The sequence below is a fragment of the Apus apus genome, chromosome 3 (assembly GCF_020740795.1).
Source record: "Apus apus isolate bApuApu2 chromosome 3, bApuApu2.pri.cur, whole genome shotgun sequence".
Taxonomy (NCBI): domain Eukaryota; kingdom Metazoa; phylum Chordata; class Aves; order Apodiformes; family Apodidae; genus Apus; species Apus apus.
The window spans coordinates 16,446,949-16,574,628 of NC_067284.1; the positions used below are offsets into that span (position 1 = coordinate 16,446,949).

The 127,680-nt window shown below is 37.9% G+C and overlaps 1 protein-coding gene across 6 annotated transcripts; it reads right to left on the reverse strand.

The window, feature by feature from the left end:
* Positions 1–523: 523 nt before the first annotated feature.
* On the reverse strand, positions 524–114,216 carry MYO6 (myosin VI). Of its 6 annotated transcripts, XM_051613933.1 has the most exons (35): positions 114,155–114,216; positions 81,187–81,325; positions 75,257–75,326; positions 70,324–70,397; positions 68,089–68,218; positions 66,978–67,083; positions 65,036–65,091; positions 62,765–62,862; positions 60,812–60,976; positions 55,228–55,308; positions 52,477–52,657; positions 50,472–50,616; positions 41,464–41,621; positions 40,388–40,479; positions 39,848–39,920; positions 37,395–37,522; positions 36,320–36,415; positions 34,692–34,865; positions 30,646–30,684; positions 29,033–29,126; positions 27,985–28,115; positions 27,756–27,833; positions 26,713–26,842; positions 24,851–24,941; positions 23,475–23,625; positions 21,934–22,142; positions 21,477–21,555; positions 19,351–19,511; positions 15,841–15,870; positions 15,329–15,367; positions 12,855–12,958; positions 11,340–11,471; positions 8,401–8,427; positions 5,228–5,446; positions 524–3,958 (listed from the first exon to the last, which is right to left on the reverse strand). In XM_051613933.1, exons 2-35 carry the CDS (start codon positions 81,301–81,303, stop codon positions 3,759–3,761), a joined length of 3,858 nt encoding a protein of 1,285 aa, XP_051469893.1. In that variant the 5' UTR covers positions 81,304–81,325; positions 114,155–114,216; the 3' UTR covers positions 524–3,758. The 6 variants fall into 6 exon arrangements, with proteins under 6 accessions (XP_051469893.1, XP_051469895.1, XP_051469894.1 ...); XM_051613935.1 differs by lacking the exon at positions 15,329–15,367; XM_051613934.1 differs by lacking the exon at positions 8,401–8,427.
* Positions 114,217–127,680: the final 13,464 nt, after the last annotated feature.

Consider the following 127,680-nt stretch of genomic DNA (forward strand, 5'->3'; position numbering starts at 1 on the left):
CAAAGCTGTATCTCCTAGATATCAAAGTCTGAAATACTCCAATCATCTTAAATTTTAAAAATACCACTCTGATTTGGTCCTTAAGACAGGGAAGTTTGAGAACACTTTTTTCCCCAATATAAAGCTCTTCCTGCAGCACACAAAGTCAAAGCATCCCAAGTGGTTTCACTACTCACTGAATAAAAGATGCAAACAGCACAGAGCATAGCAAATGATAAGTATCTTAGAAGTGACAGTAATAAAGGTTAAAAAAAGTAGTAATAAAAGTTAAAAAGATACTTGTTTCAACAATACTGAGAAATTCTGTATTCGATTTAAAGATTAAAAAAATCAGAATTTCTTAAAATATTCATTTAAAGGAACATTTACCTTAGATACTAAAGACAAAATCTTTAGCTTTCAGCACCATAAACATCAACAGAAAACCTTTAGGCAGTTTCAGCACAGAAACCCTTTTATCCTTCTTTACTCTTATTTATTACACTTCATATCTTTAAAGACAAAATGTTAAGAGAGATACAACTGAGATTTCAACATGGAATGTATTTATTTTTTTTTAATATTCAGTACAGTATTAGGAGGTCATTTAAATACTTTAAATAAAGATTTTGGAGAAAAGCCCAAAGGATTCAACTAGGTAAAGACAAACAATCTTATCAGTGGAGGAAAGACAAGTATTTAATGACCTTGCAATCCTTGAAGAAGCGTTCTCTAGACAATTCATATTCCTGGGTCACCTACAGTCAGGAATGTCACCTGGCACGGTGATTCTCTTGCTTTCCTTTGTCTTCTGGAGTGTTTCAGGCAGAAGATCTCAACTATAAGGGACAACTTCACTGAGAGGCAGGATTTTTTTTTTTTTTTTTAAATGAAACACACAGAACCAAGCCAACATGTTTGCCTCATCACTTTGCTTTAAAAAATAAATTACACTTAACCATAGATCAGAAGGGCATTAGGTAACACTACAGTCCTACAGATCAACCCCCTCCTCCCTTTTTGTATTTCCTCTCCAAATCAACCCACAGTATAATTATCTGACCCTGTGGATGGGACAACGGAAACAATCATTAAGCAGCTGAGTATTGCCTGATGTGGGGGAAAAAAAAAATATCTGAAATGAATTGAAAATTAATTTCATTCCACAAAAAGATCAGGAAAACTAAATGCTGCTTTTTGGTGCAAAGGAAAAAAAAAAAAAGAGAGAAACAAAAAAGCACCCTACTGTGCAAACTAACATGCCCTGATTTTTTGAATGCATCTTCTGCTTGCCTCAGGCGTCCTGCTGGAGCCATGCAGAGAGGTGGGAATATCTCATTTGAGAACATCCAGCCACCACTTCCTCTTCCACTATTTCAAAGTCAGTTTTGTTTTCATGATATTTGTTAATCATTTTGTTACCAAGGATTCCCATGCATCTCATTCTGAAAAATATATCTTCTTTCTGATGCCAGTCGAGGAAATCCTGGCATAATCAAAGGAACAGACTGGAAAATTTCAGTTAATTTTACTTAAGTTCCCTACAAGTATGTTTACACATATATATACAAAAATATGTAAGCATATATATGTGCATATCTATACATACACGAGTATTGAGGTTCTTTGCTTACCATTTTCAGTCTTACAAGATCTATTTCACATATATACACACACACGTATATGTATGTATACGAACTGAGACTGACTGTGTTAAGAAGTTAAATCTATACAGTAATAAATATAGGGTGGGGCATCTCAGCCCAGTAAGATCAGTGATTTTTCTTCCTTGTATCACATAAACAGTCATAGCTTCTTGCAGTGCTAGGTTTTTGGAGACTGGAAGTTCTGAAAGTTTGGCTCCAATTCAGTAACACATGAAACCAGTAATTTGCATTTCACAAGAAGAACCTTTAAACCCATGCAACACTCTACAGGTTTGCACACAACTCGCTGGCCAGCAGTCTGGTGCACTTTCCTCTTCCAGCCAAACATTACTGCTTTGGTGAAGAATTTGTTTGGGTAAAATGAAAACACTGTCTTGTTTGCAATCATATGACCAAAAAATCAAGCGGGCATGCAGCCGACGCCAGATTCCCTGAGGCAGCAGGTGCACACAGAGGTCATGTATTCCTTAAAAGTCTCCACGTGTATTACAGTAGGGAGTGCATTCAGAACAACAAGCAGACTGTGGCATGCAAGCACAGCCTAAGGTCAGTAAGCATGGTGAGCTTCCTCTGTGCTCCAGAACTGTACCTCTAGAAAGTTATTCTTTAGGTACAGTTATGAATTTAGAAACTAAAGGTTCCGAGAGGTTTCAAACTGAGTAAACAGAGAGGAAATAATTTTGTAGTGTAAGCAAACTTTGTCAATTCATAGAGCAAGACTTAATTTTTAAATCAGCTTGAATAAGTAACTAGACATCAAGCTACTTATATTTCAAATTCCTATCTAAGAGATAATAAATAATGAAGTTTAACTGGTTGAAATAATGGCCAGCATGGTGAAACAATGTTCACGTAAGTGAAAAAGATGCATCTTAAAATTGTATTAAATTAATAATTCCCATCCATAAAAACTCCCAAAACAAACAGCTTAATAAGAGAACTGTTAGAAGCTATGAACCTTGACATAGGAGATAAAGCTCAGTGTCTGCATCACTGTGATACTCCAGTATACTAACACTTGCAGATATTTCATCGGCACAAAGCATTAAGGTGGAGTGTTATGTTACTGGACCAAATTGTTATGCAATCTAACAAAAGGTACAGACCTTGTGCATCTCATTACAATTACAATAAACAGGACATCTGAGGCTCAGGCCTCAATACTCACTGCCACCAAAAGTCTGAATGTCTTTCCCTTATGCTATCCTTAATCTTACATGCCTCCAGATAAAAGTCTTGGACACTTTTGCATAATATATTGAAATTACACTACCTGGATAAACAAACCGTCCAAGAATTCCTAATGGAAATTTGCCTAAAGGCAAAATAAGCCTAAAGGTAACTGATACTTAAAGAGAAAAAAGAAACTAAGAGAGAGGTGGTATAAGCCCTACTGAGCAGTACATTCTTTGAGTACCTCCAATATTACCCACTATTGACATACACGAATGCTCTTCTCAGAATGTACAGAAAACCATTTATCTTAAACCAAGAGAGAATGCATTAAATAGGAACTTCTGGGTCTCAAGTTTAGGAGGGTTTCTCATCAGTTTCTGAAAAGTCAGTAAATCAGACACTAACCAGTTTTCAAATCAGGACATAAAATGTCTCAGATTATATAAAAGTATACTCCAACTTCTCCAGAAGAGAAGTCAAAGCTAAGGCCTCACAATTCCAGTTATGAGAAACAGCATAACCTCTTTACTAGGCCACCACTTGAAGCCAACTATTCAGTGTTTTAAAGAGGGGTTTTTACAAAAAGGTGGTTGCAATACAGTTTTTTGTAATATGTACCCAAGTATAGACAGATTACTTAAAAGTATTAAGAGTAACAACAGAAACTGTTAAAGAAAATGCAACATATAAACAAAATGCAACAAACTACACTGAAATTTCTTCAAGGTCTTCATACCTAGTGAAGTTCACCACACAAATGGAACATCATAAAGTACAAATTAACAAACCACATGATTAATAAAATCTGTTCACTTTATATTAAATATCTCTAATATGATCATAGAATGTTTACATCCTCTGCTGCACAGAGGAACTCTTCCCTTTGTATCACGGGCAGGGGTTCTCCTCTCCAACACTACTGTGCAAAGTGACTCTTTATTTCAGCAGGTTCTGCAGCATGGCTGTGGCATACGTGGGACGAGCCTGTCTGCTTGCAATTGCATTTTGAAGGTACTGGATCCCCCCACAGCGCTCCCAAATTTCTTCAAACTGCCTGGGCAAAATTTCAGCCCCTCGCTTCCGTGTTAAGCCAGTCTCTTCCAGATTCAGCTCACACATATCCATATCGTCCTTCCCTGAAATGGCAAAGGGGAAAGAGAAACACCTCTATTAAGCTTTTACATCCCTTCCAAGGTACTGTTAACAAAGGTTAGATCTTTGTTGCTTTGATTTCCTCCCTCGAGCTCCAGTTTGTTAACAGACTTCAAAAGCTCTTTGTCTTTTTACACACAGACTAGACAAGCAGGATCGGAATAAACTAGTATCAGATGCTGCACCTGACAAAATTGTGCTTAAAAAGTAAGCAAAAAGAAAAAAACAAGTAAAAGAGTTCAGCATCTTGATATATTCTTGTGAAATCCACTACAGGATGACAAGCACATTTGTTTTACACACACACTTCCAGTTTTACAGTGAACTGCTCTTACTATTTGTTTAATTGCAGCACAGTTACTAAGAACTCAAGACTTTTTATCAAGCAGTAAGTGTTCTTAAGCAATCAGCCTCCCATAGTAAACAAACAGTGTTTACCAAATGGGACTGACACAGGGAATCCAATGCAATGATGGGTGTAGCTGGCTTGCTGTATTTTAAACTTGTTTTTAAATAGGTGAACTATTGAATGTGGTATTCACGACAGCAAGGCCACTATTAGCTATGGGCTTTGACACTGAGCAGGCAACAGTTTGTATAAGGAATTATGTTAAAAATAATTAGCAGAAAACCAAGGAACTTTTGTCGCTAATAAAGCATCACTCTGGAGCTAAACACATTGGTTTTGGCCTCTGTCTCAGCCTTCAAGTTAAAAACAAAAACTAAAAAACCAGAACTGTAAACAGCATTTCTCCAGTGTTCTCTCCCCTCTCCTTATCCTCCAGGAAAGGATGACGCATTTCATTACCAAATAAATCTCTACCAATCCATTGCCACATTAAGGTTTTATTTTAAATGTTCATGATTATAAAGCTGTTCTCCCACACTAAGCAGTACAAATGTTTGTTATTAGCACCATACTATGGAAAGGCAATACACCATATGAGCAAATTGGTTTGATACACACTGCTGTAATTTTTCAAAGCTAACTAAAAACCAATACAATGAAGAGCAGAACCTTCCCAGATAAACTGTGGTATTTTATCTTCATGCTGACTCCAGTTCAGTGAATAAATGGAGGACACTTAACATTAAAACCATTTATATTTGGATTCCCACTCTGTGTATGATTTCCCAGATTAAAGTACATGTACAAGTAAACTGTGTGACCAGTCACATCTCCAAATGATACTCTAAAGTAAGTTATCAACTCTAAACCTTTTCAGCATTTGAATGTTGCTTTCAATACCAACCTGCTACCAGAAGAATGGGTGCCTTGTCAGGATGAAGTTCCATTTGTCGCGCAATCCATGGCCCATCAAAATGAGCATACCACCAGCCCTTCTTCTTGTTCTGGGGATCTTTGTACTGGTCTGCGGGACGGATGAAGGGAATACGGAAGTAACGCTGCTGTCTGTTCATTTCGATTTCTTGTTGTCTGGCTGGTAGCTGGGTTGTTGGATTCTGTTGAGCTATCATTCAAAAAAACCCAACAAACAAGCAAACAGAAAAATAGAAAACAAGAAAAATGTATTAGGACTTGCTCAATTAATCAGCAAAGTAAAAAACAAAACAAATACATAAAAGAAAAATAAGTAAACAAAACCAAACCCCAAAAACCTTGGAGATTCTCTTTGAATACAAGGTCATCTGAAGTCTCATCAACCTAAGAAGTATTTCCATCTCATATAATGTGCATTCTATTAATCACTACAGCTGTAACACTAGTGAGAAAAGGTTCATAGTAACTATTGTATCTATACAAAGGTTGCTCAATAGCCTCATTTAGGTACATTTAGACAAAATAAAGTGAGTAAAATAATCAGTAAGTGCCCCAGTTCAGTCCATCTCTTTGTGGAACAAGGTCACAGTGCAAAGGAGCATTTTCAGTTACAAAAATATAAAGCACCACTTGAAGATTTTTGACAGGAGACACCGAAGGGTGTGTAATACTGTCAGAAATGAACAAATTGTTAAAAGAAATGTTGACAACAAACACCACTTATTAAGAAGCTGCCACCAAGCATAACTTTCTGCCTCGATTCCTGTGTGCTAAACCCCAGCAAGTTTGCAGACCACACTAAATTGAGTGGGAGTGTTGATCAGCTCGAGGGTAGGAAGGCTCTGCAGAGAGATCTGGACAGGTTAGATCGATGGGATGAGGTCAATGGGACAAGGTTTAACAAGACCAAGTGCCAGGTCCTGCATTTTGGCCACAATAACCCCAAGCGATGCTACAGGCTTGGGGAAGAGTGGCTGGAAAGCAGCCTGGTGAAAAAGGATCTGGGAGTACTAGTGGATGACCAGCTGAACATGAGCCAGCAGTGTGCCAAGGTGGCCAAGAAGGCCAATGGCATCCTGGCTTGTATCAAATACACTGTCCAGCAGGAGTAGGGAAGTGATCGTGCCCCTGTACTTGGCCCTGGTGAGGCCACGGCTTGAGTACCATGTTCAATTCTGGGCGTGCCACAGTATAAGAAAGACATTGAGGTCCTGAAGCAATGTCCAGAGAAAAGCAACAAGGCTGGTGAGGGGTTTGGAGGGCATTTCATACAAGGAGTGGGTGAGGGAACTGGCGTTGTTTAATCTGAAGAAGAGGAGGCTCAGGGGAGATCTTACTGCTCTCTACAACTACCTGAAGGGAAGCCAGTGTTGGTCTCTTCTCCCAAGTAACCAGAATTAGGATGAGAAGAAACGGGTTTAAGTTGTGCTACGGGAAGTTTAGGTTGGATATTAGGAAAACTTTCTTTACTGAAAGAGTGGTGAGGCATTGGAATGGGCTGCCCAAGGAGGGTGGTGGAGGCACCATCCCTGGAGGAGTTCAAGAAGTGTTTAGATGTGGCACTTCAGGATATAGTTTAGTGGTTGTGGTAGTTGGATTACAGCTGAACTCAATGATCTGGAAGGTCTTTTCCAACCTAATGATTCTATGATTCTATTATTAGAATTACTCTACGTCTGCTATCTTTTTAAAATACATTGTTTATTTCAGACCTTTAAGAACTACAGACCAAACTTGGAGAGGAGATAGTTAAATAAAATATTTTAAAGCTTCATATATTTAAATTTTTTTTGCTAAGTATCTCCCATGTGCATTTTTGGACTCCTGAATAAAAGCAAATATTCTCTAACCCATCAGTAAAAGCAAATAATCTCTAACTTACCAGTTAACTCATCAGCTGATTAACTGTGTTATGTATACACTATCATATTTAGTTTTAAATAGGAAATGCTCTTAGAAGCAAGACTCTTCCCTTTAATAACTGCATTTACTGCTTGTTAGTGATCTTGTTTTAGTGTTTTACAAAACCAGTGTGGAAAATACTGTTTCAGAAATTCTGAATTTCTACACCATCGCTACAAAAGAAAATCAGTATTAATAGTTCAATGTTTCACTATAAAGGGAATAATTAAAAGGTAATTATTTTTTTTGTCCATTGTCTCTTAAGCAGCAAAGCTAAGTTTTGAGCTGAAATTAAATAAATGAAAAATGACAATCACTTCTAATTATGTATTTTTATAGTTATGAACAAGACTACTTAGATTCAAATAAATATAGTTTTTCTAAATGTGAAGAATCTTAAAAAAAATATGTACTGTATAAATCATACCCCCAATTTTTTCCACGTCTACATAAACACAAGGAAGACAACCAGAAGATTTTAATAGGTGAATTCTACCTGTATACATCAACTCTGACGAAAGACATATTTTACAGGGAGATTTAGTCTACAGTTTATACTAAATTAATTATAATTTCTGCAAGTTGCCTGAGCATTTGTCACAGCAGATTAGTGCTTTAGTTTTGTCAAACACATTTTGCACTGCATGGTAATTGCTAAGGCGTATTTCTACACCTATGCATACCTAAATCCAAGAGGAAATCTAGAGGACAGGAATGCTAAGCAGTCAATATAGCCTCTACTTTTCAGTGATACAGAATTGTAGCTCTTTATTCAAAAGAAACCATCACCTGAATGTTAGTTTTTGTGGTAGGAAAATAGCTGTTATATTAAGCTGATTCCAGAGTTTTGCTACAACAGAGTCATGTGAAGAATAAAAAATGCTATAATAAACATGGTATTTCTTGGGGAGGGGGAAAGAGGAGGAGAGGCAGTGGGGAAGGGAAAAAAAGGAAAAAATAGATTATACCTTAAACTACATAAAAAGGTTAAGTCGTTCTCCCTTCCCATGACAGCTCAAATGGGTAGCATCTCATGAAAATAAGCAGTAAAATACATTTGCAAATTACTAGATTGACAGATAATCACCATCTGTTCAATAACCACCAAATGGTAAAATAATTTTTTTTTAACAATTTATTCTATGTACCCGTGTAGCAAAACACTGGATTCATTAGTTAGTATAGAGCTCTCAAGTGTTCCTATTCTTCAAAGTTAGCTTAAATAGCCATCTCCCCACTTACGTGAGTTGCTCAAAAATGGTGCAAAATCTGTGAACAAATATTACATGTTGAACACAACATCAAAGTGCTGATTCTTTACAAATTATAGTTTCATTACCCCAACATTTTCACCAATGCTGATCATACACAAAAAGAAAATCAAGTTAGACAATAAACCCAGATGTTGACCCAAGTATTCCTATTAATCTACAATTCTATTATTTTTCTGCTCACTGACACATATGAAATGTCTCCTTTCTTCCAGTTTCATAGATTTTCAACTGCTTCTATTTTCATCAGGACTTAATTTCAAAATTGATTACTTCAATAATTTGCAATACCTGTTACAGAACTTCAGCTGTATACATGCTGAGCATAGACTGCTGTAACAAATCTGCTCATTAATTATTTTTTTATTTTTTATTTTTGACATTTCCATTTTGACATTGACTTCTATTGATACCAGATCTGCCTACTCCAACAATAATAATCAAACCACTGTTTACCTTCTATACTGAATGTATCATTTTAATTAAAGGATACCTGTAAAATCATATAACATCAGTGAAAAGACAAAAAGGAGATACTACATCATTTAAATCAAATATCCAGTGACACCCGAATGACTTTTAGCTTAAACATCTAAGAAATCAGAGTCCCCTCTTAATACCGTCTTAGATCATTATGATACATAGATGTGAAATTCCTGCATAGTGTAATTATTTGCAATAGGAAAAATTACTTCTGATACTGACAAGTCCCTAAAGGTCACTATTGGTGCATTTATTCTGAACTGTGATGTCCTAACTTGTCTTCAGAAATGAGAAGCCACATTTCAAGAAAAGTAAAAAAATGCAATGAAAAACAGTGAAAATAATGCTGTAAATGTTTAACTAAATTTGAAGAGATCGTGAATATTCCAAGCATAACTTGCACAAACCCAAAGATTTTCTGCACTTTCATACTTCCCATAAGCAATACTGAGCATGAATATTTATTTTACCCACTTAGCTCCCGAGAGAATTCGCGAGCTCAAATTCAAAGCAACCTACCACTTTGCAGAAGTGATTCAAATGCCTTTTCCTGCTGTTTCAGTCATAATCTCTCCTAAGGCCTTAAAACCACGTTACTATGCATGGCCACAAGGACCCATTTCACCATTCCGGTGAAGCCACTGAGCCACCAGAGCAAGGGATGGTGCTGGTGGAGCCCTTCTGCAGCGGCTGAACCGCAAGGAAAACCTCGGCAAAACTGAGGAAGAGAAGGTGAGAGAAATGGAAAGAGAGGGAGTCAGTCCCAGCCCCTGTCCCTGGGTGGGGAGTGAGAGCTTCTGGGGAGCAGCAACTCTGACTCAACGTGGGCAAAGGGATGGGGCCTGACCCCCCTCAGGTGGAAGAGCAGCCCCTGGGGAGCGCAGCGACCAGGAGCAGCAAACAGGGCGTGGGGTGGCAGAAGGGCCTGGCGCGGCAGTTGGCGCAGGCAGGGTGCGGAGCAGGGCACGGGCCCCCTCTTGGCTCAAGGTAAGAACTCGGCTAGTGATCATCACACACACGCCCCTCCCCCGGAGAGGACCTAGCCATGGTATCCACTCGGGCAAGAACCATTGCCAGGAGGACAGTGGCGACCCAAAGAGAGGTGCCTCTCAAGAACGCAGCTGTCCAGGTCTCTGGCTGCACTGAAATGTCTCAGCCTGTCAGTCCTATCAGGGGATAGCAGAGAGAACACCTGCGTACGTGTGACCAGGTGAATGATTTACTCAGCCTAGTGGCTGAGCTGAAAGAGGAAGTGGAAAGATTACAGAGTATCCCAGATTGTGGAAGAGAAATAGATTGGTGGAGGTAATACCCTACCATACTTGGCACAAAGCCTTTGCTGTGATTCTGTTAATTTCTTTGATTCCTTTTATAACAGACAATCACTGGATTGGAGCGAGAGGGGAAGAATAACAATCCACTGTGTCAATATCACTCTAGAAACTGCCCACCTATTTTTCAGATCTGGCAATGTTAAACATCGTAACTCCTACACCTTCCTGTTGAATTTAAAAGGCAATAAATACCCATCTGTGAAATCAGGAGAATGATAGTCTAATGAGAAAACAGGGACTACACAATATCTGTCATCCCACCACCAAAAACTGCAATATCAACGCTCTTAGAATTTTTTTTTAAAAAGAGTGTAACCTGAAATATGCACAACCTTCAGTGATGTAAATGAGGAAATTATTAGCACCTTTCAAAAGTATCTACATCTAGGGCTATACATCTGTATCTTAGGGAAGAATAAAAGTATGAGATAAAAAAACACCCTTGTCATCAATAATTCTTATTTTGTCTGGACCTCAAAGGTAATAGTGAATTATGCAACAAATTATTCCTTGTAATCTTTCTTTTTACAGCACCAAAAAAAAGTCTAATGCAATTGTCTGATGGACTACTTGAGAACTATCTAGAATCTCTTCTACCCTTGGGTATAATGCTCTGTGATGAACTATCACTAACAACTCCCAGAAAACATTTGTATTTACAGAGGTCAAAACTAGTAAGAACAACCGTAAAAACAGGATTTCAAAAGTCTCTAAATGCAAATTGCCATTTCAGAAATGGGAAATTATCTTCCTCAGTCCTAAGCAACACAGCAATGAACACTTAGCAAAAATGCCAGCAACTGCCAATACCAAATAAACAACTATTTTTAAGTTGGTACCAACTCTGAGTTGGTATGAGAAAAGGTTTTAGGGAGAGCTATTCAGTACATGTATCTGCATTTCCTGAAATTACTGTATTTTCTGCAAAGTTTTGTCAGTTCCAATCTTTTCAAAGCATTGACCCTAAATCAATATAAAAATATTCTTTAAAAAGAGAAGAATTTCTTTCAACCTAGCAAAACCAAAATTCATTCTATATAAGTTTTCCTTAGAATACCAAAATTATTATAAATACAAAATTATTTCTCCTCACCATAGTCTGTGACTGACTTGGGAGCACGCTGTTCTGTTTCAGCATTTCGTTTCTTATTCTTGGATTTCCAAGCATGATAGACCTTTAGCCTTCTGTGAAACTCTTCTCTGCAAGCTGCCAACAGTTCCAGATCTGTATCAAAAATGAAGAAAGATGGGATGAATGAGAAAAATCAGGAAAATTATTAATGAACTGCTTTTCTACATTGATAGGTAAGTAATTTTACATCATGTTGTAACACAAATAGAACAGAATGGAAGAGAATATACCAAAGCCTCATTCTCTATAGCAACAGGGCCTGTATTTTATGGCCCAGAAAGTTCCTCGAGTGCTTTATATATTTTTCTCCTTTAGAAGAGTGGCAGACACTGCAGTAGCTGTTCTATTGTGAATGCAGTAGCATTCTATTGTTCTAAAATTCCACAGCTGAACTTTATTTTTGCAACTGAAAAAAAAGGAAAATTAGCAACTCTACTGCTCAGATATAGGTTCTTTTTCCTCTTTATAAAACATATTTTAATTTTGTTGAATTTCATGATACTAAGAGACTGAAAAATTGTAAGGCTTTCCTGTAAGTCATCTAAGGGTATCCAAACTGGCTTCACTAGGGATGAACATACATTAGCACCACGTATTACTGCACCACCTATTCTGCTGAAAGCTTTGCTCCAGTCTTGCATATGCAGAAACAACAGAGACACAATTAGAATTTGGAGCTAACTTTGGGTTTTAAATACAAATAGAGAGAATGGGTTTGCTTCCTGTGTGATGTGCTCTAGGTGACCCTGCTCTGGCAGGGGGGTTGGACTAGATGATCTTTCGAGGTCCCTTCCAACCCCTAGGATTCTGTGATTCTGTGTGATTCCAAATTCTACCTCCAGGGATATATTCTGACTTATCTTAAATAAAAAATTAACCAACTGCTTTCAATCAAAAGAGGAAGAAACAGTAATATTTAATAAAGGAATAATTATTATCTATTTCAGTCTTCATAACATTGGAGTGGAATTAATTGATGTCCTAACTGTGAACTTCTAAAATTAAGTCACAAATTTTGAAAATCCAAAAATAATCTGAACACCTAGGAAAACATTCAGTGATGTGCTTTACATGGCATAGTTGCTTTTTGTGATTTAGTGACGGCAAGAAGTGAGAGCAAAAAAATTTATAGAACACAGAAATTCTAGGTACAGCATAATAACTATTATACCCTTAGTGGAAATACATAACACTGAGACAATTTAATTAAGAAATTATGATAAGTATTTTATGGCCCAAGGAGCTTAGCATCGTAAATATAAGTAAAAGAGGTAAAAAAAGGAAATTCTCTGTCCTCAACACAGAAATAGCTTCATTCACTTTTCTTTTTGGGGTAAGAGAACTTTCAAAAATTATTTTTACATTGTTTCAAACCTGAATAAATTTATGAGCAAGTGTTTATCTTTGTCACCTTTCATACAACTACAACTTGACTTCTTTCTCAAATCAGAAAATAGAAAAAAACCAACAACTTACCACAAGAGGTATTGATTGTATCACGAAGCTCTGCGTATTTCCACTTACTGAGATCATGCTTCTTAGTTCCAGCAGCAGCTTTTGTGGCTTGAACCGCAGGACCCCTATGATTATTTAAAAAATATGTGTTTTTTTGAGCAGGAAACAGGAATTGTTACAACAGGAGGAACAGATCCTACGATCAACACTGCAGCACACGTATTAGAATGAAAATCAGCAGCAGAGGGATTAAATTCAAAGGGCAAGTAACATATTATGTTCAGTATGTTCAAATAATTAAGAAAAAGTGAAAGCATCTTTTTTGTCCAAAGTCGTATCTGATTGGCTACCTAGAGATTAAAAGGAATTGTCATTCACAGTTAGAAATTATGTGTGAAAAGATGCAAATTCTGCTCATAAGTACCTCACTCTGTGCTGATGTACATTTTCCTTGGTCAAGATGCAGAATACACACAACAAAGAGTGTTAATAGTTCTATTTAAAAAACCAGACAAGGAAAACCATTTCTGAAGTAGACAAAAAGGGAGAAAAAGCGCTTCGTCTTCTGCTTAAAACTGCATTAGGACAAAATCCTTGTTTCAAGACTAGTGAAAATATTGCATGCCTTGATAAAGGTCAAATTTGAGAGAAGAAATCAAATTAATTCTATATTAATTGTGTAGCAGCTGTCTGAGAACAGCAATACATATTCTAAAGAAGGGAAAAAAAAACACCAAAACAAACCCAAAACATTAAGAGATACCAAACAAAAAAAGATCACCCTCAGAATAACCAGTATAAAAACACCTTCAACAGTATGTATAAAGTTATCCATGTAACAAACAAACAAACATTACATGTGTATGTATAAAGATAAACCTGAAAGAAAATGAGTATTTGTTTTTCTTAAAAATTATATGGATAAGAAGTGAAAGAAGTCTCCCTTAGGAACAGCAAACTTCCCATGTTTTGTTTGGATATTCAAAACACTCCAACGTTCAGTGACAATCAAAAGTACTTTTTAAACACTAAGGAATTCAAGAACAGATTTTACCAACCTCTGCCAATGTCCCTGACTAAGAACAAGAGGGAAACTGAATTATCATTCAGGATCTCAGAGGATTTTTCAGAAGAAACTAGATTTTTATCAGGGTAGCAAAACAGCTGCTGCAATATGTTCCATTAAATACTCACAAGAGACAACAAGACAAGAACAAAAAAGCCCAAAAAACAGGCCTTTTCAGTTAAGACTGGTTTTGCAGCAATACCTTTGTGGGACTGATACATTATTACAATATCTATAATCCAGTGAATGCTATTTCAAACTTTATTTTTCTGTAAAGGTCTTGTGTGGGACTGTGAAGTTTTGTTGTTTATTTTCGCTTTTTACTTAATGAGTTATAAACACATTTTCTGTGAAAAATTTCTCTATGTAGCTATAGCAGTTCTGAAAGCAGAGATAACAAATGCAATTTATTTTTAAGTTTCATAGAATGAAACAATCTGTTTAACCAAATGTTATGCTTAATAGCAACTGAACCATCTCTTCATTGTAATTAAAACTACTGAATGTTACTGTTTATTGCAGCATCAGCTTAATTATGCCTACTCATGCTACTCATCTGAGTCAACACAGCTTCCCTTTATGGTGTGTGAGAAGTCTGATATAAAGAATTGCCTCTTTGACTTTTAAATAGCATATAGCTAAGGGACAGAAACTTTTCCTCACACTTAGCACAACTCATAATTGCAAACCAAATTATTACACAGAAAGTCTCCTTCAAAATATAAATGTTGTTATTTGTCTATAATTGGCATACCTGTAGGACGTTAAAGGATTGCTGCTAAATGTAACTTCCGCTGCCTGGTGTCTAACCTTCTTCAATCTAATTGGAGAAATCCTAAGGATTTTCCTTATTTAGCAACACTACCTACGACTCTAAGAGTTTGCTTCATAATTTAGAGCAGCAGAACGAGGCTGTAAGATCTCTGGTTAAACTAGTAATCTTTAAAAGTGCTAATCCAATTGAATGGCTTAGCTTTCCATTGCAGTATTCCTCTGCAGATCGCTCTTCTGTTTTCTACATGACTTTTAAGCTCAACAGTCTGGCAGGAAGAAGAGCATCAACACTTGACAATCAGTCACCACCACTCAGTCTGACAAAGTTACGTATCATTAACAGCATTTTCAGCCATTAAAAAAAAAAAAAAAAAATCAATCTCAAGTAAAAAGTTTCCAGCATATAAAGAAAAAAAATGTAGTTAAGCAAGCATGCAGTAAGAAGTATTGCATTTTGAAATGCAATAAAAAGAATTGCTGAAAAAGAGGTGTTGATAAAGAAAATGTTCTTTGAAAGAAATTATTTACTTATCTGCTTAGCACTTAAAAAAACCCAATTAGATTCCATTATGTTTTATTCCATAATTCAACCCATTTAATGTGTGACTTCTTTTTATTAAACAATTGATTAATTTGATGTGATCTTCTCACCTACCTAGACAATATTTCTGACATTTCTGTGGCCATTTGTTCCCTATAAGAAAATTGATAAATAAGCATAAACCACACACATTAACATAACACCAGCTTTTATAACTGTTAGTCTCTTGCCAACAAAACTGAAGCTAATTCAAGTGCAAAAAAACCAAAAAAGGCAAAATATTTGAAATAATTTTCATGCTTATATATAAATATGTATATTCCAGATTCTGTAAAGAGCAATAAATTACAAGAATAGTGAAAAATTGATGGTATGTGAAAAAGTTTACACTAATTATATAATAATCTTCAAATTGGTATTATTAGGTATATTAGATTATTAATTTTTTAGACATAAGTAAATTAATGGATATAAAGTATTACAAGCTGATTTGAAGTTTACAGATGCATGATAATAATGATTATTATTGGGTATTAGTAAACAGGAGGACAGTATCAATTTCCTTTGAATTAATTAGTGTTACATTTTTTTCTATTAGAGTATTTGAATGGAAAAAAATGCCATACGCAGTCATTTGCAGCTTTGCTCCATTGGCTCTGCAAACAGAAGATATTTGTGTTAGATAGACTACTTCTATGTTTCTAATAATCTGAAATGGGGAAAAGGCTTGTATTTCCTGCTCTTTCACATATTATTTACTTTCTTATGATTCTTTTTTATTTTTAATTCAGAAACAGGGTTCTATAGACCTTTTTTCTTCACCTTGCTCAATCAATCATGAAGGTTATATTATTTTTTTTTAAGTTAAATTAAGATAACCTGGAAAAAAGTGTACAAGTGGAAACTAACTCCACCCTTTCTCCCCCCAATTCCATCTTTCAAAATCAAAGATTATGAGACATGTTACTGATATATTTTATGCATGGATATGCACGTCAAAAGAAATACCAGCAAACCTCGGGTAGCTGCTCTGAGAACAGGACAAATAGCCTCTTCATGCAAACTGTGGAGAGATACTGAGTCTAACTGAAGACCCACATGCACACACAGATAGCACTGAATGTGACACAAATTAGAACTTATTGGATTATTCCAACACCTTCATTGAGGCTAGCTTATTTCAGTGATATATGCTGTACTGTATGTTTCAATAAAGCACAAAAATAAAAAAAAAATTGCACTGTTGAAAACAGGTATCAATAATTAATTTTTTACTTAAGTGCTAAGCAGTTCTGTAATTTACCCCTAGGTGCAATAAATGCCTTTTTACACATGGTTTCAAATTGTGGATGAGTAATAAAATTGGATGAAGCTAGCAGAGGTCCAGAATATACACAGAATAAGCACAAATAAAAATGCTCGATCTACTGCCAGAAAAAAACAACTTTTCTTCTTTGAAAAGAGCCTATGAGTATATTTCTCAAAGAAACTACTAATACTTATGAAGTTTTAAATATCTATGAAAACTAATGGTGAATGCACTGTGGTATTGAGGAGAAAAGAAGTAGAGGCTCCTCATTTTCAAACATGACAAGACTTACTTACCGTGTTCTTTAAAAATGACCAAAATACAATAGTTCCTTCGAAGTGGCATAAGAAAAAATCACCTTGTTCTTACTATTTTACTCCACAGGTAGTAGAGCACAATGGGAAATATACCCTTTTACTCATGCCAGTGTGTGAGAATAAAATTATTTTACAAAATTGTGTGAAAACACTGTAGAATCAGTATACTGGATGAATTCAGTACGGAATGATACATGCTTTATCTTACTACAGCAAAGTTTAACAGAGAAGGGAAATATACATACATGAAAGTTACAGTGATTTCAGTGTATCATTAGGTAACATGCAGGTCTTGAAACCAGAAAATGTCAGAATTTAACTATCTTAGTCTCTAGTAAAATTTTAATTTATGTGAGTTAACATAAGTTCTGAGAATTTATGTTTAAATTATTAAATTACATGTTTTGTTCAAACCAATTAATAGTTTTAATTTCAGATAATTCCCACAGTTTCTACCTTTAAGCCAATTCCTGCAGTTATGTCAAATCTACCCTTGCATTTCAGTAGAAGAAACTGGGGCACGGGGAAAGTTTTAGTTTATTTTCAAACGAACCAAAACAAATTTAGATCAAAGGTGAAATTAAAAGAATTTTCTTCAGGTTTTGGACATGTTTAAAACTCTTGGAGGTAGACTGCAAAAGAGAAATAAAAAAACTTGCTAATGAGCTAAAAAGCAATCTCATATAAGCAGAAAAATCTCTACTTATTTCTAGGCATATATTATCTTGCTCAAGACAGGAATTTAGATCACTGTGCTAGTTTGTTCATTCTGCACTTTCCAGTTACTCAGAAGAGTCTCGTTCTTCTATTGCTAAGTACACAGCTGAGAGAAACTGGCAGTCGTAACTATCAGGATGGTTAATTCATCATTCACATATAAACATATTAATATATAAACACCAGGATCACCCATGAGCAACAGGAAACACTGTGGAGATTATGAGCTTCACTGACAGAAAAGTTACTGAATTAGAATCATACAGTGGTTTGGTTGGAAGGGACCTCAAAGATCACCTAGTTCCAAACCCTCTGGCATGGGGCCCCTCTCCCACTAAACCAGGTTGGTCAAAGCCCCATCAAATCTCTCTTTGAACACTTCCAGGTTGGAGGCATCCACAACTTCCATGGGCAACCTGTTCCAGTGTCTCACCATCCTAACAGGAAAGAATTCCTTCCTAATGTCTAATATAAATCTACCCTCTTCCAGTTTTAAGACATTCCTATCGCTACGCGCTCTCACAACAAGTCTTTTTCCCAGCAGCAGGCCCTTTCAGACACTGGAAGGCCACTGTAAAGTCTCCCATTCTCTATGCCTTCCTTGTCTAATGCCACCCTTCTCTCAGATTTAAGATCCGTTTACCAGGTTGCAACACGAAAGTGACTTTGGGTTTACCTTCAGCGTATTGCACCGAAATCCAAAGAGGTTAAGTATGAAAGACTCCAGAATGCTGTCTGTGAAGCTCCTGGACATGTAACTGAGCATATTAAAGTCTTATCTGAGACAGTATGACAGCTATGGTGTAACTGAGGACAAAACAACAACTTTTGTAGAAATGTCTAAAAATCAATATTGTGCATGACCAAAAAAACCAAAACACCTCTCCCACATGTATACTGTAATTTTAAAAATGTATATATGTAGATAAAATTTGAGTAGCAAAGAGCACAAATCTGAGATCTTGAAATTTCATGGAAACACTTGGGATTTTCTTACATCCCTTCCCTCAACGACGACAAACTGAGCAGAGCAGCACTAATGAAGTCACCAGTGATGTGATCAGGCTTGCAGGTCCCATTATGCAATTTGACTGGTAAGTACCATTTTTACTGGAACTTCTAAGTTGCTTCTAAGAATCACTCTTTACACATGAAGAGCTCTTGCTCTGCCGGCAGTGTGGATGTGAATACCAAAAGCCAAGCACTTCTTGTGACACATCAGAAAGTTCAAACAAAACCAAACAAAATGTTTGAGACAATATTTAATTTTCAAACCCATCTATATTAAATATAGACATTCCACTTTGAGGAAGTTACCAGTCAGGACACAGAAATAACTTACTATTCCTGCATTCAAAGAGGGCTTCTTGTTAAAAAAAACACACACACATTCACACTGTACTACTGGAACTATCAGGTACCAAAATGGTTATATTTTATTATTACTTACCAATGAAAAAATTCCATTTCCTACTTCAAATTAGTCATAAAAATCATAACTTAAATTGGTTGCCATCCTTTCCAGAACTCAAAAAGAGAAAGAGAACTGCAGTCGTATTCACAAATACTTAGAAAACTACTGATGTAGCAAGATGCAAAATGAAGAGAGTCTTTAAGCAAAAGCAACCTATTTCTAACACATTTTACAAGTTAATTTGAAAAATATTCGAATGCAGTGACTGAAAAGGTCCATTTAATTAGAAAGTCACATAAAACCAAGAGCATAGTCTTCTCAAAGGGATCAGGATAGGAAGAATAAAAATAAAGAGAAATTTCACTACTTAACCCCATACCTGCGCAATCCTAAATCAAGCTGAGCCTCATCACTGATGAGTTCTGCCTCACTCTGGGCAATTCTCATTGCAAGTTCACGATCACGACGTTCCTGTTCAAGCACTGCCTGGTGCTGGGTTTCCTCTTCTCGTTCTCTAGCAAGCTGAGCCTCAATTTCAGCCTGTTTAATAAAAACACACCATTGGCCTTATCCAGTCAAACCCAATATGCTACACAAGGAAATTATTAGAAAAATGTGCCAAGTAGTATACTTATAGCTTTCAAAACATGTAAAATTTACAAAACTGAAAAAGTAACAGCATTTTGACCCAAAAAATCCCAAATTAGCTACAGACTGCCTCCTGTTTTTCATATAGCTTATCAAAACTTTATTTTCTACCACTCGTATTACCTTTTCAAATTAAAGTCCCAATTTAAAAAAACACATGAAGCTTTTTGTTAGTTATTATGGAATTTTTTAGAATGATGATCAAGAGCAATGCGGTTACTTCTCCATAGCACCAACACAAAACTACCATGATATTCTGCACTAGGCATTACAGGACTAGGCATTGCTTTGCATATAGGTCCATGGTTCTTTTCAAAAAGGGATCAAGAGAAACACTGCAATCCTCTGTGGATTTGGCTTTGATTTTAAGCAAATGGCAAAATTCCAACTTGCCGCAATGCAGAAGCAATCCAGATATACTGCTTCTGCAGAGCAAAACTGGAATTCCAGTCTAACATCATTATTTAACGAAGGGTCTTGCACACACAGTAAGTAAAATGCAACCATCCAATTCATCCTTCTGAAAGTCATACAGGCCAAGTCTTAGCAGTGCCTTTCTTGGTGCCCAAAAGTCAACAAAGACGACAAAGTCACTTTGCACTCATCATCGTGCATTTGCATTACTAAAACCAGTGACTTTAACCTATGAATCCCATTTTAGATTAGCTGAGAGTAACAACCACCAGAAGAAAAGATGAGTAATTAACAGCATGTAGAAGAAAGAAATACCCTTCTGGATTATGTATCTGCTTTGTATCCAAACAAAGTATTTCTAAGTGAACGTGTAATTTACATTCTGCATCACAGGTATCCACATCTCAGAAGCAAAGAAACAAAGACAATCCCTAGAGATGCTTATAGTGCTGGCAGACCAAGTTTTTAAACCTTTTGGCAAGAGGCCATCTTGCTTACTCAGTGGACATAGTTTAATACATTTAAACTGTCCCTGAATGGAAACTTATTCTATGAATTTCTCACAAAACACTAGCCACATCTGCAATGGTCTCCAACCAATGATTTAGGGAGTAGCCAAATAGCAGCTTACTCTTTTTATGTTCAGCTTCTGCGAGCTGGTGGTGCTTATTATTCTGATACAAGTGACAAGATGAAATAACACAGGAAAGATTAATTTTTCATCAAAGCTAGTCTATAACTTCTCTATTAGTTCCAGTAAGAGTATGATGATACAAGGAGTGTCCTGCGCTTGCTACAACTGCCTTTGCAGAGAAACTTTTTCTCCCCGAGACTGCTCTCCCAGCTCACCCAGACAAGCTCCTAGACAAGAGCATAACAAGGGTACAAGGGGCAAACACACCTCAGAGTGGGAGTTCATGATGGCATCAGTAAGAAGTGTCAGGAATCAAGGGGGAGGGATCAAGGAGCAGATTTTGAACTGCATGTATTTGTTCTGTATCATTTCATTATTACCAATATTCTGAAAGTGTTCACAGTTAAACTGGTACATGACACAGCCTGAATTCAGATGTGGCAGTGCTAAACTTGCCTGACATGAAACACCTGCAAAAACTTCAAAGACTAACATTGTTAACTTTAAAATAACTGAAAAGACCCTTTAAAAACAAATGCACCTCTATTCAGAAGACTCGAACTTGCATATGGACTAGAAATAGGTGGTCTGTCTTTCAATGCTCTAATCATGCTTTTCACCTTACTTTTATTACTAAAGCAACATTGCTGAATGACTCTGAGACACACATTTATAAAATTCAACCATTAGCATCAGTGGAGAACCTAAACTGTGAGAGATCTTAAAAAAAAAATTAAATTAAAAAACCAAAACTAAATCCTACAACAACAACAAAATACCCAAGATTGCCGGACAACTAAAAAATTTACCTGAATACGTTTTTCTTCCTCTTCCCTCTTTTTCCTCTCTTCCTCTTCCTGTTTTCTCTTGGCCTCAATCTCAGATTTCCTATTACAAAAGAGGAGGAAATGAAAACGCATTATTATGATGCAAGTGAACTAGAGATAGGAAAACATCTTTCATAAAACTGAATGGTAATCGAGAAGTCAGGACAGCCCTGATGCCAGGACCACTACATGTGAAGTCAAGAAACTTTCCAAGTCCATTTGTATTTCAAACTGCATCATATAATTTCTTCCATACTCTGTTCTGACTAAACTTACCTTACAAATCACTGGGAAAGAAAATTTTTTTAACACTCCATAGCACACCAGGAGTATAATTCAGGTGATTCTCTTTAAGCATAGGAGTATTAGAAGCAACCTCATTAAAGTGCTTCTCCTCTTTTCTTCTGATTCTATAACCAGCAACTTATACAAAACTCACAGACGCCTTTCCTCTTCTTCCTTTCTTCGTTTTTGTTCTTCCTCATCACGTCTCTTTCTTTCTTTTTCCATTTCCTCCTGAATGCGTCGTAGCCTCTCTGCTTCCTCCTCTTGCTGCTTCTTCTTTTGCAGTGCACCGAGAAGTTGCTCTGAGCTTCTAACTAGAGCATCATATTCTTTCTGTATCTGTTCCCTAGTCATTATAGTGGTCTGCAAAATGAAGTAATAAAAGAGGATTATATTCTTTCACATTTGTACTTTGCTTTTTAAAAGTGTATATTGATAAAATGTAAAGTAAAACAAGAGCATGAAACGGTATAATTAAATTATATACACGCACTTCAGGGTGAGGGAGCTCAAGCACATCCTTCTCTCCCTTTCTAAAATCCTGGGAATCCATTACTCTCCTCTCTCATATAAAATATGCAAAGTAATCTCCATTTTATCACTGAAATTAAACATGACTTCTCTTTAAAACATGCCTTTATATTTAAACATTGCAGTTTCAAGCAACACAAATTAATTCTTACAAAGCTAAGTTGAAAACTAAGGCCACCTATGTGCATTTTTTGGTTACTTACAGTTCTGTCTTTTATGTCACATAGCAGAGAATAGTTTCTCTTAGTATGTGTGCTAGCACTCAGAAAAAGTATTAGACTGTTCTGTGACTAGCAAATAACATGTTGAAAATACTGAAAACATTAGCTCTGGCTACATATGTTTTCAAGCCTCATTGATAGCTACAATTTAATTTCATTTTACAATTCAAATTTAGATAAACTAATAAAACTGCAATATGGGGTGTTTGCTGACCTTTTCTGAGGGTGTATGGTGATGATAATAAAATTTATCTTATTTTTATTAGAAAAGAGAACTACAAGTTGACAGGTTAACTCCATCATCTTTTCAACTGTGATTTTACATAGAAGATTCTTAATATAGGACACTAAGAAAACTCTAACATTGCATGACACAAAAATTGCATGACATCTCATCAAATTTTTTCTATTAATGAATGCCTGTGTGCTTTCATTTAGTCTGTCTGACTTTGTGGTAAGAAACTGCGAACCACAGACACTGAAGAATAATCAGCAAGCTGATGTAATTTTACTACCAAGTCTGGAAAAAAAACAACTTATAACTGGAACATAAATCTCTTCACTCCGTGGTGAATGGTTGTACACTTCAGCCCTGATCAATTTAAAACATTGCTAATATGCATTATTCAAATACTGAAAGCAAGAAAAAAATTATTAACAACACTTGTCTCACAATATCAATGTGCAATTTTGCTTTAAATTCTCCATTACCAATTTTGAAACACAGATAATAATATCACTCTAGGTGATCACTCATCCGGTTTGAGGACTCACTTCAGTACATTCACAAGTCATTTGAAACAGGATTTACGCATTGTCTCTGAAAATTAAGAGCTCTGTATTAAAATATCTTTTCCAGTAAGAAAAATACATTTGCCTTATACTTTAAAGTTTTTTTAAATATTCCAGTAACATGACACTACTTCTCTGATTATTACCATACCTTAATTTTGATCATTGAAGCATCAATAGAATGCTCCAGCTCCTTGACTTGCTTGCTTGTCTCCGCCTTCCCCTCCTTCAGAGCACTTACTACTTCATTAAATTTATCAAGCCTCTTCTTCAGGGTACGCACTTTTATCAGGCCATCAATGCTGTGAAGGTGAGGCAGTTTACTTGTATCTTGGGATGTTTTTACAAGATTATATTTTTTAAACTAACACTAATGACTCATATTAAAGAGGCAGATAGAGGAGACAAGTTATGCTTTCTGATAAAACTTACCCTCTTTTTTTGAAATTAAAACATTCTCACACAAAGTAACTAAGCAACTCAGTGTTTTGCAAACAATAATTAAAGCTGACTAGGCAGACACTGACTCAAAATGGAAAAATGCATTTTTGTTTTGAGAATTAATGTGGTTGGTTTATTTTCATTAACCTTGAATGGAGCGGATAAAGGTTGAGTTGTGCCACTTACTGAAAGCGCAATAATGGGACTGAATCGGATAAAACTTCACTACACAGCCAGGAACCCAGACTAGATCCCACAGGAAATTTAAAAAAAAAAAAAAAAAAAAAGCTGGCAGAAAGATGAGACCAGAAAAAATGGATCTTTTTAAAAAAACAATACTGAAGGCCACACATACAAACTACAGCTCTGCAGAGACAGTCTTCCTAGAATGAAATCACTGAACTGGGATTCAGGAAAACAACACACAAAAAGTAGAAAATAAATCAAATCATTAAAGAGAAGTACAAAACAGCTTAAAAACATAGAGGCATGGTCAGAAATGCCAAGCTACAAAATGAAACATAACTATCAAAGGATGTAAAAGAAAACATTTTATAAGGACCTCAGTATTAATGAACACAGAGTTGAATCTCTATCAAAGAACAAAAAGGTGTCAGTAGAGTTTAATGACCAAAGTGTTTTTTCCAACAGTATTCCATACAGTCAGATTAAAGCTAATGGAATTACTTAATTTCAAGAGCAGACAAAACAGAACACAAAATTATTTTTACGATAAAAAAAGAAATGTGGCTTATAAAAGAAAGTGTGAATGGGTAAAGGACAAAAATTAGTAAGTTTAAATTTAATGTAGAGAGACTTAAACAAAGATTTTTAATAACTAGTCTATCACTGAAGGATTTTATGAACAAAGATCTAAACAAACATCTCTTAGGAAGGGTTCAGATTATTCTATTCATCCTTGGGACAGAGAGGAGGAACATGGCACCTCTCAAATTCTCTTTGAGTTATACTTAGTTTCATTCTGGGACTTCCGATGTATTTAGTTAAGCACAGTAAATCTCCTCTTTACAGTAACAATAAAATATATAAAAATCCATTTTCTTCAACCAAGGTATATCCTCTTACCGTGGTTTGTGCTTTCTCTTGCAAAGCCACATGCGAATAGTCTTCTGTATTTTAATGCAGGCACTGGCTCGATATTTGATCTTATTTTTCACTATAAACACACAAAAGAAACTGGGTTTCAATGGTTTATACAATTTAAAACAACTCCTGTATTACTCACACATTTGATGGCTCAAAAGTGTGTGTAGATTACACATGCTTGAGACCTAGGTCTGTGCCAGAACCTTAACACTTAAAAGACAGCAGACAACAGAGTTACCAATCCTGAGCCAGGCATAGAGGTTCCCATCAAATAAACAGGAAAAAATAATTGTGTGCACACTCACACATGTGGACCCCCTTCCCTCCAGAATCACAGTCATCAGGAACTTCTAGGTCACCTGACATAGCAAGCAGGAAATGCTCAGCCAGAAGTTTAAATCTTGTGCTATAGGGTAATCAAGTAGCCAACATCTACCTCAGATAATGAAGTGGCTGCAACTTAGCTGAGCATTTCTCTGCAATACTGAAAGAACACAAAACAAAACCTCCAGCTGTTGTTCTTAGAATACCAGTTTATAAAGACTCAAATGACTGGGACCAAGAGGCAAGCTAAACAGAGAATAATATTGTCAAGGCACAGGCACAAGCATGTGTGCTGAGTAGCCCAGATGTTCAACAATAAATGCGGTTTTGACATATCTAATGGAGGAACTGTATATGCTTAAAGATCCATACTGCCTTTCGTCATCAGCTGAGCACATTGGTCGTGAACACTATGCTTAACTACTGGGCTTAGGCCATGACAAAGTTTCACTCTATGTGTATCTATTTCTAGTTCGTGTATCTATTTCTTATTCTGGGGATAAAATTAGTTTCTAATTTCCCCTAAAACGCTAAAAACCTGTAAGGCCTATCATTATTTTCTTGATTTTCTACTTTTTGGACAAAGGGACAGGCTTTCTCACATATCTTTCTGAAATATAGACTAAATGGTATACATTTCTAGGTCGAAAAATTACAACAGTGTTACAATTTCTGATGTCTGAAATCTAGATGATAAGAATTCACAAATTCTATTTGCCACAGTATAAACAGCAACAAATATTATCTGATCAGGGACAAACGCAGATGTCCCAAATGCCCAACCATAAGGCAATACAGCCTTCATGCTTTTCTTCTCCATCTTAACACATACTTTTCACCCTCTGTGTTATTAGAGATCCCTGACATCCTGCATCAGTCCTTTCCCCTTCTCCCAGATATCTTTTCTGAAGCACCCCACAAGCACCCATCTATCTTTCACACCACCTCATTTCTACTCTGCAAAGTAAACAGGGCAGGCCAAGAATGTAGAAACTGTGTTATGAATAGTGACAGGCACTTATTAACCCATCAGCACCAATTGCTGGAGTGGAAGATGCTTGCCCCACAATTCAGGTCAGTGCTTTCAAAAATGCAGTTTCTGGCCGGAGATGATAATCCCTGTGCAGGCACTTCCCAGAACTAAATGCCTCCATGTCGTCAGCTGAGAGTTGAACTACTGTTCTTTCCTGCTGATGCAGAAGTTTCTGCCCCACAAGACCTGTGACAGCCAGTTACTTCTGTGCCAGTGTTTACCCAGGCTTCAGGAAGCACTCGAACAGGCTACACATGGGAGGCTCTGGTGGTGGGCTTTCTGTCCCACTTTTAAAAACCTCTGCTCTAAGCCCCCCTCTATGTACCTAATATAAAGCATAAAAAAACCTCACCAACCTTGAAAGCAATTACTCAGACTTTAGTATTCAGCCAGCCACTATGCATGTCCTTAAGCTGCATTTCAAGGTGATAATTGGTTTGTTGTATTTTTAACACTTTGATTTAATAAAACATAAAATACATACATTTAATCACTGAGAGAGAACACCATTGAACCTTTTTCCAACGACTGCAGATAAGCCAGCGATTCACTCGTTTAACAAGCTCTGCTAAGTGATCTGGATCAGACTTCATTATCTGATCAAACTCTGCAAACTAAATAATTTAAAAAAAAAGTTTTACCAAACAGGATAACAGAGAGTGTTAGACATTATTATTTAGGAGCAAGTTGGGTTAAAAAGGTAAAATGTTTTTAATGTAAACTGTATGTCATCATTACATCAGATTTCAATTATTTCAAGTGACCAGGTATGTCTGGCATCACTTTAATGATAACGGAAATGACTACTGGAATTTTTTGTTTGTTTTAATTAATGTGTAACACTTAACATTCTTAATAATCCAACCATATATAATAAATAAATGTATTTCTTGCAAAAAATTTGAAAAATTGTTTCTTTATATCCTGAACACTTACTCTGGCCTTCCACCACTTCAAGACACCCTTAGTTCTGTATATGGTTAAAAATAAATCCCTGAAGGCACGTCTCTATTTTTATTCCTTGTATATGAGTCCAACTAAAGGCAACCTTTTCTCAAAGTCCTGCACTTCTACTTTTTGGTAATTATGACAGTAAGCAAATTCATCTGGGACTACAGTAATTTCCTTTTTAGTCACAACAGCTCCCTACTTCATCTCCTTTCTCCCCATAGCAGCAGCAATGTTCAGAATCACAGAAAGATATTTCACTTTAAAAATTTTTTTTTTTTGCTCTGATTTGCTCTTTTTAGTGGTCAGTGTAAGTCTTAAGTGACCAGTGAAACACCTGGGAATACAACACTGCATTAGGAATACAGCAGCATTAGCAATAAGACCAAGAAAACAATTAATCTGTATTAATACTGACTTTCCTTCACAGAAAATGAACAGTATTTACAAAAACCCTGGGCAACCTTATTGATGTTGGCCACACTTCTAGCAATGTGTTGAACAATGTCACCTTCAGAGGTCCCTTCCATCCAAAATTATTCTAAGATTCACAGTCATGAACCCCAAGAGAAACATTACCTTGCCGGGCCTAAAAAACACCTTGGTCAGCCCAAACTTGTAATCAACTTCATTCAGTCCCAAGGCTTTAAATAGTGCCTGAAACACAGAAAAGACTTATGATTACATTCTGCCTCCTTCAAAAAAAACCAAACAAAAGAAATAGAAAAAGTTCAACCTCCCTAAAAACAAACCCCACAATACATTTTCTGTCTTGGAGGATATAAAAAATAATTAATTTATTTCTTACCTTGCAAAAAAGCCTAGGGTCCAGCCGAGCCAATTTTTCAGGCAAATATTTCTTGTACATATTATATAGTTCATGAAATGAAGCTCGTGAAGGGAAACCACCTTGCATCAAATCCAGAACAGACACCATTCCTAGATTCACAGAAACACACGCACAAAAGCTGATCTTAGTAAACTGCAAATGAAGCAGTGATTTTTATGCTAACCACTAGTTCGTGATGTAAGACTCAAAGACATTTTTCAGAGAATTAAACCATAAAATTCAGCTGGGATCCAGTAACGTGTCTTGATCATGTCATCATCATTCACAAAGACTTAATACTGAACAGATGAGAGAAGCCTAAAACATTTTCTCCCTATTTTAGGGAGAGGATTTTTTTCCTAGTATCAAGATAGCCCTTAACTTGTAGTTGCTACCTTTAAACTTAATCTTTTGCATATTTACTTTCAATGGAAATTTGATTTATTTACCCTAAGTCCTTCTTTTTCAAAATACATTTTATAGCATTACATCTTGCTTTATAAACTTTACATGTTATAACTTTTACTAGATTAAGCTTCATTTACTGTTGCTAAAGTATGCACTTTGGAAATGTGAGTTTGTAAGACACTGCAATTATTGCTCTGGTCTGAACTGCTGCCTTATTAGCATTGTGGGCAACATACAGACAGAGGATTCAGCTCTAGGTCAGGAAATCTAAATTTATGTACCAATACATGGTTACATGGCTTCTTACATCTGCACCTGGTGTCTGAAATCTCATTATAATAAACGGAAAAACAGTCAATAGAAATTACATCAACCCTTCTTGTGAAAAAGAAAGCTTACAGCTGCTCAGATGAATTATTTCTAGGGTTCTATTGATTTAAATGAGAGCTAAGTTACTAAGAATCTAAATAACTGTTCATAAGGCATAAATAAGCTACCTTCTGGAAAGCAATAGTTCAAGCCAGGAAATATTGCTTCCATCTCACATATTTCAAACCCAGGTCAATCTATAACGCCCAAAGCAATAAACAGTGGGAAAAATATCTGAGGAATACATTACCTGAACACTGAAGCTGAGAGAGGATCTGCCCTCCTTCAAAATGGTGATTTGTCATCTTTAAATTAGGTTTGATACAGCGAATAAAGCTAGACCCCTATTACCAAAACAAGAAGTTAGCAGAATCTGCACAGTTTTAAACCTCCTGAAATAACAGTCAGTTAAGAATTAAGGGTAGGGGAAAATTAAGATACAAAATAGTATTGTAAAAGAGAAATACTGAGATATTTTTTTTCTCTCATAGATGAGTTTCGCACTCTAGCCTTGGTCTTGATGTAACTGATCTCGACTGATTACAGTTATCAGTTGGACCCTCAAGTTTTGAGTTTTCACTCAGCTGTTCTTCTTAATATTAGTACAATTAAATTACAATGTAGCAGGCTAGATTCTGCTGTCCTCATGATCACGGACAGTTAAACCACCTAAATGCCTCAGTCCTCCACAGTTCGTATCAGTGAACAGGCTACCAGCCTCTTGACATTGGAATCATGCCAGATGAACTTGACCTTCCTTTCTTCTAACATTCTCTTTTACAGTTTCATTTGGCTCATAGCTTCACTCTCCCTTCCACCATGTTGTGCTGGTCTGCTCCTCTCTTATCACCACACGTGCTATCTCTGCAATTTCAACCACTGCTTTCTCTGATAATTTCATATTCATTAAGGATGACACTTTTGCAAAACACCATCCAGTCACTCAGATTTTCATCTAAAAGGTGACTGCTCATGATAACCTACCTCATATACTAAAACAAAATTAACTGAGAAAATACAATATTACTCCTGATTTGCAGTGTTTCTCTCTTTTTCCATCTCTCATGTCTAAGTGAAAAAGCACCTGCCAAGGGAGCTCAACATTAACAATTACATCCTCAGTGATGGGTTAGCTAAACTCAGAGTAGAGCAAGCCTTGCCAGAGACTTTTTTCCTGGGTTCATCTCAGTTCCAGTGTTCTTTGTCAAAGAGATATTTTTTTCTTTCAGACCAGCCTCATGAGTACAGTAAAATCTCACTGTCAGCTACACTCCAGCACTTGTCCCATTTGTTTTGCACAGTTTCCCCCCCACTCCTTTTTTTTTTGTGGCCCTACACACACATAAGTTCTAAAAAAAAATATATGAAAAGGGTATGTTGAATTCCCTAAACTATAAAATTACATCAGCTACATTAGCAAACACTCATTAGGGGAATCAGGTTCTTTGACCATCTGTGCATTTAAAGCCTATCACAAAAATTAAATGAAACACGTTATTTTTAACAGCTTTATGGAATCTGAAAAGACAAATTAATAATAAATTATCTGCCTGACTTCTAAAATAACATCTCTAAATCTTCTGCAAATTAGCCATCAATGATAACCAGCAAATGGAGGAAGGGATGAAAAGGGACAATGAAACCCAGACAGATTTCATATTGTTTACTCAAACTGTGTAACTTTCATTCATTCACGGGTTTTTTTTCAAGTAACAATCATCATCTACACAGCAAGACATATCAAAAGTGCCACGTAACTGCAAACTCTAAAGTAACTAATGATCTTGTTTTTTGTAAGCCATGTTGTTGAGATAACAGATTATTACTTTTGGCAGCAAATTATGCATGTGCATATATACTTACAGTACTGTGAAGCTTCTCAAGAAGTAAATTTAACTGAGTCTGTAAAAGAAAACAGGTATTTTAAGACTCTTAACGTGACAACTACAGAAATACACACACAGAATAGTGGTGCAGCATTACCTCATGCATGTGCGTTGTTAGTAAATCAGGCAGAATTGATACATCAAACGTTCACAAATTTCAACAAGGTCATGCAAGTGTGCATGAATGGTCGAGAGGAAATGACTTGTGTTTAGTTGTACAATAATACTGTATGGACTAGTTACTTACTACAACACAGTTAATGGGGAAAAAACAAACAAACAAACAAAAAAAACCAACCCCAAGAAAAGTAAGCTTATCTGGGGAAATAAAGGAAAGAATAGCTATGTAATAACATTATAAAGAAAATGATACTAATCAGCAATAATTCAAAAGAACACACTAAATTTGGGCTTTCACAAATGTTCAATCTGTAACAGGTATATCTTTGAATGTCAAAAAATTAACATGGAAAACATGTATGCTCAGGGTTTTCTTGGTGGTTTTGAAGCTAAGTAAACATTTTGGTGAATGAACTAGCATAAACTATTTTTAATTATCTGTTGATGACAACAGACTACAATTTTAATATATTAACTGAGGCTAGATCTAAACATACCATGATGAGAAAAAGACTGCAGTCCTCTGACTACAGGATCACCATAGACTTAAAACTATCGGAGAAAATGAGTTACTGTTGTTATTGAATGTAATTGGTAGGAACTAAAAATATTCCAGAACCTCATGAGGAAAACAGTTATACTTTTATTTTACAGTTGTTTATTTTACCACATAGGTTACTGCTGTGCCAGCCTTTCTAGTTTACTAGCAAGCATTAAGAATATAGACTGAATTGAAGACAAAATTCTGTATATCCTAACATATTCCTAACTTTCTGAATGGGAATGAAAATAAAGGATTGGAGTTTTTACTTTTTTTTTTTTTTTTTTTAACTAGATCATTCAATTACATTGAATCAAAGAAATCTGATTTGTAATATGTGTCACCTACAGCTGCCAGTCATCCTTCAGTGGATAAAACTGGCTTGGGTTTTTTTTAACTTATCACGGATATGGTTAGAAATAGAGAAGCAGTGCCACAACAGGCATGACAAACACTAATAACCTCCCGTAAAGTTCTCACGTATTCATACTCTTTACATCTACTTGAATATAATCTTTATATTTTCTTAGAAATGCTTAATTTCTTAGATAGAAATGCTTAATTTTGGAGGGAACAGCCTAATTTCCATCAACAAATTAAGTTTGCACTAGAAGAAAAATACCGCTTCCTTATACTCTGTAATTTGACAAGAAATAAGCCAGAGCCATTCTCAGGTAAATTTCATTAATGAAATTATCATATGTATAAAACATATTGCTAAAACTACTGCTCTTTGAATTCTGACTATTTAATCCATTATAATATTAAGGTAAAATTATCCCAAAGATTCTTAAGTAGATCTGAGGAACTAATAATCATTATTTCCTCAACTGGTTTCTGCGAATTAATTTTCATTAGTTATAAGGAATGGATGTGTGAAGGATTTCATAGAGAGCTCTTGCAACATCATCTAATAATTAATGTAATCAGAATTCAATACTGACTTACATACTGATGCACTAAGAATTCTTAAAGAGATTAAATTTCTACTAAGATAATAGAACTTATTTTGACATTATCTGAAGTGAAATTTTAAGGCTATTAGTGTTCATCAGCAGCACATAGAGTGTCTGGGAAGGTAACACTAAATGAATTACTGGAAGTAACACATACATTCAAAATGCCATGAAACTTGAAAACACTGAAAGAATTATAGACTGATGGGCCAGATCCAAAGAGGACTTTAGTCATGTTCTAGGTGCAGAGGTGAACACCAAAGTCCAAAAATCAATCAGAACGGTCTTCTGCTCTGTCACTGCTTAACTTAAAAAATGCATCAATTTTTACTTCAGCCCTCCTTGGACAATAGTATCATTCACATGTCCACATCTACTAGATGTGGGGTTCTAAATCCAAGAGGATTTAAGAACTCCAATGGAAGAAAGTGAAAATTATCTCAAAGATCCTACAGTTGGTTTCATTTTGAAAATGCAGTTATAAAAAATAACGGCTCTTCGTTTCACCTACAACAGACTCATGATGCAGAGCTTGCTCAGGAGATGGCTCATCTGTATGTAATTCCATTTTTTCGGTCTGCCTTCTGATCATGCATTTTATATTAAACCAATTGTTACAGTTTAATTCTACAACCACTATATAATAAGGAGGAGGAAACAGTTGTCGGAGCAAAACTCAAGAGAGCAGGCTATGCAATTCCCAGGTAAACACCGAAACCCCTACCTTACAAGTCAAGCTCTGTCTCCTACACTTACTGGCCCTACCATAATTTAATTTCTGGCTACCTAACAATCCATCTCCAGAAGGGTATAAGGAGAATCCCCTGGTGTCAAACTGATTGATAACTTGGTACTATGGGAAATAGAGCAGACATAAAACATTGAACACAGTATAGACCTGAAGCAGAATACTGTTGCTATACAAAAAGTAAGTGGTGCTATCACATCCCTCCTGTTCTTCAGACTCATCATTCTTACAAGAATAGTTCTAAACACTAGCCACAATATACCATGATGCAATAAGAAATTTACCTTACAGTCCTGATTCAGCACTGAATCTTGACATGGAGCAGAAATGTTCTTCTGCTATTGGCAGTGCCCCACTCCACAATAAGGTCTTTGGATTGTGCAAGGTACTTGCTTTGCCCAGGGACTGCATAAGGAGTCTAGCTAGGAATGTGATGTGCAGTTTTATCTGCCCTAGGTGAGGTAGCATACCAAAAATGTTGCAGTGCTTGACTTGAAGGCATACAAATCCTTCATTGGATCTGGCCCAGATGTGTTGAGAAGAGCTCTTGCTGAAACTGCAGCAGCTCTACCAATACTAAATCCATGAGATTAAAAAATTTACCTGCAGCCAATGGTTGTGCCTGCTTTTCATCTCTTAATTCCCCTATTGTTCTCTTTCTAGCCATCCTGAGCTGGAATAGTCCAGCTAAAATAAAACTGCTGAATGAGAAAATGATGTAGAAGACATTTGGAGAAGACAAGGTTTGAAGGTCAGCTTTACAACAAGTAGAAGAAAGGAGAAAATTAGGAGAGGCATCAGGCTCAGGTACTGAGAAAGGAAAAACTTAGCACAATGAACATATTTTGGTGAAAGCCATCACTATCTTTATATTTTGAAGAGGAAAAACAGTGGTTAGGTTAGGTGTTGAATTTTGAGAATGGCAAACCATAGCAAATTAATACATCTTCTAGAATACAGCATTTATACAGGATGGAAGAACACATTCTGTCACACTTAGAACCCCTTGTTTCACAGATTACAAGGTCAATTCTCCAGACTTTAAACCTTTTGAATAAAGACTTCCATGTGGCTTTGTAAAATTCTGACTTTAAAATTGCTGTATAATCCCTGTAAGGATTACTATGAAAAATCTTGCTGACAGAAATGCATTGCACATAGCTTAAATATACTGTTTTCTTATAATTCAATAGAAAAATGTCTATTTAACAAAATTTTCTTTGTATTAATCCCATTACCTCTAGTTCTCCCAACCTCAGGTTCTACTTATTTCAAGTAAATTAAAAGTAGCATAGATTACAACAAGGGGGCTTGCAAAAAAGCTGGAGAGGGACTTTTTACAAAGGCATGTAGTGCTAGGACAAGGGAGGACAGTTTCAAACTGAAAGAGGGTGGATTTAGATTAGATACTAGGAAGAAATTTTTTACTGTGAGGGAGGTGAGACACTGGCCCAGGTTGCCAGGGAAGTTGTGGATGCTCTTTCCCTCAAAGCGTTCAAGGTCAGGTTGGATGGGGCTTTGAGCAACCTGGTCTGGTGGGAGGTGTCCCTGCCCATGGCAGGTGGTTTGGAAGCAGATGATCTTTCCGGTCACTTCCAACCCAAACTATTCAATGATTCCATGATTTTAAGAGAAGATTCTTTGCTGTATTATGTTACCTTGAATTTGTTTCCCACACTGATGAAACTAAGTTTCCCAGCTTTTTGTTTGGGATCCTTGTTGTTGTTAGTGTTAGATTCAAACAGCTGTCGAACAAACTTGTCCTTGGATTCACATATAAGAGACTCAAGGGACATGTGCAAAGCATCATTGTTTTTTTCCACAAATTGCATCTGAAAAGACAACCCAAAAAATAATAGCACATTTGTGTTACCTAAGTCTTAAACAAAAGTAAAGAAAATAGTTAAATATTCAATTAAAAATCAGCTTGAATACGTGGGTAAATATTATTACATTAATTCAAACAACTTTTCAAACTAGACACACAAAACACTAATGACAGAGAGAAAAGCTATGCTTCAATTTGAAGGGTGTTGTTGGAATAATGAAACCCAATGTAAGGTTTAGTGCCTTTAAAGAGTTTTTGTCCGTGATTAACCATCACTTGGGAGTTCTGAGAAGCTTAATTCTTTACTTTAACATGCACACTTTAACTGGTACAACTACACTGTTTGGAAAAAATGAAATTAAAAATTGGTTATTTCAGTAGTACCGTGACTATTTAAAAGCAGTTGACTTAATCAAAGATATTATGCCTTCCTAAAAACCTTACCTCTCTGGTTTATTTAAATTGGCTCACTAACTTTTTGAAGTTAAGAACAATGTATTACACTGAAATTCAGAATTCAAGCCACTAGTACACAATTTCACATTAAAAAAATTCTCAAAAGCTTTTGGTTCAACTTTAATAGTGACTTTCATACTATGAACAGAAGAAGCCAACACTAATTTGAAGAAAATAATGAATTTCTAGATATCCTAAAAAAAGATTTAATGTTGATGAGAGTCCAAGGCCTCCAAAGTTCTCTTGGACTATGAAAACACAAGACTGAATATGAATGCGGCCAGAGGAGCATCCTCACCACAAATCAGATAGTGAGAACTGCCACAATTTTCCCTCTTACACACTGGAGTTACAGATCAGAACCACAAAGCATTATGGATTTTTTGTTTATTCTATACTCTTTTAAAAAACAAAAAAAACCCCTATCTTTTAGATACTGGCTTCAGGTGTTTCACTGTTTTCATTTGAGTAACAGTCAAAAAAGTAAAATAATTTTGAAGGTATTTTGAGGGTAGCAATTTCAGGTATTTGGTATTCCTACATGAATTATTCTATTGCCAATAGAAATAAAAAACAAAGTATAAAATGTTATTTTTTATATAACATAGACAGTGATTGCTTACAGGATAAGCATGCTTCAGAAAAGCTACTCTTAAGTCTATTGGTACTTTTATATCACATCCTATATTCCTGTCCATAAGATACAAACATCTGTTGATGTCAGATTTGCTGTAGATTATGAATCAGTATCTTTAATCTTGATACCATTACTTAGAGATTTATAACAAAGCCATACACAAAATGTATGTCACCAAAACAGCCTGTAACCTGGGAAGTTAAAAGAAACTCTCAATTCTGTTGCATACTCTTTCAAAGCTAAGAAATATCATATTTTGAGTTTCTCTGCTGAGGAAAGTAAATTTTGTCATTTAACCTTTATATACTGAAAAACAGGAAAGTACTACAAAGCATAACAAAAATGCCATTGCTTGAGTAAATTACCGTCTCGTAGCACACTGCTCCTGCAAAATGTCGGATAATAAAGCCTTCATCATCCCTTATATTCCTGTGAACAGCCAATTTAGACTTCCTAGGAATCTGGAATTGAAAAGTTGCATTACAAAAAAGAACTACACTGGAGAGGAAGAAAAAGTTTTTTCTTAAACTGTCACTATGATTTTGCCAGGAGCACTAGGTGTTAAAAATTACATTTCCTGACCACTACCATCCCTATTCAAATCAACATATTCAAAAAACTTATTTTCATTCTCATTCTCACCCTTAGATATCTCACATTCAAAATAAAAGTCACCAGGCTTGCTAGCTGATTTTCTTTTTGCCTTTAATCAACAATTTTTATACCATTCATTCCACAGCTGATGAATAGCCTTGCCACATGAATACAAGTAAATAGAAGCTTAAAATATGGTTTAAATGGTATATTTTAAAAGCTAACAACCTGGTTATCATACACATACGAACAAAAATGTTTAATTGCACAGCAATCCCAATGGGCAAGATTAAGTGGAAACTTAACAAAAGATAAATGGATGGCAATTTTATTTGGCTCACTTTGCTTGTATTTTTTTCAGCAGGCAACTCTCCCCCTCCCTCCTGTTCCCCAAAAAAGTCATGTACATCAATTCCCATAATTCACATCTTCCACAGAATGCTGTATGTTAAAGAATTAACAAGAACAAAAATATTTTCCTTGTTTGTTCCCTATTTTCATCTCTGAACTGCTGAACAGACACTCCATGAGTCACGTAATTCTCCAAAGCAAGCAATTTGTGAAATGGACAACAACATACCTCATCTGATATGAAATAACCTAAATTAAAATGTGTTTTATATTTTCTTTTAATGAATTACATGTTAAAAAACTCAAAATGTAAGTGAAGAATATGGTTTTAGTTTCAGCAGGATATTAGAACTGCTAGAAGACTTAAGCCTTCAGTGAACAGACTGGTGAGGTGTGAGATTTCTTAGGAAAGGTTTTAATTAAATTTAAGTGTTAATAACAAGTGTTCCAAGAACTGCTTTATTAAAACCATACAGACAGCAGAAATGAACCTACAGAGAGTCTGAAATGGTCCTTGTGTTTTTGGTGCACAACTGAAGTAAAATGCTGGTCGCTTGGTTGGGGAAGACGATTTTCTTCATCCAAAATATCCAGTACTCCTATTAATTTTGCTTCAATCAAATCTATTAATAAACAAAAGTAAGTTTACAAAAATTGAATATATAACCTCATATCAGAACTGAACATTACAAATTTAAAATGGTACTGGATCTCATTCTGTGTAACTGTAGGGACAGCTGTTAACACAAAATACAAAAAGGCATGACAAGTTAATTCGACGTATCTGCATTGTTGATTTCATCAATAACCTCTACATACCAAGCTCTAACTCTAACATAGGGAACACCAGGAAAAAAAAGATCATGCACTGACTGATTTTTACTCTGGGTCTCAAGTTGAATTTAGTCAGATGAAAGTGCCTAAATGTTTCTGTGGTTCAACCATAGGTCTTTATGGGATTGCTTATACTCTTGGAGTTTTCATCTTTTCATCTGTGTTTCACCACATCAAAACTAAAAGCATGAAAAGGCACATACTTCCATTCACAACAGGATCCACGAAGAAAAATGAAATGCATTTGTTTTAAGAAAAGCAGATCAAACTTGAACACACAGTGGTGGTTTCACAACTTTTTTACAAGTGTATTGCCTTGACCTTTCACATGCATATTAAAAGGCCCTTGAAAACTGACATGGAAATTACTGCTTTTAAAACTATTGGATACAAGGATTTTGCAGTTTTTAAAACTTTATTATATTATTGATAAAACTGTTCTTGTAAGAGGATTTTTTACTATCTACTTGTTTTTCCTGTGGAAAGGTAGAAATGAGTAATGCTTGTATTGCAACAATGCCTATGAACTCTTACCTCAGATTGCAAATGGTATGATGCTATAAAGCACAACAACAGCCCTGATCCAAGAAATTTATGCTTATAAAATCTGAGTAAGCTAATTTAGCTACAGACATTACTACCATTCCATCAAAACATTTTAGCATACCAATGACTGTTTCTAAGATTCTCCCATAGTGTTAAAGATTGCCCACGTCGATATAATATCCCTCTCTTTTGTGACAGGTAATATTTCTGCACATTAACTGCTGTCACTGGCCTGGTCCAACACCTTAAACATAATCGTATTTCAACAGAAACCAACATTATTGTTCTCACCAGCTTCAAAAGGCAGTAGAAAATTATTTTCTCCCGTCTATGTAAGAACAGAAGAAATCCATACATGCTGGGATTTAACTAAATTAACGTTCCTAACAATAACTTTCCATACAATTTTTCATACAATGAAAAAATGTGTCAGATCTGGGATAGGGTGTCATATGTTGATTGGAATAGAGAAAGAGGTCATGACTGAGGGACTGCTACTTGTATGCTCAGGCCCAGACTTTTTCTATGGCAGAAAAAAGTTAACAACTTGGCAAGAATGTCTACAATCTGACCAATTTTCCCACTGTGAGTCACATAGAGACCTTTTCTTCCAATAGGCACCAGGGAACCCCTTTTGATACTGAGATATGCTCCAAAAAACATGCACTGGGGGGAAGCAACTCTTTTTATAGAAACATGACAGTCTCTATAACAACATTTTTGGGAACAGGCTCATATACACATTTTTAATACATTATAAAGCTACTACAAGAGATAAGATTTGTAATCATAAAAGTCACCTATCTTCTGCTTCTATGCTTTTGTTCTCTCCTCCAAATACCTTCTTGCTGCTTTTTCACAGGATGGCTAAGAGGTTTGCTTGACAAGAGTTGTCTTTAGTTAAATCAGAATTAGTCACTGTACAGTCCTATCTGACAAAGTGAAAACTCTTTCAGCAGTTACAGAAACTCAGGAGAACCAGATATTTTGCAACAGATGTTGAATTCTACCAGTCTGAATCCTCTGCTCAGCCACGACTGACTAGTTACCATAAGCAAATTACTGTAAATGCAAAAGCAAGATGAATTTTTGTTCACAGTACACCAATTTGGAGAACACAAGTTTAACACAAAGAAAATACAAAAGATCATCAGTATCTTAAGCCTCTGGTATATCAGTTTGTGGAAACCTAAAATCAGCAGTAACATCTACAGCCTGTTGCCTATAGTTCCTTTTGTTTCTTTGCTCATTGGGTCAAAAAAGCGGGGGGAATGGGATGGGATTTTTTTAATTCATGGAATACTTTTCCCAGATACCCCCACACTCTTCTTCATTTTAAAATGCACATGAAATCCACAAGTCCCAGCTGTAGTTATTACACAATGTAGGGCAACATGTCTCTACTACCAAGCAGAACTGGAATGTTATATGACGCTGGAAGAATTCACAAGGTTACAACAGTCATTAAAGCATAAAATTATTGCTGCTACAAGTATTTTGCCCTTCTGCTTGAAAACTTTTTCCACCATGACACTAGCAAATAGCTTGATATTTCATTAAGTACATACCTATACAGTCCTGATTATCAACGTAACGCACTTCATTAACCCCCAGGCCTTCTTTTTGGTAAAGTTCTTGTTCCTAAAAAAAGCAGATAAATTGAAAAGAGAAAAGTCATCACTTACCATATATTTATTTCTTTTACCCATCAAAATTGTTTATTTAAATAAACCAAAACCCAGTTTTAAATACAGCATGAACAAACACATATTTTAGAATTTCCTTCCACAGCTTTATACATTCCAACTTCACTTCCTTAATGATATACCCATGCAATTAGATATTCCCACTAGGTATGAAATACTGCCAGTATCTGTATGTCTCATTTTAAGTAATGATTAAAAAAAAAGAGAAAAAAATGACTGTTGGTTTTAAAAAAGCCATATGTTTTTCTGGCACAACCAGATGTCACACAGTAGAAAAATAGTTTGTCGATTGAATTTTTTTTAATCTAAGCCTAATGTGCAATCTTATGGAAAGCAGTGCTGCCTTAAGTATCTCTTTGCTAAAAAAATAAATCCCCAAATATAACATTAAATGTAACATACCTCTTTCAGAATCCTTTCATTAAAAAACTGTTGCAGTTTTTCATTACAGTAGTTAATACAGAATTGTTCAAAACTGTTGTGTTCAAAGTATTCTGAAAAACATAATTCAAACTTCCATGATAAACCAGTGTTGTAAGTATTTATAGTACATAGTAAACAGGAGAAGCTTCACTGTGCTAATATTTAAAGATGTGTTCAGATCCATATCAGTTTATCCAATTCAAATAAAAGCTTTTACAGATTTTCAATTTGCACATAAGACAGATATAAATATACTGTGGCAGATCATATTTCTCAGACAGACAATTGTACCTGGCAACAAACCAAAGCAAGATGCTACCAAACAGTGAAACTGTACCTAATACAGCCCTCTCATGCATCCATGCTCCAAGAGGCTGGCATAGTATATTGTAGCTCTAAAGACCTGAAAACCAAGGGTTCCCTTTTTCCCTTTTCTTAGACCACCTTACCAGGGCTAGAGCACACCAGAAAACATGCCCTATTCTGAATCCCAGTGAACCAAAAAAGACATAAGCTTTATAGGAACCATCAATGTCCACCACTGTCAGGGAGCAACCAGGAGCCCAAAGTCCAGCTCTGAAACAGAGCTGTCCATCCACCAGGAAACAATATCTTAAATCAGAGACTTCATTTGCCTGTTTGTCAGTATGCAGTGATCTGAGGACTGAACAGGAAAACAGTAGGCATATGCAGTATTTTTCCTAGTTTGACTGGGTGGCCACAGTAAGATTCCATTCCAAATTTTTAGTCCTTCAAAAGGTGCATCTACGTAGACACTACAGGAAGCTGAAACAACTACAAAGGTGCCTAGTTTCACACTAATGCTTGTTAGTGTTATTAGGTCATGAGGAGAAGCTCTAGACCTCCTCTACATCCTTGTGTCTCAGGAAAACAAGGCTTTATCTCCTCTGATATCTTCTTAAGCCCTTTTAACCCAACCTACCCACCACCACCAAAAAAAACCCCTCCCACCCTCCATTACAGAATTTATCATTGAATATTTGGCAACAATAATAGACAGCTAGGAGATTAAGTATTTTTTTAAGTATACTTACCAAAACCAGCTATATCTAGAACTCCAATGAAGAAAGAAGAAGTCTCAAATGGAAAACATTGGTTTACCCTGTTCACTACGTGGTCAAACAGATGGCTATAAACTGTTTTAGCTAAGGCATCACGAGCATTGTTTGCTTGTTCCACTTTCAAGGGTACCCTAAAAAAACATAACACAGATCTTATTTTTCAGAATTCGCTACTCTGAAATACTAAGATTAGACTCTAAATTTTAAAAGACCCCTTCTAATTACTGTAATGTAGAACACACAAAAAGGTCTAGGCCCTGATAGGAAACAATCTTGCCAAGTTAGACACACTAGCCTACCTGTGAACAGAAAAAATAATGTGTCACTATCCCCAGTAGAAGCAAGATGCATAATAATATATATATATAGCTATTTCGTAAAGTCAGTATGACAGTGACACGCTTAGAATGCATATATTTAAAAGCACCTTTAACCACCTCATTTCCTGGATAAATACATGCCAACACTATAAAAACAGTTACACTGTATGCAGCTGAGGATGCACCTGCAGAAGTCTCAAGAATAAGGCAACTGACACAAGGAGAAAGCCTTAAGGAAGTGTTTAAGAAACAATGTGAAAGAAGTATGAAAAATGAAGTCTCAGCTTCATGTGATGATTGCAAATTGCCCTTAAATCCTAACCATGGTGCCAAAGAAGTCAAAAGCAGAAGTTATGCTTATAAAAATCCCACTAATTATCTTAAATAGGGGATTGAATGCACCCTCAGTAAGTTTGCAGGTAACATTGAGTTAGGTTGGAGCGTTGATCTGGCTGAGGGCAGGAAGACTCTACAAAGGGATCTGGACAGACTGGATCAATGGGCCAACTGCATGAGATTCGACGAGGCCAAATGTTGGGTCCTGCACTTCAGCCACAACATCCCCAGGCAACGCTACAGGCTTTGGGAAGAGTGGCTGGAAAGCTGCACAGAGTAAAAGGGCCTGGGGGTGTTGGTCAACAGCCAGCTGAACATGAGCCAGCAGTGTGCCCAGGTGGCTAAGAAGGCCAACAGCATCCTGGCCTATATCAGGAATAGTGTGGCCAGCAGGAGTAGGGAAGTGATCGTGACCCTGTACTTGGCACTGGTGAGGCTGCACCTTGAGCACTGTGTGCAGTTCTGGGCCCCTCACTGTAAGAAGGACACTGAGATGCTGAAGCATGCACAGAGAAGAGCAATGAGGCTGGTGAAGGGTCTGGAGACCAAGTCTTAAGAGAAGAGTCTGAAGACTGGGGTTGTTTAGTCTGGAGAAAAGGAGGCTAAGAGTAGACCTTATCGCTTTCTATGACTGCCTCAAAAGAGGTTGTAGCGAGGTTGGTCTCTTCTCCCAAGTTACAAGAGATAGAACAAGAGGTAATGGCCTCAAACTGTGCCAGGACAGGTTTAGATTGAATATCAGGAAATAGATTTTCACTGAAAGGGTTTTCGGGGCTGCCCAGGGAAGCGGTTGAGTCACCATCCCTGGAGGTATTCAAAAGACACAAAGATGCAGTAATTATGGACATGGTTTAGTGGTGGACTTGGCAGTGTGCTGGGTTAACAGTAGGACTTGATGATTTTAACTGTCTTTTCCAACCAAAACTGTTCCATTCTGTTCTAATATGTACAGAATCAGATCAAAATAGAATAAGACTGTCAAAGACCAAAACTCTCAAAAGGATTTTTGTATGTCAATTAAAAAACATAAATGCAAAGGGGAAAAAGATAAATTCATGGAGAGAAGGCCTACAACTTATGACAACTATGGGTACACAAGGCTTTGCAAACACTGTGTCATGAAATACAGATATATCCAATGTTAAAGTAAATTAAAAGGAGAGATTTTAGGGAGAGAGCCCTTGCTAATCATAGAATCATAGAATCCTAGGGGTTTGAAGGGACCTCGAAAGATCATCTAGTCCAACCCCCCTGCCAGAGCAGGGTCACCTAGAGTACATCACACAGGAAGGCGTCCAGGCGGGTTTTGAACGTCTCCAGTGAAGAAGACTCCACAACCTCTCTGGGCAGCCTGTTCCAGTGCTCTGTCACTCTCACAGTAAAAAAAAAATTTCTGATATTCACCTTAAACCTCCTATGCTCCAATTTGTATCCATTACTCCTTGTCCTATCACTGGTCATCACTGAAAAAAGCTTAACTCCATCTTCTTGACACTCACCCTTTACATATTTGTGAACACTGATGAGGTCACCCCTCAGTCTCCTTTTCTCCAAACTAAAGAGACTCAGCTCCCTCAGCCTTTCCTCATAAGGGAGATGTTCCACTCCCTTAATCATCTTTGTGGCTCTGCAGTGGACTCTTTCAAACAGTTCCCTGTCCTTCCTGAACTGAGGGGCCCAGAACTGGACACAATACTCCAGATGAGGCCTCACCAAGGCAGAATAGAGGGGGAGGAGAACCTCTCTTGACCGACTAACCACACCCTTTCTAATGCACCAAACAATCATGCATCAACTGATAAAAACATACAGGGAGGAACAAGGAGAAATAATATTAAGATTTTATCACACCAGTCCTCTTTGTCATGAATACAGGATGATGGACATATACCAAAAGCTCTTACAGTTTTTTTAAAATATCTCAGTCAGTTGGCTTAATAAAACAAATCACTTTTCCCTATATAAGATCCTATATTGCTTCTCCCCGTATACCCTGCCTCTTGAATCCTTGGTCCACCAGCATTAGAATAACAATAAGTAATAATCAAAGGTAGACTTGTCCAGCTGAGGTGGAGGATAACCAGTTATAGAACTTCTCAGGTATGCAGCAAATTCACGTTTAAAAAATACCTCTTATCTGAACTGTTAAAGTAAGCCCTATGTACGGGGTTCAAGATGTCCTGGCTGCAGAATTGCTCTATCGCCCCCTCCGGGTAGTTTCTCTACACAAGTACAAAGAACTGGCAGATCAGAAAAGGAAAAGGTAAGGAGACACAGCTCGCCCACATTGCATCACTTCCTTCACTTCCCAGGATTCAGAAGCACTACAATAACCCAAATGTATTAATTCTGTATTTTTTAAGGATGATATTTCTGACGTAAAAACGTGAGACTGATGGAGATCACTTTCTGTTGTGACTGGTAAATCAGGGACCCAGAGACCCCAGCTCACTAAGGACACCTGCAGCTACATTACATTAGATAGTAATTAGCTTTACACACAATCTTGTCTTCCACTAAGTATCTCCTGATTTATCTTAAGGTAACAAGTACTGACAGAAATCTTATCTTATAAATAGAAGGAAGGTACCTTTACATTCCATTCTGATACGTTTAAGAGATCAGAATACTAATTCCCACATGTCAGTTGCAGGCCTATTACATAATACAATACATATTTATGCTTTCAATTTATTTTTTAAAAGCATGTTAAACAACATGGCAAAGTCATACTTCTAGAGGATGTATTTATGAAATGTTCTTAAAAAAAAAAATAAAAAAATTCTGCCATTATTAAATAGAATTCTAGAGACTGCACAAAGCCCTACTGTTATTTTAAATTATGATAGTGTGCAACAGAAGCTAATGGAAACAACACATAACACTGCCATGTGTTTCACACAGCTGAAACTACAAAACCTGAAAATCATGCTGAAATTGCACTGAGACAGTGGATACAGAGGAAGCTTACTACAAAGTGACAATCAGCAGGAGTACCTTCCTCCTTGGGAACTTGCTTTCCCTCAGCTCCTCCTTTCCTCTGTTCTGCAAACTGACAAAGGAATCTCTTTCCAGCTCCTGTTTCCTGTCTAAACAGGAAAAGTTGTATTTTCCTTCCTCCATTTCACCTTCATCCCCTCTCCTCCACCCATCAGCTACTTGTAAGGAACAGAGAAGAAAAATTTCAAATTTTTCAAGCTATTTGCTACAGCTACATCAAAAAACTTGTGCGGTCTTTATAGTGATTTTTTTAGCAAGGTTTCCAGGGATCCATAGAGTCTGAGGCCTAGGACAAAGCGCTCTCACAGGTCGGATTTATCCTGTGGACAATTCCACGCAGTCCTCAAACATTTTCCGGAATAAATGAACTGCAATTAAAATATGTGTAATTTGCCCATAGCTGTCAACAATAAAGGGAGAGAGAGCAGGTGAAGGGATACCCATCAGCTACTGTCACTCCATATGGTTACCACTTCACAAATAAACTGGCCTGGTTGAAATAACCCTATTATCTGAAAGGCCTGCGTAATTAAAGAATGTAAGCAGTACATCTGTAATTTGAGAAAAGCTGAAGTTCCAAAAAGTGTAGGAAAATATATTAAAACCACAAACTCCATAATGTTTTTTCGTACCACCACAAAAAAACACAAAAAACACAACAAACAAACAACAAAAACACAAACAAAAAAACCCCAACATATTTTGCTAGAAAATAGACTCCAAAAGGCAGTGGAGGACCTGGAACAATCTAAGATAAATTTGTACACTGTAAAATAATTTACGTTGTGATTATGGAGTTCTAGTTTAGTCTTCTTGGAAAGGGAGAAACTGAATGAGATTAATACAATGCATTTACAGTCTAAGAGGAGTGCTGGATTTTGAATTCCAACACATAACTTCTGCCTGTAAACACACTTTACAGGGATGGCAAAAACATCAGCCTTCAAGGTGATCACTATGCCCTTTTTGGGAGACGAATAAGGACAGATAAATGTAGGGCAGCTGCCAAGTCTCCCAGTCAGTCAGTTGTACTTTAGTATTTAATAAAATCCACAGAGATAGCCTTTAGCATCACCCTCCCACTGCTCCTTGCTGGTTCCATTGTGCCCAGCAGAACAAAGCCTTTGTTATACTCTGAGCACAGTGATTTCAGCTGAGCTGTTTATTCACTGTGACCAATTCGGACTCACATGATCTACTCAAACACAAAAGGTTCCTAACACAGAGAGAGAGACATTAGTAGCTCTTTGGGTTGCTTGAACAAAATAAAACAATGTACTTGTCAGTACTCTAATATTGATAGCAATCAAATAGTTTTGAAATTACGCTACCATAGCAAAACCTGGTGATTATTTAATAAATACCTAAATCAGTTCAATCCACTTTCCTTGTACATGCAGTAAGCCACACGGGAAAAAGATATTAGTGTATTTGTTAGTATAGGTTTCCTTTTAGCTACACTAGTTTAGAAAACGCTAGAAAAAGAGCCTTAATGCATTAATCCTTTGAGATGGCAGAAGTCTTTGGAATTAGTTTCTGCCATCCACAAAATAAAACATTGGGGAAATGTAAGATCTGCTGGCACAAAAACATAGCTGACTGTGTTTGCAGTTTTGAAACAACACACTGCTAACAGTGCTCCAGGCTTATCACGATAAATATGCCAAACAGAAAATCTTTACAGTCTTAATCCAAAGTGAATTTGAAGTTGTAACAAAAATTGTATTTGTTCTTAAGAAACCTTCCTTGACAGGGTCACTTAGATATGGTGCCACTAAAGCAGTATATTACAATACACCTTTGCTTTAGTACTTGTTACATCCCACCAAACATTCTCAAAAGAAACATACAGACAGCCTTTATATATTTGTTGTGTGTACAAGAGCCAAAACTAATCTGTTATCAGAGGCTGAGTCAATAGTTCACTGAGAGCATTTACAGTGGGGTGCCATCTGAATCTGACATGGATGCGATTTGCTCAAACCCCTCCTGCTTGTAGTTAACACTTTCAGTAATTACGAATGAGGAAACTAAGGGTATTTTCAAAAAACAGTCTGATAATACTGAATTAAGAAAGCAGAAAATCTTAGTAACAAGATTAGCAAATGAAATTATTTTGAAAAATTTAAGATATTACCTAAAAATCCACAAGATAGATCTCAGTAAAGGAAAGTGTGTGGGAGTATACTTAGGAGACTTAAAAAATACAAATGCAAGATGAAGAATAACAGGGTAAGCAGTGAATCAACAGAGCAAGATCAGCAGTTACAGTGAATCACAAGCTGAATTAAGGAAAAAAAGTTACCAATTTTCAGAACCTGCAATTCTCATACTGCCATGCATCAATATAAGCGCCATCTGTACTGTGCAAGATATAATTGTCTACTCTACTGTTAGCCATAATCCTGATAAAGGCTCCTCTGGATTAATATATCAAAGATCTTGCTGTCAATTTTGCCATGGACTGGAAGAGAGAATATAGTAAAACTTGGAAAATGTTTGCCATTGGAGGCACTTAGTCCTGAAAGACTCATGCCTTCCTACATGTAAAGGCTGTTATAACGAGAAAGATTATTTTTAACTTTCCATACCACCTGATAAGGCAGCACGATGATAGCGACATAAAGCCATCAATTTCTAGTAGCTGGGGGGGGTGGAATTTACAACCACTTTCCAGAAACACAATGTATTACGAAGAGATGTAGATCTTGAGCTTCTAAATGAAGGCACAAGAACCCTTCCCCAGTCATTACTTACCATTTGTCACTGCATTCTAATTTTTCCCATGGTAATACTATGAAGATTTTTAACTCTTCAACATCCTGTCTTTCGAAGTACAGAAACTAGCAGATTACCAAGAAGTCTACTTGTTTGCTCAATCTAGAGACAGACCTCACAGGTCAGCAGCTATTCAGTAATAAGCCCATACGCACATAAAAGTTAAGACCCTTGAATATGAGTTCAATCAGAAAAGCTTCTGTGTTCTTCTAAAAAATGTGATGTCCAAACAGCACAAGCTGTCAGTGATGGTTTATTATGCTCAAATTTTAACTAGAAAGATCAGTTTCACCCTGGAGATCAGGACACAGGCAGTGAACAGTGTTTCTACCACAGTTACTTGTAATTTATCATTATTAGTTGGAACTAGGTAGAGATCAGATTATTCTCCTGCACAGAAAGAGCTCTTGACCACTGGAAACCTTCATTACTCAAACTCAGTACATCCCTTGAGGACTAAAAAAGTCAATGCCCTCAAGTGTTCAACATTTCATTCTAAGTCTGACATAAGCTAAGCATGCATTAACTAACTCCTGCCACCTTTGCTGGCCACAGTGACATGCCAAGGGTAAATCAATCACTTTTTAATTTGTTTCAGTCCACCAATTTAAGAAATGCTAGCAAATACTTCAGACTGTAAAACATAAAGATAAATAATAGTAATAAATTTCAAAAGATACAAATTATGCAAGGAATTTATACAAACCATCTAAATACAGATAATTAATTATGGTCTTCATACATTAAACTTCTGCTGTAATGTGCCTAAAGTTGCAATTCTGACTCAAGGAAATTAAAACAATCTGATTTATTCTACAAGTCAGTATGAAGCACCCATGCATTCTTCCAATGGTTGAAGCATGTTAATTAGTTTCCTTAAACAATTGATGCATTCAGCAAAACATTAAGAATTACTTCTTATGTGCTTAAAACTATTTAGCACCAAAATGTTCAGGTTTTGATGCAATGTTTCCTTTTACTCCAGGAAACACACAACCTAGAAAAATGTATGACACTGAAAACCAAATGTTAAAACACACAGTTCAGTTGCATGCAGTTCAGCTATCAGCCCTGACAGCTTGCATATTAGAAGCATCGATCCTTCTTTTTCAAGAGAAAATTTTGGAAGAAGCTAGAGGGTTTTGGTTACTATAGCGAAATTGATCATTTTCATAAAATTTGGTTTCACATTGCATTGGAATGTTATAATCAGGACCACATTTAAACATGTTTTTTGCAATTATTCCTTCTCCATGTGCATACAGAAATAAATCATTACCCTACTTCTGTGCCTAGAAAGATAACTTGATAATAGCTTCTTGTCAAAATGTAAGATAATGAAAAAGGCGATCATCACTCTTCGTTCACTACTTACTTAAATACTGAAGTGCTCTTAATATCTAAAAATAACCCCAAAAAACCAACAACAAAAACCATAACAAACCTCTCTCTTAAATTTATCCTGGATTTTTGGGATTCTGTGAAACAATATTCATTTCACAGTCAAATGGTTTTTTACCAGCAAAAGCAAGAACTGGCACTCTTCTGGATTTCCATTTGTGGTGGTGTTTTTAAAGCTGAAACTTGATTTCAGAAGAATTAGATGTGGCAAGCACACGGACTCTGATCACCCAGACACTGAGAAGGGAGGATGTACTATCTTCTAATTAAAACATCCCAGACCTAATATCACAGTGCAGAAGTCATGGGAGCACTGACGAGAAAGATGCATCCAAGCATCTTCTGAAATACTTTAGGCACAGCATCAACATTCCTTGGAACAGTCTTATCTGCTAAATCTGTTAGCATATCTCATTTTCTATATGGAATTAACTACAGACTGCTATACTTTCTTTGTCCCCAGACTGTAATCACTGAAGTGAGTGTTTATGACATGTGATAGCGACTTATTCAAAGCTGTTCCTTTCCTGAAAAGAAGGCCACTTTAGTCCAACATTGTACAACTGACACTCTTCCGAAAGAAAATTTAAGAAAAGCTCCCAAGGACCTAACAACAGCGACGAAACAAGCAAAACTGAGCATCTAAAAAAGCACATTTGGATCAACTGGTTTAAAAATAGCAATTTTTTAAAATCACAGCCCTGTTACAAATTTGTCACCTCAGGATTAACACTTGATGCAAAAGCCTAGCACGTTGTTTCCGTTTTGAAGGGACTAACAGGTCAGCGTGCTGGCAGCCTTCTGCACTCGCTTTTGTGGCACTGTGGCTTTGTACTCGTAAACCATTCCGCATTTCTAACACCTGCACTTGGGCTCACTGCGATTCAGTCCATACTCGCAAATGGTCAAGTGGGATTAGGAGCGAGGCCAGCTCTTCCCCTTTTCCCCGGGGATGAGAAAACGGGACAAACCAGGCGCCGGGAGGCGGATCCCAGGGCCCTGGGCGGGGCTGGGCTCAGCTCATCGCCCCTCCGCCAACATCCCGGGGGCGTTCCCGGGGGCATTCCCGGGCACTTCGTCTCAGCGGCGCTCCCGGGACCCGCGTCCCGTCCCCCCCGCACCCCCCGCCCCGGTCGCGGGACTCACTTGATGACCGTTCCTTTGGCGCCCCCTGCCGTGGTCAGCATGACGCGCGTGGTGAGGCTGCCGCGCAGGTCCTCCGGGTCCAGCCCCAGCAGCGCCGCGCAGCGCTCCAGCGCCGGCTGGCTCCGCGGCCGCAGCGTGCAGCCCCCTGCGGACACCCAGACTGCCGTCACCCCGGGCAGCCCCCACCCCCGGGCAGCCCCCACCCCCGGGCAGCCCCCACCCCCGGGCAGCCCCCTGCGGACACCCAGACTGCCGGCACCCCCAGACTGCCACCAAACGAGGCTGTAAAGCACGCTTCCCAACATTAAATCCATTTTAAATGGAGAAGTATCGGGGAAAGAAAGAAAGGAAAGAAAGAAAGGAAAGAAAGGAAAGAAAGAAAGGAAAGAAAGGAAAGAAAGAAAGGAAAGAAAGGAAAGAAAGAAAGGAAAGAAAGGAAAGAAAGAAAGGAAAGAGAAAGAAAGAAAGGAAAGAAAGAAAGAAAGAAAGAAAAGAAAGAAAGAAAGAAAGAAAGAAAGAAAGAAAGAAAGAAAGAAAGAAAGAAAGAAAGAAAGAAAGAAAGAAAGAAAGAAAGAAAGAAAGAAAGAAAGAAAGAAAGAAAGAAAGAAAGAAAGAAAGAAAGAAAGAAAGAAAGAAAAGAAAGAAAGAAAGAAAGAAAGAAAGAAAGAAAGAAAAGAAAGAAAGGAAAGAAAGAAAGAAAGAAAGAAAGAAAGAAAGAAAGAAAGAAAGAAAGAAAGAAAGAAAGAAAGAAAGAAAGAAAGAAAGAAAGAAAGAAAGAAAGAAAGAAAGAAAGAAAGAAAGAAAGAAAAAAAAGAAAAGAAAGAAAGAAGTATTAGAAGGTCTAATACCTGAAAACTCTAGCAATTTAAACCTTGGGACTTGGATGTTCCTGAAATCATCCAGGCTTCCTTGCTATGCAACAGGAGTGTCTGGCACTGCAGGCGCCTGGCACTTGCGTTTTCAGATAAGGGTATGTACGTTTTCCCAGATAAACAGCTGGGAGGTGTGTGTCCTGCTCTGCCCCACGGCCAGAGCTTGTCCAGCCACTGCAGGTTCATAGATCTAACTGCAGTGCCCAAACACTTCAGCAAAATAGAAAAATTATATATGCCAGGATTCCAGTATTAATTTCCTGGTGTTCTCAGTAAAATTCGTTTCTATGGTGAGTGAGGAGACCAAAAGGGATAAATAACTAGTCAAACAGTGCTTGAATTCCTTAACTCTATAATTACTCTAAGAAAAAAAAAAAAAAAAAAGTCCTTGAAAAACTAAGACTTTTGTGACTTGATACTGGAAGCTCTGAAACACCATCTGAATTGTAGTAAACAGCTTTTTTTTGGTGTTCTCCAAGTTTTGAAGCAGCAACAAAACTTCAAAGGGTCTCTGGTAAGAGCAATACTGCCAGATTAAAGCCTGTGTTTGCAATGAACATTTTAGAAGTTCAGTAATTTATTCCAGAAAAAAAACTGAATTTTAGCATTCATAAAAAATAAGTTTTCTGGTCCTCCTCTTCTCTGAACCCTGACTTTCCTCACCATCTAGGGTTCCATTATGGAAGCTTATGTTTACCTAAGTTTTTGCTGTAACTTTTTTTTTCCTCACATCCTAAAATACTTAACATGATCGTATTTTTGGAAGCCAAAAGACATAATGCCTTTCCCTATAGATGGAGCTGCTAACTTCAAGATGTTTTCATAACATTAACAAGAAGTTGGGCTTTTAAAAGTTATTATTAAAATACAAAAATGTCTCTCTATAGCAAACTGCATTGAACAATTACTTGCACAATTTCACTGAGAGCCTGCCTGTTTGATTTCAGGGCATGTAAAGAAGTACAACTCTAAAACAAACAGGTAAACTTGACTTCAAAATGCTATTAATTAAGACTGAATTACCTGTGAACACAAGGTAGCTTTCTAAAGCAGTAATTCACATGGAAAGGAATAATCTATGATCAAGAGACATTTTCAGTATTTTTTACAGAAAACAATTTGTTTCATCTGACCTGAAGTGCTCCCAGCTTCTTCAAAATCAATATTTCCAAGGTGAAGAACACCAGCCACTACTCTAAAGAGATCAAGTTTTTCTGCATCATCCAATCCAATCTTTTTCATTGCTGTGCACATTCTGTTAAAATCTCCATGATCATCTAAGAGTGGATCCTTCAAGGAACCTTCCTTGAGATACTATAAAACAAGATAAACCAAAAACTCAGTAAGTGATTTTAAAGTAAATGTAACCAATTTTTTCCAGTCAAGAATAAACCATATCAAAAAACATAGAAAAGCATGCCAAACTAAGTGGAAAGAGCTCTTTATATAGTACAGGCTTTGCAAGAACCCTGATTTGTTTTAATTGGTTGATAATTCTAAGCATGATCTTCAAACTTCAGCTTCTAAACAAACTTGAAACTATCTTCAGAAAGCAGAAGTCAGAGAGGGTGATAGGTAATGACAGGGGAATACAGAATAGAGAGCAGTGAAAAAAAAGGTTTTGGTTAAGGAAGCTATCAAAGCACTTAGAGGAGTGCTTCTAGCCCCAAGCAGTAGAGTAAGATGACAAAGTCTGACAGGCCATGGGAAAGGAGTACAGGACAAATCCAAGAGTGATCCCTATCCTTAACAGACTTATTTAGAGAAATATACTTGTTAATGTTTGCTGGTGATTAAGAAAAAGTTCTGTTTGCAGTGCTCTACAGGTTAAAAGAATACCAGCTACGTTTTTAAATGCCAATTTAGTATTTTGCTGACTTTCCTAATTTAAATACATCAAAAGCCATTTTAATTATTAGTGGTTTTAAACAGTAGATAGTAACACACCTGCATGCAATCAAAAGACTAACTGAACATGCACAGACTGATCTACAGTTTTACAATTACTTTAAAATGTTTTCATCTAAAAAGAATAATTAACTTTAAATAGAAGCCTTGTTAATGCCAAATAAGCTGACATTACTTTTATTAGAACAAAACACCACATGCATCTGAAAAATTCACTTCACACAACATTTAGACACATCAATAAAATTAAACTCCATCTTAATTATGTAAAATGATCACCTCATCTTCCTGATAAGGAAAACACAAAAATAATTTGAGTATTAATTGACTATTACATCTGCTTTTATTAATATAAACAATCATAATATTTTTACAAAACTGAGCAATGCAGTATCTTTCCAGTATAAGTGGCTAGACTAAGTTTAATATCATTGAAATGTAATCATTTATTGCACCTTCAAATTGACATGGCTGTTAACATACAAGTCTGAGAGCAACATATGTTCCACTATTTCATGTCCAATACATATTTTCAGAACTATTCTTTCAGTATGTGTTATTTTAGACAAACACTTATTTCCAATCAAGTCTTTTAGAGGACATGTTTTAGGACAAAACACCCATCTGTAAATCATTTCAGTAACAGATTCCATAGGTTCATCTTCCAGTAGTAAGAATAAATTAGTAACTTCACTACAAGTCTTAGTTTAAGGCAAATCAGGTAAACTGAGGCAAAACTCCCAACTATAACATAGGCTATATGCTTGACAAGATTTGAGTATCTGCCAGCATTCTGCCTCACAGTAATATAAAATCAGCATTTCTATAGCTCACTCTCCACCATCCCCGATTGTAAGAAATAGCCTACATTCAAGCAAAAGAAATTGGCATTATGTGCTGAGTGTTAAAAGATACGAACACCAGAAATCCAGCAACAGACTTTATACAATGTCGATCTGAGCAAAGGAATACACAGACACACACACTGTCTTTTATAGCTGGGTAAGCTCTGTAGAAGCTCAAACCCAAGTTCTCAAAGGTAAAGGAGAAGGCACAGTCATTGGGGGAGAGAAGCTCTTGAGTAATCTTATCTTTCCATTATTCCACATGTACATGCAGAATGGCCTGCTACTAAATCCCAAGTATGGATTTAATTAAGATTTGAAATATCTTCCAGCTATACAAATGAAAAAATCATACTTTAGGTATTAATAGATTAAAACTGTATTTGAGAGCAGAGCAGAAGTTTAATGAAGTGTTTAAACAACCTCCAATTCACATATACTATTAATTCAGATTACATTATTTTGTGTCCTCATATGAAGAAGCTCAAAGGCTTAAATGCTACAGATTCTGGTAATTCCAGTTTTTAAAAGTGTAAACAGAAATGGAGCAAGAGGAAGGAAGCGTTTAGTAGTGTCACAGGTTCTTCCAGGAAATGCCATGCTCTGCTTAAGTAACTGTTTATAGCAAGGGGACAATAAAAAAAACAGTAAAGAACAGAGTGTACTGGGAAGGGGAATATACTTGTGCATGAAGTAGGGTTGCACTAATGCTTTATAAAACAGTTTGGAGCATCACTTTAAAAATCCAGACAGTAAAAATGGCACTGTTTCTGACCTATTCCTAGCAGTATTAAGATTTGAAAAAAAAAAAAAAATTGCAAAGTCTTAAATAGATGATTGTTTTCCACAGAAGACAAGCTGGATCATTAACTGTTATATATGATTATAATAATGAAAAGGAAACCATTTTATCTACTGTTCATTCGGGGTTTTAAGATGCATGTTAAAATGTATTTCTAGGACTGAACTCCAAAACCAGAGTTCTGAATATACCAGCTTTGACAGTACCCCTTTAGACCTATAAAGATGTGTTAAATGAACATCTCATTCCACACTGTAAAACTGTAATCATCAATTTCAAATCCATATGCATTAGTTAATAATATAACCTAACTGAAGATATAAACATACCTCAGGACTCTTGCGATTTTGCAAAATCTGCTTGTCTGTTTCTTTGTTAGCAAAGTATCTGGTACAGCCTCGATTTAAATACTGTAACAATAAAAAAGTGGAAAGGCATACTTAGAGACAGAAGTAAGAAAAACATATGCTTTTATTAAGGCTTGCTCTACTTAGCTTAATTTAATCATATGATACCAACAACATGCAAGGTATCCAGAATGAATTCCTTGAAAATGTATGTATTTACATCTACAAAATTACAGAAGTGCAACAGTAACACACTGTCAATTTTGACAACTAAAATACTTTTTGACACAGAGGGATATTAATTTCAGTAGTCCTATAATCTTTTCTTAATGTTTGACTCTACTAAAGCTATTAATGGAGCGTGGGTTTACAGAAAAGACAATCAAAATTAGGAACCAAGAAAATAAATTTTCTGACTTATGTGTAATACGAAACTTTACTCCAGCAAGCTGTACAGAACATCAGAAAAAAATCACATTAGTCTTTGTTTTCAGCAACATATAGGCTTTCTATAGCATATCCATGGGTGAGATGGGTAGGATCAAATAATTTTTGGTACTAAGTCCAGTGTGGTTTTACAGTCATTTTTTCCTCACCAGTGAAAAATTTCTGTAGGTAGTAAGACATAATGTATTAAAATGCTTGAAGAGTATTAAGGGTTTATAACATGATACAAACAGAAGCCTAATTCAGAATCTGGCTTCTGATATCCATGTTGTCTAGTACAAGGAATAAACCGGGCATTCAGATACTGACTGACATTTTCAGCAAAATGGGATCACCAGCTTTTTCTTTCTGATTTGTTCAGCTGAAAGCAAGAACTCTGTCCAAAAGCTTGGACAGAGCCCTTTGTCTAAAGGAAGTGAACTGATTCTATGCTTTAAACAAAGAAGATGTTTTCAACTAGGTGAACACAGATAATCTTCCACTTTGATTAAAATTTATATGCAAAACTGTAAAAAAGAGATTATTCTTCAAAACATTTTTAACAGAAGTAAACTAGGTGAAAAATTGAATAACAAAGTGACAAGAAACACTGTTCAAAGTTAGCTTGGTGTTTAACAAAATACTGAAAAGTTTTAACAGCCATTAAGAATGCACAGCACAGCATATTTTAAACACAACAATCTATTCCTGCATTACAGTCTTAGTAACACAGTACCAGAAACTGGGAGTGGGAACTGAAAAAGCTCGGATTTTTCAAGAAGAGTGTGTGGAAACTTATGTGACAGGCTGAGAATGTGAACCAGCATGGCTTTCAGTAATAACCTTCACAGCAGACATTTAATCACGTAACAGCTTTCATTTGAAAGCTAAAAGCTCAAAAAAATTTACATACTAAACCAGGAACAAGTTGTATTTTTAAAGCACACAAATACACAGCTTGAGGTTATTATAGATAGCATATTAATTACATTGTACTTTTTTTTCTTTTAAACTCTGAATTATGATAGTCCATTATAACATCAGTGACCCAAACATAAGGCAACCTGATTTCTCTCTCAGAAATTAAGATCTGAAAAATATCCAGCTTTTCATCTCCATTAACTATACTCCAGGTACAGGTTTACTGTGCAGCTGATGCAAAACTGGGACTTCAGGGATGAGTTGTTCTAAATAATCAATTTAAGAGTAGGATTTTTTCTGAATGCTTTTCTTGTCTAAAAAGTTAGCATTAATATAAAAATACCGATCAATCATCAAACCTTGCCTCATATAATATCACCATTTGTTATTAGAAGCTTGAAAAATGGTATTTCCATGAAATTTGGACCAGACATGCAGTCAAACAAAAATGCACAAACATGACACAAGTGTGATTATTCAAAGCCATTTTGTGATAAAACCTGAAGCAGCAAAAAAGAATGAATAATAATAAAATAATAGTCTTGATAAAAGTAACACAATTGCAAGAAAATTAATATTTTACCTTTTTTCCTAAAAATTTCCTATAAAGTCATACTTCATGAAAATTTAGTGCAATATGACTAATAAACTTTACATGTATTTACCTTAATTTACATACAAAAAGATAAAAATTATCCTAAGTTGATTTTTTTTCTTAATTATAGGTTATCAACTTTAACTTCAGAACAAGAAATTTTTTAAAAATATTTCAGAAGTGTTAGATTTTTTATAATTTTACACACAGAGTGGATCTTTTACACACAAGGAACTCGGAATCCAAATGCTAACTTATGGTAAAGGCATAAATACTTTTTATGGAAATGAAAGTACCTGCTGCAAACTTAATAGAAGTCAAAAAAATTATGTCACTGTGTGGTAAGGCTTGTGACTGTAAACTCTTTATAACTGAAACAGACAAGTGAGTGCCTTCTGTACTGTACTGCACAGCCTGATTTTTAGCAGGTTATAATTCTGACCTTGACATCTACAACCTTGTGTGCTTTCATGAATGGAGTTTTTGATTAGAAAAAAAATCCCCAAGAGTAGGCACACAGCAGTTCCAGAATTAAAAACCTATTAACTAAAAGAAATAAGTTTAAATGGAAAAGTGGCTGCACAATAAAATATATGTATTTTTAAATTTTGTTCAAGATGTTAGCTTTAAAATATCCAAGAGAATATTGCACAGAATAAAAGTAAAGAAGAAAGTTTTGAAAACTAGCTCTGTATTATATGAAAATAAATAGTGTTTGTGGTTAAGTATTGTGTTTGTTGGATATTTCAAAATAAAAGCTTTCCTCCTAGAGAACAGAGCATTTCCTTCTTAATAAGAATCAGATCAATTTTCCGTTGCCCAACTGAGTACAAATAGATGAACTGTAAGAAGATACAAACTAAGTATTTAAAGAAAGAATATAAGGTCTATAAAGGGCTCTCAGAACACCTTTTAAGAAGTAAAAAAACTTGTCCTAAAATACTGCCATAGCTTTTAGGGAGCAAGATCATCTAGATAGCACAGTGTAAGCGAATGATGTGTGCAATATTGGAACTGCAGCTCTGTGCCTGCTCCCTGGCTCATCAGCATGCAGACTCCAGGCCAAGAGGCAGCAGCAACCTCTTGGATCACCAGCCTACACCCACTTCCCCACGATGCCTGCACTCATTTAGGTGTCATCTGTGCAGCCACTGCTTTGCACAAAACCAGTAGAAGCTTTCTATCTTTAAGGCTTCTAGTCTTCTAGTACAAAAGATTGTGGGGGAAGTAACAGATAAACACAGAACAACTTGTATTTAGAAATCCAAGCAGGCAGATACAAAGAAAATAACCCAGTAATGCAATGTTAGCAGTGCTCCTTATCCTGTTTAAGATCAAGGAAGTCTAAAAAGATGACAGCTAGTTAATTTATATCCTAGTAATCGCACATGCTCTCCAGGGTTGTGTTACAAAACCCTTCCAAATCCATGGTAGGGATTTGGTCTGTGTATTTTAGAAATACACAAAATTCTGCTTCCATAAGACTCCAAACCAAGCATAAACCAAGAGACAGTGGAGAGATGGAGACAAATGAGAGAACACAAGCAAACAACTGACCAGTATCTACCAGTAGAATTTGATTTCCTAATATTTTTATTTTCAATGCAAGTCAACAAAACTCAAAGCTGTATTTGTAGATATTTACAATTCAAGTGTAGCTGTCAAAAGGAAAAGAAAAACAAAAAAAGCCCACTGATATATTTACATAAATAGCAGGAATGAATGACTGAAGGCAAGAGTCTTCACCTTACTAGTAAAATTGGTGGTGACAGTATAAGATCTGAGTAGCATTAAAATTAATTTGAAAGGGACACCAAAAAGCTTACTTTGAAGACAAAGAGAAGGGATAATCAGGAAAACAATGAGAAACAGTTATATCAGTAAAGCTGTGCTGGTTGGATAAGATTTCTATACTGTGTGTTCCTCAAGAAAAATAGTACAATAATTGAGATTTAACACACAGAGAAATTAAAAGAAAATTTTAAAATAAGGGAAATGGGGTTGCAGTCACTCAGGCAAACAGAAAACAGAGAAAAAATTTTGACTGACAAGAAGGGGAAGAAAGCCAAAGGAAATGTCATGTCGTTTGTTCATCATTTCTGAACACAATTCAGTGAAATCTGAACATAAAGAAGGGGAGGAGAAAGCAGCAAAGCTGGGAGAAAAAGTCAAAAGTTAAACTGAAGTAGTAAAACCTTTCAGTGGAAAAATGGGAGGAAAAGAATGCAAGACCATAATGGTAGGACAGAAAGCCAGCCTGATTGTGGGATTGCTATGAGAAATGTAACACAAAATCAGGGTTAATCAGGAGAAACCACATAATCTCAGGAAAGGGCAAAAACAGTGAAAATAAAGCATACATAGAGAGAAGAAGGGAATGCAGTAAACAAATCAGAAGTCACAAGAACAGGCACACTGGATTGAGTTAAAAGGCCCATACTGTCCAAAATTTTCTCTTCAACCATGATCTCCAATTCACCCAAGGATTTTACTGTTTCTTTCTGAGCTGGGATGACAACACTTTGTATGCTGTTTTCAAATATGGATGTACTTGGCAGCATAACTCACTATTTCATTCTCCCTCCCTTTGCTAAAAACTCCTAAAATTCTACTCTGCTTTTTCCCTGCCACTGAACATTAATGTGAAGAGTATGCATAATGATTCAAGCCTTACTTTCCCAATGTTGATTTTAAGTTTGCTTTCACTTAGGTATAGTTAGGAGTATTACTACTCATTCAGCACTGCTTTTATTTGCATTTTATTGGCTTCTCCATTACTTGACTGACTAGACTAATAACGGGTTGTGGAAAGATAGCCAAAACTCAGAAGGAGTAAGTAGTCCTCAGGAAAGTATAAATTAGGTGAAGAAAAACCTAAGAGGGAGGAACATGCTTTATGAATAGAAGTAACCTTGGCAGAAAGAGCTGAGCATGGACTTTGGGTCAACTGGAGATAAAAGGGTGAGCTTTCAGTTGAGGGGTATTGGTGGGTCTTACAATGTAACATGGAGTGACCAAGAATGGCAGAGAAGTATGATGAGAGGAACGGGATCAGCTTCAAAGCAGAACAGTACAAATGAGTAAAGTGTGACAGAAACAAGGTGAAATGGAGTAGAAAAGACAAGTGACATGAAAGCACGTAGACTGGGACAGAGAAGCACAACAGCCTTGTCATCTTGGTGGGAAATGTAAAGGAGGAATAATTTAAGAGAGAGAATTTTGAGGCAACTCCTACATCTTCCTAAACACATGGCTGGACTAGGAAGAAATAAATGCAGTCCTGAGGACTGAAAGGATGGGTTGCACACAGAACAGTTACACCTCACACTTTACTCCTCTAGAAGAACCTGTAACAACTTTGCTAGCAGATTGGTATGCAGCAGTACATTTTTGGAAAACACAAAGATTCCTCGATTTTAAGACAGAGAAAAAATAGAGGAAGTCTTCCAATAAGGAAAAATAGCAAGCAGCTTTATTTCAAGATCAGATTTAACAAAAAACTTCTGATTTTTGTAACAGGAAAGAGTCTGACAAGATAACAAATGAAGATTTTAATAAGATATTTACGAAAAATTGATGTATGCCAACATGAACAGCTTTACAAACACTGACTGTGATACTCACCCTGAAGTTGTCAGGAGAGCTTAGAAACAGTTTTTCCCTAATGTCTTCTGGAGCACCAGCACAAAGCCTGTAAAATATATGATAATTCCTCTCTTCTTTGCCTTGCACACAGATCCTAGATTTCTCCAGAAGGTAATGTGATACAAATCCTCCAACCACTGAGTTCTAGAAGGAAAAATACATTTCTCATTATCTGAATTATTTTTATCATGTGAGGTTCAGAAGTTATCAATTTATGTTTGTCTAATCACGGCTCACTCAACAGACACTGCTCTAAAGAATATTAAAATATATTTACACCTAATACATATTAAGCTTAGAAAATAAACCTTTGCCTTTACCATAACTTCTCCCCCTGGCTCATATATTGCATAGACACAAATTCCTCTTTAAAAAATAGCCTGCTTCATGCCAACAAGTTTAAATCCTTGGTAGTTCCTGCAAAGAGCCTTGGTACAGCCATCCTTACACTTTCTGGATGGCAGTAGGTGCCATTACAACCTTCTCTAGATGCATTTCTCTGAAACACTTGGGAAGGAGAAGGAAGGTTTAAAATTTAAAAATACATATTTGGACATCTTAGGCAGACTAATTATGAGCTAACATTTTCTTTCAAAAGGTTACACTTTTTTTCTGAGATTAAAGTCTGACACAGATTTTGAAAGCCATTGGCTGGCTGGCCTATGATGAAATTCCCTGTGCCTAGACAAATCTTAATAGCAAGGAAATTCCTTAGCTCATGGCCCTTACAGCAAGCAAGAAGGACTTACTGACTGACAAATTTGGCTATGGTTATGCAGTCATTCACTAACTCAGGAGGCTCCAGTCTGTACTTAAATTCTTTTGAAAAATCAGACCTAAAAAGATCACCACAAAGTGAAGTCTTGTCAAGTGTATAGTCTTGTAAAAAAGGGACTCAAGTAAACAGGCTGATCTTGACCTTGAAAGCTGAAACAGGCTTATAAGCAGTTTCTGATGAGTGCTGTTTGCTTCAGCTGAAACAATTAATTTGAAACACCATGTAAGTGTTGACAGGCAAGTTGACAGGTCATGCATCATTCCAAATAGAAATCTGGGGTTTTTTCCCTAAGTTTATTAACATGCACTGGACCAACAGACAAAAATCCCTCTACACTTAACAGAATTTAGTTATTTACTATCTGAACTATTAACCACAGATCAGAAGTTTAGTTTAAAAATCAAGGAATGAAAACTTAGGAAAAGACCACAAGCTCAAGACCAGATGATAAGCTTAAACTCTGCAGGCAAAAACTGCAGAAGTTTGATTCTATATGTCCTCAATCAGAAAAATGTAGAGGCACGTACATAATCTCTACAGGAATCGTTAACAGACGTCTCCCGCTTGGACAGCGATACAGTCTTTGTTAACTGTGGAATGTGTGTATACATATGTTATGCAAGCAAAACTACACCCAAAGACAGAAAATTCTTCATAAGATACACAGTGAATAGTAGTTCTGACAAAAACAAACAGTTCTATGACTTCTGCCATATACATGATACTAATGTGAGGTCCCAAAATTTCATATAAATACATAATAACATAAATAGTTTGAAGGATTAAATAATTTAAATATCTTTTTACCTGTTTATATCTAATATGCAACACACACTTATTTGTGCATTAAAGGAATGCATAAATAGTTAAGAGCAAGTAAGCTACTCTTTAGATATGCCTTTCCACAATTAAGGGAACAACATTTATTCTTCTTTGGAAGTCCTAATGAGTTGAGCCACCATTTTCCAGTAGTGACACAGTAGTGTGTGGCTTTGCTTTTCCTTTCAAGGTGATAGACTATAAATAAAAACTGTAAGCTAAAGTAACTATCTGGTGCAAGATAAATAAGTCTATTCAGCCTACTTCCAGTCTTGCATTATCATTTTATGGCCAAAAAAAATTATCACTGGTTATCTCTATCTAAATTCTGGTACCTTTTCGTTGAAGTGAATTTCCACAAATTTTCCAAAACGACTGCTGTTGTTGTTGCGAACAGTCTTTGCATTTCCAAAGGCTTCTAGCAGGGGATTTGCTGTTTAAAAAGACCCAAGAAATTAAAGTCTTAAACTTTGATCAATAAGCTAACAAAAAAGATCTAACAAATGCGTACTAATTATTCAGTGAACTTATTGGGCATAAAGTTTGAAAATTAAAGGAAAAATAATATCTACTAGGAATCATCAGGTTTTTAAAATTTGACTAGATATACTGTGGTGGATCCTACAATTAAGTACTGAAATATCAGACAGCATTGCTAAGTCTTTGCATCAATACTGTAAGAAATTCAGAGACAAACACTGAAAATTATGCAGTGGTCATCTTCTACAGCAAGTAGATAAATTACAGATACATAAACTATACAAGACAACACACAGTTTGACACTTCCCAATGAGTTTTTATTCATAACATTTAAACTGCCCACTTATCTCACAGAAAAATGCCACTTAAATGTCATACATGCAACATGGTAGATTGATTAGGAAATTAAAAAAACTATTAGAATACTGCTTTGATTTCATAAACAACTTTAAAATGCCCTTTCCAGTTAGGTCAATTAAGTGACTGAGGGATTTTACTTTTTACTAGCTGCAGTTTTCAAGCACCTTAAAGCCCATACAGAAAGAATGGCAGCAAACTGAAGCAGATCTGTATCTCTCTCTCTACACATCATACACTGTTTAAGCAGTTTGAAAATGCTTAGTAGTTATGAAACACAAAGGCTCTGAAAGACTGCATTTACTAGCTCTGGAGATCAAAGAAAACTGATTTACTGAATTGTAATAACAATAAAGCATTGAAAATAACTTTTTAAAAGTTTTTTTAAAGGCTTTTATCTAAAAAATATGCAATGGAAACAAAGTGAGCAGAAACTCAGATGTAAAGTCCACTGAAAGCCATCTACAGATCTGCTCCTATGAAAATTAAAGAATGAAGGAATAACTATAATTGGAGAAATCGTGAATGATAAAACATGATTTACGAGGATAACATCAGCATTAACTTTTTTGCTTTGACTAGGATTTCACTTTTTTTAATATGTAAAGATTCTGAAAATGCCAGTCTGACTTTCAAAATTGATTTCTTAAGAGATCTTCGGTAACTCTTTAGGTATTTTACATAATATGAACAGTTTTTAAGAAGTGATTGTGAATTAAAACAAATTGCAAGACATCTTTCAGATATGTTAAAGGTTCCTCTGGTAATGCTGTAAGTGTGCTCATTAAAATTGTGCCCCAAAAAACTTCCAGAAGTCATGCATCAGATGTTGGTTTAGATTTTAAAAAGCAAGCCTTTCTAAAAGTACCTACAAGTACCAATTAATTTTATGGGATACTGCACCAGGCATTATCCAACTCCTGGCCACTCTCCGAGTTCCTTCAGCACACAGTGGATTTCACTAAGGAATTGGTTTAAACAAACCTTCAGCAACAAGAGATTAAAGCCCACAGTAGTTCTTTTGAATAATCCAGTGGCTTGAATTTGAAAACAGAAAATTTAAAGAAGTAAAAATGTTTGGTTTAAGTAAAAGACAGAGAGTAATGAAATGCCAATATAAATATCATTTATGCTATAGAAGACTAAAACTGACATATGAGGCACTATTAGATTGGCTGAGGGTTGTTTTTGAGACACTTATATTTTCTCAAAAAGTTGTTTTTTATTCAATTAGGAAGTGTATGATCAGCAGTCTCTTCTGACCTTGTTTGGGAGTCTGTTATAAACACAATTACAGTGTTAATCCAAATTATGTGCTTTATAACAGAAAAGATGTAATAGAAAAATTACCCAGAACCATAATTTAAAAGAACTTCCCTACTTTATCTGACTTTGATAACTTTGATTCCTCCTCCTCTGATGAGGAGGAATTACTCTTTCCTAATATAATGAGAACTACTCTTATCCTTGCAGATTTTGTACAGCATAAAATCCAGTCCTGGGTACACGTGTGACATTGAACTCAATCACACAAACATTTTCAGGATCAAGGACTATTTGACTCTATACAAAATAAAATCACCAAAAAATGTTTTCAGAATTTATGATCAAGACAAACCACCAGTAAATTATGCCCTGGGAAGTCTGATAGTATTTCCATCCTAGCTTTTATGTAGTTACTGTTGGTTGACATTTTCAATTTGAAAAAAAATAATAATAAAAAATTAAGACATTGGAATCTTTAATTCAATTAAAGAGAATTCAATACCTTCTACAATTCTATCGTCAATATCTTGGCCAGTACCATAGGATTCTGTCAAATACCTGTAAAGCAAGATAAAGTTACTGGTATCTTTCACATGTCAGGTTACATCAATTCAACAAGATTTAGCATGGCCAAGACCAGGTTGGATGGGGCTTTGAGCAACCTGGTCTAGTGGGAGTGTCCCTGCCCATGGCAGGGGGGTTGGAATTACATGATCTTTAAGGTCCCTTCCAACCCAAACCATTCTTTGATTTTACATTTGAGCACCATACTTACTAACTATCTAATAAAGTGAAAGCATATTGGTTACAAGTTCCAATAGCTTATCTTTTAAAATACAGTTTTGACTTATTTTTTAAAACAAAACTGGAAGACTTCAGATTTTTTTTCAATACTTCAGAACACACTAGAAATTTCTTCTAGACATGCATGTGGAAATTACACTTTTATACAAAAATAATTATTTTTAATTGTACAATCTGTATTTATTAATAATCTTAGTAAAAGCATGTTTCATATCTTTCCTGAAAGAAACACTGTTTCCATGCTTACAGCTTCTGTCTCCACAACTATCAGTGTTAATAAAAATCCCACATGGAGATGGTGAGATAGGAAATTGCAGGTGCCTAATCAAGGTGGGATTCAATTTAGCAACTGAAGAAAGAATTTGAAAATAAATTCACAATGTACTTGCTCCAAAGTTGCAGCTTGCTTGTTCTCCACCCCCCCAAGGCACAGGGCGTGCTTTCTGGAAATTCATCACTAAATCTGGGACGAGTTAGAAACAGTTCTCAAAAATGGGGCCTTCCAAAAAAAAAACTTCAGGAGCACTGACAGCAATATATTAGTACCTTTTGCTTTTTGATCACACAAGGGAAAAAGTGTCCTGCTTTTAAAACTCAATTATGTTTTCACATGGACTCTATGGGAGTGGGTGGTGGAGAGAAGCAGCAGTAGCATTATTTGCCTGCTGTGTAATCAGAAATTCCTTTGCCAAGAAGCAGAGGAAAAACCTCCTTTGAGAGCATTCTTCAGGAGATGTTCTCCCAATGCCTGAAGTCTTTTTTTCACTCTTAGCAGGACTTAAGTTAGGATGTTCCCTGTAAAAATCATTACCAGCACCTTGTAGTAACTCTTACAGCCATCTGTTAAGGGTTGCACAGGAACAGAGCAGAGCAGTATGAAGGACAGCCAACCAGCCATGGCAATTCTTCATGGGATGTGGAAGATAGTAACAATATTGTATATACATACTAGAGAACACATGATGTTGGAAAATGGAATTAAAAATGTATACTGGCAAAGAAGGATGGGGTGGGGATGGGAGAGTACTCACACTGCCTGCACTGTGCTTCCCTGGATAATCAGGCCTCCATAATATGGCCTCCATGTAGTTTAATATGCTTGATTTAGTATTGGTCATGCATAAACATCAATAAATAAATAAATTCTATTATTCAATCTTATTCAGTAAATTAGGGAAAGTTATACTACAGATTCTCTGTAGCGATCTCAAAATCAAGAGTTAAAAACCACGCATGCTTACGGAAACTTAGAAAACAAAGACAGGGAAAACACAGAACTGCATATTTATGGCAAAACCATAAGTGTCTTGCAAAACAAAGTGAAAATTCCTGGCTACATTTTTATGTACCACAGTACCAGATGTGCAATACCAAAATGACTGCATCATAAACCATAACTACTACATGTTGTCACTACAAGTGAGTTCAGGTTTCTGTGAATATATAGCTATTTCTGTAGGCTATCACATCAGCATTTAAGTTTAACCCTAGGAATTTCTGTTACTAATGTGTACATAGAAATACCTTACTGAATTGTATCTTAAACCTATTGGTCACTTTACAGTTTGTTCTGTCTGTACATCAACCAAATGCATCAAAGGAAGAGATTAATGGTATAGTTTTGTTCCAAAAGCACAAACCTCAAAACAAATTTAGTGTTTTCTGTCTTGCCAGCTCCCGATTCTCCAGACACTATGATGGACTGGCTCATCTTGAGCACTTTCATGTCACGGAATGCTTTATCAGCTTAGAAAGAAGAATATGTTAAATGTGACAAAAATTAATATTCAGGAGAGTTGCAAGCATAAAGTTAAGCTACTATATATAAATTAAAATGCAACATTTTCAGTAATAAAAAGGTAAATCTTTAAAATTGAATGCATTAAAGCCTGTTTTGCTTTAACTTGTATTAATAGTTGCTCACTCTCAAACACTGGCATGTAAAAGCTTGAAGTCCTTGAAAACAAAGACCTACTGAACTATATCCAAGACAATATAAAACAAAAACAACCACAAAGAATTAAATATCTTGAATTAACTGTATTTTAAAAAGTAACCAATCTTACTTTAAAATGTTTTTTTAAAGGGAAACTTTCAGTTGTACTGCATAGCAAGTAACATCTGACACAAGTAAACTTGGAAAACACGTGGGTTTCTTGTTATGCAACAGGTACTTAAAACCCAGCTATTTATACTTCTGATTACAAAACTAACTGCAACGTGGTGGCTTTTAGCAAGCCAAATGTTTATTTGTAGCTTCCAGTATTTTTTTTCTTAAATAAAGTGACTGAAATCAGGTTTATCCCATTAATAACATTTAAACACACTTCCTGCCTGTAACACAAGTATATAAAAAGAAATAGTGCATGTGCTCAGGCAATATAATAAAAGGCAAAGGAAATCATTAGGCTGAAAGACAATGCCAATGATAATTACGTTATTCTTCACTTGTAAAATTTGAATTTCTTTTTTTCTTTTTTTTCTTTTTTTAATGGTTGTAAATTATATTTTAAATGATCAGACATAAAATACTGGAGGTGCAGAATAATCTTAACAGGACTTCCAGGCTTGCTTATATCCAAGTTATTCTAACTGCATATCATGAATTAAAATATTTGCAATTGTAGCAATCAGTGTTTTTATTTTATAATACTAAAAGTAGATTAATTGCTGTTACAGATGGCAATTTATAGATAACTGCAAAATATTTAATGCTTGTTTCAAAAAGACAGATACGAGCTCAATACATACCAATAGCAAAAACATGTGGTGGCAATGTTCCAAGTGATCTGCCCTGGTACTTTTTAATAGTTTCTGAACAATAAAGCTTAGGTATATCAAAATATGGATTCACTGCAATAAGAATGTTGGCTACATAGGTCTGTGAAGGAAACAATTAATATAAAACTATTAAGATGGTATCCAACTAAGTGGTTAACAGCAATTTTATATTACTATTGAAGACTATAGTCTAACAACTACATTAACAATTCTCTCTTGCTAATACATATACAAGAGATATATTTTCAGAGTTATTATTATCTTCTCAGGACTTCTATGAAAAAGCACTTCTCAGGAGAATTTCCTAACCACTGAGCTGCAGAGTATGTCCTGAATTTGACCTTCCTCCCAGTCTCCTTTTAAATTATTTCCTATTGTCCTAGTTACTGGATCAAGGGTGACATCACAACTACCTCCTCAAATATGAATAAACTAAGCTCCTGGCTAACATAATGCACTGTCCTCCAGTGAGGAGGATAATTTTTCAATATCTAATGGATGAAACTCAGCAGGAAGGACTGACAGGATCCTGCCTGGGAACGCGCTCAAGCCAGGCAATAAAAGCATTCAGCTGAGAGAAATTAGCTATGGCTACTTCCACAGTGAGAAATACAGAATGCAAATGTTCTCTCACAGGAAGGAATGTGAAAAGAATCTCAAACCAAGACTGCTTTTTAACCTTCTTTCCATAGGGTAAGGAAGACTGAAGATAAGTTTTTTTAAGGTTTGTAAAAAAAACGGTCCTAGCTTGGTTATAAAAGCCAGATTACATAGAAGAAAGAACAGATGTCAGAATCACAGAAGAAAAAAAAAACAAACCAGCAGATTTGCAGGAAAAAGTGTGAAGAAAAACATAAATCTTCAGCTTGAATAACTTATTTGGTTTGTTGTTACTCAGCATATCTGTAGACAACTGAAATTTGGACACTGTCGTGATATGTTGATATGTGCTGGATCACACACAATATATTAATTTTCTTACATGTTTCTATTTTCAGCACTTCTTTCATGGAAGGAAAACATTTATTCAAGGGCTACAAGTACTAATATTAGTTTTCTTTTTAGTAACAAGACAAATACCATTAACCAGCATTAAACAAAAAGCAAAAAAAAAATATTTTTATTCAAACTGTATCTTAAAATTAAAAGGGAAAAGCAGTTAAACTATAAATCAAACACTTTTTTTTCTTTTTTCTTTTTTTTTTTCTCCAGAAAATACACCCACTCAGGACAACATATTAGTATCATTTGTTAACAATGAGGAAAAGCTTTATGAACCTAAATACTATCCTACATCCTACCCAGTTCAGATTTAGAATTTTATTTCCTTGGGTTTTTTTGTTCAGTTTGTCTTTTTAATTGTTATTTTTCCAGAACAGCATACAGATGACTGTTTTTTAATTTCTTTTAAAGCTGTTGCTTGATCTTGAGCCATAAAGAATTAACGCCTTTGAAAAGTTAACTGCAACAAAGGAAAGCAACTCTACTTACTTTATATATTTCTGTAAAAGGGTTTAACTCCAATTAATTTTAGAACAGCGTGGTAATAAAGAAGTTAATTATTTTAACACACAAGCACTTAAAAAATATGTAGAACTGTTTTGCATTATCACTAGCCAGCTTTGTATTAGGGGAAAAAAAATTTTGAAAAAAAGAAAGATAACTCTTCTTTTTCTTCTGTTTCACGGCTGTCAGTGTCCAGGCAGATGGCAAGGACAAAATGTAATTTAGTCAGAATTCATTAAGTACAATTAGGCAATTTGATAGTGATATAAAAGATTAAGATGGACATCTGAGCTAGGAGGTGTCAAAGACAGCACCTGTTTGCTTCGTTCAAAAATAATGAAGAAAGAAAACCACCTTTGTTAACAGCTACTCTGCTGGCAAAGTAAGTTACCTGTAGGAACAGACCTTTGTGATACAACAGTGTGCTATGGTTGCACATGGACAGTCATGTAGAGAAAAATCTGTTGCTCTGCCTGCTAAAAATTAGCTAACATTAATGTGATCATGTGATTCAGATGTCAAACAAGGTATAATGTTTTAAAAAAAAAAAAAAAAGGCCTAAGACCTCCTAACCTTCCAGTGTTACCATCTTTATTTACTTTCTATTATAGGAAAAAACAGAATTGGAAACACTTGCTTTGTTGATTTTTTGCAAGGATATCTATCATTAGACTGGTTGTCACAAGATGTAATACTTACATAAATTCTGTCCTTACTGTAACGCACTTTGATATTGTGAAGGAGAGTAGCTTCATTTAAATACATAAGGGAACCTGAAAGTAAAAGACAATCATAGACCATTAAAAGCTCAGGTTTATCTTCATATACAGCTGAAAAACTGAATCATAGCATTAAGGAGAATTTTACTTCCCCTCTCTTTGGTTAGAGTTTAATTCTATCAATTATTTCTTTAAACTGTCTTGATGCAGAACTGCTGACACAATTAAAGCTTTCAAAATCTTAGAGCTGCGCTTTACTGTACAACTGGAGTTACAGATAGTTGCTGAACAAAAAGTCAGACTCCAGGAGTCTCAACACAGGCCCTGCTCAACCTAAGCTCCCTTTTACTGGCCTTTCAAACACGGCGCATCTCCCTCCACAAACAGCCCGTAATCACAGAAACCAGCACATACCAAAACCCCAAACACCAACTGTTTCCTTCCTTCCACCTCCTCTCTCCAATCTCAGCCACAGTGTCCCTAGGGTAATGACATCTAACTGACATTTAGAATACCTGCTGGCTTGTGGTGATTTTTACATGTTTACATTCACTGATTCAATTGGGAAATACTGTCCAGAAGTGGCATCAGGCATCACTGCAACACCAGGCCCCAACACAACTTTTTGTTTCCATTCTGAATATTGTTGCTATTAGGCTTCCTCAAAGAAACTGTTGGGGAGAGAAATATTAACACAACTAAACCTAGCTTTATTTTTGTGCTTAGCTTGTTAACACTAACCAAACCAACTCTGCTGCAATGTGACAAGGCAGTGGCCAAAGGCAGTCAGTGGGCACCCACAGAATGCTTTGGGCTGTACAGATTCATATTCTAGCAAAGCTGGTCCTTGTTTTCAGCTGTAAAGCACTGGAAAGTGTTAGTAGCCTTAATTACAGATGTGATTCCCAGTTGCCATTGTAACAATATTAAAAACATTATCCCTAAACCAACTGAGGGCACTACTCATGACACAACCTCCATTTTCATATGCTCAGTCCTCTTTTTCTCACTGCTTAAAATTCAAGTGCATAACACTATTTTGTCTAGTTACAACTGACTGACTACCATATAGGTAAATCTTACAGTATTAGTGCCACTTAAAAAGCCATATACATCTGACTACTGTTGACAGAGTAAGCACTGTGCCTGTCACAGTAACAGCTACCCCACACCTCACGAGGGCCACATATGCATCCCCCATCTATGAACCAATGACGTTGTTTCCCAGGTTGGACTGATGCCCTTTCTTGTGAGCTCCAGCAGAGAAAAATGTATTCCAACTTATTTACATACATGTGCAAGAGGACTGCCAGTTTTTATGACTTGAAGTCAACCTGCCCAGCCACCTCACCTTGCAAGGACACCTGAAGTGTAAGCAGCTCTTAACATCTCCTTCAGTGCTTCTCCCGCCGAACCAAAAGATACTGGCAAAGGACAGTGGGAGCTTCTCAAGAGCATCTGTGTTTTCATTTTCAACCTGATATCCTTCCTTCTGCAGTGGATGGAGGAGTGGCTCTGCCTCCTACCACCGACACCAGCCTGGCCTCAAGCAAAGGCATGTTCAGCAGCCACTTGTAGCCTCCCTCTGGCTTGCATAATTCCACTGAATAACAGCCCTTCCTTCCCTTCCACGACTAAATATAGCTTTGCTTCAAGTGGTTGGAGCCATTCAAGCTTCCCAAAGGACCTTGCAACTTCTGGGTTGTTTAGAAGAAACAACCTCCCTCTGCAAAATCCCCTGCACTTACAGCCCTGCGTTGGCAGAGGCACACTAGGCAGCTTCAGCTTCACACCAAGCAGAAACCTCCTTTTGGATCACAGCAGCCTCGCAGTCCGGCCTGTGTGACACCTCCATGAAGCAGCAGGCCTGCCCCGATCTCCACAGCCATCCCCTGCCACCCCAGCCGGCCTCCTACACCAGCCCCTCACCACACGGTCACTGGCACCTGCCGCGACCGAGCGCAGGCGCCCGGCATCGCGTGGCAGGTCGTCTCCTCCGGCCCTGCCCAGCCGTAAGGGACCTGCCCATGTGCTTCCTCCATGGGGCTGAGAAAATGGCACCGGGACCACAAATTGCAGCTCTGCCTGCACAGCCCTACTTCCGCCTTCCCCCTTTTTAATGGGGTCATCCCAAGAGAAACTGACCTTACAAGGAAAAGAGACAGAAACTCCAGCTTCCTCTAAAGAAAGTTCAGGTGGCTTTCTCCCCTTGTATGCGTCTTAAGGGGGGCAGGGTGTAACTCTCTGAAGTTTGCTAATTTTTTAAGTTATTTGGACTCTCAGTATTAAGCTAAGAAACTACTATAGAGTAATTGCCTATATATACTTACAGAAATTATCTTCTTTGACTGTATCTTCATAAGGACCTCTCAGGGTATACAGAATATTTTATAGGAAACAGTAATCAGTTAAGCGGCCTAATAAAAACTTGATCATTATCTAAACAACAAAGGACCCCAGATTTCAGTGCAATCTCTGTACTCTTTGCAAGTCCTTGTTAAAGTAGTTTTACCTGCAGACTCGGTGCATAATGGGAGCTTGCTCCCTGAGGGAATGTCACCACCTTCACTCAAGACATGCAAGCTAAGGCTTATGTCAGCAACTTCAAAATGCATAATAAATAAATCATTTAAATGAGGCATCCATATCCAGAGGCAACGGAAGTCATCAGAGAAAGGATTCTGAATATTCATACAGCTCATGCCTAAATATAACTAGTGTATGTACGTGCCCTTAATAGTCCATATAGTTACTTAGACACACATACAAAGGTCACAGAAGTGAAGTTAGGCACTAGAAACTAGGACAGAGCATTGTCAAACTTACTCATGCTGGCTCTCCTGTGCACACAATGAAGCAGGCTTTGTATGGAAAATGATTTTATTATGTAATTGCAAGGCTCTGCATCTGCAGACTATTTTTTAAGTCTTATCTGATACCCTGTGCACCCCTTCATTTTTAAAAATTGTTTCACCCTAGAAATTAAAAAAATAATAAAATAATATTTTTCTTAGCCATAAAAAGTAAAAAATTCCACATAGGGTGACAACTCCCAAGAACTGCATGGGGTTAGGGAGGAGCAGAGAGGAGTGTTAATTACAAAATAAAAAAAGAAGCAAATGCTTTGTCTGTATTGTTTTCAACATTTACTAAAAGTGCACATTTGACAAAGGGCTTGATTCTCAAAAAGGTGTCTCTTGCAGTTAGTGCATTTGGGATACTGAAGACTAAGGGTGCAAAAAAGCAGTACTTCAGCAAATTACTTCCTAGAAGGGAAGTAATCACTGAAGCCTAGGTTGGAATGATAAGTGTAATTATTAACTAGTTTTTCAGGATTTTTCAAAACAGTATTATGAGGAGAGACTGAATGCACTTAGTATTTGATAAAATTTCCTCTTAAAGGTAAATTATTCTCAGCAGAAATGCTGACAGAGAAAGAAAATGAACTTGGGTTTCACACATTGAAGAGATAAACCTCAAGTAGTGAACAAAAATTCAGAACTCATTAAAAAGGTCTGAAAATAATGTTTGAGAGAGAAAGGATTACTGGGCAAAGCATTTTTAAGTTTTACATTTTGCTCTGTAAGCCAAAGAAGATATTTTTTCTGATAAGGCAACTGTTTTATCTTAATTTAATAGTATTTTGCTGGAATCTCAAATCATTTCCATAACCTTGTTCCAAATTTCAATTCCCTGACTAGGACTCTGAGGTGCCAGGAGGTACATTACCATAACCCATCATCATGGGTGGAGAACACAAACATCAGCTTTGCAAAGTTTCAACCTACATGATGTTTGCAAAACTATAAGCAACAGGAAGCAAGGCTACCAGCTTGGTTCTGCATGTAACAACACTGCAACATCTAAGTCAGATCAAAAGCCTCAGGTCTCATCTGCTTGCTCCTTATGAAGCAGCTGTAACAGCTGTATTTCCTGTCACTGGATATAAATACTAACCCCTATTCCAAAACAGGAATTGCAGTTAAATCACCTAAACAACTTTCAAAGCCCTAGCTTCCATATTAACTGAAGAACAATAGAAGATACTTCTGCCGACCATTTACAAAGTTATGAGTATTTTCACTAACCAGTAAACACCACGGGAAACTTAAAAGAGTTGCCTTCATAAGGTTTTCAGGACAGGAGAGTCTCTGTGATTTGCTCACACAGAGCACCAGCAGCAAAGTATGTTTCAGTTCCCTAAAAGCTAATCCCAGCACTTACTCTCCTTTCTTGGTACTCTCCCCTTTTTCCTCAGATTTGAATACTGTATTTGTTTCCACACATCTAACCAAAATATTTAACAAAATAAAAGCCCTGCAAATCAACACTGAAGATTATTACAAAAGTTCACCTCAAAACTCCTCCAGCAGCACTCCTGTATAACCTATTTCCATTTCTGGTGGCCACAATGGGTCCAAGATTCCCGTCTCCAGGTTTGGGAAAGTTATCTTAAAATTTATTTTCAATTACCTGTACTTCCACAGGAGTGCTATCTGGGAAATGGGTTACATGCAGGAAAATGCTGTACAATACAGCTGCTGATAAAGCAACAAATGCTTTTGTTGAACTGTAAAAGATATAGTTAACTCTCCCAGGGCTGAATGCAGTTGATCCTGATGTAGTTTGTTGACAGCTGATATGTACCTGAAGTCAAATAACAGTTGTATGTGGGAATAATGTAACAATGAGTTCCTAAAACTGAAACTTCAACTGAAAACCAAAAAACACAATATATTTCAAATGGGCTTACTTTAATAAATTTAAAGGACTAGTAGAGGTCATAGATAAATTCAAGCAAAGAAGCAAAATAAAGACTACAAGGAAGAAACAGGAAGCTTGTAAGGAAACAATATTCCCTTCTATGCATTTTGTTTTTAAATGCATAATTTATTTTTAAATTCATAACTTACAATTATCTTCTACATCCTTTTTGCTGTCCTCTTCTGCAGGAAACACTTGATTGATAGCAGCCTGGAACATCTATTAGATGAAAAATAGTAAGATTGTCAGAATTCCATTAAAATAGACATATAGTTCAAAGATTTTGATGCAATAAAAGGAGTGCACTGTAATTGTAATATTGCATAATAATACAAAAAAATAAATAAAAGATAAAAAATAAATACTGCAAAGGAAATGGCATTGTGAAGGACACACAACTTTCTCCATTTTGCAAAGAAGCACAAAGAACAAACCCCAAATTATTAGTGCAAAGGATTGTGCTGTCATTATTATATGCTGGTTTAAAACATTCCCACTTAAAATACAAATGTTCAATAGATAATATCCTCTGTATCCCCAAGTACTGCAGATTTGGTTATTGCTTGTTGTTTTGTTGTTCTTCAATAAATCAATATTAAACAAGACCTTCCTTCAACCCTCGTATTTCAGTTATACAAAACAGCTATTTATCAAGTGTTCATGTCCAGCTGGAAAAATTAATAACAAAAGCAACTCTGTTTCTGCTTTATTCTCCAGAAATCATAATGTATATTGTTCTAAAAAAGGAAGGGAAAACATTGCAGCACACACGCATCAGAGCATCTGCAAAAAAAAAAAAATATCTATTGTAAAGGCTTTGCTTTTAATTCTACTTTTTGTTTACCATAGTAATAGCCTGTTGGAGCTACCTATGAATGAACAAAAACCCTGTTGTACCAATTAAACACGATAGCTGCCATGGTGCTGCAGGCACAGGCTCCTTTTCCCCCTGGAAATGGAGACAAGAAGTCTAGTCTAATATTTGAAAGGCAACCAACTGGATATAAAGAATGATCTTAGTAAACAAACATGTTTGCTTGTTTAACATGGTACTCTGCAAGACAGCCCCATGAGAAACATCTCACAGGGAAGTTTAGGTGAAATACAGTACTTTCCTTCATCTTTGCTGCAGTAAAATGGACACAATATGTGAGCTCTTGTAGCTTACAGCATTATGAACTGCCAGAAATTCCCTTCAAGGTGGGAAGGGTTAAAAATGTCTCAGAACAGAACCAACTGCTGCCAGTCAGAAAACAGCAAGTCTACCACATCCCTTCCCTACAAAGTTACCATAAAGCATGCAATTTGTAGCCATAATAAATTTTATTTTGTCATTCCCTTATCAGGTTCTAATGCAAAAAAAAATAAGCACAAGAAGCCTACAGGAAATGGAGCTGCTCAATGACATTGGAATGTCTGAGTATCCATTGGACCAACTTCCTCCAAAATACCATTTATCAGGCCTTAGAGGAGCAGTGGAGAACCTGGACATCTTTATCTTCCTCAGAAAGTTGCCAGCTGCTATTTAGAGTTTTTAGTAGTGCAGATATTCCCCCTCTCGCCTCCCTTTCCTCTCTCTCATGATATAGCAGTTAGAACATAGCCCATTAATTTTCTCTGCAAGTTTGTCAATGATAAAGGTAAAGATACATTTGAACACAACATCCTCTCTCATAACCAGTTCACTGTGCATAAAAGACTGGAAAACTTAAAAAGAGCATGGCTGACTTCACAAAAATCTAACTTCACTTCTTGTTCTTGTCTGCTGATGTGTAACCCAAGTTAAACCACTAACAATTTTTTAAAGGAAAGAATGAACACAATAACCAACTATTCTGTAAAACTGTTCACACATCTCTGATACTTCTACATTTCATTGACCTCAAGCCAGCCATTCCCAATCTATCCCAGAAGACGAAGGAAGAGCTTTTTCAATGTCCTCACCACCCAGCCTTCTGATGCAAGATAAATTTAAATGAAGAAAATAATTATAATTCATGCTGTATTATGTCCCCCTTCACTTTTTTCATTCAATGTGAATTGTGAAGTAATTTCTAGAATATTTCAGAAGTGATAAAACAAATAAGCAATTTGAAGAAGGCTTATCTGAAAGCTTATGTTTTTCTGCTGGACTTTTTTAGATCCGAACGTGAAGCCTAATTTTAACTAAATCAACAAAGAATTTTCATTCCTGTATGCCACAGCTGGATGTGCCATGCTCTAATTACTATTAAAATCTAATATATTAAATTAGAGAATGGGCAAAGTATTCCAGGTCTATCAATAAAAAAAAACTATCCAAATAAATTCTTCACTATGTTGTTCCATTATTATTTTTTTAACCTTTACTGTAAGAAAAAAAAAAAAACCAAACACAAACTTAAGGTGTTCATTTGGTGGAAGACTTTTGCATAAGACATAGATTAGGACAAACTTGTTCCAAGAAAATGTAGAGGATAATAATCTTATCAGAAACTAAAGTGGTCACACAAAGCAAAAGAGAGGTTTTACAGATTTTTATAGGGTTGTTTTTTTTCCCCTCTTTATAATGAAGCAGCCCTTGAAATGCAATGGCAATCTTAAATATTCTCCCAGAAACTAGATGAGTGAAAAAAGATATCTTTCCATTCAAGTAGGATCTTCTTTCTACCATGTAATCCAATACATGTAACCATGCCTTCCTTTATACCTTCCAGATACAGACAGGAGACACCCCTACCATCAGCTGTATTTCACAAACCAACCTAAAGCAGTACAAACTGTGCATAAGACAGACAAGAACATGCCTCATTCACAGAAACAAGTTGCACTGACTGCTAAAAAAATCCTTAGCTTGAAACACTGAACTTTGGACGTTCTGATCCTTACTTTCAAAGTACATTTATTCATTTATACTTAAGCCCAGGGAAATACCTTTCTGGTTATTCACAGCATACCAGAGCAGGTGCCCCATAAAGCCCTCCTTGACCCTTCAGACCTGGCGCAAAGCCATAAGGTCCCTCTCATTGACAGGAAAGGGTGTCAGCAGGTGCCTGCAGCACCCCACGCCCTCCCAACAACTGCCAGAAACTCTCTACTGCTAATGCTCTAGGAAAAGCCTGCCCCCTGCTCCTCAGTGCCACAAGGGTCCTGGGCATCTCAGGTCAAGTCCCTGTGAGGTATCTCTTCCTAATCTCTTCACTGAAATTTGTTACCTCCAAGAAAAGAGTAAATTCCCCATCTGGCAATTTCACCGATACCTGCTTTCTCCCTGTTATAGCACCAAACAACATAGCAAAATATATATATATGCAACAGGATCTACGGTTAGGTTTCCCAGTGAGTTCAGAAAAGTAGTCTCCAAGTAGAAGTGTGAATGCAATACTAGTTGAGTTTAACAAGTGGCTGCCTTTCTACCTGCCTCCTTCCTTGTACACCAGCATGTGACTGCTGGTGGGACACAGGTCTGGTTCAAAGCCCATCCTCAGGGCAATGCTCCAGCCCCAAGCGGGACACCACAGTCATCAGCAAACCCCTCTCCAGTTTCTCTGCTTTCTTTCCAGTCGTGGCATTTACCAGCCTTGCAAGCCGATGATCTAGTTTTTGTGGAGCAGGTCCCATCATGTAACACATGCACCCTGTTCTGATAACACGCTCCCGCAGCTTGGATTACCCTTCTTTGTACAGCACAGGTTGGGTGACTCAGATCCCCCCCTCTCTTTAAACATCCAGCCTCTGCACGGAGATGTAAATGCTTTGTTAACTATGTATGGGCTGCAGGACTCAAAACTGCTATTGCTGGTTTATAAGTAAATTGCCGTGTTAGCCAACTACCTTCACCCCATCTGGACTGAGTAAGTTGGTTTCATAATACAAAGCAATCTGTGGCCACTCTGGCCCCAGGTCTTCCATCCTCCTGCCACTGCTTGCTACCATCCTGAAAACTTCCCACTTCTTCATTTTTCAGTTGGATCCATTCTCTGACCTCATTTGCTGTGTCATGCACAGCTCAGTGGGCAGAGCTGAGAGATGTCACTCTGTAACAGCAGAGCTAGCTATGGGCGGGGAAGGGAGGGAAGACTGAGACATCATAAAACTGCTGCCTTGCAGCATTTATTGCAGTTATTAACAACCTATTTTAATTAACCATTAAGTGGTATAAAAGGCAACAATCACACATATGCATACACATTTCCTTTTTAGCCTGTGATCTCTGGTAAACTACCAGCATCTACAGAGAATAGATATGACATAGTAATGACCCAGATTAAAAAATAATAATAAGTTACAGTGCCCGGATATGTTTACAAGGTCAGGTTACTCCTCTCCTCCCTGTAATTATCACGGGCAACTCTGGAGGTGCTGGATCACTCCTTAGTGAAGAGCACTTTTGAACTATCATTTGAGTAAACAAAGTTAATAATAATGGGTATTGATGCTGACTACTTCAAATTAATGGTCTAAGCACACATGAACAGAATATTCTTAAAAAGACAAAAAACAGTAAGAAACATTTCACTATTAAAAGAAGTCAATGACACCTTGAAAAGACTAAGAAGGTAATAAAGAAAATGCTTTATCTGCCTCTGTTAATAAAAGGAAGTTTGATAATTAGCAATATAGGACCATAATCTCTATGGTATTTAAACATCTAACTGTGAAGTATTCGTTTGTTTAAGTGAGTGAACATTAGGCCTGTAATTAATTGATCTGCTTAATTCAGCAAAACAGCTAACAGGAGAATAACAAACTACTAGACAACAGAGATTGCTCCTTGTGAATCATGAAGCAAAACATCTGTATTTTAGGATCATATTTTTGTTATATTAAAAAAACCCAAAACAATACATGCTCCCTGAAAGGAGCTTATATGAGAAATAAATAGCAACTCAGGAATGTCCTTATTGCCTGTTTCTGTTTCAATATACAGACTTTTGCTCTTTATCACATCAGAACCCATTGGGGATATAAACAGAAATAGAGGAAGAGGTCTAAATCATTTAAAGGTTACTTAAACCATAGGTTTGGAATATTTGGTATTTTCATCTGAGTAATTTTCCTCTTCTGCAAACTGAAGAATGCATACCACTGTTACTAAACCTACAGACTTTATCTCACGTGCACAAAATATCAAAAATTACACTTGTTTTATCTTTCTAAGGAAAGCTTAGAATGAACTTCCTCTCCAAGACGTAGAGAAAAGACATTCCCCCCGAAAGGAAGAACTGCTGCATAACCTTTTGACCTGTGACAAGGCATTCCCTATTACTGTTGATGTGAAAAAGAAGTTACACAAATAATTTTGTCTTTTCCACACATGAAGACACACAGACAGGACAAAACTGTTAGAAAGGGCACATATCACATATTCACTAAGACCAAAATCACCACTTTAAAACAGTGTCTGATCTTATCCCAGTTAGTAAACACCAGGATACTTGCCATCTGAATTAGGATAATTAATAGATACAAGGTACCTCCTGTAAAAACTGATATTTAATTACAAGAATCTCAAAAATGTAATGAGAAATGAAACAGTTGAAACACACTTAATAGGATGAATGAGGACTTAATTTTTCAAGTTACATTTATTTTGCCTTTAATTTGATGTAGTAATTCTACAGGACCTTTGTTTGAAATCATGTTACTTCTCAAGGTTCTTGAGGAAAGAGGATTCATGTCTTTATCTTCATCAGCCTTACATTGAAGTGTCTAATCTAAACCAAAGCCTAGGACACCTCTATGCATTTAAGGGGAAGAAGAGAAGCTAATCTCAACAGCAGGCTCTTAACCAGTCTCTAATTTATAAAAGTAAAGTATACAGTACTGAATCAAAAGGCTACAGGGATTCAATCCTTCTCTCCTTCATGAGCACATATGCAACATACATGCAGATAACTGACAGAAAGCACGGACAAGATCTTCTCAGTGGGATGTTTCATTTTCAACGTGAGCTAAAACTAAACAAAGATTCTTAGCCAAACTTGGAAAAACTGTTTTCCACTCATTCACACTTGTGTGTAATGATATTGGCAAAGATCTGATCTACAGGTAAAATGGTTTTGTAAGATTTTTCTCCATCTCTTTGTGAGATACTTACTTTGCCTTTCTGATTCAAAGGTTCAATAGTTAAATTGTCAGGGCCAATGTCCACAATCATCCCCATCTGGAACCCATCAGTTGGGTGTGGAGCCCAAACGGGCTTCCCATCCTCCATTGTGGGAGCTATCCAGTATTTCCTGTAAGGAAAAAAAAAAAATTAACAAAAAAATTCATATACAAACATAGTATGCTAGTGGGATTCACTATACAGACTTTGATTTACTATGTTTATTCATATTATTTAGTGTGGAAGAAGCCAGCCTGCAGACCAGAGCCAGCCTGTCAGGACAAGACTCTTCCAGCCTTTTTCCAATCCGTGACGCTTTGCTTACAGAGGACACCCTCAGACTTGAGTATGGAGAATATTCAACAGCAGATTCATTTTTGAGGACACCACAGATCTGAGGATCCTGCAGCTCTTTCCCCAATTTCCCTGGCTTGTGAACCAAAAAGGGAGTCTACCTACAGGACAGATTCAAAGCTAAGACTCTACTAGGAGTGTGTATATACACGTACATGTAAACAAATGTATAGACACACATACATATATGTGCATGCAGTGGAGCACACAACTAATGGATACTTGTCTTCACCTGATCTGGTGTGAAAATACTTGAATTCCTTTAACAGGCACATGTCAAGGCATGTGAGCAGAAATCCAGCCTGTTGTCATTTGAGACAAATGAACGTCCTCACTCTCTTCACTTGTCTGGCCACATGGCTTTTAAATAACCTACAAATGCATTTGTTCACAATTGATTTATCATATTATAAGTCTTTGAGAGATTGACCTCTGATACTGTAACATTACAACTCTGCCTCTTAAGAAACACCAACCTTACTTTCTATAAAAATATGATATGAAAGTTGTTTCAGAGGAATTTACGATGTACAAGTTAAATAGATGCAAAGGCCAGAACATTCAAAGCTTAGGCTCCTCAAGTTATGCAGCTAAATAAGCTCCCAATTAAAGGAGCATTTGATTGCATGCAGTGCTCATTGAACTAACCAGGAAAGTTGCCAGGACTGGCACATTCTGAATGGCTAATGGTGCCATTTAAAATATTCTGAATTAGTTCTCTCTCTCTCTCTTTTTTTTTTTTTCTTCTTTTTTTTTTTTTTTTTAAAAAAAAACACTTTCTAGTCCTTAGCCTAACAAGAATCGGGAGTCCACACAGTTTGAAAGGCTCACTTGCCCTAGCAGTTTCTTACTCCCCTCCAAAACTCATTCACATACTAAACTGACATGTTTCAGTGATTTCAAAATTTGTAAGAAGTATCTAATATCACCAAGGTGTAACTTGTCCCTCAGCATGAACCAAAAGAGCCTGCCAAGGCTGCCAGCAAACAAAACACTGGCAGCAAACTCCAAGAGTCTGTAAGCTAGGAAACATGTCCCACATTTTTCTTTTGCCACATCAGAAGGAAAAAGGAGCTCCAAAGTTTCTCACAACTGGGGAAGGCTGCAGAATCCTTTGCCATAAGCAACAGCAAGGAAAAAGAGTCACTGGCCCACCAGAAAGCTGCACAACCATGAGCACAAAAGGACACCCTTTTCCCACAGAGGATCTGTCAGGACATGGCATTCATGACCTGCTTTTTTTGCTGCCTCCAAGGACTTTAGAAAGGTTTGAAGAGAAGGAAAAGGCCACTTTGAGACTGTGTGACCACTCTGAGAACGCTGCTGGTCTTAGCATCTTACTTGTCAAGGAATAAGACAATTTGCTGTTAACTTTAATATGAAATAGTAGAAGATAAAAAATAATTCTAAAGTAAAGACTCAGAATGAGAAGTCAATTATTTTTCCAATGAAGTAGCCTTCTGAAGAGACTTTTGAAAATAAACTAATTATAAAGTACTTAATTTAGTGTTGATGTCTGGGTTTGTGTTTAAGTTTACTCAATCAGGTGTTTTTTTCCCCCAAATGCAGTTCAGGATATAAGAAGCTCAGGAAGATATTAACAAATGTTTCTAATATATTATACTCATTAAATTCATGGTATTTAAAACATTCTTTTTAATACAGGAAAACTTGTGGTTTACTCTTCCCCAATGAAAGAATCATATTAACTTCTCTTAACTACTCATAAAAAGTTTATGTTCTAAAACATCAAGTGTCACATTCACTTCCATATACTTCAAACCTTTAGCCACATCCCATAAACTCAACAAAATGGCATCATCTTCATCATGTGTTGCCAGGATAATACAATAAATCCTGTAAAACAGCATCTATATTCATTCACAATTGGCTGTTGGCCACTTTATTTTCCTTGGGATATTGTAAATCAGAACCAGGATACACCACAGTTTTATGATTTATTTTTTATTATTATTATTATTTCAGCCAGATCAGAACTCTGAGCACAACTGCCACCACGAGCACAGCTGCTAAACAGCTGGGTTTATTTCTGGGTATAACCAGGCCTTCATTTCTTCACAAACCTATCACTTGCTTGTAAAATGTTAGTTCAAATTAATACCTACATGATATGTCACACAACCACTAAAAGCAAGGCCTGCTTTTACATCCTAAGTAGCATGGCCAAGGCTTTGGACACAACCATGTCACACAAGATAGAAACCCTGAAATTACTGCCAATCTTTCTGCTGAAAATTAGAATCTGACCTCCCCAAATACCTTCTGGAGGCTTCTGCTTTGCTCACTGACATGGGCTTTTGCAGTCTTATGTATTCTTCAATCTTCCTCATGGTTTATCAATAATTTTTGTAAGGGGAGCATCACGAGCTAAAAAAAATTGTCTTGAAGGACAGAGCAATTACTGAATTCATCCACTACCCAGAAATATATGTTTAAGAAAAATACCAGAGGTTTTGCAAGAGTCTAAGAATCCACTAGGTGAAACCATCTGAGAGTAGTAGTTATCCATGGGACAATTACTTTTAATAAATCATAGATTAGTTTGGGTTGGAAGGAACCTTAAAGACAATCTAATTCCAACCCCTCTACCATGGGCAAGGACAACATCTACTAGACCAGGTTGCTCAAAGCCCCATCCAGCCTGGCAAACAGTCTTCTGCCTGAGAAGTGACACAAAACCAGTTGTAAAATTTTAGTTTTGGCACCACTCCATCTCTGTCAGCTGGGACTCTGACAGGCAGCACATTAAAATTGGATACCCAAACTTATCAGGTCATACCTGCTCTATTATCTACCCCTCCATCTGATGTATATGCCATTGCCCTTGAGACATGCATGAAGTTTATTCCTGAACCAGTTCTTGAACAGCCAGTTTCCAGCTCAGCATTTTAAGATGAATAGAAACAAAAAGTTCAAAGTTCAACTTACTTATAGAAGTCTTTTAAAAAGGAAAACAGCACTTTTAAAAAACATTAAACTATGCTTTCCCAATTAAAGTGCACATATCAGAGTACAAATGGGGAAAAATATAGATTTGGATGGAGAACTGTCAAATCATATTTTCCCCATAAAAATACAGGCCCAGTCTGGCTACAGACCATTCATTAACAGCAATCAGCAGAACAAACTTTCCCATGTGCATGCATCTAAATCCATTCTATATATAGTCAACTTCACTACATTGTTGAAAGAGCACATGGTTTCCGAAAATTATGAAAGAAAAAAAGATACTGGACTTGTCAGTGTTAGGTTTATGGTTGGACTCTAATCTTAAAGGTCTTTTACAACCTAAATGATTCTATATTTCTAAGATTCATATCCAGGCTAAAAGCACTAAAGCAACACATTTGAGAGCAACACAAGGAGTCACCTGAATGATGCTTCCAAATAAATAAAGGAGGCCAAAATGAGCCACCTTCCACATTTCTATTTATATATAGGTATTCAACAAAGATGAAAGTAGTTTATTATAGTTTGCTAAGTCATTTTAGTCTCCACAACTAAGACTTATTCCAACACCAAGGAGAGAATTCACAAAGGTTATGCATGTAACTGGGAAGCCAGCTGCCCTACCCTCTTCCTACAGTCCGTAGAAAGAGAGATCCGGAACCCTGTTTGTCTCTGCCAAACAGGAGAGGAACACTAGTAAAACAAGCCTTTGTCTGAAGTTACTCAACAGCTATTCCATCAAATGTCAGATTTTTTTATTTTCATGATTGGCAAGCAGTAATAAAATTGTACTCAACACACTCAGCACTGGCTAAACACTAGGAAGCCAGCAGTTAAAAAAACTTGCAGGGCAAAACTACACTGCACTCCACAGATGACAACAGCAAGAAAAATACCTGCCAGCTCTTCTTTAATGTCTTCTGCACTATTATTTCCTCTTTTGTGGAATGTTTAATAATAGTGTTTCTCAAAAAAAAAAAAATTTACATAACACATTGAGTATATGAAACAACTACGAATTCCTCAGTTGAAAGTCATCACATTATCATCCCAATTATCTTTATTTACTTATTAATAATTTTAAAATAATATAATACATTTTTATTTTATAGGATAATCAAAAGGAAATCCAATACTACCATCAGATGAAAGAATTCTAGGAAGGCAAAACAGAGTAATGCAATTTTAAACTTTTGCATGATCTGATACTATTCACTATCCTATGAATGGTTTACTAGACCAAGGCACTGTAGTGATTGTTGAATTGACTAATTAAAACAAATTAAAAAAATTAAACTTCATTAAACAACTGGCTGTATCTCATGAGGTTGGCTAAATCCAAGGAAAATAAACTAGCCAGAATAGGTATATAGCAAATGATTGCAGTAAAAGTGGACTTATATAGGTTAATTTATATTGAAAAAAACTATTACTTGTGTGTTTAAAAGCTGCTCATAATTCTGCAGGTTACAGCAGGCACATGAGAATGCTTTGGTAAAGGTCCTGTAAACATACCGGACAGATCAGAAAGAGGAAAACATTAATACATTGTGGTAGCTTCCTCTCAGTTAAGTTATTTTTTCAGCCCTAGCTGATTGTTTAACTGAAACCTCAAAAATCAAAGCTTAGGCAGCATTCAGCACTCTGCTGCAGATGATGTACTTCAAAGGTACTGCAGATATAGTAAAGAGCATTGGGGGTTTTCTGTGAGCTAAATGCAATACAGTCATAACTGCACAGTTGAACTGAATATTAAACCCATTGAATTTTTATTTCTTATTTACTTTTTCTGTTTACTAAAAAACTTCTCTGCACTAACAGACTGTATTTTAGCCATACCAAACTGTAGTTTCTTCATACCTACTTATGATGACATCACCAAGGTAACTGTGTCAAGCAGAGACTTCTGCCAACTCAGGAAAGAAGAAAGTGGGCTAGAGTACAGCACAGCACAAAGGTATCCTCAAAAACAATTTGCCCTGAAAATGGTAATGCTGACATGTTAATCGCCAACACATTTTGTAGATATATGCAAGAAAAACAAAGAGCAATAGTTCACATACCTGAGAATTACTATACAAAAACATTTTTTAAAGGCTACATGCTCTGACTGCTGGAGACAATTTGAACAGAGCAGCTAATGAAATTATCTTCCTGGCATGCTCACTTTCTTGGATATTTTCTTGTATCAACAGGCTTTCAATATCGAGCTGCTAGAAACTGATTTCTGTAGTACTTCCTGAAGAATCACTCTTTTTATTTCGATTCACTTTATGTTTAGCAATCACATAGGAAATTCCTGCTACTCTACTGTTGGGTTTGCTACTCAAAATGTTTTTTCAAAAGACAAGCCAATCCCTCATGCTTAAAGCGGAGGCAAATCTCATTTCGTTTTCTCCACATTAAATATTGCAATTCCTGATTACAAAAAACCTGTTCTAAACCTTGGCACATCAAGCCTGCAAAGCTCTGTATGATTTGTCAAACACCTTCACCTGGAACATCCATGCTCCTAGAAGAACAATTTTATGCAGGAGAACAAGGGGTGTGGTAGGGATAGGATTAGTAAAAGACCTGCACAGCTTATTCTAAACCATCTTAGCTTCCTGTGTCTGAATTGCTGCTTGAGCTAATTCACCCCAGCTATGCTTTTGGCTTTGCTCTCTGATCCTGCCTCTTCCCCACTTGGCCACCTACAGAAATACTGATGTAGGACCAGGGATGGTCTGCGTACGAAGCAGAATGGTTTGGCTTGGAAGGGACCTGCCATGGGCAGGGACACCTCCCACTAGACCAGGTTGCCCAAAGCCCCATCCAACCTGGCCTTGAACACTTGCAGGGATGGGCCATCCAAAACTTCTCTGGGCAACCTGTTTTAGTGTCTCACCACACTCACAGGAAAGAATTTCTTCCTATTATCTAACCTAAATCTACTCTTAAAACCATTACCCCTTTGTACTATCACTACAGCTCCTCGTAAAAAGTCCCTCCCCAGCTTTTTTGTAGGCCACTTCAGACTGTAAGGTCTCTCCAGAGCCATCTCTTTTCCAGGCTGAACAACTTCAACTCTCTCAGCCTGTCATTGTAGGAGAGGTGCTCCAGCCCTCTGATCATCTTTGTAGCCCTTCTCTGGACTTGCTCTAACAGGTCCGCATTTTGAAAAAATACCTCCTAAAAAGAATCCATTTGTTAACTCAATTAGTGGTAAGAAATTTCCTTCACAGGAACTGAATGTTCCATATTTATCAACATTCTGAGAACAAGGTGTTACATACAGGCATTGTACTGTATGCAAGAACTCCTTCAGTTTTGAAATACATTTGTTTCATGCTCTTTCAAATTCATCATGTTTAATCAGTTCTCACTTTTGTATGTATATGCAACTTCCATGTAACAAAAATGTAGCTCACTAAAAAAGGATGAGATCATAAAAATGCACCTATCATAGGAAGCTTATCTAATTTAATTTGTACTTTAACTGAACAGATTTTTAAAAGGCCAAACGTCTTTTGGCTTTTGTTTAGTAAGTGCCAGGCACCTCAGTACTGCCTAAGAAACAAAAACAAATACCGCATGGCCAAAAAAATCTGCCACTGGAGGTTACAGTGAAGCTCCAAGAAATCCACAGGAAGGAGGGCCTGGGCAATTTTAATAAACATGAACTCCATGGGTATGGCAGAAGAAAGAAGTCCAAAAGAGGGGCTGGAAATAGGAAAAGATTGCTTATTGAACACCAGCAGAGGAGAAGCAGCTTCATGAACTGTACCGTGAGAGAAGACAACAAGGAGTGGAAAGGACAGACGGTCAAATGAGACTTAGAGGAAGGCAGCAACATACATTTTATATTAACTAACAGATTGATATTGGCTTTTATTAATTCCTGAGGTAATAATGACCATGTTTGTCCTTGATATGACATACTTCCATGAAGAAGGAACAAGGATATGTGAAGGGTGAGGGGGAAGAAGCTTATTTCTAAAAGCCTAGAAGAATAAATTGAAGGAAACAAGCAGCTTTGATCTGCCATCAATGCCAACAGATTTAGCTTTCAGCAAGCTGTAGTATCAAAGCATTTTCTTAGACCTTCAAAAGAAAAAGCCATCATCTTATATGATATGACATTCTGTTTGGGGACACTATGAATATGTTAAGAGTAACTCTACCTTCAAGAATTTAACATCTACCAAAAAGCAACATCTGACTTTTACTTAGCCTAACCAAATCTGCTAGCTCCAAAACCTTGGTGGAAAGTTTTCCCATCTGCTAACAATGGGGGCTGCCAGAGCAAGTACTTTAGTTCCCAGTGGACTCTGCCCAACTGGAAATGTATCCCTCGCCAGACCTCACAAGCACTGAAGACCTTTGTGGCACTTGATGTCACTGTGTCCCCCATGTCCCCTGTGCACACCTGCGCTCCCCACAGCAAATATTGACTGGCTCTCCTGTGATGTCACTTATTCAGTAGTATCCTACTGCTGTAACAGTTCAAAATGAGATCAAAACAAATTAAAATACCACCTCTGAATACCACAAAAGCCAGGCTGAAACACTCTTATTTGCAGTAATGTAGCTCTAAAATTCTAGCTAGTTATAAAATACTGCCAAACTTTAGTATTCTCTTTACACAGCATCTGTTGAACAGCAATTGCTGTTATACAAGACCAAGATTAATTTTGTACATCTCCAAACTTGTAAAACTAACCACAGAGGTTGTGGTCTGTTGACTTTGAAGCTAAGAAGTTAATCTTGATTCATACTAGGATCAATGAGGTCCAGCAATTTCCTCTCTTTTCCTCTTTTCCTGTTCTTTTGCCAGCTTTTTAAGCTACTGTTCTCTCAAGAACATTGTTCCTATTTTAGTTCCTTCTAACAAAATAGATTTTTCTGTCCCAATTGTTGTTAATTACAATAACCCAAGTGGAGCTCCCAGACAAACCAAGGAATAAGTATGCCAAGGGGATCTGCATAAGCATTTTTTACCCACAGCAACACCTCAGCCAGTAATAGCAACAACAAGCAGAAAAAGTAGCAAAACACAATGCCAAATTTCAGCAAGATAAAAAAAAAATAATAAAAAAAAAGAAAGCTGAAGTTAAAATTAAAGAAAGAACTCAGTTATGGTCTGGACACTACTTCAGAAGCATTGCTAAGCAGAAAAGAGGACCAGAAAAACAGAAGTAAACCAAAATGGATAGGAGACAAAGGTTGAAAGAGGTTGTTCAAACCAGCTGAAGGCTTTCAGACTATGCAAATCAGCCCTAGTGAAACCAGCAGGCAGTGACAGGGGAAGAAAGGAACTGCAAGGCAAAACTCAGCAAACAGATAAAAGCATCAAAGCAAAAATCAAAGGCATCTTAAACAGTCTCATGATAAAGAACACATAGGAGCAGATAGATACACTCTCTGGTAGACGTAGGTGGAGTAGTTAAAGCTACTGAGGTGTACTCTGGAGTTAACCATCCCCATTTCTGGGAGACCACACTGTGACTGCTGCTGGCAGTGCTCAGGCACACCACCTTACACTGTATCCAAGGAACAGCCTCGCTAAGGGCAGGTAACTTCAAACCCCTTCACCTAGCACTCAACAGTGTATTTCCTTACACCCTCCTGTGCCATGTTTTCCAGGTGTAAACATCAGAAAGAACAAACACATCTTGAAGGCTGAGGATGACTCTTTCTAAGCTAATTAAGTTTAAATTCTCCTCCAGTTATGTCATTTTCCAGTCTTCCCCACCCATTCCTCTTCGACATCTCATACTTTCCTGCTATAAAATTGGAGTGCCCCATTTCCCCACCCAATGAACCCTGCTGCCAAGCTGTTGCTCATCTTCAGGTGACCTAATAAAATAACTGCAGTGTTTATTCTCTTTCAAGACTACCCATCGGTTTCCGTTTGAGCTCTGAATACAAGATAAAACAAAAGGTACCAATGAGCATCAAGTCAACCAAATACAAGGGACCTAATTTCCAGCACAGAAAGTAGCAAATCAGATGACACAAATAGAAAACAAAAAAATAGTCCTTCTTTTTGCTTCTCAAACACTTAAAGGAAATGCTATCACGTATCATAAATATTGGTTGATATATAAATATCTCTGCACTAACACATAATCTGAAATGTAGAAGTTCCACATTATGATAAGTAATTGGGACCCTGGAATTTTAATCTTCTGTAGACCATCAATGTTGGCTAAAAGCAAAACTTTGTGGAAGCAGCAGGGGTTCACACTAGTTAAAACAAGTATATACTCCATTTTGAAACAGCTTTTGCCAAGCTGATTAGGAAAGAGGCTGAGGCAGACTGGATCCCAGTAAACTCCCAAGAACACAGATAAACCCAACTAAGTTGATCGCCTCACAAGAAAATCAGAAGCATATTTCTAAGCACCAATTTAAGAAAAAATAAAAATAATTTAAAAAAACAACATTAAAACACACACACACACAAAGAAAGGGGGGAAAAAACCCAAACAACAACAACGAAAAAAATAACCACCACCAAATAAACCTTCTGAGTGCTTTTGAAATGTGGTAATTCATCAGCAATTAAAGAACTCTCCGCAAATTAACTAATTCTTCAGAAAAATACCTGAGAAGAAAGCCTACACTAACTAGTGACAATACCATACATTTTGTATTTTTAAATGAGTCAAACTTAGCCCACTCTACAGTTCCAACAGAGAAAGTTAAGAGCTGAATCATAACCTTAAGCCTCTCAGTAACTTTGTTCTCCCCGGCTGTCCTTGTGAATGCTTTGGAAGTACTCTGGGGGTGATCAACACACAACTCCAGACACTTCCCTGAACTCACGTGTCCTGTTGAGTTTTGAACTTTAACTGTATAACCCTCTCACTGCAGTGTAATAAAGTAAAACTAAGTAAATAAGTAAATACAGAGATAAGCAAGAAAGCAATCTGCACTGGGTTTTATCAGTTTGACAAATACGTATGTCTATAAATAACAGAACAGAGAGGCACATTTGCATTATGATTTGTTTTTAAAGTCCAGCAATAAGAAAACACTGCCAAACACCACTTCCTGGTACATATCAGAGTGAAAATGGAACTCATATTTTAGAAAAATAAGAATATATACTCAGCCAGGATCCAAGTTATATCAAATAAACGAAGCATTACAGACAGCAGCATCAAAGGCTGCTAAAGGATCTGCAGGAAACCTCAGATGCTTGACCTCAGGCCACTGCAGAGAGGTTGGACAGGTAAAAAGACAACTGTACTTTCTGTCTTACTACCAGAATATAACAAATATCAAGTAAACCAGCAGTTGCCAAAGAGTACTAACTTTGATTTTTCCCCTTTATTAAAGGAGAAAATACTAGAAACTATTGACAGTCAGCATCTGTAGATTAACAGGTACAATCCAATAAATGTTTACTGTCATCCCTCTCTGCATAGAAGCTGTCATTCTTTCAGAAACAGAATTAGCTCCTAAAAATGCTTACATAATCAGGTGCCACCTCCTTTTTCATCTCTTCATATCAGCTTGCACTTCCTACTAGAAGTACAGGTGTAATTTCTAGGTGATGAGCTGAAACACAGACAACTTTCTACAGATCATAAGGAACTGAGGAGAAACCCCCTTTTCAGAAACAGGTAACTCAAAAAAAGCAAGATTCTTGTCCAGATTTACTCAATCTAGTCTAAAGAAAACGTGCAGGATGAGACTGAAAGCTTTGTCTTCACATGAAAGAGCATGACAGCCATTTAAGACAGTTATCAACTGTAAAGAACAAAAAAGAACTATTCAGAGCTACCCAGAGAAAGTGACACAGAATATGTTTTGTCAGTAAATCCATCAGTTTTCTTGGGGAGATGAGTATAATGGGTCCCTTATTATGAGGGAAGAATGTACAAACAGTAATTTTAGTAACGGACAGTAATTGCAAAGGAATCAGCTACACTACCTCCATCTCAAAAAAAAATATCTGGATCATACACTTTAATAATAAAATCCACTGAAAATCTATAAAAAGAATCCAAGGGCTGGAAAACCTCTCATATGCAGAAAGACAGAGAGATTTGGGTTTGTTCAGCCTGGAGAAGACTCCAGGGAAACCTTGTTGCAGCCTTCCAGTACGTGAGGGGGCCCTCAGGAAAGCTGGAGTGGGATTTTTTGTAGTGACAGACAAGAAGAGTGGAGACTTAACTTAGACATTAGAAGGAAACCCTTTCATGTGAGGGTGGTAAGACACTGGAACAAGTTGCCCAGAGAAGCTGTGGAAGCCCCATCCCTGGAAATGTTCAACGGTAGATTAGATGGGGCTCTGAGCAACCTGATCTAGCACAAGATGTCCCTGCCCATGGCAGAGGGACTGGACTAGATGATCTTTAAAGGACCCTTCCAGCCCAAACCATTCTATTATTCTAAAATAACCTTTAATGCTTGTTCTTTTCCAGTAGACTTTGTATTTTCAGTGCTGGAAAGGCTATGCATCTGAACAGCAGCAACAGACAAATCTACATTAGCAACAGGATCTCAGCAGAAGGGAAAACTGCAGGCCATGAAAACTTTCATATTAGCCACATCCTGACCACAGCTCAACTCTCTCATTTGGGTAGGTCATTTAAGTCTTTCTAAAGTTTGAGAAAGTCCTGGGCATCCCTATACCTAGGTATGAGGCCAAGCAGAATATAGACTCTGGATCACAGCTAATCTTTGCTAAGATTTTGCAACAACCTAAGACAAATGTACTCCTGTCAGACAGACTGGGTTTTTTTTTACTGCTGGGTCAGCAAGTAACTGATGCAGCTCCCACAGCTTCATACTTTTACAGACGACGAGTTACAAGAAATCCAGCTCAAGAACATAATGCTGATTTCTTGTTCAGAAAATGGTTAGAAGATCTAAGGCAGAAGACTGAGATAAAATTTAAATTGTATATAAATTACTCATTTTAAAAGCTCAGATATATAATCTGAACACTACTCACCACCCTCAACACACAGCGTTATTTATTAAACAGGAATGCCACAGGAAAGTGCATCCCTGCCAAAAAGATTCTGTTAAAGTCAACATTGACTAAAAATTACCAACCAGCATTATCCCAAAAATAATTATTAATTTTCTGTCAAAGTGTTACAAAACCTATACAAGAGACCCGGTTTGGCCAAATCCATCTTTCAGAAGAAATCTAGGGTAGCTTTAAGGCTTTCAATAGCAAGTCTCTGGCAAGGACAATAAAGTGGACACACTGTCTCTGCACATCTGCCTCTGCAGGCATCCCTGAGGCTGGGAATTGTACTAAAGCAGCAGGAACCACAGGCACATACGGCCTCAATAAATCTGCTATAAAAGTAAACTGAAAATAACACATGCAGAATCATGGCTACCAGGACTATCACTTAGGCGTAATTACAAATTTTGTACAGAAGCTCAAGCAGAGGACAAACCATCATGGTCACATGCTAAGAACAGCCCATTTATTTTGGCAAGGAAACCAAAAGTGGAGTCAAGGAAAGCTTTTAGTCAGGGTGTAAATTCAGCGGCATAATGTGGCTCAGGTGTTTTTAAATTCAAAACTTCCCCAGCAATTACAGCTGTATCAAAATTTCTGGGAGAATGAGCACTGTCATGCTGCCACTGCTATTCCTAACTGGACTTGGCAGCTCGAAGATGAGAGTATTTATCTATGGCATTTGAGGCTTCATTTCAGACTGTATGAATTATTTTATACAAAGGACACACCTCCAGACGTTAGGAAACTCATCACAACCACTCTTCTCCACCTTCAATCACATGAATGTTTAGCTTCCATTTCATTTTCCTTTCTTTAACAATTATCCAAGGATTTAGCATTACAGTAGTGCTAGGATTATACAACATTAATTTTCATCTCAGGAAAAAATGAGAATGAAAATCCTGATATTATTTTCAACTCTAAATGACACTTCTCCATTTTGTTGTTTTACATCCCTTCTTACAATATTATAAATAGAATTGCACACATTTTAGACCAAAGAAGTCATATAGAAACCCTGTATGGCCAATTTTAGATACTTCTAATTTGGTGGGGACTGTTTTGTGTGTTGTTTTTTTTTGCTAATTGAACAGATTTTAATAACAGCCATTATATCAAAAAAGGACTAATTTCAGAAGTATAGGGCATATTATTTACAGAATTGATTCAAGTCATTACTTGTTCTGATATCAATCTGAAAAATAAGTTTTAAACTTCATGGATACATTTATGTTACCAAGTAACACAGTAAGACAGGAGCAAATTTGCCCAGTGAAGCTGCAGAACTGAGGGCCCAATGTCCATATTAGAGGCATTTTGAGGGTTTTATTAAATCTAGTTAGTACCAAATGGCTCTAGACTGGGCCCCTGGACTGAATATGAATTAACAGCTGGAGAATATGAGGTATTTTTCTAAGGAGAATCTTCCACTCTGGTTTCATCCAAACAGGATTGAGTTTGGTGCCTGGACCTGCAGTGCACGAAGTGCAGACAACCAGGAGGTTCACAAGAGCAAGCTCCTGAGACAAACTAAAACACTGAAGGAGACACACCTCTACTCATTCTTCTGGCTGGGAATGGTTCCTGGCTTGGGGAAAAACAGAAACTGTAAACTGTTGTTCCTATATAGTCACAGGCCAGTTTAGGGCATTTTTCTCCTTTTTCATCTGCATTTTATAGAATCATAGAATGGTTAAGGTTGGAAGAGACCTTAAAGATCCATTAAAGGAAGGGACATCTCCCACTAGACCAGGCTGCCCAAAGCCTCATCCAGCCTGGCCTTAAACACCTCATCAACTTTATCACCATTTTAATCTAAGCTTTATTTTTTTAATACTGTGCATTATTGGTCATATGAGAAATGCCAATAGATATTTGTTATAACTTTTTTTTTTCTAAATAATGTAAGCTAAGTTATTCTTCCTTCTTCCTTCCCCAAGAACAGACTATTCCCACTACAAAAGATTTTCCCTTAGAACTCTGAAGTTCAATACTTAACATGTATACTTCTTTTAAAAAAAATAGTTCAAACACCAGCCAAAATGAGTTTTCCCCTCAGACTATATAATTGTAGTGATCTTGCTCTCTAAAAACAAAGCATGATTAAAATTATCTCCAGTTCCCTCTTAACTGTCCCAAGGCAATCCAGCAGTCCCCAGCTTGTGAGCCACCACCAGGCAGCTTTTCCCAGCTCCAACGAGCAGCCCCTCACCTTGACTGTGGGAGGACACCCAAAGATAGTGTTGTCTAATCAAGCAGGTCCCAAAGTAAAATACTTACATGCTCAGCTGGTAACCTACCATCAGCTCCCTGTCAGATGATGCTGTGGATTGGAAACCTGGAAGCAGCAGCAACAGGAATGCGAGTAAGTCCTGTTCCTGCATGTTTTAACATAACACTGTTCAGCTCTCCCGAACAAAGGCTTGTGCTTATTCAGCCTACAAATAAGTTTAATCATTGTGTTTTGTCTGAAACTGGGGTATGGATTCCTCTCTCCAGAAGAGATTAATCTTTCTCCTGCTTGTCAGAGAGGAGAGTTTTGAATTAGGGCTTTAAGCCAAAAGCACAGCTAACATTTGCAGTTGTGCAGCTATAATCATGTACTGAAATTTCTGCTTCTTTTCTAACATCACATTATAAAAAGTTAGCTTTTCTTTCATTTATGGGCAATATATAAAATGTAAATCCAAATTGTTTTAAAAACACACCAGAAGGCATTATTAAAAATACCCTCGAGGAGTATGTGTGTGAGTAGGTGAGCGAGGCTCACCCACAGAACTTTCAAGTTCCCAAATGGAAGTGCAATGTTACTCTTCCCACAAACCGCAGATACCTCCACCAAAAAAACAAGTAAAACCTCCCAGCCAGGGCAATTCAGGCCCCTTACTCACTGTGTAATGCCCCACTCACAGCCCATCAAGAGGTGATTTAACAGCTCACTGCCCCAGGGACAAAAGTCTAATTTCCCAGTCCCCTCCTCCCCAACTCAGGCAGCACCAGTCCTGGCGCCTGCAAGCCCGGTCGCTGCACTGCAACAGCAGAAAAGTATCTCTGTCAAAGTGCAGGGTTTAATCCACTCGAATTCCTCCTAGTTCAAAAAGATGGGTGAGTTCCACTACCAGCATAAGGCAGAATATAGGAAGTATATCCATGTGAAGGGGGACATGAGAGCAGAAACTCCTCCTTGAGGCAACAGCAACTTGTTATCTTCGCTCTCTACATCTCTGAAAACAGATGCAATGGTGTGAAGTACACAGGAGAAAAGAACAAATACAGACCAACTATCTGCCTTTTCTAAGATACAAAAATGAATTAACTTGTAACTCAAAGCTCAAGCAGACTTACTTTATTAATTTTGAACATACAATCCTTTCTTAGACATAAAAGATGACACCAAGTTGATTGCAGACAACACCAAGTTCAGTGGAGGAGTAGACACTCCAGAATGGAGAGCCACCCTTATGAAACACAGCAGGGACAAGTACAATGTCTTGCACCTGGAAAAAGATAACCCAAGGGTTTCAGCACAGACCGGCATCCACTTGGTTAAAGAGTAGCTCTGAGGACAGGGACCTGGAGGTGCTGGTGCACAACAACCTCAGTATGAGTGAACAGTGTGCTGCAGTGGCAAAGAAAGCCAACAGGATGCTAGATTGCACCAACAAGGGCATCATCACCAGCAGAGATAAAGAAGTCATCATCCTGCTCTACTCAGTGCTTGTCAGGCTACAGCTAGAAAACTGTGCTGGCCCCCACTATACAAAAAAAATGTGGACAGGCTGGAGAGGGCCCAGAGAAGGGCCAGAAAGAGGATCAAAGGACTGGGCAGCCTGCCATACAAGGAAAGGCTGACAGAACAGGGCTTGTTCAGCCTTGAAAAAAAAAGGCTTAGGGGAGACCTGATTTCCATGTTCCTATACTTAAAAGGGTGGCTACCAAGAAGATGGTGACTCCCTTTTTACAAGGAGTCACATGAAAAGATGAGGGGTAATGGGTGCAACTTACTCCTGGGGAGATCCCAGTTGGACATCAGAAGAAAATTTTTCACTATGAGAACAGTCGGACACTGGAATAATCTCCTCAGGAAAGTGGTGGATTCCCCAGCAGTGGACACTTTTAAAGACTCAGCTTGACAGGATGCTGGGCCATCTCATCTAAACCATGTTCCTACTTGAAAGGGTTGGACCAGATGATCCTTGAGGTCCCTTCCAACCTGGCATTCTATGATTATATCAGTTTCCCTCTACTAAAAGCAAAATATTTGATGCCAAAATATGAAGAATATCTTAAACAATAATTAATGGTATTTTCTTAATGATTCAGGTTTAAAACTCAGACATTTCTAAATCTAAAGGCTTTTCCATAGCTTTGAAGATTTTGTTCAGTATTTTTGAAAAGTCAGCAGGTCTTCTCGCCTTCTTCTGCTGATGTTACCCGTAGCCCAGGTGCCCAGGAGAAACTTCAGGGTGTCCAGAAATCAAAAACACTAAATTGTTATTGGAGGTAGTGACAAGAAACTCTGCAGCTGACTTCAGAGATTCAAACCATGTACCAGCTCCACATCTGCACAAATGAAGTGCAATCGATACACTTGACATAGAGGCCATCAAGAAAGGCAATCAAATGAAATTGTCTAAACGAACAAGAAGGACCAGGTATAGGTGGAGCAGAAATGCAATGAACAGCTGTTTGCACTAAGTACTTTTATTTAATTATTGAAGAAATTTCTAATTTTCTCAACACCATTTCCAAGAAACAGGCACAACCCAATTTAATCCAACTGACTATACACCATTAGTATTCACCTAGATGACACAAGAGGAAAAAACAAACTTAATTAGATCAATTGCTATAGAATCCATGTGTCTTGCTATTTGTCACATTTAAACCTATTATCCAGTTAATCAATTAGAGAAGAGGATAATGTGAAATAGTTCTTAAGCGTGCTTCAGAGATAAAAAAATGTAAGAAGATTTAGGTATTTTAATTCAAACATCTTCTGTGATCAAGAGCAGCATGTTTAAAGTCTTCCTCCAATTCTAACTCAATCTAACTGAATAGCTTCAAAATCCTTCCCACTAAAAAACGGATTAATTTCCAACCTTGAAGACACATCCTCTTGTTTTTCCAAGTCCAAGACAAAGTATTTTCTTCTATACTTTCACAACTTTCCTCTATATGCTCAGTATCAGCCACACAAAATTTCCATGAAGTTTAAAAAAAAACCCTTTGCCAAACAAAAAAGCTAACTATAATGTAATAACAGGTTAAATATATGCAATATTTACCTGGAAAACAGAATAACAGGAGTCTTCAATCTAGCAGAAAAAGCTGTAATACATAGTCACTGGAAACAGGGGCCACACAGACTTACCACAGGTACTATTTCAAATACAAAGACCATCAATCACTTTGAAAATCTATTGTAAAATTGATTTTAACCAATAACAGAGATTTTAAATTAGGAATAGATTTTGTTTTCTTCCTAGTTCATAGTTCAATACTTCTCAGTCTGGTTTGCAAGACACCCAGTCTGCAAAGCAGCTGCCTTTTTTATTTATTTTCAGTACACATACAGACATAGCCCAAGATAAGTGGTAGTGCCTTCTGCCAGAAACACTTGAGAGTCAATTCCTGGCTGGTTTCAGCATTTGCAGATATTTCAAGTACTCAGAAACATCAACAATGTCAATCAAAAGGTCTGTCAGACAGTTCAAAAAGTCACACACAAAATCCTGATGATAAAAACAATTAATGCATTTGTGATTTCAAGCAAGACCCTCACTGTCAACTGCCAAACAGTAAACCACAAAACAGTCCCTCACTTTTTATATTATTAAAGGATGAAAAATAAAACTCTAAACCAGACAGACATCAAAGATGCAGAAGAGAATGTGCTGCTATTGAAGGAAAGACTGGGATCATGTGAAACTAACTTATCAATGAACCCATATGAAGATAACCCAATGACTTGCTTATTCAGGGCTTTACAAAGCATATTCTTCAGCTTCCTGTAGTTCTGGTCTACAATGCTCCAACGCCAGTTCACTCAAGCACTCTATTTCAGTATTCCAGCAAATATATTTATTACAGACACAGTCCGTATACCTTTTTTTTTTTTGTAAATTCATTCAACATTTGAGCTCCATAGGAGCTTAAATTACAGTGGTCGGGAAATTCTACACAAAAATCAGATATGACCAGTTCAGATTTCTCATTGCAAATAGAAATATTTCAAATCTGCATTCATGACGGATTTTTCGTCAAGCCACTTAAGGATCTGAGTACCTCCTTGGAAGGACAGAGGGGGTTAATACTAAGCTCCTCATCGATTTCCTGTATTTCCTCTCTGGAGTAAAAATCTTCCTCAGGGAAGAGGTTTTGCGTCTGGAATTATTCATGGGAACTAGAAAACTAAAAAAAGCTTCTAAGTACTGTTGTCTTACAGCATCATATGATTAGTGATCTTTTAAGGTCATCTTAGAAACTATTCAAAACACTGTAAAAGAAACTATTATGTGTAGAACAGAGATAAATCTGACTACAGTTAAGAGCTTAGAGGGTTAATTGAAGTCAAGCACTTCCTCAGGAACCCAGAAAAGCTCCATTCCTTTGGTGCTGACACAGACAAAGCAATAAATACATAGAGTTCAGTCACCTTCCAGAGACCTACATAAAGTCTTGAGTGAAGAACTCAACATTAACTGAGTTCAAAAAGAGTAAGATGATAGTACAAAACAGCCCTACTGACACAACTAACAATCCACTGAACTAAAACAAGCCAAAACAAAGAAACAACCAACTAACAGACTCATTTTGCAAAATGCATCAACAGATGAATCAGTACCCTTGTCACACCACATTAATGAAGACTCCACCTCTCTTTACCATGACTCATGTTCCACCTTCCACAATAGCATACCTGTCTTCAATTACAGGGATGTACGTTTCCTGTTATTGATTGAAGGATACAAGGTCTGAATTATTATTATTATTATTATTATTATTTCTATTAATAAATAGAGGTTATTTAAAAGAAGCACTCAACTATAGTTCAGAAGACTGAACTATAAAATTGGAGCACATTTTTGCCACAGTATCCCCCAAAACCCAGAAGCAGACAATATGTCTTTCTTACTACACAGAAAGAAAAATAATAATATTAATCATCAACCTGACATTGCATTTTGGTATCAATGTTCAGTTAAAAGGAAATTCATAATTTCCAGTTTCTGCTTTACTTGGGTGACTAGTAAAAAGAACTTGCTAGCTATAAAGGTTTACTCTGACAAACTTAGAAGAAATACACACTTCTTGAATAACTGCAATAACTTGGAAACAAAGAAAACAAGAATTTAATCAAATGCCTTCTCAAATGCCTGCACAATTAGCAACATTCATTTCCTATACTCCCTTCACGGACAAAGGGTGAGCCATGCTGGCTAACCTCCCAGTATTGCAACCTGTGAAGGATACAAATCTAATTTTGCTAAAAAAAAAACAACAAAAAACACCCTGCATCTGGTCTGTTAAGAGATAATATTTTTTAATTATTTTTGTTTAGAAGTGATTAGCAAAATTCACTGACATGCAAGTACACAACAAAGAAGCACAAGTATATTTCAAAAATCAAATGAGTATTTGGTTTTTCAGCTGCTACTCTATAAAATTCATTCAGGTTTTGCTGGATGCTGTAATTTAACTAATTTCTTCCAGCATCCAACAGCCTATCCCATGTGATGATCCTCTTCTGATACAGAAGCTTTTAATATCATTCTGGAAATATACATGGAGTGTGTCTTGTAATAACAGCATAGGAAACCCTAACACACCAGGTGTGGCTTCAGAGACTATTCCTGAGCCACCCAGGAAGTGCTCAAACAAGTACAGCAGCCATCCTGTAAGCCCTTACTGCTGTGGGTCTCCTGAACTAGTTTCATACTGAAAACCATAAGGGAAGGGAGGTATAGGAGAGAGGACTAATTTTTTGCCTGGCCTGCCCTTCCGCTGTAGCAGTGCAATACAGGCCTTGACTGTAGTGAATGTTTTTCATGTTCTTTGACATAACCTCCCTTCCTTTCTCTAGGTATCCTGTAGTTCATCCCTTCTCCCAGAAGAGCTCCCCATCCTGCCAGGGTATCTATGCTGGTCCTGTACAATGCCGTGCCTCTGAGCCCAGCTGGACAGCGAGGCTCTGCTTGAAGATGAACCGCATCTTCTCAGCATCCTCCATTCAGCATGTCCGCAGCTCGGCAGCCACTGCTCCAGATCATGCTTTCCCTACATCACGTGGTTGCTTCTGCCTAAGCCACCCTGGTCAATACCAGCATTAACAATTTCGTACCACTGGTAGTTACTCCACTTCTCAAGCTCTTCAATCTAAACTGCCTCCTCCTTACACATTCAGTGGCACCTAAAATTAGACTGTGAAGCAAACCTTCATCTCAGTACAATAGTATTCCCCCTCACCTCAATTTTTCCCCAAACAGGAAAACAGGTTGTTGCTTTGGTCTAGGAATCTAGTAAGTCCACATGCATTTTTGGTGGCAAAAGGCACATAGGGCTTTCTTTGCTAGGGTGCTCTTGGGATGGTGATGAAGTGCTTCTGCTGACCCAGAATGAGATCAGCGCAGTATTATCCAGTGCAAGCACCACTGTGAGTAGCCAAAGCAGTCCCCACCAGAGGAGCAACTCGCAGTAGCCTGCAACAACAAGAAATGCTCCTTCCTGATGATTCGCATGGGGAGCAAGCACGTTCTACTGCAGGGCTTCCCAGGCTGTGCTGGGCACACACCAGCAAGGCTTGCCATGAGAGGAGTGTTCCCCACAGCAAATGTGTCCTCCACGTCACCCTCTCAACCTCAGGCAGGGTTAATTGTAGGTTGACAGCTTCCAAGTAATTACAGCCATCATCACTACAGAGCTTACTGGCATGATGTTGGTCATCCTCAAAAAAGGAAAAGCAGAACAGAAAAGAATACGGATTTTAAAACTCTTTCCAGTCTTTTAATTCTGTTTCCACCAGATGTTCTGCCCTGTGTCTCTCTACTACCACTCTCACTAGATTCTAAGCCTGACTGGCAAGTAGAACAAAAACCACCATCTCTTTCATCCTCAAAAACTGTACTGATGCAGCCAGTTTTACTTGCTCTATTGTACAAATTCCATTTGCAATCTGTTTTGGTATATGCAGTCCACAAAGAGCACAGCTTATTTGTAGAACTAACACCATGCAAATCCTCCTCATTTCTACCAAGCTGTGAAGCACAAAAGGCAGGATATCCTGGAAGTAGCAACATAGAAGAAAAAAGGAAAAAAAAAAAAAAAGAAAAAGAAAAGAAAAAAAAAAAAAAAAAAAAAAGAGGCAAGGCAGGTGTCCTGGGAATAACTTACACAGGGTTTCTTTAAGGGCAGCGGCTGATCCTGAAAAAAATGTCTGATGCAGAGGGAACAACCTTGGGAAGCTACCCACAAATACCTGCACTTGAAGCACCCAGGATCCCAACCACACCTCTGCTGCAGTGTGGGTCTCCCAAAATTATCCGGGCAGATGAATAGGCAAGATACAGTGCAACCCAAGAAGCCAATTCAGGTGACAAGCTAACAACATATACTGGAGTATTCATTATGTTTTACACGCTGGTGAAGTCCAAATGAAGACTATCACATGCATCTGGGTCAAAATTTGACTGCCATTACACCCAACAGTGTAAAGAGGTGGTATCAACTATCACTAAACCAAGGTCTGCATCACACATATGACTCACTATACCCTGAAACACCAGAGCTCCACACCAAGCCATTCCCCTCCCAGCTGGCTGGGGGCCCTTGGAGGAGAGCCCTGGTACCCAAAAAGCGGAAAATCCTCCCTCATCTACAGGAAGACCTTTAAAAAAACCTTTATTTTTCTCACGCACTTTCTTCTTATTAGTATTGAAATGTGTGTGAAGACCTTGACAGAAGTACAGTAACAGAGAAGGTGCTTTAGTTTTTCTAACTTCCCTAGGTACTAGTACAAGCTTTTAGCTTATATTAAAAATGCAGCATCATGCAAATACTTGCAGGAGATGCTTAAGGAAAGTGGCAATGTGAAGAAAAAATGAAAAAAACAACACCCTTCTTTTTCAACAGCAGTTAACTTGAAGACTGCTAAGACATGAGCTTCAAAAATAAACAGCCCCACAGACCAACCACTGAACTTTCTTTAAATGCTTGCTAACATCACTAGGCTAATTCCTCACAACATGAAACTGTTGCTCTTGCAAATGTGGCTACTATTTTTTATTCAACTTTGTTCTCCTGTATCTTCAGGTGTGTCATAGTTACACAGCTTTTTCTTAAGCAAAGGTCTGAAAAAAGTCAAATTGAATTTTTTTAAAAATCCTACATTTATTACAAAGATGTGTTTACCTCATTGCTAAACTGAAGACTACCCATTAGAGTTCTGTGGGCTTGCCTGCCTGTAAGATGTTCATCACAAAGTTAGGTCATGAATTTAAACTGGAGCAGCTGATCCAATTAAACAAAACAAAGCCACAGGAGCCTCATGCCCAGCTGTATCTTGCCTGTTAAAATTTCTCCATAAAGTATGTACAATGGAGGAAGCAACAAATCCTTTTGAGAAGGCTCCTCTCTTACCTGGATCCTCTCAAAATTCCTTGGTCATTTGCAAAAAGACGACCAACAGAAATGAGAGGCTGCTAGAGAGAACCTGCCAAGTCCTAGGAAAACAGGAGCCAATTAGCTTTCATTAATTACAACTAACCACACCTCAGCACACCTTCAGATGCCACTCCAAAACCTTTACTGTCTTGGGGTGAAATACTTAGTCCAAATTGCAAGGCCTTGCGGTCTTCTTACACCCGTGACAGGCACACCCAGGGTCAGTGCCTGGGCATGTGTTGGGATCAGGCAGCATCTTTCAGTTGAAAAGGAAAACATGGCCTTAAAGTCCAGCCCTGTCACGGTAAGAAGGGTAAATCTTGATGATAACCTGTTTTGCCTTCAAGCAGTTAAACCAGCATTTTTCTTCCACTACAGTCTTCACGTGTTCCCTCACGCATCTGCTGGGGTCCCTTTGGTCTTCTCATCTCCCCAGCCTTTCCCACCTTGGCATTCAGCCCCACGTGTTAAGAAGGAGCCCACCTCAAACTGCTGTTCCTCCTCCTGCAAGTTTCCCTCTTCCCTGAAAGCAGCAGAGTCACACAACAAACATGCCAGCGGCACAAAGTGGCCTTTGTCCACCCTCTTCCCTCCCACAGGGATTCATGAAGAAACCAGGATTAATACACAAAATAACTCATCTCAAATAGCTGGTTTCTTTGAAACCATACAAATTTCCACTTCCATCTGATGCACTCAAGCAGTCAGTACTTACTACTCACATGAATTCCCGATTATTTTACTAAAGAACATAAAAAAAAATAAATCAGGAAATAATAGAACTGCATTTTTTTAAAGGAATAAAAAAAATCTCCTCCTACAGAGCTCAGCAACTGATCCAGGACCGTAACAGAAGGATTGGCAACAGAAGCTGTTAAGGACAATTAAAAAAAAATAAATTTAAAAATCTATGAACCAGCTTAATATCTTGAAACCCCTGCTAGGCTGACTGCTACATGAACAGACACACAACTCTGTATCAACAGAAATAAAGAAGCTGAAATGCAACACTTGGTTTAAAAGAGTACTTTCAATTCTAAGTTACACAATATCTGATGTAATATTTTTAAAAATACATACATGTATGAAAAGTTGGGAAAGGCTGCAAGGATTTAAATTGAAAGAGAAACTCTAGTTTCTATTCAGATCGTATAAAAACCCCTAAGAGTGTATGGTCAAAGTATAATTTATATTTATCATCGCTGCTTTGGTGTTGAATAGATAAAATTTTAATTTAGCATTTAACACAGAAATATTCATCGCATCAGATGCCGTATTATTGAAAGACTGTATTTTCATTTACAATAGGAGAGACTGTTACAGCCTCAAGTAAAGCAGCTACTTTGTCTACTGCGCTGCAAAAACTGTGTTCTGTGGGTGCTGACCTTTTGAGCAAGACATGACTTGTACAGCGTGCTAACAGACTAAGAAACTTCATGTCCAAGATTCTTCTCCATAGGTTAGTAAGAAATAATCTTTTTCTTTAAAAGGATGTAGAACTTCAAAGCAAAACATAAAACAAGACCTAAAATTTGTTTCAGATTACCTGCAGAATATAATATAAAATGTATTTGAAAAAGCATCCTTTCCCTAACCAAACCTTAAAATTTGTCCTTGTACAAATTATTTTAAAAAATACTATAGTGTTACAACAGTTTTTCAAAAGCCCATAATCCATCTCCAAACACTTCAAGAAAAAAAATATTTTAATATATGACCTTCATGCAGTGAACCAAACATTATCTCAAGGCCCATATAATCTGAGATTGGATATCTGACCATGACTAAGTTCAGATGCTTGAGAGGATGCAAGATTACAGTAATGAGATGGCAACTGAAGACAAAGGTCATCACACCATTTCTGAAACTTCTGTATCTTCTGAACACTTGCAATTAAATGCTTTGCTCGCAACAGTTTCAATTCAATACACCACGACAGACAACCCAATTTCTCATTTCCCAGGAGCTTTGAAATTTGAAGCAATGCTCTTAACCATGGCTATGAGAAGATCAGCTACAGAAACCTATAAAAATCTATTAAAGTCTCTAAGAAATTATCCCAGCAGAGCAAACAAGGACAATGAAGTGATGATGCAACATGCACATGTATTTCCCACAAATGAATACACAGCTTGCAACTCTATTTTTTTTGGGGAAAAAAAACCAACAAACAAAACAATAAAAGAGGAGGAGAAAACAGGCCTGGCAGCATGCTCATTGAAATGCAAGCCAACAAGTATTAGAGAAGGAGAAACAGCATTGTCCCTGCAGTGTCCACATAAGTAGCACTCCTTGCAGTACAGCACAGATACACAACATGCCGCAGAACACCATTCCTGTAGCCAAGCACCTGACAAAAAGGCTTGCTGCAGGAACACAGCAAAGGCTTTAAAGCAATCAGCAAACACTGCAAAAATATAAACTCGTTAGAAGCCAATAAAGCAAATAAACTTTCTCAAGTAAGAAAAAAACCACACAAAACAAACAAAAAAAAGACAAAGAAAATTCTCCACCCCCAAAACCACCACATGTACTAAGCCCAAGTGTTCTTATCTTTACACAGTAATAAAAGTCAATGTTATCTAGGGCCCTCTGAAGTCCATGATGTTCTATTATTTCCGGTTCCAGTGCTTTGACTCTGAAATTCCTTACTTAGACTCTTTATGTCCAGATTTCTCTCTGCCACAGAGGTACTGGAGGCATTTATGTACCTTTTGGTAGAGGCAATGACAGGTTACACAGGTCTAAGAGACTGCAAAAATTGCTGTAGTTTCCCCAGCGAGGATGAGCTGAAAGTGTAACAGTTTACCACACTGAGAGGGGTAAACTCCTAATCTGCATCCCCTTGTTTCTGCTTCTCACTACATGCTCCTGCTGCCCTGCTGCATAAGCTCTGAACTGCAGGATGTCCCTCTGCAACAGGGACAAGGAGAAGAGCAGGACAATGGGTTCTGATGCTTTCTGCAGAGCCAGCAGTTTGCATGGAGGTGTGGAAGAGCCCAATGACCATTGGTTCTGCTGGGAAGGGAACAGTGGGGACAGTACAGCCATGGGAAGATTCCTTTCTTTTGGGGAACCAGCAGGCAATTACCTCAGCTCAACTACTCAAAAAACTGCAAGCCTAGAGGATCATTAAAATTGATGTTATTAAAAATATTTGTCAGATTCTTCATTCCTGAATGCTTTGATCCCCACTCTGGAAACTCTGCAGTACGTAAGCAGGACTGACAGCACAGGAGGTTACCACACATCATTAAACCTCAAACCAGCAGAGCAGCTACAGTGAGTAGCTCTCCAGTGAGTCCCCTCAAACAAGCAGAGCCAGAGCTGGCAGGTTCTGCTTACCTGCACACGGAGCTCACCCAGCTGAGAAAAAATAAGATGTACCAAAATAGCCAATCTTTGCCACACAGGACTTTGTGAAATATTTTTATTGCTATCACCCCTGCCATTCTATAGCCGGTGTGACAGGTTGCGCTTGAATAAATCAGGAAAGACTGAAGTGTGGACTGGAACTCAGGAAGAGGTGTCCTCACCCCACCACAGGCACAGCCTCCTTCATGGGTCATTCCAGAGGACTGGAAAAGGACACACTGTCCTCCCCTGGGCAGCCTCTTCTGAAACATTGCTTTGACAGTATCACCTTATAGTCAGGTTGCTTTGGATCCAGGGTACTAAGAACGAATCTGAGATGACTAAAACCTTGCCAAGTGTCATGGTGACAAAGAGACCACAGCAGATGAGCAGGATGGAGTTCTGGACCATAAAAATCACAAGCTGGACTTGCTCAAAATATGAAACATAGCAATACAGACACGACTTCAGATCAGGCCTAAAGGATCTATAGAAACACATGGATACAACTCAGAAAGTTGCTGCTACCAATATAGGCAGAGATCTTTACTGAAGTCAGAGAGATTTTTTGAGAACCACTGACTGTTACATTCCTTGTTTCTCTTTTTTCCCCAAAAGTTCTTGTTAATTACAAAAACAACCAAATTTGTTCACAAAACTAAATAATATCCATTATGTAGATAATACTCTTAATTTAATTGTCTGTTTAACAATCTTCACAAAATTTAGCAAGCTTTTTCAAGGGATGTTGCTCAAAAAAAAAAAAAAAAAAGCAAAAAAAAAACAAGCCAAAGAAAAATTTTCTTCTACGTTAAAAAAGCCTTTTGTTGAGCATTCACAAATCCAGGGTTCACTAAGACTTCCAGCTGAAGACTCTTGGAATTTCTCTCTTGCTTTTTCTAAGAACAGACCAAACCCCGAAAGACACACACACAGATGTGACCACACCAGCTCTAGCAGCGCTCACAACAGCTCCGCTGGGCACTGCCAGGGCTGGATCCCAGTACGGAGACTGGTCCCTTTCTGCCTTTACCACTCAGAGATCAGGTGAGTGCAGCAGCAGCAGCACTCTGAGCTGCACATGAGTGAGGTTTAACTCCAGGTGCCTCATCCTTCAGTCCCTAGAGCAAGCAGAAACTGCCCTTCATCCATTCACTTGCAGAGTAAGGAGAAGCATTCAGGTGATGAGGAAAGACCCCTGGCTTGACATAAATGCTTCAGGGGTACACTGCTCTGGGTACCACCTGCAGCACAGATACCAACCCATGTTAACCAAGCATTTGTGCCTGCCATGCTACTGACAGTAGTTGCAATTTAGCTGGCAGAGCTGCAGGATGCCTATGGGAGCTGCAGGATGCCTACGGGAGCTGCAGCTAGCACTGCATCTGCAGGGCAAACACTGCCTGGCTGCAACTCACTCCCTTTTCACTGGGTAAAAGTTTGGGTGCTGCAGGGGCTCCCTAACCGCCTGCACAAGGCCATGCTGAGCAGTCCACAGGTAGCAGCAGGCTTTTTGCCTTAGAGCTGCCACAAGCGGCACAGCAACAAGACCGAACTCAACCAGCCCTCCCCAGCCCAGATGCCCCCTGCTCCTTTTTTGCATTATGCTCAACAAAAGAAAAAGCAAGAACTTCCTTTGGCTAAATTTATTTTATTTTTTTTTAATCAGTATTCTATGGTAGTTGCTTATTGAAAGATGTAGTTAGCATGTTCTTTCCAATAAAATACATTCAATTTTATATGGTCATTACTTACAGAAGTCATCCTACCAGAGTTTAAAGATTTACTGGTCTTGTTCTTGCCATCAAAACCCTAGGGAAAACCATGAAATACCTCAGTTATACCAATACCTCAGTTATACCAATACCTCATTTAGCTTCACAAAACTGATACTTTGGCAAAAGAAGTTTCACACACAGATTTCAGCTCTAAAGCTGTATTTTTTCTGCTTTCTTTATATTATTATAATTTCCATCAATACTTCAAAAACGTGTCAGTCACCAGTATTTATGACAAATGTACACAGGCACTCCAAGAGACAGCGAAGCAAAAACCTAAATAGATGGCATGCTATGTTAAAATGAGTGCTGGTTTTGGTTGGGGTAGAGATAATTTTCTTCACAGTAACCAGCATGGGGCTGTTTTAAAATTGTGGTGGAAACACTGTTGATAACACAGGGACATTTTGGCTATTGCTGAACAGTGCTTATTTCTGCTCCTCAAACATCCCCACCAGTGAGTAGGCTGGGGCTGCACAAGAAGCTGGGAGGGGACACAGCTGAGACAGCTGACCCCAATTGATTAAAGGGATATTCCATGCCATATGATGCTCATCATATAAAGCTGGGGGAAGAAGAAGGAAGCTCAGAGTTATGGTGTTTGGCTTCTCTAGTCACCATTAGGTGTGATGGAGTCCTGCTGTCCTGGACATGGCTGAACACCTTCTGATGCAAAGCAGTGAATTAATCCCCTGGTTTGCTTCACTTGCACACAGGGCTTTTGCTTTACCTATTAAATTGTCTTTATCTCAATCCATGAGTTTTCTTTCTCACATTTACCCTTCTCATTCCCATCACGCCTGACTGGGGAGTGAGAGTGTCTTTGTGGGGCTGAGTTGCCAGCTGGGGTTAAACCATGACAAAATGTGAAGTCATTTTTATTTGCCCACGTGTACTTTAAAATATAGATTCAAAATGAGGGTATGTAAAGAAACACACACTACTTAACAAGTCTGATTACTTTTTTTTTTTAATCCAATTTCTTTTTTTTTTTTAAATAGCCTGAGAGTTCTTTAAAAATCTTTCAGAACAGAAGATGCTGTAACATTTGGACATAGTTTATGATGCCACATACAGTATAAACTACAATAGATGATGAATACCTCAGGTTTTATCCCTCTGATTTCCCTAGTTTAAATCACAGTATGATCCTGCACCTACATTTCCTACAGGATTACAGGCTACACTCCTAAACCACAACGTTTTGCCGTTGAATGCAGCAGTTTGCCTCAACACTATTTTAAAATCAGACATGTTGAGCTGTAACATCAGATGATCAGCAATAACTGAAAGATTCTAGGTCTTTGCCACAAAAAAAAAAAGTATTTCTTCTGAGCACTAAAACTACTTTTTCCACAGCAACTCAGGCCAGAATACAGACAGCACCTGAAATAATCATCAAGTTCAACCCTCTGTGAAAGAACAAGTAAAACAGTCACGAGGAAAGCCTTAATATATCCTTAACATAAGTCCTATTTGACTTTTAAAAACCTTCACAAAAAGGAGATTGCACAGCTCAGCTTGTTCCAGTTTTCTCCAAAGTATAACAGTTCCTAAGAACTACATCAAACTTTGGGACACTCTAGTTTACACAGACCACTTCTCACTAATTTAAGACTGTGGTATCTTCTTGTCCCCTCATCCTTTCTGCTGGAACTGAGCTTGTCTAGCCTTTGTAGAACATACTTTCCAAACACGTCATCTCTGCAGATGATGCTTTTTCCTAAGCCTTGATGACCATTTCTGTCAGATTGAGACATCTGGATTTCTTACTTAATGGGCTGTGGCAAAAGCTGAACACACTATTCTGTTAACTTAAGATTCACTAGTATGAAAAGTCAAATTATAAACTTCAACAGTACTGAATCCCACTGCTTATCATAATCTGCCATAACCCTCAGATCTGCTTCCATGGTGCTACTGCCAAGTTGACTTTATCTGCACTATGGGATCTCCTTCCTGAAGACAGTATCAATATCAATACAGCCATTGAATATATCAAAAACCTCTTGTCTTCCAAAACAGAGCATCAAAACTAGGGCCTGAAACCCCTCCCTGGTCTCCTTCAGACTTCGTGCTAATTCTGTTGATCAAAGACATCAATGACAACATCAAATACTAAAGTGCCAGAACTGCCCCCAGCACCACTTGAGCTGACTTTGCAGTTTGATGGCAACTCATAATCACTTCATGAGATTAATCACCCAGAGTTAATATCTCTAGACCTGGTCCCTTTGGCTCAGCTGTTCTCAAACACTTCAGATGAATAAATAATTTTCCTAAAAGCAGTCCTACTGGGTCAGACGGCAGGCCTGTTGTCTCCAGTGTGCTGCCTGCAGTAGCCAGTGTCTGAAATGGATATAAGAATTTGGTAAATACTTCACGGTTACTTTCCCAGTACACTCTCCCAGGCTCCAACTGCAGCTCAGCGACTCTCTGAGCTACAGAAGACACTGTACAAGTAAGCCTTAGTGGATTTTTCTTCCACTAATTCGTTCAGCTGCTTTTCAAGTCCCTGTAAACTTTGAATATCCACATGCTTCAGAAGGGATTTCCAAAGCTTAACTAACCACACACTGGGACAAAACCAACACACCACTCTTTTGTTTGTTTTGAACCTGCCACCTTAATCTCACATTTCCACATTTTGTACAGAGAGCACCAATAAAAAGTCCCTACTCAACTTTGCCACATCACTCATGAGACCATCAAAATTTTAAAACCTCACAGCTGTCCTCAGACAGCTGTTATCAAACCCCAAGAAAATATAAGGGTTAGACTGGGTCACAAAGCCTTCTCCAGCCCTGCAGACCAAGCACAAGGAAGTACTACTTCATCTCGCTTATGAGAACACTGTGGTTAATGGGTCAAAATACTGACCCAGTATCAAAACAAAGGCACACTGTGACCCTGGATCCTGAAGGACACAGAACTTAGCGCAGACTATTCATGAATGCCCACCCAGGCTAGAAATATGGGGGCGGAGAAATTAGTTCCACTTACTTACAATTGCTGCAAGCTAATACTGACACGGTTTTAATTCAGAAAGCTATTAAGCCTTGCAGCAAACTTTACTGCCTTTATGTTTGCACTGCTGTCTTTGGACCTTCACAGTCAACGGCATAATTGTACAGTCACTAAATAGTTTATTAACTTTTACACATTAAAAACACATCCACTAAAAATACCAGCAAGCTAAATCCTACTTTCTACCTTAGTAAAAACAACATGGCAAAGGTTTCTAACTTGTGCTCTGACCACCTGGATATTTACTCTTCTATGTCAATACTCAGATTTGTCTTTTGCAGTTATTTTATAAACTGTACACTTCATAGTGAATTTGTAAATTAGCCCAAGTTTATGATATTTAAACAAATATTGTGAGAAGACATTTGCTTATACTTTTATATTTGTACCAGGATAATTTTAAAAATTTCTATTGCTATTAGGCTTTTTTTCCCCTAACACTCCTTGAAAAGAAAAAGAACAAATAAGATATTTAACTCACAAGTTCATCATTACCCTGTTAATTTGTCACGTTTGCAACAGCAGGAAGACCCAGCCCCGTGGCCAACCTTTGTACTTTGATGGCTGTGAACCCAGTTCATAGGCTGCTCCGCAGCCCAGCAATGCCAACTCAACTGTAAGAAGTTAAATCACCTCAAAGGTCCTTTCCTTCTGAGAGAGAGACAGAACGCAAGTCAGAACATACTGCTTCTCTCCACTTTCATATAAAAGGGCTGACAATCAGCAATACCGAGATGAAGTAACAGGTAACAACCTTCTGTTTACACAGCCTGTAGCCTGTTAATTAAGCTATCTCAACTTTCCAGGCCTTTGGTGGCATTAGGCTTTGCTGGTTAGGAATCTGAGGGCCAAGTATCAGGCAAGCATCAACAATAAATATGCTGCATTGCAAGTTGCATTCAAGTGATGGCCCATTAGGGGGACAAACCCTTTCAAGTTTTTCCATTCAATAATGAATGCAAGTTACAGTAACTGGGTATCGGTTTGGGGCAGCACATCACACTGCCCTCCTCCAAAGATGCAGCCTGCAAAAGCACTTCCATGAGAAACACTCCGAGAGGAGATGCGTTCCCGCTGCGCTCCTGGTCGTACTGTGCAAAGGCTGTAGAAGATTTCTTTTCCATGACAAGGGCAATCCTGCCAGCACAGAAACGTTTTTGAAACAAGGAGAGGCGCTCAGCTGACACTCAGCTGGGACGACACTTTTTTTTCTTTTTTAAAGAGGATGATACCAAAAAAAAAAACCCAAAACAAAATAACCAAACCAAAACGGCACAGGAAAGGAATTCCCACGACAGTTCATTTAAGGAAGAGAGGGAAAACCGAGAACTCCCTTACCCCGTGCCAGCAGCACTCGGGAGGTCCAGGCACAGCGCACCCCCCGAGGGCTGCCCGGGACCCTCACGCCGCGGGGCTCGGCCGGTCCCGCCCCGCACCAGCAGCTCGCTCCCCGGGAGCCACCGGCCCTCCCGCGCCCGCAGACCCCGCAGACCCCGCAGACAGACCCCGCTGCCAGGACGCACCTCCAGCCGCCACGGCGGCGGGAACGCGTCTCGCTCGTTACCGCGGCTGCCAGGTGAGCGCGACCTGGCGCGACAGCGGCTCCCCCAACTCCCTCCCGCGCCCGGCCCGTCCCGTCCCTGGCCTCTCCCCGAACCCTCCGCCGGGAGCCGATCGCACCTGCCGGCGGGCCCGGCGGCGCCGACCCGGGAGGCAGCGGGACAGCGCGGCGCAGCCAGGCCAGAAGGCCGGCTCGCCCCGCCGGGCGGCAGGGAGACGCGGGGGGCGGCGGGGGAGGCCGAGGGGCCTGCTGCTCCGCCCGGCGCCGCGTCCTTACCTGACGCTTCCCCTGCTGCTGCTGCTGCTGCCGCCGCCGCGCTCGGCGCCCCAGAGCCCGCCCTGCCGCCGCGGCTGCTGCGCTGCGCTGCACCGCCCCCCGGCCCGGCCGGCCCGGCCGCCCGGCACGTCAGCGCCACAAGGGCCGGCCGGGGGCGGGGGCTGCTCCGGCGAGGGCGGTGGGAGGGGGAGGGAGAGGCCGCGGCGGCTGCCGGGCTGGGCCGGCCTGCCCTCCGCACCCTGCCGGGCGGGGAGCCCGGCCTGCCCTCCTCACCGGCACTCCCCGCCGCACCGGCCGGAGCGGGCAGGGCCGCGCCTGGCGACCCGCGGGCGGTGCGACCCCGCAGCGGAGGTGCTGCCCCAGGGGCTGGTCTGGGGACATGCCCTGCTTGGGGCGGGCTCGTCCTTGTTCTGGGAGAGGCTGGGGTTTTCCGATTTTTTTTTTAATTATTATTTTTAGGGTTTTTTTTAACCAATTCATTTAAAATGAAGGGTGAGGTTTTGGGTTTCCTTTGTCTCGATTAACGCTACCCCGGTGGCAGCTCTCCTGCCGCAGCAAACCCCTGAAGTCAGAGATTGTTTCCCCCCCGTTTCCTTCTGCTGAGCCCTCCTGGTGTCCCTGCCCTGGCCCCCCGGTGCCCGGACACCCGGCCCTGCCAGGCGGTACCCGGGGGGGAGCAGTGATGGTCCTGCCCCTGCTCGGCGGGGGAACAGCAGCGTCCTGCCCCAGCCCCGTCCCCTTTGACCTCGCGGCTCCCACAAGAGGTGCCATCTGGCCTTCCTGCTGGCCGCCAAGGGGGACTCCGGGATTTCACTGGCACATGGCTACACCCCGCTCTTCATCCCAGCGGCTTGTGCGCTGCTGTGGCTCAGGAGAGCGGCACAACCGGGCAGCGTTGCATCATGTTCAGTCACGGAGGCACCCACAGCTGCCCCTCCCCGACCAGCTGTGCTGCAGCTTTGTGTCACCTCCCTGTTCCTCTGCTTTACAAGCATTCATTCCTGGCATTGCCTGCTGGTTTGTCAGCTCTCCCGAAAACACTTCTCTCCGAGCAACACTTCACAAGTGGCACAATGACCCTAACTGCATGTGCAAGTCCTCTTTGCTGTTCACCTGATGACCATGGAATTCTTACTTATTTTGCTGACAGAGGGAAACAAACCAGTTCATACTTCAAAATCTCTCCATGTTTTCCTTTATCTTGCAGCCCTACCTGCCTCCTTTTTTTAAGGCAGGGTGTGCTTCACTTTATCCTTTTTGAGTCTCTGGACAACACCAGGGACACTGTGAGTACAAAAGATAGCTAATAAATAATTTTAATGAAATGTTTTCTTCCAGCTATATCAACCCCTGTAGATGTGATAGTCATAATGATGCCTTGGCCTCTTTTATGGGATAAAGAGAAAAGCCAGTGGGTTCCACAGGGAAAGGGTGCTGTCAAGAGTCGGTGCGGATGTACAGGTGGAAAGGAAAATGGGAGTACACAAAGTGCCTGAGTAATCCTGCATCCTGGGCAGAGCATGGGTGGAGTTAATTCCTGTGTTCAGATTAACATTCCCGCAACTCCTGAAAGGTGCCATGAGCTTGTTTTGGTTTTTAAAATGCTCCATGCACTTGCAAAGCAGCAAGGTGAATTTGGCAGCTGTATCTTTACTTGATGAAATTTAGGAATGTTCAACAATTTGGACAAGTCAAACTATTGTAGAACTCCTAGAGAATTCAAGTTTAACTTTGGCATTACCTCTTAGGGTAGCACTTTGTATGCTCAGCCTTACTTGTATTTGTAAAAGACAGATAAGGATAATTATTATCTGGAAAAAGTAAATGACTGGACAACTAAATGAAAATGTATATTTGCTGACTGGATAAAGCTGTTAGCAAAACAGGATATAATGTCAGGAAATGGTCAAAAAGTATTTTAAGTTTAAGAAGCCAGTCAGTTCCATGGCACCATCAGGAGGAGCTCATCTCTACTCTAGTCTCACTTTTCTCCCTGGGAAACCTAAAAATAACCCGAGACACCACAGCATCTGTTCTGTAAATCTCCTGGGAAAATACAGGAAAACTCACAAACAAGTGAAATCAGAGTGCAAGAACTTCAACCTAAGCAAAGGGTTGGGAAAAGATGGAAAGAAAAGACAAAATGTATCTTACTGTACCCCTCGCCTGTATGTAGGAAGGCAGGCAAGAAGCATTTCCCATTTAATTCCTAGGAAAGTTGGACCAACCTCTGTAATTTCAGTCTAACCAAGAATTTGCCAAACACCAGGAACAGTGTGTCAAGGCTGGATATGTCAACCAATTTTTACCTAATAGCTATATAAAGCACAGACACAGTTTGATGCCACGAGGGAGAGCAAAGTGCCTTTAGCATCACCCAGTTCCTCCCACTCCTCAAAATGTCAGGCAGGGGAAACAGCAGCAGGGGAGCATCCCAATGGACAGATGAGGTTTGTTGGCACAGCTTCAGAGCAGCTTCACACTGTACCCATCAGGCCACAATGGTCTGTTGTGATAAACAAGAAATATCACAAATGAGAAATATATATTAGCAGCATCTTAAATATGCAAATGCTCTATATTGGAAAGCCTCCCAGGGATCTCACAAGTATGACAAAGGCAGGAAGATCACAGAGACAAAGCAGCACATCTCAGCAGGATGGTCGACATCCACAGGTGTCTTTTTGCTGCAGTCCTGCTGTAAAGAACTGATGATATTCCAGATGTCTGAGGTGTCTTAATTCCCCCAGAGATTAAAACTGAATATTTTAATATTAATTCAGGTTATAGATGATAGTGAAATTTCTGTCATTAAAGTTGCCATATATTTTTTTTGTTTGGAAGGATGAGCAGGTAAAGAACCCCAGGTGACCTCTCAGAAAACCCTGGGAGAATATTATGTATGTTTACCCTTCAAAGAATATCATACAATGTCCTGGCTATTTGAATTTCTATGAAAGTGAATTATATTTAATTAAAAATTCAGAGCATTCAATATGAATACAAAAAGGTAAAGGCTCTCACACTTGCATGGCTAGAAATTTCACTCCTGAAATGGTTGTTCTCGATTGCTTAGCACTGTGAGTGTTACATTTATCTCCCTACACTTTATTATGAGACATTAAATGCCAAAATCAGGTTTTACATCAACTACCAGCCTTAACTGTATGCCACTCTTCAGAAGGAAAGCTGCTGTTTAAGTCATGTCAGTATTAGCTGAGTTTCTCCATGGATTACACGTAGCTACAAGTGTTTCGCACATCACATGTAATGGGTAAAATTCTGCCTGTAAAAGTGTCCACAGGCACTGACTTAAGTCACAGCCAATGACTTAACGAGGCCAGAAGTTAATTGACTTTATGTTGCTTTGTTGGCATTCTCTAAATATATACTAATGTGATGTAATTACACTGTGTCTGTGTAATGTAGTTGTGTTAAAATACCTCACAGCTTGTCAGCATCAACTCTTGGAATTTCCTGACTTTTGAGTATTTGAGTTTAGTGCCTTGATACTCCCTAAAATTATTTCATAATTTTGCAATTAATTTCTGAGAAAATATAAACCTAAACTTAATGGTTTTAAAAGTGTTTCGGATTTACCCATGCAGAGTTTCCAAATGCAGCTATTGTAGCTGGCAATATAGTCGTGTCAGTACAATTTCTCTGTTATTTTTCTGGATAAAGAACAGCTTGCTCATGTTTGCAAAAGAGCATTTCTAACTGGTTCAATGTTTAGTAGCTCATGTTCAGAGGCAGAGAAAAAGCAAGAAAATTTGCTGGGACTGTAGCAGCATTATGCTTACCAACTCCAAGATGACGTTGCTTTCAGGACCAACCTTGGGTTTCTTTCCAAGGAGGCTTACTCTAGATAAGCATTATTAATTTCCTTAGCATGTAAATTATTTACTGGAAAGTGGTGTGTAAGTCTTATTTTGTCTACTCCCTTTCACTTAGTGTTCCCTGACTTTGACAGCTGTGAAATGATCCTTCTTTTTCCTTCCCTCTTTAATTCTTCTGTGTGAACACCTATTTTGACTACACCTATTTCTTTAATATTCTTACTTTTCCACAGACTGCCTGTATTCCAACAGCTTTGTTCAAGTTACAGAAAATGTAGACATTACATTTTAAGGCAAGTGCTCCTATTTAAAGTCCTCCTGTTTCATTTCAATTGGTAATTAGTTTCTTCTTTTGTGTTAACAGACAAGGTGCCTGTTAGGGAAAGCTGATGGTTTTGCATTTCCACTCCTAGCAACAGTGTGACTGGTTTCTGAAGCTCTGTTTTTTTGTGTTTTTTTGGTTTTTTGTTTGTTTGTTTGTTTGTCTGGGACTGGTGACATTTTTCTATTTCTTCTCCTTAAAGGATAATTCAATTAAGCAAATACATTGAGTTGTGGGTAGCTCCAGAAAAATAAGCTTGCACAAATAATAGCATGAAAGGAGGTAAGAGTAATCCCTAACTTTTCAATTCATAATCCTTCTGAAGTCCATTCCTTTTTGTTTGACATTCGTGAGCAGATTCATTCTATAAACCCAAATGGTGAGGACAGAAAAATGAGATTACAATACCCCAGAGCAGCTGGAAGATATTCCTGGAGTCATCCCAGTATGTGAAGGCAGATGGATTCTGTTCCTGGTGCAACACAGCCCATGTCTCTGGGAAAAGGATTTTCCTTTGTTTATGCTGAAGCTTCTTCAACTTTGCAGAAGTACTATGAGCCCACTCATACATATTAGGGCCTCACTGGATCTGATATTTTATCTGGAGGTCAGGGAGGAGCTGTAGTGTAGAAATGAGAACTCGTTAAAAGCCACACAGATAAAACACAACAGCAATTACCATAGTTATTTGTTTGGTGTTTTGTTTTGTTTTTTAATTTTTGCCTCTTCCCCCCACCCTTCTGCTACACTCTGTGATCACCCATATAGATTTCCTTTTTGGTGATGAACAACAATTGTCAATAAAATAACTTCAAGATCATCTGAAACAGAAGTAGCCTGGCGTAAATAGCTAATCTACAGATGTCAGGCACAGGGCTGTTCCTTCATGGAGCAGAAGCTACTCACCTGCAGTTGAATGAACTTCAGTATGGGTTCTTAGAGAAATAGAGACTTTTTTTAGTGAATTATGTGAAGAAATATTAACTATTTTTTAAACCTTTCTGTAAAAGGCCACTGCTCATCTAGCATGTTCCCAAATGATTGTGTTCTATGAAACACAAGGTGAGGAATTTTCTTCCATTTTACTTCAGACATGTCATTTCAAGCATTTTTAGCTTTAGCCTTTGAGCCAGTCTTAGGAAAGAAAAGTTAAAGGGGAATGAGTGATCCCCTTGAAATGCTAACACACCATCGGGCAGGAATCAAGGCAGTAATCTATTTCACAAAATATGGGGGTCCAGCTGTGGCTCTCCTACCCTTCATGTTGATGTTAGAAGCAAGAAAACTCTCAGCTAAAAGGCAGTGTGAGGAACATGAAGCTGGGCTGAGAGGGAAGATTGCTAATGCTGACACTGTGGGGTTATTATACAGAACAGAGAAGGTTAAATTTACACTGCTCATTGAATAAATCCACTCTCAAAGATGTAGATTCTGCCATTGATACCCATCTTGGCAAACCCCTCAATGAACTTGCCTGGGGACCACTGCTGCATGAAGGAAGAGTACTACTTTGCTAGAAATGTAGGCTGCCAAAGCAGGACGTTGTTTCAGCATCTCTCCATGTTCCTTTGCTGTGCAGTTACATGTGCACTTGAGCTCTATCAAAAGCACAGACAGACTAATCTTGCCTCCCCACGCCCTGCCCATACATGTGCTAGCTAGATTACCTTAAATCTCACCCTGAGAGCCTTCCTGCTGGTGAACAGCCCTTGAGTTGAGTTTTACACCCACACTTAAATTCCACTGCCAGTTCTTCAACCCCTTGTGATAGCACTTTCAAAACAAGATAAGGCAATCTTCATTGAGAAGTCAAATACCTACTGCAGCATGATCTTCTCTCCTGGCATGCTTATTTGGCCAAGGGAGTACCAAATTGTCCAGTTCTGACTCAGTTACTAAATCTGGTAACAACCTGAATACTTACCTGTTCACACACAGTTCTAGTAATGGGAACCAGGTGGGAAAGACTAAAGGTTGTTTAGATAATTCTTTGTGAAACCACATATTTAAAACAGATGTAGAATGACTCAAGTGTGGACATTTGATGCAAAAACTAGTAAATGGGGTTTTTAGGCATCAATAATCAAACCTCGTGGATTCAGAATGCTGTAGCAGCTCTTACTATGATCAGCTTCTCAGACAAATGAGGAACTTTTTGTGTAAAAAAAAGTTTGACATTAAAGGATATTTCCTCCACTTCCCTGAACGCCGGGGTTTTCTGACTATATAAGCAGATTAACTTTATAACCTATATAAAAAGATTTGTTGAACACAGTAATTTAGTGTCACATTGGCTGAAAAATGGGAGGGCTATGAACAGAGTTTGGTTTAGCAGCTGACTGTGTAAGACACAAACTGAAACTTGTCATAAGAGCAAAAAGCAGAAATAATTAATAAAACACAGAAGTTAATATATTTGACAGTTTTACTTCAAAGCCATTCTAGCTTGTATGTTTCCCCAAAATAGCTGCAACTAAGTAGTATTTCTGTGCTAAAGCTCAAGTCACACATTCCTGGTGCCAGTAACTTTGTAACCATTTACAAATGTTTTTACCAAAGCACTAAAGTTGCCTATTTAATTACTTTTATAAGTTATTAATTGAAAGACCTCTCTGCTGAGCAGAAAGAACACCCAAATTATTCTAGAAAAAATAGCAAGTATCAAAAATTGCTGTGTTTTACTTTCAGTTGCTTGTGATACCTTCACTAAGCTTCAGCTGCTCAGTTTACCATTTTCTAAATTAGGTATGTTTGCTGCAAATTGAGTGTTAGCTAAAATGTTTCTGCTCAGAATTAACAGTAACACTGATCAAGCATTGCAAGAAAGTTTCCTACAGAGTTATAGCATAGATTTACATTTGGCAAGCAATTCGTCTGTATGCCAGAGATGGGCATTTTGCTGTTAGTTTTGTAACGCAACCAAATTAGCCAAGTGATGAACTTGTGAGTTACCTATGGGCTGGCCATGACCCCCGTAGCTTCATCCTCAGAGCAGTGCACCTGTAACTGCAGCACTCCCACTGGATTTCCTTTGGAAATTCTCTGAAATCCCTCAGGATTTCCTCTGCAGCCCCCTTGCACCTGCCAGGTTTGTCACACCAAGTACAGGAACTGAGAGCAAGCTCACAGAATCACAGAGTGGTTGAGGTTGGAAGGGACCTCTTAGAGGTCATCTAATCCAACCTCTTGCTCAAGCAGGAACACCTAGAGCCAGTTGCCCAGGACCGTTTCTAGGTGGCTTTTGAATATCTCAAAGGATGGAGACCCTACAGCCTTTATGGACAACCTTTGCCAATACTCAGTTACCCTCACAGTAAAAAAAAAAATCTTTCCTGAGGTTCAGAGGGAACCTCCTATGTTTCAGTTTGTGTTTGTTGCTTCTGGTCCTGTCAATGGGCACCACTGAAAAGAGCCTGGCTCTGTCTTGTTTTCATCACCCCTTCATGTATTTTTATACACATTGATGAGACCTTTCTTTGCAGTAAGGGCACACTGCTGGTTCTTATTCAACTTGGTGTCTACCAGGACCCCTAGGTCCTTTTCTGCAAGGTTGCTTCCCAGACACTTGGCCCACAGCATATCCTGGTGTCTGGTGCTGGACTTTGCACTTCCCTGTGAAGGTCTGTTGAGGTCCCTCTGAATGGCAGCACAACCCTTCAGTGTTTCAGCTACTCTTCCCAGTTGTGTATTAGCTGCAAACTTGTTGAGGGTACCCCCTGCCCCATCATTCAGATTGTTAGTTAAGATGTTTGAACAGGGCTAGACCCAGTATCCACCCCTGGGAAGGACTGCTAGTTACTGGCCTCCAACTGATCACGACCCTCCAGACCCTGCTGTTCAGTTGTTATTCAATCACTTTCTTTTCATGCAGACCATACTTTCTCAGCTTTTCTGTTGATGAAGCTGCTTTGGCAACACAAGATCATGGAGGAAAAAAGCAGCAATGGACATTTTTCTAGAACATAGACTGAAGAAATGAACTTACAGACATAGTAACAGCTTAACAGACGTAGAGCCAAGAGGAGACTGGAAAAGAACCAGGGCAGAAAGGATATCATCTGGGGTTTGGGAGGAAGGAAAACAGCAAGGGACAAGTGATGCTGGGGCAGAATCTGTAACAACCACCAGAACAAGTTCCCCTTAAAACAAAACCAAGTTCCTCTGCTGTTGGCAAAAAACTGGGAATGTCACTGGGATTTGTACACCATGTTTTCATCTATGCAAGCAAGAAAATGATAACATACTGTGACTGCTTACAGAGTAGCTAGAGCCAGAACTGTGGAATTAGTTCTATGAGCGACCATCGAATACTGAAAATGGAGGTGAGAAAAACCCAAATAAGCAAAATACACATTAAGCAAGACAGTTACAAACACAAGCACTATAAAAGTGGGAAACATCCAAAAATTATAAAATTGTCCAAGGAACCTTAACTTAGTCCACTTGCACATACAAACTACTATGCCAGGCTCTGATGATCTCAGGTCAATAAAACTTCAATCTAGGCAAACAGTCCTAACCACAAAATTGACTTCTCTCTTCAAGTAGCTAAGTAAACAGCAAACATCTTTTTAAGCTTACTTTTTAGCACTCACAGGTGAGAGTAGCTGGTGTGTGCATTTCAGCAGTTTAGTTAGAGCAGCTTAGCTTGGTTCAACTAAAATGCTTTTAACTACTTTCCCTGAACTTCAGCACTCAATTTGCAAAACTGAGGTAATGACATCAAGCAACTCTGACTGTGGACAAGATACAGAGTGAAATCAGATCACCCTGTCTAGCTCCTAACTGGCCTGAAAAAAATAGTGTCTAAATAAACTCATTTGAATTAGACAATATTACGGCAAAGGGAACCTCCTTTGACTCAGGTAATTTACTTGCTGTAGAGAGATGACAGAGACACAGGGATGCAAGTTAGATACTGAAATTGGACTGACTGTACTGCATCCAAATCATTAGCTCTATATGAAAGATGGAATAATTGAGAGTAGCATGAAAAACTCACAAAAAATGACTGCACAATAAACTGTAGAGCAAAACAGAACTAATACATTCATTCAGAAAACCCTCCTTTTGCGAAACAAAAGCCTGGCTTCCCTGGGGGGAAAATCAGGGCTATCACTTTCTAATTAAGTATCATATGCACTCAATACATTAATCTAGAAATCTGTTTAAATTGTCTTCTTGATTCTGGAACCTAAACATTCATTTGCAGTGGAAGAACTCACTGCAAATTTTGTTTGAAGTGATCACTTTAAATTTTAGTGGTCTTGTAGGATGGGAGGAAGCTGTGCAACTTCTCACGGCCTTTTATTGCCCTTTTGCAACACAGACAGATATTATTACAATACTGTTTACAAAGCAGTTTAAGTTTCAGAACCAAGGATCTTTTAAGTAAGAAACATATTCCTTTTGTTTGCATTCCAGCACAACTGATGTCCCATTCAGTGTCATTTTCTGTCAGAAACATCTCATGCTTTTAATAATGCTCTTTTGGCATTAGCCTGTTTTTCTTGTATCACAGAACCCACACATCCAGATATTATTGATGTACAGCAGGAAATAAATTTCCAGACTTGAAGCTACGGAAGGTGAAGTTTTCTACAGCTAAATTAATTACTCATCTTACTCATAAAAAATTAACTCATCCTACAGCTTTAAATTCCCAACCAAGTATTTCCTCAGAGTTTCTACAATTAATATCACAGGTTTTGTACAATATATACCCATGTCCCCATCCAGGCTACCACTGCACTACATCTTACATATATGTACAGATAAGGGAAACACAATGTTAAATATTCCACAATATGATTCAGGAAGGACAAACCTGATGTAAACAAACATTGCCATAGATGGATTTAAAAACGATTACACTTTGAGGGCAACAGGGGTGGAGGTTTGTGTTACAACTTCTGAACTACTGCTTTGAGTTGACATCAGTATATTTAGTTATATTTAGAATATATGTATTTAGTTGATATCAGTATATGTGCAAAGGAAAACACAGTTTGTAAAATTACAAATATGGCTAAACAGCGTTTTGTGTAAATAATAGTTGATAAATTTCACTATATTAAATCACTGGGGCATCTAAGATGTTTTAATTTCTGTGTTAAAGACCAGTCTAAACTTACTCTGAACACAAGAAGCTCAGGCTGGTCAGAGCAGGGTGCTTGCCCCTTAAGCAGACTCCTCACAGCTCCCAGGGGAACAAATACTCAGCTGAAACAACCTGGCTCCCAGTAACCTTAAAGGCATTCAGTCAGCTTACAGTAAAAGATGATCTGGTCCTCAAGATGCAATTTGTAAATATAATCTAAATCTATGATATTGCACAAACTGACATACATACTACATGCATTTTACTATTTCATTAAGATAAACCATCTACTTAAAAAGTACAGCCAGCTTTTTTTGTTGCTGTTGTTTTTCTCATATGCTAGAATCCTTTATTTAAAAAATAGCCAGAGTCATCTTTCCTCCCTGTTCTGAACTAGTTACCATTGTATACTGATGATTGTTTTGGGTGAAGTCATACCCCCAAAAACTCGAGAGAATGTGATCACAAAATCAAACAAAATATGTAGCAATATGTAGCAATATGGCCTCTTTCTTCTTTACTAGAATTTGGATACTTTTAAATCCAGATAACCTTTTGTTCATATATATATTCATAGATGAACATAGCTCATACATATTTTTAAGCACCATGCAAGACAAATAGTGTCATTTTTTATCCCTCAAGAACGTAAACCATCAGTCTGACCAAAAAAAAAAAAAAAAAAACAAAACAAAACAAAAAAACACCCCCCAACCCCCCACAAAATAAAGCAAAGCAAAAAACAAACAGAACCAACCAATCAACCAAAAAAAAAGACCTAGTAAAGAAACAGACTGTCTGTTTGCATCTAGGTTGCAGCTAGCAATTACTCACACAACTGAATAAAGACTCCCTAAGGTAGGGTGTACATTACCAAGTTTCCTTTTGTAACCACAGGTTTGCGTAAGTCCACATGCAAATTTGTTAAAAGTAAGCAAAATCTAGCCTGTCAGAAAATACAACAGACCACAACAGAGAGAACAGCCACTTTCCAGATTACATCCTCACTTAACCAGACTGGAGTCTACAAACCAGACATCGTTCATCACATCTTGGAGCAGGCATGACTGACTGAAGTAGAAAGGATTTGGTTTAAAAATATAGCGGTGAAAGATAAGTAAAATAGCTGTTCTCTCACTCTTAAAATCTCCAAGTTGTAGTTGGTAACATCAGCTCCCCTTTGATTTCAGAACTAGATGGAAAGAGTCAAAGGACTCAGGGAAATGAAGCACCTTTGTGAACCCAAGTCATTGCAGAGGTTCTTTAGGGGTACTGAGTATGTAGAAGACAGACTGTTATAAAAAGTGTCATACCAAAATAATATAAAATCTACTATTCAGACTCCAGTACCTTTCATCATCGTGGTCCCAAGACCGAGGGCTCCAAAGAACAAGCAGCTTTATAGCTACTTCTGTTCACATGCTGAAACACAATGAACAGGTTATCCATGAAGGGCAATGTAAAGCTTTAACCAGTGACTGAAAATACATTCTACTTTAAAATGTGAGTAAAAAGTCACAGTGGATTGGTAAACTAAGGGAACTGCTGCCATTTCTTCATCAGAAAAATCTAGTAGGTCACTCCAATTTCTAGAGAAACTATGTTAATGGGAATTAAAAATCATACATACAAAAACTTCGTGCTACGCTTTACTCATTTGTTATGCGATGCATTAAAAAAATCATCAGCATGGTTTTCTCATCATGGTGAAAATTCTGCCTGATTTTTTAACTCATTCTTTCCTGAATGTTTTGGAATTTAGATTCTTCCAAGACAAGGCTGCTGTGCAACCTCAAAAATCATCAACACAATTCTTCTGTTTGAAGTCTCTGATCTTTAAAGGGTCTGCTCAGTTTCTTAAGCAAGAAAAATAGGAATGTCATAAGGGACTACTTAGATGTCTCCTCTGCTTTTGCAGCTATCCTGCAAACGTGCACCAGAAGTACATGCATTTTTTATGCTAAGTAATCTAAAACTTTTACAAGAATTCTTAACTGATATTCTACCTGGCGTGAAAAACAATACAGCGAGATACATTTCATTAGGTAGCCACCTGATAGCTTACACTGCAGAATGCAGTCATGCTACTCTTAAAGCACTGGTAATGTTGAATCTTATAAAGGAATATACAACTTATACTTTCTTCAGAGTGTATGTGCAATCATATAATTATTAAACAAACACATCTGGTCCCCACCCCATTAACTTCCACTAAATTAATCTGACTCAGAAAATTCACTGGTCAAGCTTTCTTGTTAGATTGCAAATACTGCACTGTAGCTCACCATGATGTTAAGAACAAATCCCTAACAAGCACATGCAGTAGTGAGCTTTTTAAACCAAGTCAGTGAGGTTTTAAATAACTCATCCTTAATTCTGTGTTTTTTTCTATTAACATCACATTTTATTAAAAAAATAAGTTTCCTATATTTAACATGTATATTAGCTTGCTGTATATGACTGAAGATCTTGAGAATTTTAACATTAAATGATAATAAATCAAACACTTTCTTCACAGCTTTGAAAAAGGGGAGGGAGGAAAAAAGGGAGGACAGAAAAGAGGAAGGAAAAGGAGGAAGCACCAGGCCATTCCTAGCAAGAGAACCTAATAGTTCTACAGCATCAAATTATGAACCTGCATCACAAACGTTAGAAAAAGGAAAACTAACTATCATATTGACCAAATTTGGATGTATTTCATATAATTAGAACACACCATTAGGAAAGAATAGTCTGGGAAGGAACACATTCTATTTGACTTTGTCTCTTCTCTATTTCCAATAATTTACTTTCCTTCCTCCTCTACAAGCCACCACTGATTGACTTGCATTTGTATACTCGACCATTCCAGTATGTCAGTTGCACTAAGGCCAGATACACAAGACCCAGCAGGCAGACAATTTTCCCCCAACAATGGCAAAATACTGGATACATATGATGGAGGAAATAACTTTGGAAGTGTGCACACTGTGTACTGAATCAGTAGTCCAGAAGATTGCCCCCATATACTTTCATCAAGAATCTTGTGTAGGAGTCATCTCTAACATAAGGTATCTAGGCGATGCTTACATGTTCTCCATGGTGCTCAGGGTCTATGCAAGAAGAAAAGAGATAAGGGAAACGAGTAACTCCCCTAAATCGCACAGGTTCTCTGTGCAAAAGATTAGCAGCCCATGGTTGTATTGCTCTATGTGCAATCACTCTGCCTTGGAGAGTGAACCCCCTTCTAAATAGAGGGTTTCACAGAGATAGTCGATCTGTGCAG

Bases quoted from the DNA above. Each gene is read 5' to 3' on its own strand.
- MYO6 (XM_051613933.1), bottom strand. From the start codon at position 81,303: ATGGAGGATGGGAAGCCCGTTTGGGCTCCACACCCAACTGATGGGTTC. The intron at 67,084-68,088 runs GTATGTATTGAG...CTTCTTTCTAAG, and splicing joins ACCACATGTTTTTGCTATTG to CTGATAAAGCATTCCGTGAC. The intron at 62,863-65,035 runs GTATTGAATTCT...CTTTTTAAACAG, and splicing joins TGACGATAGAATTGTAGAAG to CAAATCCCCTGCTAGAAGCC.